This window comes from Rhinatrema bivittatum, chromosome 4, assembly GCF_901001135.1.
Source record: "Rhinatrema bivittatum chromosome 4, aRhiBiv1.1, whole genome shotgun sequence".
In the NCBI taxonomy this organism is placed as follows: Eukaryota; Metazoa; Chordata; class Amphibia; order Gymnophiona; family Rhinatrematidae; genus Rhinatrema; species Rhinatrema bivittatum.
In genome coordinates this window covers 461,562,131-461,706,309 of record NC_042618.1, presented here as the reverse complement: position 1 = coordinate 461,706,309, position 144,179 = coordinate 461,562,131, and the positions used below count along the sequence as shown (strand labels likewise).

Here is a 144,179-nt window from a genome sequence, read left to right as displayed (position 1 = left end):
TACTGGGTCAGATCGAGGGTCCATCAAGCCCAGCCATCCTGTTTCCAACAATGGCCAATCCAGGATAAAGTATGTGTCACGTATCCAAACATTAAATAAATCCCATGCTGCTAATGCTGGTAATAAGCTGATTTAGGGAATAGCCACTGCTTATCTAATAGCAGTTATGGACTTCTCCTCAGGAAATTGACCAAACCTTTTTTAAACCCAGCTACGCTAACTTTCTTAACCACTTCCTCTGGCAACAAATTCCAGAGCTTAATCGTGCATCAAATTAAAAAGACTTTTTCTCCAATTTGTTTTAAATGTGCTACTTGCCCTTAGTCCTTGTATTATTTAAAAGAGAAAATAACCAGTTCACATTTACCCATTCTAGTCCTTTCGTAATTTTGTAGCCCTCCATCATATCCTTTCTTCTTCAAGATGAACAGCTCTGACCTCTTTAGCCTTTCCTCATAGGGGAGCCTTTCCCCCACCCTTAATCATTTTGGTTGCCCTTCTCTGTACCTTCTCCAGTACATCTATATCTTTTTTGAGATGCGGCGACCAGTACTGTACACAGTATTCAAGGTGCGGTCTCACCATGGAGCGATACAGAGGCATTATGACATTCTCCGTTTTCTTCATCACTCCCTCCCTAATAACTCCTAACTTTCTGTTTGTTTTTTTTGGCCGTCACAGCAAACTCAACCAATGATTTCAATGTATTGTCTACTATGACACCTAGATCTTTTTCCTGTGTGGCAACTGCTAATAGGAAACCGAACATTGGGGCAAATCTTTAAAGGTACGTGCGGGCGCAGATTTGTTCGCCCGATTTTATAACCTGCGTGCGCTGCCGTGCGCAGGGGGGTGCACAATTGTGCAACCTGCGTGCGCCGAGCCGAGCAGCCTGCCTCTGTTCCCTCTGCCTCCCCCCACCTTCCTCTCCCTTCCCCTATCTAACCCACCCCCCAGCCCTACGTAAATCCCCCTTGCGCCGGCTCTCCATCCCCTACACGGCGGCTGTGCAGGAGGCCTCGGTCCCGCCCCCCGGCTGGCACCCCGCCCACAGCCCCGCCCACAGAACTCCCCCTTTTGCAAGCCCTGGGACTTACACGCATCCCGGGGCTTGTGCGGGCAGGGGCAGCTTGGGGCAGGTTTTTGGGGGTTACGCGCATATCTTACGCACGTACCCCTTTGAAAATCTGCCCCATTGTGTAACTACAGCATGGGTTATTTTTTTCCTATATGCATCACCTCACACTTGTCCACATTAAATTTCATCTGCTATTTGGATGCCCAATCTTCTAATGTTGCAAAGTCCTCCTGCACTGTATTAGTATCTGCCTGTGATTTAACTAATCTAAATAATTTTGTCATCTACAAATTTGATCACCTGATTTGTTGCCCCCCTTTCCAGATCATTTATAAATACAAAGATCCCTACACAGAAACTACATGCTAACACGAGTGATAAATGAGGCCTTGATGTCCGGATAAAACCACATGCTTTCCTGCCAGCTAATGTCACTTTCATACAGAAAAATGGGAAGATCCTTCGATACGCAGTTCATATAGAGCCATATCATTCATGCATAAAATATGGAAAAATGATTTAAAACATTTGCCAGATGTAGACCCTATATATTGCCCAAAGAATTCAAGAAAGTTCAAACTTGCAAGAATCGCTGGTGGACAAACTGTGCATTAAATAGCATTGTAAGCCGTTGATGCCCTACTGTTCATGAAAAAAAATCCCTTGGAAAAAAAACCATCCATTCTAATTTTCCCTTTAGGTGACAGAAAGATTATATTTTATAGTTAGGGATTACTGCCATTCCTCCAGTTAATCATTTAAATTATTCCCCTCTGCTGTCTCAGCTGAATAGGGATCTCTCCCAGTGGTCCTTTATAGTTCTTCCTTAAATACCAGAGTCACTCCCAGCCTTTTATATCCCTTTACCAAGTTGGATTCCAGATAATTTCTTTGCTGCCTTATATAGAAATTTGTCCTACTATGTTTGGCATGCTAAGTATTCAAGGGCTATTCTTCTTGCCCAAGCCTGTGGGTGGTCTCTTCGTAGCTAGTTTTAAAAAGTATTACTGGGCCACACAGCTGTGAGCAGCAATTTCATGCCACTTCCCTAAGGTGGACCAACATTCAATAGAAATGGAAAATGTCTGTGCTATTCCATCTGACCTCGGAGAGTTCTTGTTTTCCCTGAGAGACCATTTAAACACTCAAATACATCCTCATCCAATCATTAATGTTATTTTTAACCACCGAGACATGATTTGTGGACAACTCAGGCTGTCTAAGGTCTTTTCCCCTCTGTTGCCATATGCTTTCATTCTGCCTTCCTAGTGGTGAGAGCCTGAGGTGGGTGAGTTGGCTGGCAGGCAGCTTCTGCACATAGGAATGGTTACACAATGCTTTACCAGTAGAAATAGCTTGTGATAAAATCGCCCGCCTTAGTGCATGTCTCTCTCGTGTATGCTAAACTTTGCCTGGAATGAGACTGGAGCTGGGCAGGGGTTTGGTTTGTCAAAAGGTCTGCATACATGTTAGCGACTGTAATTGGGCACAGATAGTTTTGCTGGAATAATTTTCAGAGAGAACACATTCATGTAAGTTTGCTTTGAAAAGTGGTGTAATGCAAGCCTATCACTGTTCTATGTGCGCTATTACAAAATTATGTCCAAAGTTATAGATCTCATTGAAGAAAATCTTTTGCTTTCAGTTTATTTAAAAATCATTTATTTATCGCCTAACAGAAAATATCTTCCTAAGCGATTTACAACAAAATAAAAATACAATACACATAAAAATCTAAATATACACATTAAAATAAACAAACTTTTGCAGCTGGATAACATTTTCTCTCCACTTATAAAGCTGATTAGGATACCACTTAAACTAGAAATGTTGCTTTAAACATGATTAAACAGACCAGGTTTGACTTCAATATTTTATTTGCTGTAAATGTCTAAGTTTATATCAAAGAAAATGGGAAACTGATTTATAGATATCAATTTCAGTTTGTGTTTGGGATACAGAATAGAAATATTGAATGTATTTTTCGGACCAAAATAAAATGTGGTCTCAGTCATACTTCACAGTTGCCAGGTTACACTATGACCTGATACATCTGACAGTTGCTGGAGAGGATACAACCAGAAGGGCAGATTTAAGCACATCTGGTGGACCAATGTGAAATGAAGGCGGCTTTGGAATGGTGTGCTTAAACAAACATTTAACATTATGGGGCAAAAGCTGCCACTGGATTGTTTTATTGGGATGTTGCTCTAAACCAGTTATTTTAATTTGGAAAAAGAAATCTGGTGCCTTATTTCACTTCTCCTCTCCTACCTGAGTGATATGCCCGATTTGTCTTCATTTAATGAGATTTGAGTCCTTCTTGATTTACTCTGAACAGAATCCTGCAGTTCATACACAGGCCCATGCCTCATGCATAGAAACCCGCAGCTAACCTGGGGCTGAGCAGGGTCTCACTGGGCTTCCCTCCCATGAAGGTACACTCACAATGGTGGGCCTCCCTCACCAACCCCCCTTTTTCCTCTGGTGCGCCGAGGTGTTGGTGGTGTGCCGGTGACATCATTGGGAGCATTGGCCACTACTGATGACGTTGGCGGTGGGGGATGCTGGGCGCAGGCTGATGACATCACTGGAACTTTAAATTCAGGGTCCGGTGTGATGTCTTGTCTCTTGCCCACTCCTTCATTTCCAGCACACATCAGCCTGCAAGCACACAACAGCCTGCAAGGTTTCAGCACCTACATTTCAGAGCACATCAGAGGACTATGGCGTCTGTCTGGCACACGAAAAGACTGAGGGCTCCTCCACAAGGCATCCATTTTTTGGGCATTGAGCTTGATTTTGAAAAGATGATATGCAGATTACCAGAGGATAAAGTGGCTAAGTTGTGAGATATGTTGACCCAAGCCACGAGCGCCAAGAAGCTTACACTCTGCACATTACAATCCATCTTGGGCAGCTTGAATCTCATCTGTAGAGTAATTCAATTGGGGAGAATTTTCCTGAGGAGACTGGTTGTGGCAACATCAAGTGAATACAGGCCTCATCACTTTATCAAGGCCAATGCATGACGACATTGCCATTTGGGTATCCTTCCTGGCTGACTTCAATGACGTATCAGTATGGCAGGAGCCTCCACTTTCCAGTTGGGACCTTGACATAAACTCCGATGCCTCTGATGGATGGGGTTTTGGAGTTTATTGCCAGGACATGTGATCTGCCGCACCTTGGCCAGACACATGGGTCAAGGCAGGATTAATCCGGAATGTTACATTCCTCCAATTGTTCCCCATACTGGTAGCATTAGTGCTTTGGAAGGGTAAGCTGCAGCATAAGCAAATCGTATTTTGATGCGACAAGCAGGTGATGGTGCTTGTACTGAATTGTCAATATGCTAGGTGCCTGCATGTAGCCGAACCGCTAAGAGCGGTGCTGCTGGTCAGTTTTCGTAGCAATACCACTAATCAAGCGGGCCATGACCCGGGGGTCAGCAAGGGGATTGCAGATGCCTTATCCTGTAATATTTGGGAATTATTTCGTAAACAAGTACCCATAGCAGAGAAGACAGGAACCCCAGTCCTGGACTACCCTTGGGCAATTGGTCTCTGACCACCAAAGGCCTCATAAAAGAATCTGTGCATCATAGTTGATATTACATTGAAATCACTGGCTCAGTGTATTGTGGCGGTCATAAAAGCAAACAGAATGTTAGGAATTATTAGGAAGGGAATGGCAAATAAAATGATTTTATAATGCCTCTATATCCACATTTATCCACATTTAATGCCTCTATATCGCTGCATGGTTAGACCCCACCTTGATACTGTGTGCACTTCTGGTTGCCACATCTCAAAAAAGATATAGCTGCACTGGAGAAAGTGCAGAGAAGGGCGACCATAATGATTTTATTTATTTATTTATTTATAATTTTTATATACCGACATTCTTACATTAAAATGCAAATCATACCGGTTTACATAAAACAGAAAAAGCAGGAAAAAATATTTCCATAGTCAAATACAGAGAACATTTATAATAAAATTGTTAACAAAGGCATAAGGTAGGAACTTGAAAAAAGGTTACTTAACAGAAAACGTAAAAGAAAAAATAGTAAATGAAGCACAAAGAGTCGACGTCGGGGGAGGGGCATGGTCACACAGCGCAGTCACCCATTTCCCCTCACCTCCTGATGATAGTTCCGTTTCTTTTTTATTATTTAAGATGGTGTTCACTTCTTGCGGGGGCCCAGGATGGAGGGTGGCCTCCCCGCTCGCTGGCGCCTGGTGGTGAGGCGCTTTACAACTGCCGCCGGAGCTCACAGTGACGTTCAGCTGTTCAGCTTGGAGAAGAGACAGCTGAGTGAGATATGATAGATATGATAGAAGTCTACAAAATCATGAAAGGACTTTAACCGGTAAATGTGAAATGGTTACTCTTTCAGATAATAGAAGGACTAGGGGGCATTCCATGAAGTTAGCAAGTAGAACATTTAAAAACAAATCATAGAAAATTCTCTCTCATTCAATGCACAATTAAGCTCTGGCATTCATTGCCAGAGAATATGGTTAAGGCAGCTAGTGCAGCTAGGTTTAAAAAAGGTTTGGATAAGCTCCTGGAGAAGTCCATAAACTGCTATTAATCAACAGAGAATAGCCTCTGCTTGTTGCCAGCTTTGGTAGCATGGAATCTATTTAGTTTTTGGGTACTTGCCAGGTTCTTATGGCCTGGTTTGGCCTCTGTTGGAAACAGGATGCTGGGCTTGATGGACCCTTGGTCTGACTCAGTATGGCATATCTTATATTCTTATTAGCCTCTGCCACATGCTCAGCGTACTGCAGCAGTTACGAGCACATGAAAGAGTTTCTATCCAAGCTCAGCTAGGTAGCCCCACACCGGAGGACTTGATTATCAAATAGTTGTCCTCAGCTAAGGATTTGGGTGCCAACAAGGGCTCAGTTATCAAGCACCGAGCTGGATCAACCTTTTTCACAAAGTCACGCAGCTGGGGGGACCCTAACCAGTTGTTCGCTGTGAATAAGATGCTGGCAGGCTCGACCAGAAAGGATGGACCGAAGAATGTCTCTTGCCTCCCAATCACACAGAACCTGCTGGTGAAATTTTGCAAGTTATTTCCAACAATATGCGCTTCGGGGGCAGATTTAAAAAAATTACGTGCACGCATACTTTTGTTCGCGCACCCGACGCAAACAAGAGTACGCCAGATTTTAATAGATACGCGCGTATCTTTTAAAATCCGGGGTCGGCGTGCGCAAGGGGGTGAACGTTTGTGCACCTTGCGCGCGCCGAGCCCTGCGGAGCGCACTGTTAGCCCCCGTTTGAATGCGCGTTTGACGTGCTAGCTTTACCCCTTATTCAGTAAGGGGCAATAGCGCGTCGAAAACGTGCGTCCAACCCCCCCCCCCAAAACTAATAGCGCCCGCAACGTGCAAATGCATGTTGATGAGCCTATTAGTTATTCCCACGCGATCCAGAAAGCAAAATGTGCAGCCAAGCCGCACATTTTACTTTAAAAAATGAACACCTGTCCACAGGCTGGCGTTAATTTCTGCCGGCGCCGGGGAAGTGTACAGAAAAGCAGAAAAAACTGCTTTTCTGTACACCCTCCGACTTAATATCATAGCGATATTAAGTCAGAGGCCCCAAAAATAAAAAAATTAAAATGGGCCTGCAGGTCGGAAGACGGACGCTCAATTTTGCCGGCCTCCGTTTTCCGAACCCATGGCTGTCAGCGGGTTTGAGAACCGACGCCGGCAAAATTGAGCGTCGGCTGTCAAACTGTCAAAAAAGAGGCGCTAGGGATGCGCTAGTGTCCCTAGCGCCTCTTTTTACCGCGGGCCCTCATTAGCATATTCTTCCCCCCTGAATCACGCGCACAGGAGTGTGGCCTGTGCGCGCGCCAGGAGAGCAGGTGCTCGCCTGCTCTCCCGTGACTTTTACTGTATCGGCCCTTATATGAGGACATGCAGTAATTTGAATCATGGGGGCACCAGTAATGGGATCTAACAAGCAGATCTCTTAAAGGAATTCATTTGCTTGCACAGGATACACAGGGAATGAGTAAAGCGCAATCAACTATACAGCCTTAAAAAGCTGCATCATTCCTTTTATTAGTGATGAAAATGGCAAAACTTGCTGCAGAGTTTAGGATTCTCCAAAATATGTATGTCATCTTAAAGTTTAACAATAGACGTTATTTTGCAAGAGTCAGCCTTGAAACAGATTTTAACTGCAGCATCAACAAGCAATCAGCTAAATGCAGCAGGAAAAGTACACACTGGGAAAAGGGGTGGTGGTGGTGGTAATTTTATAATAACCTGCATACATTTAAAAAAAAAACTGCACCAGTTTCCAAAATGGGAAAGTTGGCACAGACTCACCCTTTAACTTTTATCCCACCAAGACGTCTCTCATACATTTATACTTGCTAATCTGTGTGCAGAAATTTAGTGAGGAATTTACATGCAACACTTTTGAAAATACAAACTTATGTGCGTTAGGCGCCAACCCCTCCCCTCCGTCGCCTCTGCTCCCTGTGGTAAATTCACACAACTGCCTGTCAGTTGGGCCGATTCTGCAGGTAAAGCACCAGTTCACCCTTGCCAATGCCTTTGAAAATTACCCTCTCTCCATTTTAATTGCCCACTGTAGCGGGAAACTCTATCTGTTCTCATATCCCCTGTCAACATGTACAGGCCATAGCACATCAATAAACCAAGCAAGAAGTAACCCAGAACTCTGGAAAAGAGATTACAAAAGGAAATTGTGAAACTACTGTAGGTGGACTGATGATGTGACATAAGAACCGAGCTTCCAAAATATCCAGCACATCATATGCACACTGCCATCATGTGGAGAGAGATGGAAAAAATATTAATAGCGACTCATGAATTGAGAAACGGAGGTAGAAAATAGGACAAGTGTAGAATGGGGCAGAAAATATACTCAGTATATGTGTTTATTAGGCCAGAGGTTATTTTGACTTATCAAAAACTATGTTTTTACTTAGACATTCAAATTTTGCTAATAGATATTGCAACAATAAACCGCTTGCACCCAGCATCCATCTTTGCCTTGTTAATAAATCCAAACGTCTGAAAATCAGCATTAATTTAATTTCTGCATTGTAACATGCATTTGTTGCAGGTTTGCCTGTAAAAAGGCTGCACCCAACCCAACCTAATGATGAGCAAGGGTCGCACTTCAGAGGTTTTTAATGCCTCAAATCAATAATAAGCACTTAGACTTGAACAAAATAAAAAGTCCAGAACAGGAAAGGCTACAAAGTTATATCACAGTCACTCAGGAAGACTTAGTTCTTACCTTTGGAAGAAAAGAACGCTGTAATTAGACCATAAAGAACAAAGCCCAGTGTAAAAAAAAACAAAAACAAAAACCATTTCCTTACATTTATGTGCATTGCTGAACATCCCATAACATCAAATTGAAATAAAATCTTCAGCAAACTCCTATTTGTTAGTCAGTCAATAAGGTAGCAGTAGGTAGTGTGTTTATTTTTTAAAAGTCTGCAGAACTGAATGTTCTCCAGACTTTTAAAGAGCTGAGTGTTTGTATTTAATACTAACTGAGTGCTTGTATTGAAAAAAAAACCCACAAAAAAAACCAAAACCAACCCAAAAAGTAGCCAGAAGCTAGAAATAAGCTAGGAGCAGTGTATACCAAAGTAAAAAAGTTGAATAGTTCAGCTCAGTTACTCACCTTGCCGAAAAATAAAATAAGAAAACGTAATGAACCCAACACTGCGGGGCAGCAGGCGGGTTTCATGAGGACTAACATCCTGCTGTCCTGTGAGAACACCTGTTACAGGTAAGCAACATTTGCTTTCTCACAGGTCAAGCAGGATGGTAGTCCTCACATATGGGTGAGTACCGAGCTGAGGCTGTCCGAGAAATGTACCAAATATACCCAAGATGTGCAATAGGCACAAGGAGTGGGGTGGAATTTGGTAGCGGGCATCCTGAACCCTAACGTGCAGGCGGAAGGGTGTTGGTACATCAAGTTGTGAATAGGTTATGCAGGACAGATTGGCCGAAGATGGAATCTTGTCTTCTGCGGCCTTGTCCAAACAATAGTGGGCTGTAAAGGTATGGAGAGAACTCCAGGGGCAGCCCTGCAAATGCCAGGAAGCGGCACAGAGCATAGGTGTGCTACTGAAGTTGCCATGGCCCTCACAGAGTGTGCTTTAACACGGTCTTAAGTGGAATGCCCGCTTGCTGATAGCAAAAGGATATGCAGTCCGCCAACCAGGAGGAGAGAGTCTGCTTACCCACAGGCTGCCCCAATTTGATGGAATGGAAAGAGACAAACAATTGAGTGCTTTTCCTGTGGGCAGCTGTATGGTCTAGGTAGAACGCTAGAGCCCGTTTGCAGTCAAGGGTATGCAGAGCCTGCTCTCCTGGATTGGAATGGGGCCTGGGAAAAAAAAGGTAGGAAGTATAATGGATTGATTGAGATGAAACTCTGATACTACCTTAGGCAAGAACTTAGGATGAGTGTGGAGTACTGCCCGGTCCTGCAGAATTTTAGTGTAAGGCGGATAGGTAACTAGGGCCTGTAACTCACCAACTCTGCGAGCCGAAGTGATTGCCAAAAGGAAAATCACTTTCCATGTAAGATAGCGTAGTTCACAGGATTGGAGAGGTTTCATGACCTGACCCAAAACCAGGTTGAGATCCCAAGAAGGGGCCGGAGGACGCAGTGGAGGCTTGAGGTGAAGCAAGCCCTTCAGAAAACTTGTTACAAGGGGTCGTACTGATATGGGAACATCCCTGACACCTTTATGGAAGGTGGCCACCGCACTAACATGCATTCTGATGAAGTTTTTAGACATGACTCTGACAAGTGCCAGAGATTGTTCAAAAACTTCATGATTGGAGAGGTAAAGGGGTCAAGGGATTGAGAAGATCACCATGACTGAGACCTGTTCCATTTGTAAAGATAGGATTTTCTCGTGGAAGGCTTCCGTGAAGCAATCAGGACACAGGAAACTGATTCATAAAGGTTAAGTGGCTGAAGGATTAACCTTTCAACATCCATGCCATCAGGGACAAGGCTTGAAGATTGGGGTGGTGCAGGCACCCATTATTTTGCGTAATCAGAAGCGGGTCCTTTCCGAAGGGAATGTGCCTGCGAGTGGAGAGATCCTGAAGTATTGGAAACCACACTTGGCGTGGCCAGTGAGGTGCTATCAGGATCATGGTTCTCTTGTCCTGACGTAACTTCACGAGAGTCTTTGAGAGAAGTGGAAGTGGAGGTAATGCATATAGGAGACCGGTTGCCCATGAAAGGGAGAACGCATCTCTTGGCTGATAGTGTTGGCTGCGAGTGAGAGAGCAGAAATTCTCTACTTTGCAGTTTTGAGGTGACGGGAAGAGGTCTATTTATTTATTTAAAGACTTTTATATACCGAAGATCATGTACTAGTACATATCGCTTCGGTTTACAGATAACCAGAATTGGAAATACCATAGACATGGTGTACATAGAACAATAAACAATAAATACTAAACAATGAATAATAATAAGTAGTAAACAGTAGACAATAAACAGTGAACATGCAAAAAACTGGTTATACATTGAACGTAGGGTATATTGGAAGTATTATGCATGGACAAACATTAAATATGTATGGTACAGTTTAAGTATAGGCCTTTATTATTAGCATGGGGTTTTAAGTGAAGGCTTCCGTAAAGAGCCAGGTTTTCAATTTTTTCTTGAATGTCTGCAGGCAGGGTTCTAAGCGAAGGTCTGATGGTAGATTGTTCCAGTGAGTAGGACCGGCTATCAAAAAGGCACGTTTCTTCATTGAAGACTTGGCCGGGGGTACATAAATGGTGCCTAGATATGTTTTGCTAATGGGTCTGGAACTAAGTCATCCTGATATTTGAGGGTAACCCTATTGTTTATTTATTTATTTAGGTTTTTTATATACCGGCATTCAAGACAGCAGTCACATCATGCTGGTTCACATAAAACGGGAGTGCAAAATAAACTTTAAACTAGAACTATGGTGCAGAAAAAGCAGTTACATGTAACAAGGGTTGATAGAACTGGACGAAGAGGGAAAAGAAAGGACAGGCTAATAATGGATAACAATAATTACTGGTAGTTAACATTGAAGTAGATGATGTTTATGTATTGATGTTGAGACATTAAATTAATTGGAGTCCGGAAATGCTTGTTTGAACAGGTAAGTCTTGAGTCTTTTCTTGAAAATTGAGAGGCAGGGTTCCAGTCTAAGAGCGGGGGGGATGGAGTTCCATAGAGGTGGACCGGCTGTAGAGAAGGCCCGATCTCTTAACGTGATGTGTCTGGTGGTTTTGGAAGGAGGAACCTGTAATGATCCTTTGTATGCATCTCTTGTTGGTCTTGAGGAGTTATGTAATTGGAGAGGGATATGTAGGTCAATTGGAGCCAGTTGATGGATGATTTTGTATATGGTGAGAATGGACTTGTAGATTATTCTGAAGTGGATTGGTAACCAATGGAGGCTTTTTAGGATTGGAGTGATGTGGTCTCTTCTCCTTGTGTTTGTCAGGATTCGAGCAGTGGCATTTTGTACCATCTGAAGCGGTTTGGTGTGGGAGGATGGGAGACCTAGTAAGATGGAGTTACAATAATTCAGCTTCGAGAAAATGATTGCTTGTAGAATCGTTCTGAAGTCTTGAGCGTGGAAAAGAGGTCTTATTCTTTTCAGCACTTGGAGTTTGTAAAAGCAATCTTTGGTGGTTTTGGTGATAGTAGCTTTCAAGTTCAGGCGATTGTCAATTAAAACTCCTAGGTCTCTTACTTGTATGGTTGTTGGTGTGGCTGGATGTGCGGAGGTGATTGTGCTATTCTCAGGTGAGATGAGCAGGAGTTCAGTCTTGCAGGAATTTAGTACCAGGTTAAGGCTGGTGAGAAGGCGTTTGATGTTTTGGAGGCAGATTTCCCAATGGGCGAGTGTTTTCGCGAAGGAATCTTTGATGGGGACCAAGATCTGGATATCATCCGCGTAAAGGTAATGTTTAAGATTGTCAGAGAGAAGCTGGCATAACGGTAAAAGGTAGATGTTAAATAGTGTTGGAGACAGGGAGGACCCCTGTGGGACTCCTACTGACGAGGCATAGTGTGAAGATTCTTTGTTCTGGATCTTGACCTTGTATCCTCTATTGCTGAGAGAGGTTTTGAACCACGTTAGAGCGGTGCCTGAGATACCTATGGAAGCCAACTGGTTTATGAGGAGGGAGTGATTGACTGTGTCAAAGGCTGATGAAAGGTCCAGTAGGATCGGTAGGAAGGCTTGTCCTTTGTCGAGACCCAAGGTGAGGTAGTCTGTCAGGGAAATGAGGAGGGATTCAGTGCTAAATACTTTGCAGAATCCGTATTGTGATGGGAATAAGAGGTTGTTGTCTTCAATGTAGTTTGAGAGTCGTGTGTTCACCAGTTTCTCCATAATCTTGGCTATGAAGGGGAGGTTGGCGATCGGTCGGTAGTTGTTGGGGTCTTTAGGATCTAAATTTGGTTTCTTGAGGAGTGGTTTGAGAGAGGCCAGTTTGAGGTCGTCTGAGTAGGATCCTTGGGATAAAGAGCAATTTATGATGTCTGCCAGGGTTTTGGAGATGGAGTCAGGAATTGTCAAGAGAAGTTTAGTGGGGATGTGGTCAGAGGGGTGAGAGGACGGTTTCATTCTCCTTAGAATACCTTGAATCTTCATGGTGGAAGTGAGTTCGAGTTCTTCTAAGCGAGTATTGTTGATGGAGGTCTGATGTAGGGTCAGATGAGAAGTGGCGTTAGAAGGAAGCTGAGTTAGAAGGCTGCTGATTTTGTTGCTGAAAAATAGCGCTAGTTCTTCAGCTTTAGATTTAGCTTGGTTATGTGCAATCTCCGAAGGGTTTATTTGTGTGAGGTTAGAAACATAGCTAAAGAGGGCTTTAGCGTCAAAGACTAGGTCGTGGATCTTGGACGCATAAAAGTCTCTTTTAGATTTATTTTATTTTATTTATTTATTTGTGTTTTTCTATACCGGCATTCACGGCAGTTCGTATCATGTCGGTTTACATAAAACAAGGGGTGAGCAATACATTATAACGTACATAGCTAAAACGTAAGAGTATACATTACAAAAGTATAACAAGTGCGTAGAAGAAAAAGTTACAATAAAACAGGGATTATTCTAACTGGGATTAGAGTTAGAGGAGAGATAAAAAGTTTAACAAGAAGTAACAAGAAGTAACAAGTAACAAGATCTTTTTTTTTTTTTAATTTTAATTTTTATTGCATTTCTTAGTGTATTACAAACAGTAATTCTGATACAGAGGTAAGGAAAAAAGAAACTGAGAAAAATTCACTTATAATACAAAAATATCCTCAAACTGTATCAGTAACTAGGATAATATAAGAATAATATTAGTGAACTTTGACAAGTTTGTAAACAATTGGAGCAAAATTAAAGAAAAATATTACACTCTTGTACCTCCTTGTACTCCCTCATATTTTTCATTTATCCCACTTTTTCATACAACCCTTAGGAGTGAGTATCAAGAAATGCACGTAATTGGTCTGGGAAATTAAAGATATATGAATTTCCTTGATATTTTATATAGCACTTGCATGGATATCGTAAGGAGAATTGTGCTCCCTTCTCTTGTACTTCCTTCCGAAGTGCTATAAAATTTTTTCTCCTTATCTGTGTTGTGCGAATAACGTCAGGGAATATTCTTACTGGAGCACCATAGAAGTTTTGTTTTTGTTGTCCGAAATGAAGTTTTAACACCTCATCTCTCTCTGCTTGAGATTGAAACTGCACCAAAAGGGTTGCTCTATTTTCAATATTTGATTCGTATGATTTTTCCAGAAATTCTGTCAGGTTAAAACTTTCCCTAGATTTAACATTGTCATTTTCCTTACTCTGTTGTTGTAGTAAGTAATAGGATTTAGTCAGTTTAGGAATTGAGTTTTCAGAATACTTTAAAATGTTTTTTAAATAACTATTAAACAAGTCTACTGGTGTCACCAGATGGACTATAGGAAAGTTTAGTATTCTTAAATTCAGTTTCCTATTCTGATTCTCTATCATTTCTAATTTCCCTTCATGTTCTTGAACTGACTTTATTAGGTTGACCTGAATTTTCTTTATTTCTCCCAGTTTCTCATCTAAAACAGTAGTATTTTTTTCTAAACATTCTATGTTACTTTGCATACAAACATTCTTATTCAGAACTTCCTGCACATTCAGAGTCAAATTATTTATCGATTTTTGCATTTTCATAATCATCAGACCCAACTCTTCTAGAGTAAGTTTCTTAGGAGTTATCTCCATTATTTCTGACATTTCTTTCTTTGATACTGTTTCTCCAAGTTGTTGCAAACACTCAGTTCCTCGTCCTGGATCCAAGCTTCCCTTGCCCTCCCAGGACTTTTGATTTTCATTGTCCTTAGAGCCCTTTGTTGGAAATCCAACTTCTCTAGGAGATTCAGGTATAGCTTCCGCTGATATTATAGCTTTTTCAGGTTCCTTGGCTGGAGGAACCGGTCTCTGCGGGGCACCGGGGGTTAGAGATATTTCACTGGCCAAAGTTATATTCTCCTGCTCCTGGCTCATATTACTAGCGGCCCCACCCGGTGTTCTCTCTGAGGGAGTTTGGAAACAGTCAGGAATGGTAGACTGGTATAATTTCACAGGGGTAGAGGTCATGGATAATTCTCTTATTTTTGCCTTCCTTTTAGAATGAGGCATGGCAAAACTCCCAGAGTAATTCAGTTATAATTAATAACCTCTTCACCAAGAAATAATAAACAAGTCTGTTCCCAAATCAAACAAGGAGGAAAAACGGTTTTACTTAACTTGCCGCCGTGCACTAAGACCGCATCTTCTCATTCAGAAATTTCATCCATTGCCGCCCAATGCCGTCCGATCCGGACGAAGCCGGACAAAGCCGTGCGCGCCCCTTCACCGTGCGCGGCTTAACCGTCGCGCCGGGGTAGACAGGTTTTAATAGTCTACCCGGCTCCTCCTTCTCGGACGTCACCGACACAGCTGATCCGGAAACCGGCAAGGTATGGCGTTTCGGGCCCCTCAGACAAGCTGGACCCAAAGAAAGATGCGGCAACGTCCGCCGGGGTAGACAGGTTTTAATAGTCTACCCGGCTCCTCCTTCTCGGACGTCACCGACACAGCTGATCCGGAAACCGGCAAGGTATGGCGTTTCGGGCCCCTCAGGCAAGCTGGACCCAAAGAAAGATGCGGCAACGTCCGCTGGGGTAGACAGGTTTTAATAGTCTACCCGGCTCCTCCTTCTCGGACGTCACCGACACAGCTGATCCGGAAACCGGCAAGGTATGGCGTTTCGGGCCCCTCAGGCAAGCTGGACCCAAAGAAAGATGCGGCAACGTCCGCTGGGGTAGACAGGTTTTAATAGTCTACCCGGCTCCTCCTTCTCGGACGTCACCGACACAGCTGATCCGGAAACCGGCAAGGTATGGCGTTTCGGGCCCCTCAGGCAAGCTGGACCCAAAGAAAGATGCGGCAACGTCCGCTGGGGTAGACAGGTTTTAATAGTCTACCCGGCTCCTCCTTCTCGGACGTCACCGACACAGCTGATCCGGAAACCGGCAAGGTATGGCGTTTCGGGCCCCTCAGGCAAGCTGGACCCAAAGAAAGATGCGGCCCTCTTTTAGATCTTAAAGTGGTGGATTTATATTGATGAAGAGTTAATTTGTAGATGGACAGAGTATTGGCGCATGGGTTTTTACGCCATTTGTCCTCATTTTGTCTTAGCATTAGTTTTAACTTTCTTAATTCTAGGGTGAACCACGGCTGTCTTTTGGAGGAGTTGGGGTGGGATTTTTTTGTTACTAGTGGACATAGCTTACTGGCTATGGATTCTGTAATGTTGTTCCAAGAATGGAGAGCTGAGTTCGGATCAGTGAAGTCTAAATGGTGGAGATGAGATAACATGTGATTGCTAAGATCTTCTGAGGAGCATGTTTTCCTGTATGTGAAGGAGGGAGAAGGTATGTGTGATGTGCTGGTATCTTTTATTGAGAATGAGGTTGTAACGAGAGAGTGATCTGACCAAGGGACCTTCGTACAATTAGGATGAGATGCAGGCTTGATTCCAGTGTTGACGAAAATAAGATCCAACGTGTGGCCGGCTTTGTGTGTGGGTTTGTTAACTAATTGAGTGAAACCCATAGCTGAGAAGGCTGTGAGTAATGCTTCACAGTTGGGTGAGAGTATGGGGTTGTCAACGTGCAAGTTAAAATCTCCAAGAATTATAGCTGGAGCGTCCAAATTAATAAGAGAGGTGGTTAATTCTACCAAAGGAGAGGCGTCTGTTTCCAAGAAGCCTGGAGGTGCGTAGACAAGTAGGATTTGGAGTTTGTCTGATGAGAAGAAGCCAATTTCGAGTTTCGAATCTGAGTTGGATGGGTGAAGTGTGAATCTGAGGTCCTTTTTGGTTGCTAAGAGAATTCCTCCTCCCTTTTTTTTCTGACGGAGAAGCGAGAAGAAGTCGTATGTCACTGTAGGTAGTTGGTTAATTATTGCGGTGTCTGAAGGTTTGAGCCATGTTTCGGTGATTGTGCATATATCAGGCTTAACATCGATGAGATAGTCGCTAAGTATTAGTGATTTCTTAGTTAGGGATTGTGCATTAAATAAAGTTAATGAAAAAAGGGTGAGGCCTAAAAGTTGAGCGATGGGAGTGATCAGGATTGGAGATAGGGTTTTTAGGTTGTGGTGTTGAACTTGTCGGATTGATTTTCCTTTGGGCGGTAGGCAGTGTGGAAGAATTGGGATTGGGAAAGCAGGAGGCATTCTGGGAGCTGAGGCTGGCGAAGGGAGAGTGCCAGAAGGTGAATATAGAAAGTTTGTTGCCCGAAGGGGACGGATTAGTGGGAAGATCGAGTCCACTATTGAGGGGTTGAGAGACCACTCGTGCAGTTGAAAGGTGCAACTCAGGTTGTCCGCCAACACATTGTCCACTCCCGGCAAGTAGGTGGCCCTGAGGTACATCGAGTGGGAGAGGGCCTCCTCCCATATCTGCGCAGCTTCCTGTCACAGGAGGTAGGAGCCTGTGCCTTCCTGTTGTTGATATACCACATAGCCACCTGGTTGTCCGTCTGAATCAGGATGACTTGGTTAGAGAGGCGATCCTGAAATACTCTGAGATCATATCTGATTGCTCGAAGCTCCAGGAAATTTATTTGGTGTTTGGCTTCCTCTGGAGACCAAGTTCTTTGTGCCTGCAGATTGGCCACATGGGCTCCCCCACCGAGATTTGAAGCGGTGGTGGTGAGAGTTGAGGGTCTGGAGCCTGGAAGGGCAAGCCTTGGAGGAGATTGATCTGATTTTTCCACCAGGAGAGAAACTGACGAGTGAGTCGGTGACATGGACAATGGTCAACAGGGGCTGAATGCATTGAGTCCATTGTGATGTTAGAGTCCACTGCATGACTCTCATGGCTAGGCGGGCCATTGGGGTAACCTGAACTGAGGACGCCATGTGTCCTAGTAGGATGAGGAAGTGGCGTGCAGTCATGTAGCGCTAAGACTGCAGCTGGTATGCGAGAGAGACAAGAGTGAGAGCTCATTGTTGAGGTAGAAAAGCTTTTGCCTGCAAGGTGTCCAAGACTGCCCCCTATGAATGATAAGGTTTGAGATGGGACCAAGTAGGATTTGTCAGAGTATTTAAGGTAAGGATGTAGGGACGACAGAGCAGTTTGCTGAGTGGGAGCCCTGATCAACCAATGGTCTAGCTAGGGGCAGATGTGAACACCTTGCGTCCTGAGGAAGGCTGCAAATACTATGAGACATTTTGTGAAGACTCGTGGTGCAGACGTGAGGCCGAATGGAAGCACTCGGTACTGATAGTGCTTGGGGCCTACCAGAAATCTCAGGTTTTGCGATGAGATGGAGTTCTCACCATCATACATAAAACACTCCACAACCAGAACTTGCCCTGGATGAAAGACCATATATACTTCCACACATCTAATAGACCCACTAGGTCATCATATAAAAGGTACCCTCCACACCTCCTCTCCACCAAAAACCGGGTCATAGCCATCGCTGGCTCTTATGCCTGGAACTCAGACTTGAGCAATGCACACAGAAATTAAAAAAACCAAAACAAAACACAAAAAACCTCAAAACATGGCTATTCAAGGAAGCCTACCCTTAAACTTTCGCATCTCTTCCCACGCATCCCATTCCCCCATGACCATCACCAGCTAATACCTCCTTCCCATCCTTTCTCCCACCCACCTACCTCAGCTAAGTTGCACAAAACTATCGAACGCCCTTCTCACTCAGGCAGTCACCGCAGATATTCGTTACGCAAGGCACTGTCGCATTATTTGTAAATAGTTTGCTTATGTTACTTTGTTATATTCTGTTTTAATTTTATAACCTCTTATTTATGACTATTTGCTTTGCTTTTACGCATATTATTTCCTCAACTCCCAGTTTTTCCTGCTCCTTGTTTCTTGTAACCGCTTTCACCAATTAGCCTCTCCCCTTGTTTGATGTAAACCGGCATGATGTCCCTGACGAATGTTGGTAAAGAAAAGCCTTAAATAAAAAAATATGAGTGTATGCGTCCTGGAGGTCTAGAGAGCAGAGCCAGTCTCCTCTTTGTAGAAGAGGAAGAAGAGAACCCAAGGTTACCATTTTGAACTTTTCTCAATGGAGGTACTTGTTGAGGGCACGTAGATCCAGAATTGGACAAAACGCCTCCTGCTGTTTTGGGGATTAGGAAGTACTAAGAATAGAACCCTAGGCCGTGCTGAGAGTAGGGTACTGGTTCTATTGCCTTGGACTGGAGAAGGAGGGAGACCTCCTGTTCCAGAAGATGGAGTGATCGGATGTTCTCCACAGCAGTAGAGAGTCCGGTGGGATGGAGAGAAAGTTGAGATGATAACCTTGAGCGATTATCACCAGGACCCACTGTTCTGAGGTGATTGTACCATTTCAACAACAGGTGGCACTCAATCAACCTCCCACTGGTAGGTAAGGCAGTGGAAGCTGGCTGCTGCTCTCTATGCAGGAGTCAATAACCGGAAGCAGGGCCCGGATGAGGAGCTGCTTGCATTTTCGTATCTGACGAGACTGGGTTTTTTTAAATGGTCTCGTAGAGCGAGTTCTAGCCGGTGGTGGGTAGGATTTCTTCGGATGGAAGGAGGACTTTTTAGTGTCTTTCCGGAAAGGCTGTTTTGAGGAGTACACAGAAGGCATCAGAGAGCTGTCGCAGGGTCTCATGCTAGTCCTTGAGTTCCCCCACCTTTCGTTGAAATTTGTTCAGCGAACAGATTGTCTCCTACACAGGGCAGGTCGGATAATCTGTCTTGCACTTCAGGGCGAAGGTCCAAAGACTTGAGCCAGGTCCATCTTCTTGCCGAGATAGCAGCTGCAGGTATCCTGGTAGCAGTGTCAAAGATATCGTAAGATGATCTTATCTCATGCTTGCCTGCCTCAAAACCCTTGTTTACTAGGGTTTGGAGCTGATCTTGAAATTGCTGAGGCAGGGAGTCCGTCAAGTCTTGTATCTGCTTAAATAAGACCCTGTTGTATTGGATCATATAGAGCTGATAAGAGGCAATTTGGGAGATGATCATTGAACCCTAGAAGACACGGCGACCAATGGCATCTAGAAATTTTTGCTCCTTGCTTGGGGGAAAAGAAGTGTGGGGTTTTGATCTCTTTGCCCTCTTTTGGGCAGATTCTAAAACCACAGATTGGTGATCCAACTGAGGTTTTTGAAAACCTGGGGCTGACTGTACCAAATAAGTGGTGTCAGCCTTCCTGTTGACTGGAGCAACAGAGCCAGTGTGTTCCCAGTTCTTTTTGAGGCGATCCAGCAGAACTTGGTGAATAGGGATGGAGGTATTTCCTTGGGAGCACCCAAGAATTGATACAGCTCCATCATTTGATGCCTGTCATCTTGTTCGGTCTGTAATTGGGAGGGAACCAATTCAGACATCTCCTTCACAAAATTTATGAAGGAAAGGTCCTCTGGAGGAGAACACTTTCTGCTTTCACAGTAGGAGAAGGTGGTGAAGGCAGGTCATCAGTGTCCGGTGAAGAATCATCAGTCCAGGTATCGTAGGGATCAGCACCTGTCCCTCTAGGAGCTGGAGGGGGATGGTGGAATCCCTGAAGGTCCTGGTTTAGGCTCCGAAGGAATAATTGGAGGCACAGATGAAGGCATCGAAGGAACCGGTGCAGGCATCGAGGGCATCGATGGATGGGTCGGTGGCTCCGGTGGACACATCGGCATAGATAGAACTCCCAATGGAGGGATGCAGAACAGTGTTTCTCCTCTCGATGACAAAGTAAGCAGAGAGGGCACCCGAGCCATCAGTGACCCAGGATCCATTGGTGGAAAAGCGGCAATAAGCGCTTCCATCTTCGAGAGCAGCGGTGCAAACGCTGCCGGAATTGGATCGGTGGTCAGTTCCACGATCGGCACCGGTGTCTGAGTCTATGCATCGCCTTGTCGATAGCCTCCTGAACCAGCCGGTCAACTTCTTCTCTGAGACCTGGAGCAAGCAGCCCCGGCTCTGGAACAGAAGGAGGCAGAGGCATAGCCGGAGAGACCACCGTTAAAGGCGGAGTTGCGGCTCCCAATCCCTTTTCGGGTGAGGGTTGCCTCGGTGACCCAGTCGCCGAAAAGGTCTGTGCCTTTTCTGGACAGGGTTTCTTTGACGGCAGCTTGGATGATGGAGAGGTCGATGATTTCGCTCCCACGATGGTCCGAGACTTCCGATGTCGATGTTTCTCTCTACGATCCCCTTGGTCCTGAGGGGGGAGTAGAGGTGGTTTAAGGACGAGAAGTTGTCTATGCCGGACGGTCACCGGTCAGTGGTCGATACTAGCGCCGGTTCTGACGTCGTCGATGCAATAGACGGCGTCGGGGTTTGAGCATGGAAGAGAAGTTCCATCTTCTCCATTCTGGCCTTGTGACCTTTTGGTGTCATTAGGGCACATTTGGTGCAGGTCAGGACATCGTGCTCACATCCAAGACACATTACACAGACCTTATGAAACACAGAAACATAGAAATGACGGCAGAAGTAGACCAAATGGCCCATCCAGTCTGCCCAGCAAGCTTCACACATTTTTTCTCTCATACTTATCTGTTTCTTTTAGCTCTTGGTTCTATTTCCCTTCCTCCCCCACCATTAATGTAGAGAGCAGTGATGGAGCTGCATCCAAGTGAAATATCTAGCTTGATTAGTTAGGGGTAGTAGGGGTAGTAATCGCCGCAATAAGCAAGCTACACCCATGCTTATTTGTTTTAACCCAGACTATGTTATACAGCCCTTATTGGTTGTTTTTCTTCTCCCCTGCCGTTGAAGCAGAGAGCTATGCTGGATGTGTGTGAAGTATCAGTCTTCTCCCCTGCCGTTGAAGCAGAGAGCTATGCTGGATATGCATCGAAAGTGAAGTATCAGGCACATTTGGTTTGGGGTAGTAACCGCCGTAACAAGCCAGCTACTCCCCGCTTTGAGTGTGAATCCTTTTTTCTTCTCCCCTGCCGTTGAAGCTATGCTGGATATGCGTGAAGTATCAGTTTTTCTTTTCCCCTGCCGTTGAAGCAGAGAGCTATGCTGGATATGCGTGAAGTATCAGTTTTTCTTCTCCCCTGCCGTTGGAGCAGAGAGCTATGCTGGATGTGCATCGAAAGTGAAGTATCAGGCACATTTGGTTTGGGGTAGTAACCGCCGTAACAAGCCAGCTACTCCCGGCTTTGTGAGTGCAAATCCTTTTTTCCACATTTCCTCTTGCTGTTGAAGCTTAGAGTGATGTTGGAGTCACAGTAACCATGTGTATGTTTATTGAATAAGGGAATTGTGTCCAGGCAGTAGCCATCATTCTGGCGAGTCACCCACTCTTCATTGGCGGCCTCTTGACTTTATGGATCCACAGTGTTTATCCCATGCCCCTTTGAAGTCCTTCACAGTTCTGGTCTTCACCACTTCCTCCGGAAGGGCATTCCAGGCATCCACCACCCTCTCCGTGAAGAAATACTTCCTGACATTGGTTCTGAATCTTCCTCCCTGGAGCTTCAAATCGTGACCCCTGGTTCTGCTGATTTTTTTCTTATGGTAAAGGTTTGTCGTTGCCTTTGGATCATTAAAACCTTTCAAGTATCTGAAAGTCTGTATCATATCTCCTCTGCTCCTCCTTTCCTCCAGGGTGTACATATTTAGATTCTTCAATCTCTCCTCGTACGTCATCCGATGAAGATCCTCCACCTTCCTGGTCGCCCTTCTCTGTACCGCTTCCATCTTGTCTTTGTCTTTTTGTAGATACGGTCTCCAGAACTGAACACAGTACTCCAGGTGAGGCCTCACCAAGGACTTGTACAAGGGAATAATCACTTCCCTTTTCTTACTCGATATTCCTCTCTCTATGCAGCCCAGCATTCTTCTGGCTTTTGCTATCGCCTTGTCGCATTGTTTCGCAGACTTCATATCATTAGACACTATCACCCCAAGGTCCCTCTCCTGCTCCGTGCACATCAGCCTTTCCCCCCCCCATCGAGTACAGTTCATTCGGATTTCCACTCCCCATATGCATGACTTTGCACTTCTTGGCATTGAATCTCAGCTGCCATATATTCGACCACTCTTCCAGTTTCCTTAGATCCCGTCTCATTCTCTCCACTCCTTCCGGCGTGTCCACTCTGTTGCAGATCTTAGTGTCATCCGCAAAAAGACAAACCTTACCTTCTATCCCGTCCGCAATGTCGCTCACAAAGATATTGAACAGGACCGGTCCCAACACTGATCCTTGCGGTATGCCACTTAAAACCACTCTCTCTTCAGAGAAGGTTCCATTTACCATCACACGTTGTCTTCTGTCCGTCAACCAATTTGCAATCCAGGTCACCACCTCGGCACTCACTCCTAAGCTTCTCGTTTTATTCACCAGTCTCCTGTGCGGAACCGTATCAAAAGCTTTGCTGAAATCCAAGTATATGATATCGAGTGCTCTTCCTTGATCCAATTCCTTGGTTACCCAGTCAAAAAAGTCAATCAGATTTGTTTGACAGGATCTTCCCCTGGTGAATCCATGTTGCCTCTGGTCCATCAATTCTCTGGACTGTAGATAGTTCACTATTCTCTCTTTCAGCAGTGACTCCATTACTTTTCCCACCACCGAAGTAAGGCTAACCGGTCTGTAGTTGCCAGCCTCCTCCCTGTTCCCACTCTTGTGAAGCGGGACCACCACCGCTCTTCTCCAATCACTCGGCACCACTCCCGTTTCAAGGGATCTATTGAACAGGTCACACAGCGGACCCGCCAGAACATCTCTGAGCTCCCTCAATATCCTTGGATGAATCCCATCAGGCCCCATGGCTTTGTCCACTTTCAGGTTCTTTAGCTCTTCCCACACATTTTCTACTGTAAAAGGATTTTCATCTATTCCATTTCCTTCCAGTTTCTTGTTGTGTAGAGATGGTCCTTCTCCAGGGTCTTCTTTAGTGAACACAGAGCTGAAGTATTCGTTTAATATTTCTGCCATTTCTTCGTCTCTCTCCACACATTGATCATTATCACCTTTCAATTTCACTTTCCCTGTACGTACCAGGATCAGTCCAGACTGCTGGGTTATGCCTCCCGTCCAGCAGAGAGAAACTGAAAAGGCACCACTGATATACCCTGGTGCGCCCCCTGCGATCCTCCAGTATATCTCTGACTCTAGCAGATGAGAGAGCATAACCTTGCGGTCCTGATCTCCTGTAAATTGAATTGTGAAGGGATTTCCCTATCAGGTTTGACTTAATATAGGAGGAGAAATCCTGTGACTAGATCAATTAGTGATTTGTACCTAATTTGGTAATAATAAGTGGAGCCATAGCAGGCCAGGCAGGGCACTGCCCTACAGTCTTTTCCCGGGGTTTTTTTCAGTCTTACCCAGTGAGAGGAGGGGAGGATTAATCGGTGGGCCGGTCACTCTCCCTATCCGCCTCCTGAGAAGTTTCATTCCTCGGAGAAGAAAGTTTAGTCGGGTGTGCTACACCCCCTGCAGGCTCCACCAGCCACTTGTCTGTGAGGTACTTTAGCTGCCGGTGGCAGCGCTATTAAAAAAAAAAAAAAAAAAAAAAAAAAAAAAAAAAAATTAAAAACGAGGTAATTGTGTCCACTGCCTGCGTTCCTCACTGTGGTCTCCGGAAGGGGTGGCTTGTCACCCAGCCCTTACTCGCGCCGTTTTTCACGCCGTTTTTTGGTGTTAAAAAAAAAAACAAAAACCATGCCCCGAGGCACTGTTTGTACGGCATGTGGGGAGCCGGGCCGTCGGCTCTCCCGCGAGGGCCTTTGCTCCCGGTGCCTTCCCGGGGGTGAGGGTTCCTCGCGGGGGTCAGCCGCGGCCGGGAGCTCCCCTTCCCCGCGGCGTGGGGCACGGCCAGCGGCCAAATCTCGGCAGTCCGCGCTGCCGATACCGGGGGCGGCGGCCATTTTAGAAAATTCGGCGGCCATTTTAAATGACTCGGATCGCGATGCGGTTTCGTCGGAAGAAGGGGATGACTCCCCCCCCCGTCCCCACCGGATCTTAGCCCCCGCGGGTTACCAGGGCCTGTTAATTTGCCACCTGTGGGAGCAAAAGGAGGTTCTTTGAAGAGGCCTCATCCCTTTTCCTCACAATTTGTACTTTTGCTCCACAAGGCTTATATGGAGGCCGAAGCGGAATGGGAGCAGGGTACTCCTGCCCCAGATAAACGGGGGAGACTTTCTACTGGTCTCTTTGGCTTGGGGGATGCAGCCCCAGCTCCTCCTCAACCTCCGCAGCAGGCTGCTCCAGCTCCTTCGGCTCCCCCTCCAAAACCTCCTCAGCATGTAGCTCCGGCCCCCCTTTCACAGGATCCGTCCACGCCGGATCCTGATATGGATGTAGGGGGTACGGACCCGGTTGAGGGGGATGATCCTCAGATACTCCGCTTATTTCATAAGGAAGAACTGGATCCCTTGATTGCCCATGTTCTTCGGGAACTAAAGATTCCAGTACCCCAGGTTGACTCCAATTCCCAGCCAGGGGATTTTGAATTAGAAGGGCTCCGCACGCCTGCGCATGCCTTTCCTTTTCATAATAAACTGTTTCAGCTTGTATCCCGGGAATGGGATAATCCGGAGGCAACTCTTAGGGTCAGCCGCACTATGGATAAGCTTTACCCTCTCCCTGCGGATTCCTTGGAGCTCCTTAGGGTGCCAAGGGTGGATTCGGCGGTCACTGCCATGGCTAAACATACCACCATTCCCGTAACAGGGGGTATGGCCCTTAAGGATCTTCAGGATCAGAAGCTGGAGACGTTGCTTAAGCGCATCTTTGAGGTTTCGGCTTTGGGAGTACGGGCGGCCGTTTGCAGCTGCATGGTACAAAGGGCTACCCTTCGTTGGGTACAACAGATGTTGACATCTCAAGATCTGCCTCCGGATGAAGCAGAGCAAGCAAACCGTATAGAATCCGCGGTGGCTTACGCCGCGGATGCCTTTTATGACCTCCTCCGCACTTCGGCCCAGTCTATGTCTTCGGCTGTGTCGGCACGGAGGTTACTCTGGCTGCGTCATTGGGCGGCGGACTCTTCCTCCAAGGCCCAACTCTGTTCCTTTCCCTTTCGGGGCAAGTTGTTATTTGGCACCGAGTTAGAAGACCTTATCCGATCTTTGGGGGAGAATAAAGTGTTTAAGTTGCCAGAGGACAAGCCTAGATTTTTTCGCCCTTCGGGTACCTTCCGCGGACGGTTTCGCGGGCAACGCCGTTTTTGCTCGGGAAGGGGGTCCTCTTTTGCTACCCGACAGCCGTCTCCGCGTTCCCAGTCATGGACTCCTTCCTTTCGTGGTAGAAGGCCGGCACGCGCAGGGGCGTCTCATACCTTCGCCACCTCTAAGGCGGCTCAATGAAGGGACGCCGGTCCATTCCTCCGTCCCGGAGGTAGGAGGACGACTCTCTTACTTTCGGGAGGAATGGGCCACAATTACCTCAGACCAATGGGTCCTCGACATTATATCTTACGGCTACGCCCTAGATTTTGCAAGGCCCCTGCGCGATTTGTTCCTTATCTCTCCCAGCGGTTCTCAGGTAAAGCAACAGCGAATTGCTCAGACCCTGGAGCGATTGCAGGCGCTGGGTGCAATAGTGCCTGTGCCGCCCGCCGAGCAACGCACGGGCCGTTATTCCATCTATTTCATCATTCCCAAGAAGGAGGGCACATTTCGGCCGATTCTGGATCTCAAGCGAGTCAACAGGGCGTTGTGCATACTGCGGTTTCGGATGGAGACCCTGCGCTCGGTCATAGCGGCGGTACACAAAGGCGAGTATTTGGCTTCCTTAGATCTCACGGAGGCTTACTTGCACACAGGGATACAAGAGTTCCATCAAAGATTTCTGCGCTTTATGGTCCTGGGATCTCACTTCCAGTTTTGTGCTCTTCCGTTCGGTCTGGCGACAGCTCCGAGGGTGTTCACCAAGGTAATGGTGGTGGTGGCGGCGAGTCTTCGGAGAGACGGAGTGTTGGTACACCCGTATTTGGACGATTGGCTCATCCGAGCAAAATCGCGACGTCTCTGCGAAGATGCGATTCAGGCAGTCCTTCACCGGCTCCACTCCTTGGGGTGGGTGGTCAATTACACCAAGAGCCATCTGATCCCCTCCCAGAATTTGGAATTTCTGGGCGCCTCGTTCGATACGAAAGTGGGAAAGGTTTCTCTCCCACAGGCAAGGATGGAGCGTCTGATGGCGCACGTTCGCCGTCTCCTCGCCCTTCCCCTGCCTGTGGTATGGGATTACTTACAGGTTCTTGGATATATGGCATCCACAGTGGATTTGGTTCCGTGGTCATTTGCGCATATGCGGCCGCTACAGAGGGCGCTTCTGTCTCGTTGGGACCCCAAATCGGAAGAGTTTCAGATACCTTTGCCACTCTTACCCCCAGCGAGGACCAGTCTACAATGGTGGTTGGATCCGGTCCACTTGCTCCAAGGCACCGATTTGGATCCGCCTCAATGGATCATTGTCACGACAGATGCCAGTCTGACGGGCTGGGGAGCAGTCTGTCAGTCTCAGTCCGCTCAGGGACGTTGGACGCCTCCTCAGACCAAGTGGTCGATCAATCGTTTGGAAACAAGGGCGGTTCGCCTAGCATTACAGCACTTTCTGCCTTTGATTCGGGACAGAGCAGTTCGGGTTCTGTCCGACAACGCAACCACGGTAGCGTATATAAATCGGCAAGGCGGTACACGGAGTCTACCGGTAGCAACCGAAGCCAGCCAGTTGATGGTGTGGGCAGAGCAGCACCTGTCTCGGATTGCGGCGTCCCACATCGCAGGAGTCGACAACGTTCAAGCAGACTATCTCAGCCGGCAACGACTAGACCCGGGAGAGTGGGAACTATCTCCCGAGGCACTCAGACTCATCTGTCGCTGGTGGGGAACTCCCCGGTTGGACCTCATGGCAACTCGTTTGAATGCCAAGGCAGCTCGCTTCTTCAGTCGCAGAAGGGAACACGGGTCGGAGGGCGTAGACGCGCTAGCTCTTCCCTGGCCTGCGCACGTTCTTTTTATGTGTTTCCACCGTGGCCGTTGGTGGGGAAAATATTGCGTCGCATAGAATCCCACACGGGACCCGTCATTCTCGTAGCTCCGGAGTGGCCGAGGAGGCCGTGGTTCGCCGACCTCATCAATCTAGCGGTGGACGGCCCCTTGCGGCTCGGTCATCTGCCTCGACTCCTTCGGCAGGGTCCAGTATTTTTCGACCAGGCCGATCGCTTTTGTCTAGCGGCTTGGCTTATGAGAGGCGGCAATTGAGAAGGAAAGGATATTCCGAGTCGGTCATTACTACTCTTCTGCAGGCTCGTAAGCCCTCTACCTCTGTTGCTTATGTCAGGGTATGGAAGGTTTTTGACTCCTGGTGTCAGGGTCTGGAAGTGCCGTCGCGGAAGGCTACGGTGTCTCATATTCTGACTTTTTTGCAAGAGGGTCTAAAGAAGGGTTTATCCTATAATTCTCTGCGTGTGCAGGTAGCGGCCTTAGGCTGTTACCGCGGTAAACTTGACGGAGTTTCCATTGCCATGCATCCGGACGTTGCACGATTTTTAAAGGGAGTTAAACATTTGCGACCCCCGGTGCGACCTATCTGTCCTTCTTGGAGTTTAAATTTGGTTCTCCGGGGTCTTTGTACTTCTCCGTTTGAGCCTCTACGAAGGGCTACTCTCAAGGATCTCACTCTCAAAACTGTTTTTCTCGTCGCTATTTGTTCAGCTCGCCGAATCTAGGAATTTCAGGCGTTGTCTTGTAGGGAACCTTTTCTCCGTATTTCTAATTCGGGGGTTTCTCTACGTACCGTTCCTTCGTTTTTGCCTAAGGTAGTTTCCGCCTTTCACGTCAACCAGACGGTGGACCTACCGGCATTTGCGGTGGACGGGGCTGAGGCGTCGCGGCAACCGGAACTTCACAAGTTGGATGTTCGAAGGACGCTCTTGCGGTACCTGGACGTTACCAACCCCTTTCGGTTGTCTGATCATCTGTTTGTCTTGTGGGGTGGTCCAAAGAAGGGCAATAAAGCTTCAAAAACTACGACCGCACGCTGGTTGAAAGAGGCGATTGTGTCTACTTACATTTCCCAAGGTCGCGCCGTTCCGGAGGGTCTTAAGGCTCATTCTCTGCGCTCCCAGGCGGCATCATGGGCAGAGAGTGGGTTTATTTCCTCGCAGGAAATTTGCCGAGCGGCTACTTGGAAGACATTGCACACCTTTGCGAGACATTACCGTTTGGACGTGCGCGCTCCGACGGTGGACTCATTCGGCAGTGGTGTGCTTCGTGCGGGACTGTCAGGGTCCCACCGCGTTTAGGGCAGCTTGGGTACTTCCCAGCAGTCTGGACTGATCCTGGTACGTACAGGGAAAGGAAAATTAGGACTTACCTGATAATTTTCATTCCTGTAGTACCAAGGATCAGTCCAGACGCCCGCCCATTTCAGTGAAGAGTGTAGAGTCCCGCAACTGTTGTTTTTTCGTGTTTTTCGGGTTCCGTTTTTACGGGCACTTGCTTGTTTTCATGGTTTCCTCGTTTTTTCCACATGTTCATATACGTTTCATCTTTATATTGAGCTAGTCACAGAATTTGCCATTGTTTTCTAATTTCATACTGCTTTGTTATGGATTATACTGGAGGATCGCAGGGGGCGCACCAGGGTATATCAGTGGTGCCTTTTCAGTTTCTCTCTGACTCCATCTGCTGGACGGGAGGCATAACCCAGCAGTCTGGACTGATCCTTGGTACTACAGGAATGAAAATTATCAGGTAAGTCCTAATTTTCCTATACCACTTTGGACCTTTCTCTTTTCGCTGATGTATCTGAAAAATGTTTTGTCACCATTTTTTATCTCCTTGGCAATCCTCTCTTCCGCTTGACTTTTTGCCAACTTGATTAATTTCTTTGTCTCCCTCAGTTGAATCAAATATTCTTCTTTGTGTTCCTCCCTTTGGGATCTTTTATATTTCTTGAATGCTGTTCTTTTAGCTTTAATTTTGTCAGCCACCTCCTTTGAGAACCAGATAGGTTTCAATTTTCTTTTGCTTTTCTTTATGTTTCTAACATATAGAGCAGTTGCCTTGGTGATTGCTCCTTTTAGATTGGTCCACTGTTGCTCCACATCTCTCTCGTTCTCCCAGCCTTTTAGTTCTTCCTCCAGGTACTTACCCATTTCCTCAAAGTCCGTGTTTTTGAACTGTAAAACTCGGGTCTTTGTGGTTCTTTTCCCTATTCTTTTAGTGATATTAAACCATACCGTTTGATGATCACTGCTGCTGAGGTGGGCGCCCACCTGGACATCAGAGACATTATCTCCATTAGTGAGCACTAAGTCGAGTATAGTTCCTTCTCTCGTGGGTTCCAATACCATTTGTTTGAACAAAGATACTTGCATGGCATCCACTATCGCTCTACTATTTTTAGTTTCTGCAGATGGGATTTTCCAGTCTACATCTGGCATATTAAAGTCACCCACGATCACCACTTCTCCCTTCTTACCTATCTTATGGATGTCTTCAACCAGATCTCTGTCCAGCTCTTCCTTTTGGTTTGGAGGCCTGTAAACCACTCCAATATAAATGGACGCTCCGTCATCTTTTTTTAGGTCGACCCATAGTGCTTCTTCCTTGCCCCAACTTCCTTGCAGCTCAGATGCTTGGATGTTGTTTCTGACATAAAGAGCCACACCTCCCCCTTTTCTATCCTCTCTGTCCTTCCTTAACAAGTTGTAGCCTGGTATTGCCATATCCCAATCATGAGATTCTGTGAACTATGTCTCTGTGACAGCAACAATGTCCAGTTCTGCCTCAGCCATTAGGGCCTGCAGATCTGGGATTTTGTTTCCCAAACTATGAGCATTTGTGGTCATAGCCTTCCAGGTACTCTCTTTAAGGTTATTGCTTTTCCTGAACTCCTTATAAGATATTAGTTGAGATTTGTTATTCACTTCACTCTTTCCTTTTGCAGTTGTGCCACTGTTGACAGAGTTATCCATCTCAATTAGATTTTTCTTTTGGTTATGGATCTTGAAATTCTGCATGCATTGTGTTTGTTTTCTCTTTTCTGGTAACACTTCAATGTTTTTCTCAAGAACTTCTTCAGTTTTTAATATAGAGAAGGCTTTTTGTTCTTTTTGTATTTGGTACATTGTGTGTCTCCTCATCACAGGTCTAATTCTACCAGAGCCCACTGTATTCCTGGATTTTAAATAATTTCTTAATGACCTGTTTGAGTGGGAGGGTGTACCTGTTGGCTGTCCATCTGTCAAGAATGGGTGACTGTGGGTCCTACCTGAGCCTAATGAATCTCTTTTTCTTGACTTCTGGTTTCTCTGTGATGTTGGGGAATTATTTTCTGAGTAATGCAATGTGGGTGTAATTCTTGTAATTGAAGCTAATTGAGCTTTAACCTCATTCAGCTCCTTTTTCAAGGAAGATAGTTGTGCACAAATTGGGCAAGCTCTAAGTTTCCAGATGCTTTCCCTCAGAATAAAGGCTCCACAGCAGTTACATTGGATAATCCTCATTTTGGTAAGTTCCACAGCAGTTACATTGGATAATCCTCATTTTGGTAAGTTTTGACATTTGATGAATAGCAATTTTGGAAATACTAATTTACCTTGTTGCCATTTATGAATCTAGGCAGGTTATATAAGAAACACAAACCTAGGGGTAGGGTGGGAGGGTGTTAAACAGGTAAAGCAGACTAACAGCCCTCCCAAATATCTATTTCAGTTGTGCCTTTTTTTTTTTTTTTAAAAAGACAGTGCACAAGTTTTGGCAGATATAATGCCCTACTTCTAAGCACAGATAACAACAGATAACAACCAAAATGGACTTAACTTTAGCAGGAAAGGTTCTGGTTCGTTTGAGATCCCAGCTCCAAAGTGAATTCAGTTCCCAATGCACATGAGGCTCTGGCAACTTAATCCAATTACTGCCCCGCCTTACAAACCCAGGCTGAGGAGGAAGGGGCTGCTTTTGAACTAACTGAGGGTCTTATGGACATGGTGTGATTGTAGTCCGGGCACTGACAGAACCCCAACGCCATGGCCATGAAAAATTTGAGCCGCGGTATGGTTGACGGCCTGTAGGCCGCGAGGGCCAAACTCAACGGGAATCGACCAAAAATGGGTAGAAAACTTACCAGAATACCACAGCTTGAAAAAATTGAAGGGGGGACCCCTGTGGGGTAAGAAAAGTTGTAGTAATTCCGTGAGGAAAATTCCTTAACCGTGTGGCTACTGCTGCGCGGAAAAAAGAAGACTGAAGAGGGACACCTGCTGGCTGCAGGTTTAGTGCCATGCTGGGCATGCCCAGTAGGTGCCAGTCAAAGTTCTAGAAACTGACAAAAGTGTTCCGTGATTGGGCTCCATCCTGTGATGTCACCCATATGTGAGGACTACCATCCTACTTGTCCTGTGAGAAATAAAGAATTGTGTCTTTGAAAATTTACTGTAAGAGCATACTGGTTTGCAACAAACATACTGTCTGGAATAATCTGTGTAAGTGTCATTTGTAATCCACACAAATCTGCTTTTTTAGGGGATCAAATACAAGCCACTGTATATGAATAAGAGAGCTTTGCAGAAAAGGAGGGGGGTGATGGTGGGGCAATACTAAACCTATCTGAACTATAGCAACAACATAACAGATTATAAAAAAGGTCAGCAACGATGTGTTACACACAAATAGTAAAACTAAAGGAAACAAAAACAATCCAATTCAATGGTTTTCCAAGTTGAGTTTTTTTATTGCTACTTTAATTCATTTTTTCCTAAAGACAAAAAAACCCAAACTTGTAATTATATGCAGATAGCTACAAATAGCCGCATAGAAAAGTCATATATATCTAAAACAGTATACAAAAAAAAGTTATAAAGCAGCAATAAAAATACCTATATAAAAACTAGCAGTGCAATGATACAACAATAAGCAGCTTTACATAAAAATACAGCTTTTTAAATAGAGGAATAGCACCATCTTCTTAAAGAGGACATTGAGAAAAATGTAAACTTAGGTAGATTCAAGTATGTAAATTCTGTGTCCTCAACACTTGTACCAGAACATAAAGTTTCAGAAATCCAGAACATCTTATGCACTTTCCTCAGTGCAAAACCCAAAATTCCATTTTCCTTCCAGGAGAATTTTTTTTTTATACATATAGAGATTAGAGTGCCATTGTGTTCCCCCAACTACATCTGTCTTCCATCCAGAGAAAAAAACCCCGATAAACAAGATACTATCAACAGATCATACTTATTTGGCTGGATTCTCTCATGTTATCACAAGGAGCAGAATGAGGATACAAAGGTTACAGGTGGCTTCTGACAATTAAGTGGCAAATCTGCTCTCCCAAAGTATAAAGAATAATATAAACTTAAGAGTTAGAACGGTCACAGTATTACAATCTTTAAAAATTGTAGTGTTTAGTAGAACACAAGAGATGTGGTTTTACAGTGTTTCCCCATCTTCTCGTTATCCAACAATTACTGTTCACATTATATAAACAGACAGATGTAATTAGCTCAAAGTGCTTTCCCTCAGCCATGAGACCAGACCAAGTCTATCTTAACACATTCTGACCTGTGTTACTGCAAGAACTATTACATGCCAAAGAACCCTGCAGAAGGGACACGTATAGCATTTCACTACTTTTGGTCAGAGCTAAAACATGAGATTGATGTCTGCAGATCAAACAGTTCCCACTGGATGAACAATTGGGTACAGCCATCCAGACATTTGAACAAAAACCTCAGAATGAAACCCAGTCTTGTGGATTTAATTTTTGCAAAAAAAAACCAAACACAACCCAAGACTATAAATAGCTTTTAAACCCATATAGATATAGCAACTACCTATAATGGATTTCTAATAAAACCTTCAAAAGTCCCAAATTTACCCAGAAAGTTGTTTACGAGCTTTAATGCCCAAGTTTGTGAGGGTTGAATGTCTGAAGAGAGGAAAGTGTCTGGGTGGTAACAGGAGTTGAAGCCTTGGCAATCAGGCATCTGATCATGAGTTTTAGGCCTGCTAATTCAGCCATTTTTCTGTGCAAACATGTTCTCTCAACATTAACCTGGCAATCTTCAGAGAATATGCAAGTGTGCTCAACTTCTTTCAATACAAATTTCAGAAACCTTTCAAGGTTCTCCACATACCAAAAGCTGCCATCTAGCTGTTCAACAGACTGCAAAATCCTCTTAATGTTGACATACTGAGATTCTGCAGCATGGCTTGCTCAGACTGTAAAATTATCACTGCAGGTTTGAAATGTTTGTATTATTTTATATCCACGAAGGTTACATCCTGAATTCATTTATATTTCCACAGCTACTCCCCCCATACTACATTTCCTTTCAAAAACAAAGAACAAAATAAAAGCCAAGAAAGCTATTGTTTCCCGTGTGATTTCATGTTAGGGACACCATCCAAAAGGCATGTTCTATTGTATTCCTATAGCTCTTCTCATAAGAAATTAGGGAAAGAAAATAAAAACAAGACCCCTACACAAATACTTAGCAGCATACACAAACTCGGAAGTTCCTCTGTCCTGCTTTCAAGCACATGCACCTGTATTTATATGTACTCTCAGATCAGATGAGCTGCATCAAATACTGACTCAGGACCTGATTTACCACTGTATCTATGGAGAAAACTTTGTAAATCAGGCCCTGTTCTACTGGGTCTGACTAATCTTGGAGCACCCCCCTAGCTAGCCTGCTTTTCAGGATATCCGCAATGAATATGCACACAATAGGAGGGAGTGCATAAAACTCATGTATATTCATTAGGGATATCTGGAAAACTAGACTGGTTTGCAGTCAATACCTCTATTGCCAGGCATTAAAACAAATGTTATCCATGCTATTTTTTTTGGTTTACCCAAGATATAAAACCCGAAAGGTTTTATACACTGTCACTTATGCTAAATTTTTTATCATGCTTGTGATACTACTGGGAAAGATGTCTCGTTATCAAGCTTCCAACCATACCTGTCCAAATGCCAAGCAGCTTCCTGTAAACAATGTCAGAAATGAAAGGGAAGCTCTGTTCATACATTGGTCCCATGCATTTTAACATATCTGAAGGGAGATTTTAACTTGCCCAAAACAGGCTGTTTAATGATAAAAATTTGAACTTGCAGCAGAGCACCTCCCCACATGACAACCGATTCCTGGCGGCAGGGAGAAAGACATAGGAAGTAGCTCACAATGAACGTAAATGGAGCTTCCAACCGGCAGTAAAGTTAGGAAGAACACCCATTTGAGGGGGAGGTAAACTTAGTATCTAGCAGCTCTGAGATATGTTCACAACCAGGCTCTTTCTTGGGTAGTACCTACTACAGGATTTCATGTACTCAAACATGAACTTAAAAGCTTTTTTCGTTTACATTTCCAAATTGCTGGACTGCATGTTACGTAACCTAGAATTAATGCATAAACAAATATTGGTACATTAACAAAAGTTACAGAAATTTAAAAAAAGTTTCGTCCTTCTGCATACTTATGTTTTATAAGTCACAGGCTCTTGAAAATGTGTGCAAGATACACTATAGCACGGCTGACCAACATTCAAGTAATTGTCCTGAGAACAGTTATAGTCTAGCAGAACTTGTGTGCAAGAGTTTGTATATGTAAACACACACACAAACTCTTGTACCCAAATTCTAGTAGACTAACAAGATGTTTTTCTTTGTGAGGCAGTCCTTTCTTCATAGTGTAACAGTGCTACATTAAACATCAAGCCATCATCCACCTGGCAAGCCCAAGGTGGGAGAGAACAATCTGAAAGAAGGTCTCTAAAAGCACAGAGCTTGGGTAGAAATGAACACACTACATTTACTGGAGTCAGGACCCAATTCAGCTGCAGCATGGAAAGTTGTGTTGGCACTTGCACCATCACTGTGCCAGATTTACTCAGCTCGGAAAAGTACAGAAGGCTTGACCTAGTTAAGTGCTAAACTAGTTACTTTATTCAAGCCACCAGTCACCTTGTAGCCTGCTTAGAAACTGTAAGGAGTACTAGGTCATTTTTAAAACAGTAAACTACAAAATTAAAAGTCTCCAACAGTTGCATTACCTAACAGGTATTAAGCATATGACTAATTTACCATTATTTTAAATGATCCTGACAATGCTTGGGTGGAGGTGGAGGGGGAAGTTATCAGAAGCAGTGTATGGAAAAGTGACAATAGTTTAAATCATCACTTAACAATGATCATTTGAAAATGAAAATAAGGATGAAATGGGAATTTCGGTTCACACTGCTTTCAGTCCATGGCACCGCTGGGAATTTCCAGTCTTCTCTGGGCAGAGCTGGTGTTTCTGTTGTGAATCCCTTCACTTTTCCTCCAAGTGACAGGACCACAGAGACTGCCAGGAGTTTTAAAAAAGGTTTCACGAGGTGCTGGGCAAGGGTTCTTCGGCGTTTGAGGGGTAGGTGACTATTTGAAAAAGAAAAAAAATAAGAGGCAATAAGTAAATATTTATGCAAAGAGCCCCCTGCAGCTGTGGAAAGCAACATATTCTGACATGCCGCCACATTTCCTACATACTACTCGAGCTAGCCAATAGCAGCCCAGCCTATGAAACCAAGCAGCATGCCAAGAAAAAGGATCCCAGTGATAATTATTAATGCTCAATAGACTAAAGGATAAGACTTTATATACTGTTTAATCAGCTGACATTTAAACAACCCTAATCCCTCTAGCTGGATAGTGTCACCTTTGACCGAGGTATTCTGTGGCTACTGCACCAGGAAGCATCTCTTTTCTGCCATCACCAAGAACCAATCTGCTGATGTCATGAGTGAGTGCCAGGTTAAGACTTCCTTAATGATTTTCAGACTGTTACCAGTGTATGGGCATTGCTAGTTCCTCAAACTCTTACCCAAAGACAGGACAGCAAATAAAAATTAAATATTATTGTGTTTATTTTTAAATGGTACATTTGTGTAGTTAGCACACTCTTTCAGTTCCTACTTGCTGCTAGTGCTTACATTTTAGAAAGTTCCTTCCACTTTGATTTATAATGGTAAAAGCGTTAAATTCATTGGGATATTACTGTGATTGTGAACTAATATGTACAGAATGCCACCACTCACAGGCTCAGAGAAGGTGATACACACCTGGTGTGGCCATAGGAAGAGAAACACCCATTACTCTAAAAAGCTTAAGAAAAAAAGCTATGGTGTGGAGGTGGGAGAAAAAAAATCAAGAATACAGGCAGGTTGACGAGTTGGCCATTTTGGCTAGCACTGCTCTAAAATGTTTACATTAAGAAAAGTGATTTTTGAAAATGTTGAACACACAAATTAGCACTTGCATGCACAAAACAGCATGCAAACACATTTACACAATTTTAAACATGTATAAATCGGGGTCCATGAGTAAATTTGCATGTATAAAAAAGGGGTGGGCCAGGGAAGGGAGGTGAACATTTGTGTGCATATGTTGCTATTTTGCAACCTGCCAAAGTGATGCGCACAAGTATTTTACTTGCATATATTCACTGCTGCTCAGTATCAGGTGTACATGACTAAACATCTTGAAAATGAAAAAGCAACTGGTCAGGGCAACCGGGTGATATGGGGGAAGGACTTCAGGCTGATGAGCCAGGAGGATCTTCATGAACTGCAGATGGACTGGGCGAACTGGTAGACTAATTGGTAAAACTGGTTATTTTATTGCCTCGCACATTATGAAAACCCATCTTGTGTATGCAAAGGCTGACTTAGGGTGGGGGGAGAGGAGGGGCTGTAAAAAGCATCTAATTAACAAGAGTGAAATCTACTCGCATATCCTTTTAAAATTTGAAGTACAAATACATGAATATATCATTTGCACACTCTTATCTGACTAAATAGCAACTTTGTTGCTACTTAGACAAATTTGCACATCAGATAAGTAGCAGCATTTAACCGGATAAAGTGGAATAGAGCCAGATAAGTAGTAGCAAGTGCTATTTAGCTGAATGTGTCTGAAAAGCACTACTTGTCCATCCAAGTAGCGCTTTTCCAACTTATCCAATTAAGGGCTGCTACTTAGCTGAATATATCAGCATTTGTGCGCGCATATATAACATAATAATGACGGCAGAAAAAGATGAAAGGGTCCATCCAATCTGCCCAGCAACCACTGCTCTGTGCAGGCTACCCCCATGCCTTATGTTAAGGGTACTAAAATTTATAAATCAGTCATTGTAGCTTGAACATGCTTTGCTTTTGGATTTGGCCATACAAGCAGTCCTGTACTTTTTTCCCTGATGTCTGCATATCAGTATTTCGGCTCGTGTCGGGGGCCCAATGTTGACTGTCTGTATCCAATTCCCCTTTTTCCTTCCTGCCGAAGTGAAGAGTGATGTTGCAGTTGCATCAAAAGCATCAAGGCTAATCAGTTAATGGTAGTAATCCCCATGCCTTCTGATTAAGAGTAGTAACTACTGCTCCATGCAGGTTAAAGCAAGTTTGCTTACCATAAACAGTGCTTTCCGTAGATAGCAAGATGAGCTAGCCATGCAGTCTGGGTAACATCATCTGATGGTGACCATGCAGACCTCTCTCCAAGAATACAGAGCTTTGCTCTTCTGTTTACGCATGGTGGTTCCCACATGATTGTGCGTGCTGCTACTCAGTTTGTAATTAAAGCATAAAAGGCAAGTGTCGTCTCATGAAAGGAAAAAAGGGGCTGTCCAGTTCGCATAGCTAATTCATCCTGCTTATCTATGGAAAACAGCATTTATGGTAAACAATTTTGCTTTTTTCTGTGGATAAACAGACTGAATTAGCCATGCTGTCTGGAAAGTCCCAAGCTGAGGGTTGTCCTTTATTACATGGTATAGAAGGGACTTCCTTTTTTTTTTTTAAAAACACACACGACTCCCCCCCCCCTCCCTCAGTGGATAGTCCTGCCTTGCTGACTACATTATTTAAGACTGCTTGATTTACTACACTGTCAGAGGTTGAAAGCTGGTTGAGGCAATAATGAGCGGTAAAGGTATGTATTGAGGATCAAGTGGCCGCTCTGCAAACGTCTTTGATTGGAACATTGTGCAGATGTGCAATTGAAGAGGCGGTAGCATACTGAGTGTGCCTTAACTGAGCTGGCCAACAGAAGCAGCGCAGAGTTATAGCCGTGCTGAATACAGTAGGTGATCCAGCTGGACAACGTTCTCTTGCTCATTGCTGCTCCTAATGTATTTGGATTATAAGAGACGAACAGCTGTGAGGAGTGTCCGTGGTCCTGTGCCCTTTGTTTATAGTAAGCCAATGCTCGCTTACAGTCCAAAGCATGTAGATGCTGTTTCCTTTCATTTTTATGTGGTTTTGCGAAGAATATTGGAAGCGTGATGGCTTGATTGAGGTGAAAGGCAGATACTACCTTAGGTGGAAATTTCAGGTGAGTTTGAAGAATTAGCTTGTTATGGAAAAATTGCAAATACGGTGAGAAATGAACCAAGGCTTGCAGATCACTTACCCACCTTGTCGAGGTGACCGTAATCAGAAATAAGACCTTCCATGTTAGGTACTTTAACAGGACTCCAGAGGCTTAAAGGGATCCTTCCTAAGAGCCAAGACCACGTTAATGTCCCATGGAAATGGCAGCTTTCAAAGTGGAGGATGCAGTTGAAGTCCTTTCATGAAACGAGAGATGAGAGGGTGAGCCGAGATGGAAGATCCAGAATCTTATGGTGGGCTGCAATGGTGCTTAAATGAACTCTGACTGATGAAGTTGCTAGGCCTGATTGTAAAAGGTGATGCAAGTAGGTGAATAACTCCTTCAGTAAAGACGGGTTAAGTGAATGAAAAGTACACCACCTCATGTAGCATTTCCACTTATCCAATTAAGGGCTGTCGATGGCTTCCTTACTGAGATAACGATGTTTGGAACAGGCAGAGGAAGGCCCAACCCCTCTAGAATCTCAGGTTCAAGTCCATACCGTTAGAGGTGAAGTGATGAATGGAAAGGGTGAAGAAACCATTCCCCTTCTTGAGTTAAGAGGTCTGGACTGTGTCCTAGAGGTCTCGGAGGTTGAGTTGAGTACTGTATGAGATAGGTATGCCAAGGTTGTCTTGGCCATGCTGGAGCTATGAGTATCATCTGAGCCCTGTCTTGAATGCACTTCGAGGGATAAGAGGAAAAGCTTACAATAGGCCTTCCGTCCATGACAGAAGGAAAGCATCCTGCGCTTGTCTGGACCGGTTAGAATAGAATTTGTTCCGTGGTAGTCCCCAGTTAAAGAAGAGATTGTCAGCCACTGCCTGATCATGGGACCATTTGTGTGATTGAAAAAAACCCCAAAAAATCCCAAAACTCTGCGTAGCCAGTCCACCACATTTGCTAGCCCTGGAAAGTAAGCTGCCTGGAGAGAGATCAAGTGGGGGATGGCCCATTCCCATATTAGAACGGCTTTCCTGCAAATTATCCATGAACTGGGCCCTCCTTGCTTGTTTATGTAGAACATAGCAACCTGATAGTCTGTGTGAATCATTTCAGATCTGTTCTGCAATAAATGGTAGAATGTGATTAGAGCGTTGCTGATGGCTCAGTTCCAATAGGCTGATCTGGTGAGTTCGAGATGACCACTGACCCTGCATTTTGAAATGGAGGAGATGGGCTCCCCACCTTGAGTTGAAGCATCTGTGGGGAGGATCAGCTATTGCAGAAGCTTTTGGAGGGGAGCTCATTCAGCCCAAACTCCCAGTTTTAGCCATCATGCTGTGTCTACCTTCATGGATCTTGTGATTGACAGCCTGGTGGGTCAGGGGCTGAAAAATTTGCAACCATTGGCTCTTCAAGCCCCACTGTAACCAACGCATATGGAAGAGAGTATGAGAAACTACATGAATGGCCACTGCCATATGATGTAGTATCATCGGTATTTAATGTACTGTTATCGTAATCATGCGAAGCAACTAGAAACCCAGATGATAATCTTCTGAGCCCTGTCCTCTGGCAAGAAAGCCTTCAAACAAATGGAATCTATCTTGGCTCCTATACACTGTAATATCTGAAATGGTTTGAGTATAGACATCTCGTAATTGATTAGAAAGCCTAAAGATTCCAGGCATCAATAGTCCTTTGCAGGACTTTCTGCAGTCCTGACGGGTTGGGAGAGATGACTTGTATTCCTTCTTGATGTAGGTGAGCCACAGCAAGACATTTTGCAAAGACTCTGGGAGCAGACAACAGGCCAAAAGGAAGCACCCTGTATTGAAAGTGTTTGGAGTCCATCTGGAAGCAGAGGTACTGCCAACAGGACCAGTGGATTAGGATGTGAGTAAACGCATTCTTCAGATCCAGAGAACACATCCAATCATTGGGTTGAATAAAAGGCAAAATGGACATGAGCGAAGTCATCTCGAATTTCTCCTTCTGAAGGTTCTTCATTAGGGATCAGAGGTCAAGGATGGGACGAATTCCCCCTGAAAGCTTTGGAATGAGAAGTATTGGTAATAGTAGCCGGTGCTGATATGTTCGTCCAGTACCACTTGAATGGCTTTTTGTTCCAACAACTTCTGTATCTCTAGTCTCAAGAGGACTGTTTGAGAGGGAACACCCGGGGGAGCGGTGTGATGGGGGGAGAATGGTATAAGTTTTGAAATCCAGATGATACCCTGCTGAACAATATCGAGTACCCACTTGTCCGATGTTATCTGCTCCCACGCCGAATAATAATGTAGAAGTCTGCCCCCAACCAGATGGTGGGGCCATGGATGTTCCTTGCTCAAAAAGATTATTGCAATTTGGAGGTAGACGCCTATGCCTGCTTCTGCTGCCTGTGGTCTTGCTGATTAGAACTGGACTCATGGCTGTTGATATGTCTACCTTTGGTAAGGTGGAAATTGCTTATAAGACTTCTGCTGATAGTAAGTCTTTCGGTATTGGGGGTAGAATAGTTTAGATACTCTCTGGGTCTCCGAAGATGTTGACAAGAACTGTACTGCGATATTCAGCTCTTTAATTTGGGAGACTGTTTCCCCTGAGCTTGTCTCCGCACAAGTTGTCGCCTAAGCACAGTAAGTCTGCTAGCTTTTCATGCATGTCCTCTCGGATACTGACTCGCAGCCATGCCATGTGATGAGCCGCAATGGATGCTGCCAAGGTATGGTTTGAAGCAGGTGTCTCAGATTTTCCTTTAGGTCATGGAGAGGCTGCAGCGATACTTGCTGTCCTGTTTCCAACAGGATGAAGGGTTTCAGTTGCTGGAGACACTCAAACAAATATTGCACCATATAGATGTGGTGATGTATCCTTAGGTCAACATGCGCTTGGGAAGACTTTCTTCCCAAAGTCATCCAAGAGCTTGTGATCTAAACCTGGAGGAGCATTAGAATGAAGCCTCGAATTCTTTCCTCTTTCCATTGCAGACTCCATCACCTTGGATACATGAGGCAAACGAATACCACCATAAGCTGGAGACTTCTGAAGTCTAAACTTTCGGTTCAATTTCCTTGACAGTGGAGGATTAGAAAATAGGGACTCCCAAGATATCGTCAGCACTGAGTCCAGGACCGCATGCAATGCAGCACTGTGGGATCCACTGGTATGACCAGGCTCTTCAGAAATCTAATCACTTCTGCCCGGGGGTCTGGTATCTTCTGGACTTCTATCGTCAATATTGTACCCAGTTTCTCCACAAATCTGGAATACATGAGATCCTCTGGAAGAGATGAGTGTTCTGGAGGGTCAGAAGGGATGCCCATAGAGGTGGGTAGAGAATGAGCCTGGGAAAGGTCTCCCTGATGGTTTGAAGGTAGAAAAGCAGGACGACCAAGCTCTTCTGCCAGATCCGGCTGAGAAGATATATGTCTCATAGGGCTGTGGAAAAGGTTCTGGCCAATAGGAACTCCCTCAATCTTCCTGGTGTCCATCTCCAGCCCTGTACTCTGGTAAACAAGGTGGTGGAACCCGAGAATGCATGGAGGAAAACAGGTTCCTGATGAAATAAATCTGTTGCAAGGCCTGGCTGGATCGAGATCCTGGAGATAGATAATGGAGGGACTATATCCAGTTCCGCTCTAGTCGGAAGAGAATTCACCTGCGAGTGCCTGCAGCTATTGAATGGGCGGCAAGCCACTAACGTAATATCTGAATTTGGTTTTTGAGGAGTGAATGTTACTGCTTTCAGTGCAGGGCATTTGTCCCTTGGAGAACGGTCCTCTTGTAGAATGGACAATTCCTGCCTCCAATGAGACTGTGTCAAGAGATCTGAGTAAACTCATTGGCCACTCTAAGATGAAGCAGAACTTACAGAATAATGCCTCGATGGCAATGACCAGGGTCGACTAGAAAGGGTGTCCAGGATGGGGTCCAACTCCCTAAAAAGGTTAGGTGGAGTTGTGGGCCCATCTTCCTCTCTTCTTTGCTTCAGGATGTGTTGGCCCAATTCTGAGTCCGATTCATGGGGGTGTCTTAAGCACAGCTGCAAGTTGTTTTTGCTTTGGGAACCAAGGCATGCAAAGGATCCTTATCCCATGCCATGTGCCTCTGGGCCTTAGAAACAGCGTTCGGGGCCCTTGGAGCATCGTGATGAAGCATATTTGCATCATGGCTCTATGTTGTGTTGGTACGGCCATGTGACGGAGACACACAGCCGCCTCTTTGCGTCCCTGCAATGTGTCACTGCTCTCTAGTCATGTGTTGAAGAATTGTGGCCCCCCTTTACATGTTTTGTGTCGTGTGACTGATGCATTCCTGGCATCAGCATATCAAGGTGAGTCGTAGTTAATGATGCTCCCTGAACCAGCACAGAATGAGTTGTACACTGCGGCTCAATCAACCTGGAGGGCACTTGATTGGGAGTTTTTGGTGCTGTCATGGCCCGGGTCCCCGAGGCCTCACTCACCCTAGAAAGGGGGTAGCCTTATGGATGGTCTGGATGTTTTGCCTTGTGCTTTGATGCACCTGTTAACAGTTCCATGGATGCTGCTGTTCTGAGTGGATCCTAGTGGTGTTTTTCCAGAGTTGGAGAAGAACGAGTAGAATGTCGCAGAGATAGAGTGTAACTCCCCAAAGCTGAAGAATCTCCATCCTTCTCCCACAAAGCTGTGATCTTTATGGGCCCTCTGGCACTGCGCTCTAGGAGACATGTGCCTGCAGTCGTAGCATGACAGTCATAATATGCCTGCACTGGCAGTACTTAAATCTGGGCTTCTTAAGACATTGTAGCACTGAAAAATGCTGTTTGGGTGTTTGTGCGAAAAAATGTTAAAAGTAAGATTCTCCAAGGAGACAAAGATGGAGAGGAGAATCTACATATCTGTGCGAAGCGTGGAAAAAATAGAACCGATGAGTACCAGAGCACACAATCACAGAGGAACTGCCATTGATATGCAGCAGAACAAAGCTTTGTATTCTTGGAGAAAGAGCTCCACATGGTGCACTGGATAACAACATCCAGAAAGCAAGGTTAATTCAGCTGGCTTATCAACTGAAGCACCCATGCACCCTTTTCTTTACTTCCAACCTCTAACCCCCTAGGGATCCTCAGTGTTTATCCCATTTTATAACCTGTGCAAATAGTGTCTGCGCAGGTTATCAAACACAGTAGCAACTTTGTGGGCACCCATATACACGCATAAATGGGTGCACGTGAGCAGTTTTGAAAGTTATCCTCTTAGGGCACAATTTTGAGACAGAAAATGGGCCTACAAACCCCATGGGCAAAGTGGAAATCCATTTGAAAACTGGACCAGTTGCTGAGTGGGGCTGCTTTTAATTCTGCCTACTTTGAAACAGATGCAAATATGATGAATGTGTCTTCAGCTATCAAAATGAAAGTCCCATGCATGTCATTACTCCCCCATATTCCTCCTGCCACTACCTGCACTCTGAACAGTGGGTATTCTTTTATCTGAAGTGGTGGAGAATGGGGCTTTTTATACGAGTAAATAGCTTTGAAAACTAAGGCGTCCTCATCTTAAAGGAAACTATGTAAAACTAGGGCACTGGTAACCCCTGAAGGCAGTCAGTACACTTGCTCTGAGGCTTGGTGCTCTCATGTCTAGGATAGAAAAGCGTCAGAAGTAATTTTTCATACCAAGAATAAAGGCTTCCCTCTAGGATAGGCAACAAAGGAAAATTGGTTCTCACCTGCTAAGTTTCATTCCTGTAGTACCAAGGATCATTCCAGACTGCTGGGTTATGCCTCCCTTCCAGCAGATGGAGTCAGAGAAAAGCTGAAAAGCACCCCCTAGATAACCTGGTGTGCCACCTGCGATCCTTCACGGAAGGACCAAGGCATCCACCCCTTCCGACCCGTGCCCCCTTCTGCGACTGAAGAAACGAGCCGCTTTCCTGTTCAGCCGAGTCGCCATTAAGTCCAGCCGGGGGGGGGGGGACACTCCCCATCGGCGCGTCACAAGCCGCATCGCCTCCTCACACAGTTCCCATTCGTCGGGATCTAATTGATGGCGACTGAGAAAGTCTGCCTGAACGTTGTCCACTCCGGCTATATGAGATGCTGCTAAGCGGGCCAGATTGCGTTCCGTCCAGGCCATCAACTTGTCTGCCACTGGCTGACTCTTTGTACCCTCTTGACGGTTTATGTAAGCCACGGTGGTCGAAATGTCGGATAGGATTCGTACAGCCCGGTGACGGACAAGCGGAAGAAAACAGCGCAGCGCTAGGTGAACTGCCCTGGTTTCCAATCGATTTATGGACTTCTTGGCCTCCTGAGCTGACCACTGACCTTGTGCTGATCGCGACTGACAGACTGCCCCCCAACTGGAGAGGCTGGCATCCGTCATCACGATTACCCACTGAGGACTTTCCAGGTCCATGCCCTGAAGCAAGTGATCTGGGGACAACCACCAATCTAGGCTGGCCCTGGCCGGTTCTAGCAGTGGCAAAGGCAAGTGGAACTCCTCCGACTTGGGGTCCCAACGGGAAAGCAAAGCCCTCTGCAAAGGTCTCATATGAGCAAAGGCCCAAGGAACCAACTCCAGAGTAGATGCCATAGAACCAAGAACTTGTGAATAGTCCCACACCTTGGGTAAAGGAAGGGCCAACAGACGCCGAACCTGGGACATTAGCTTGGCCATCCTCACCTGAGGCAGGGAAACCTTGCCCATAGATGTGTCAAAATGTGCTCCCAGAAATTCCAGCACCTGAGACGGGATGGCTCTTGGCGTAATTGACTACCCAGCCTAGCGAATGCAGACAGTGCAAAACCGACTGAACCGCCATCCTCCGATTTTGCTCGATGAGCCAGTCATCCAGATAGGGATGAACTAATATTCCTTCTCGCCGAAGGCACACTGCCACTACCACCATCACCTTGGTGAAGACTCGTGGAACCGTCGCCAGCCCGAATGGTAGGGTGCGAAACTGGTAATGTTCTCCCAAGACCATGAACCGCAGGAACCTCTGATGGTGTTTGCGGATTCCTATGTGAAGGTAAGCTTCCGTAAGATCCAAAGAAACCAAAAACTCGCCTTTGTGGATTGCCGCAATAATGGATCTCAACGTCTCCATCTGAAACAGAGGGTCTTGCAACGCTTTGTTGACCTTTTTTTTAAAATCCAATATGGGTCGGAATGAGCCCTCCTTCTTGGGGACTACGAAGTAAATGGAGTATCGACCGGTCCGACGCTCGGCCGGTGGCACCGAGACAATCGCTCCCAGGGTCTTTAACCGAGACAGAGTGTGAAGAATCACCTGTTTTGCCCGAGACCCGCAATGAGACACTAGAAACAGATCCCGAAGCGGGCAAGCAAAATCCAAAGCGTAACCGCGATTTATAATATCGAGAACCCACTGGCCCGATGTGACCTTGACCTATTCCTCACGAAACAGGGAGAGTCGCCCCCCGATCTCTGGAACGGAGGAATGGGCCGGCACACCTTCATTGGGGAGCTTTGTTGGAGGTGAAACCGTGAGAGGTTCTGTCATGCTGAGGCTGCCTACCACAAAGGAATGTGCCCAGGCCTGAGACCTTGCCGATGTTTGCCGAGGAGCCCCTACCTGTATGGAAACTGCGCTGACCCTGAAAACAACCTCGGAACGCGCCGAAGAGGCGAGACTGCCTGGGCTTGTCTTCAGGGAGCTTGTAAACCTTGTTGTCCCCTCAGGTTTTAATAAGTTGTTCCAGCTCGTCTCCAAACAACAGCTTTCCCTTGAAAGGAAAAGATCCCAGCTGAGACTTAGAACATCAGCCGACCAGTTACGGAGCCACAGAAGCCTTCTTGCTGAAACCGCCAAAGACATGGTACGTGCAGAGGTACGGAGAAGATCGAACAACGCATCAGCCGTATAGGCAACCGCTGATTCCATGCAGTCCGCCTGTTCAGCCTCCCCTGGAGGAAGCGCCTGAGTTGTGAGCAATTGCTGAGCCCAGAGGAGAGTAGCTCTCTTCATAAGGCTGCTACAGTCAGCGACCCTTACTGCAAGCACTGATACTTCAAATATCCGCTTGAGGAGAACTTCCAGCTTTCTATCCTGGAGATCCTTGAGAGCTACCCCTTCCGCACCGGAATCATTGTGCACTTAGCTATGGCTACGACAGCCGAGTCCACCTTAGGAATTTTGAGAAGATCCAAGGACTCACCTGGCAGCAGGTAAAGCTTTACCATAGCTCTGCTAACCCGTAAAGACGCTTCAGGTGCAACCCATTCTCGAACATAATCTGGAAAGGTTTCGGATGAAAAGGAAGTTTGAGGGGGAGCTCTTAGGTCCGATAAAACCGTATCCCCAGAGGAAGAATCCGCCACTGGCTGCGGAAGCAGAATAACCAGTTCCTGTAGCATAAGTGGAATTAAAGGATCTAGTTCCTCCTTGCAGAACAACCGGAGCACCTGCGGATCATCTCCCTCCACCGGAGCGGCACTATCTACATCATCGCTCATATCCACTGAGGAGGGGGACCTTTAGCACGGGATCCGGAGGCGTGGAGGGCATTGGGAGCCCCTCGTCAGGAACTGGACGGGGAAGCCGCGTTCCAGCACTCCCCTGGCCCTCAGCGGCTTAAAAACCTTAGCCGGAGGAGGAGATTGCGTTTCCCAGTCAGCCTCAGCTTCTAAATATGCTTTGTGGAGCAGTAATACAAACTGCAAAGAAAATGGGTGTTGTCGCTTTAAAAGCCCCCCCCCCCCCCCCCCCCCCCCGGAGGCAAAGCCACGGGAGGAGCTAAGTCAGGTTGCAAAATGCGGGGCCAATGAGGGCTCGGCGAAGGTGGGGAAAGCAGTCCTGAGCATCGGGACCCGAATCAGGCAAGATGGCCGTCGTTCTTGCGCCGAGCAGGGATAGGGCAGGCCTCTGCCTCAGAGCTGCCCGACTGCCTCCCAAGCTGTGCGATTGTGGCAGAGAAGGTTTTTGCCCCGAAATCGGCCGCTGCAAAGGCCCCTCAACACCAGGGAATACAGCGGAAGTAGAGGCCTTCGTGGGAGAGCCGGCTCCCCACAAGTCTCACAACTCGACCCAAGCGGCATCGAAAAAACGCGTGAAAGAAGTAAAGTCAGCTGGGTGGAGAAATACACCCCTTCCGGAGGCCCGGGAGTTATCGGCAGGCTAGGGCTGACTAAAAGGTTAGATTGTAATTTAAAAAAAAAAAAAAAAAGTATATTTTAAAACTCAACCACCAAGCAGGGGAATTACCGTCCCTGTGATCACTTTACAGGCAGTAGCACCCACCAGAGGAATGTAGTCTCTGGACCTGTATAGGAGGGGGGAGAGGGACCGGCCCACTGGTAAATCCCCCCCCAACTCACCAGGTTAAGGAACAATTCTCTGGGTACGAAGACCGTAGGGCACTACCCAACCTTGCCTGCCCTTAGGAAGTGCTCAGCACACTTTCCCCCGTTTCTGTTTGCTCCTGTTTTAAAATCTTTTTTTCTTTTTTTTACTTACTGTATGTTGATCTAGTCAAAGGCTTAAGGTTTATTCAAAATGCAAAACCTTTCTAGAACTTAATCACGAATTGCCAAGGATCAGGACCGCAGGTTATGCCATCCTCTCATCTGCTGGAGTCAGAGAAATACTGAAGGATCGCAGGTGACACACCAGGTTATCTAAGGGGTGCTTTTCAGCTTTTCTCTGAACCCCATCTGCTGGAAGGGAGGCATAATCCAGCAGTCTGGACGGATCCTGGTACATACAGGGAAGTGCCTCTGTGCAGTAGTTCAATGAGTGTTCACTTCTCCTAATGGACTTCCAGTACTTTCATAGTCGTCATACCCCAGTATTCTGTGGGAATGAATTTAGTCTTACTTGAAAAAACTAGAATTTACCTGCTGTAACTTCAAGACTGTGATGGGCTGCCCTTGGGAGCATATTGGAGAATCTGGTTTAACAGAGCCACAAGACCTTCCCAGCGCAGAGTTTGAGCGTACTGGAGACCAGGACTGCTGTGGATATGCTGGGGACACCTCCAGGGCCTGTGGAGTCACCATTGCTGCAGCGCCTATGAGGAGGTGTGTTGCTGGTCCTAGGTTGGGCAGGCTGTAGTTCAGGGATCCGGTGTTTGGAACAGAGCCCGCAGGAACAGAGACTGCTGGGGAGCAAAGAACAGGAACCTGCGCCAGCGACGTGGACGGCATCACCACGCAAGGAACGTTGAGCGAAGCCAACTGATTGGAAGAGACACCAACGGCACCAGGGGCCTGATTTGCTGACAGCAGAACATTAAAACTATTCAAGCCTAAGAAAGAGAGATAGTTAAAAAAATATATATTTATCAATCATCTTTAACTAAGGTTCCTGCAATATTTTTGTTAATTAAATTCTTTCCTTTCAGTTTATAAAATGTAACTGTTTAGGAAACTCCCTCACCCCACCTTGTCTGTGCCACTTCCAGCACACCCTCCTCAAAGTCTCCTTTTAAATTACAAAAAAACAAAAAAAAACAAAACACAAAAACAGGACAGCACTAAAATGAGGCAAAAAGGATATGCTCCTGTGGAATTCACTCCTCACACCAGCAGTGTTTTACATGTTGCTGGTGGAAGCGAGATGTGAAATTAAATCCACAGTATGATGTGTTTATTTCCTGTAGAAGCCCTTTCGAAGGTGGCATGAGTCTTGAAAACAAAAGTTTTTAAACTGAATCCTAGAAATTTTTATTTTTTTGTGCTTCTATTATCCCTTTCAAATGAAAGCCCAGTTGGAAGAGAAACATGCTAATAGTTGTGTACTTCAGGTGGTATTTGGTGCCTCAGACAGGAGTAGAATGAATCCTCAAACCTATAATAGGTGTTAGTGTATGTGTAAGAATGCGAGTTGCATGTTCTATATTTGGTGGGAATGTTCTGCGATTGCCTTATTGGAGAAGGGATCAGGCTCTCATTTGTGAGAATTAAAGTTATTCTCCCATGGCAGGGGTGAGCAAACGTTGAGCCATGACCCACTTCCATTTGGCAATTAGATATACACATACAATCATGAAAGGTATTCACTAGGCACTGCCAGGCAATGGCTCAAAGCCCCCATTTTGTTTCTCTTCAAGTTGCTAAAAGAGCTAAGTTCACACATATACACATGTATACAGAGAGGCAGATACCCAATACTCAGACATAGAGAAACAGATAGCAAATGTTGCTTACCTGTAACAGGTGTTCTCACAGGACATCACAGGATGGAGCCCAATCACAGAACACTTATGTCAAAGTTTCCAGAACTTTGACTGGCCCCTACTGGGCATGCCCAGCATGGCACTAACCCTGCAGCCAGAAGGGTCCCCCTTCAGTCTTGTTAAAAAGCTACAGGTAGTGCCGAAAATAAAATAAGAAAAACGTTACGAACCCAACACCGCAGGTAAGCAACATTTGCTTTCTCACAGGACAAGCAGGATGGTAGTCCTCACATATGGGTGAGTATCGAGCTGAGGATGTCCGAGCATGCACCAAATGTACGCAGGCGTGCAAGGCACTAGGCCTGGGATGAAATTAGGCCGAGGGCATCCTGAACCCCACCGGGCAGGCGGAAGGGTGTTGGTACATCACGTTGTAAATAGGTTGCGCAAGACAGACTGGCCAAAGATGGAATCTGTCTTCCGGCTTTGTCTAAGCAATAATGGGCTGTAAAAGTATGGAGAGAACTCCAGATGGCAGCCCTGTAAATGTCAGGAAGCGGCACCGATCATAGGTGTGCTACTGAAATCGCTATGGCCCTCACAGAGAATGCTTTAACATGGTCTTGAAGTGGAATGCCCTCTTGTTGATAGCAAAAGGATATGGAGTCTGCCAACCAGGAGGAGAGAGTCTGCTTACCCACAGGCTGCTCCAATTTGATGGAATGGAAAGAGATAAACAATTGAGTGCTTTTCCTGTGGGCAGCTGTACGGTCTAGGTAGAACGCTAGAGCCCGTTTGCAGTCAAGGGTATGCAAAGCCTGCTCTCCTGGATTGGAATGGGGCCTGGGAAAAAAGGTAGGAAGTATAATGGATTAATTGAGATGAAACTCCGAAGCTACCTTAGGCAAGAATTTAGGGTGAGTGCAGAGTACTGCGCAGTCCTGAAGAAGTTTAGTATAAGGCGGATAGGTAACTAGAGCCTGCAATTCACTAACTCTGAGAGCGGAAGTGATTGCCAAAAGGAAAATCACTTTCCATGTGAGATATCGAAGGTCACAGGATTGAAGAGACTCTAATGGTGGTTTCATGAGCCGACCCAAAACTAGGTTAAGGTCCCAAGAAGGGGCCGGAGGACGCAAAGGAGGCTTGAGGTGAAGCAAGCCCTTCAAGAAGTGTGTTACAATGGGTTGCACTGCTATGGGAACATCCCCGACACCTTTATGGAAGGCGGCTACCGTACTGACATGCTCCTGATGGAGGAAGTTTTTAGACCTGACTTTGACAAGTGCCAGAGATAGTCCAGAAACTTCGTGATTGGACAGGTAAAGGTGACAAGGGACTGAGAAGAGCACCATGATGTAAATCTGGTCCATTTGTAAGAATAAGATTTTCTCGTGGAAGGCTTCCGTGAAGCAATCAGGACACGGGAAACTGGCTGAATGATTAACTTTTCAACATCCATGCCGTCAGGGACAAGGCTTGAAGGTTGGGGTGGCGTAGGCACCCGTCGTTTTCAGTGATTAGAAGCGGGTCCTTTCCCAAGGGAATGTGCCTGCGAATGGAGAGATCCTGAAGTATTGGAAACCACACTTGGCGTGGCCAGTGTGGTGCTATCAGGATCATGGTTCCCTTGTCCCGACGTAACTTCACGAGAGTCTTCGAGAGATGTGGAAGTGGAGGGAATGCATATAGGAGACCGGTTGCCCATGATAGGGAGAACGAGTCTCTTGGCTGATACTGTTGGCTGCGAATGAGAGAGCAGAAGTTGTCTAATTTGCGATTTTGAGGTGACACAAAGAGGTCTATTTGAGGATAACCCCATTGTTGGAAAATAGAGTTCGCTACTGAGGGGTTGAGAGACCACTCGTGCGGTTGAAAGGTGCAACTCAGTTTGTCTGACAACACGTTGTCCACTCCCAGCAAGTAAGTGGCCCTGAGGTACATCGAGTGGGAGAGGGCCTCCGCCCATATTGGTGCAGCTTCCTGACACAGAAGGTAGGAGCCCGTCCCTCCCTGTTTGTTGATGTACCACATGGCCACCTGGTTGTCCATCTGGATCAGGATGACTTGATTGGAGGCACGATCCTGAAATATCCTGAGAGCATATCTGATTGCTCGAAGCTCCAGGAAACTTATTTGGTGTTTGGCTTCCTCTGGAGACCAAGATCCTTGTGTCTGCAGATCGGCCACGTGGGCTCCCCAGCCGAGGTTGGAAGCATCGGTGGTGAGAGTTATTTGAGGGTCTGGAGCCTGGAAGGGTAAGCCTTGGAGGAGTTTGACCTGATTTCTCCAGCAGGCGAGAGACTGAATGAGTGAGTCGGTTACGTGGGCAATGGTAGACAGGGGCTGAATGGATTGAGTCCTTAGATTCCACTGCATGACTCATGGCCAAGCGGGCCATTGGGGTGACCTGAACTGAGGATGCCATATGTCCCAGGAGAATGAGAAATTGGTGTGCAGTCGTGGAATGCTGAGACTGCAGCTGGTGTGCAAGAGACACGCGAGTGAGAGCTCACTGTCAAGGCAGAAAAGCCTTTGCCTGCAAGATGTCCAAGTCTGCCCCAATGAACGATAAGGTTTGAGATGGGACTAAGTAGGATTTGTTGTAGTTGACTAGAAATCCTAGTGAAATTAGAGTGTGTAAGGTAAGATGTAGGGATGACAGAGCAGCTTGCTGAGTGGGAGCCCTGATTAACCAATCATCTAGATGGGGTAGACGTGAACACCATGAGTCCTGAGGAAGGCTGCAACTACGACTAGGCATTTTGTGAAGACTCGTGGTGCAGACGCAAGGCCAAATGGAAGCACTCGGTACTGATAGTGCTTGGGGCCTACTAAAAATCTCAGGTATTTGCGATGGGATGGAATTATCGAGATATGAGTGTATGCGTCCTGGAGGTCTAGAGAGCAGAGCCAGTCTCCTCTTTGTAGAAGAGGAAAAAGAGAGCCCAAGGTTACCATTTTGAACTTCTCTCGGAGGTACTTGATAAGGGCACGTAGGTCCAGTATTGGACGAACACCCCCCCCCGATTATTTGGGGATTAGAAAGTACCGAGAATAGGGCACTGGTTCCATTGCCTTGGACTGGAGGAGGAGGAGGGAGACCTCCTGTTCCAGAAGGATGGAGTGATCGTATGTTCTCCACGTCGGTAGAGGTGGGGAGTCCGATGGAATGGAGAGAAAGTTCAGATGATAACCCTGAGCAATTATCGCCAGGACCCACTGGTCTGAGGTGATAGAGGGCCACATGTTGTTGAAATGGCACAATCGACCTCCCACTGGTATGTGGGGCAATGGGAACTGGCTGCTTCTCTCTCTATGCAGGAGTCAAAAACCGGAAGCAGGACCTGGTTGAGGAGCTGCTTGCGGCTTTTGTTTTAGTTGTCTGACGAGACTGGGCTTTTTGAAACAGTCTCGGAGAACTGGTTCTAGTTGGTGGTGGGTAGGATTTCTTCGGGCGGAAGAATGACTTCTTGGAGTCCTTCCGGAAGGGCTGTTTTGAAGAGTACTCAGGAGGCATCAGAGAGAGCTGTCTTAGGGTCTCATGCTGGTCCTTGAGTTCCGCCACTGTTTGTTGAATCTGCTCGCCAAACAGATTATCTCCTACACCAGGGTTTGGAGTTGATCTTGAAATTGCTGAGGCAGGGAGTCTATCAAGTCCTGTATCTGCTTAAATAAGACCCTATTATATTGGGTCATATAGAGCTGATAAGTGGCAATTCTGGAGAAGAGCATTGATCCCTGGAAGACACGGCGACCAATGGCATCTAGAAATTTCTGTTCCTTGCCTGAGGGAAAGGAAGTGTGAGGCTTTGATCTCCTTGCTCTTTTCTGGGCAGATTCTACAACCACAGATTGGTGATCCAATTGAGGTTTGTGAAATCCTGGAGCTGACTGAACAAGATAGGCAGTGTCAGATTTCCTGTGGACTGGAGCAACAGAGCCAGGATGTTCCCAGTTCTTTTTGAGGAGATCCAGAAGAACCAGGTGGATAGGGATGGAGGTTATTTCCTTGGGAGCATCCAGGAATTGTAGCAACTCCATCATTTGATGCCTATCGTCCTGTTCCATCTGTAATTAGAAGGGAACCAATTCAGACATCTCCTTCACAAAATTTATAAAGGTTAAAGGAAAGGTCCTCTGGAGGAGAACACTTTCTACTTTCAGTAGGTGAAGGCAAGTCATCGGTGTCTGGTGAAGAATCATCAGTCCAGGTATCACCTGCTCCTCTCTAGGGGCTAGAGGAGGATAGGGCGGTGGGATCCCCGACGGTCCTGGTCTAGGCTCTGAAGGACTCTAAGGAATAACTGGAGGCACCGATGAAGGCGTCTGAGGCGCAGGCATAGAGGGCATCGATGGATGGCTCGGTGGGGCCGGACGTATCTACACAGATGGCTGAGGCATCGGCAGAACTCCCGATGGAGGGATGCGGAATGGTGTTTCTCCTCCCGATGATAAAGCAAGCGGGTAGGGCACAGGAGCCATCGGTGGAAAAGCGGCTATGAGTGCTTCCATTCTCGAGAGCAGCAGTGCCAACGCTGCTGGAATCGGGTCGGTGGTCAGTTCCGCAATTGGTATCTGTGTCTGAGGAACCTGGAATCGATGCACCGCCTTTTCGATGGCCTCCTGAACCATCCGGTCCAGTTCTTCTCGGAGACCTGGAGCAAGCAGCCCCGGCTGCGTAACAGAAGAAGGAGGCAGAGGCATAGCCGGAGGGACCACCGTTAAAGGCGGAGTCGCAGCTCCCGATACCCGTCTGGGTGAGGGTTGCCTCGGTGACCCGGTCGCCGAAAAGGTCGGTGCCTTTTCTGGACAGGGTTTCTTCGACTGCGGCGAGGATGATGATTTCGCTCCCTCGATGGTCTGAGACTTCCGATGTCGGTGGTGATGTTTCTCTCTATGATCCCCACGATCCTGAGGGGGAGTAGAGGGTGTTAAAGGCAGAGAAGTTGTCGATGCCAGACGGTCACCGGCTGGAGGTCGATGCTGGCGCGAAGATGACGGTGCCGGTTCTGAAGACGTCTATGCAATGGACGGCGTCGGGGTTTGAGCATGGAAGAGAAGTTCTTCTTCTCCATTCTAGCCTTGCGACCTTTTGGTGTCATTAGGGCACATTTGGTGCAGGTTAGGACATCGTGCTCACATCCGAGACACATTACACAGACTTTGTGAGGGTCTGTAATGACATGGTGAGATTACAGTCTGGGCACCAGCGGAACCCCAACGCCATGGCCATGAAAAAATTGAGCCGCGGTACGGTCGACGGCCAGTAGGCCGTGAGGGCCAAACTCGAAGGTAATAGACGGAAAACGGATTAAAAAAAAAAAAAACAAAACAACTTACTGGAGTACCGTGGCTTGAAAAAGTTGAAGGAGGGACCCCTGTGGGGTATGAAACATTTTAGTAATTCCGTGAGGAAAATTCCTGTCAGGAATCTCTACAGAGCTCCTTAACCGTGTGGCTACTGCTGCGTGGAAAAAAGACTGAAGGGGGACCCCTGCTGGCTGCAGGGTTAGTGCCATGCTCAGAAGGAGCCAGTCAAAGTTCTGGAAACTTTGACAGAAGTGTTCCGTGATTGGGCTCCATCCTGTGATGTCACCCATATGCGAGGACTACCATCCTGCTTGTCCTGTGAGAAATCTTATATCCAGACCAAAACAGAGCCCCCTCAGACAAAGATAGTTACTCCATACCAAGACAGACACCAAACACACAGACAGGTACAGAGACATACCACACCTAGACAGAAAGATAGATACTGCACCCTTACACAGAACGCAGACACAGAGAGGTACAGAGAACACATCCAAACACACCACGCCCAGACACAGGGACACAGACCACACACATTTTGCCTTTATTTTCCTCCCCTATTTACCCCCTTCTTTTCCTACAGCAGGCAACAGCTGTGATCTTTCTTCCTGGATAGGGACCTGGCAGCATCAGGAACCCTAAGTCTGAGGCCAGAGCATGGAAAGCCTTCCTTGTCCATGGAATGCTGCAGAGGTTGCGCCAATGTCCAGCTCTGCCACAGAGTAAGCGGCTCCTTTCCCTGGCCAACCATTGCATGCTTACAATGAGGTCACTGTGCTCTGGCAGTTCCCTCCTTCCTGAGCATGCAGTGCTTTCACAGCACAGAAACAGCATAGCCATTTTTTTTTTTTTTTTTTATTACCTTGATTGAGCTACCCCTTCAGGATTGTTCAAGCCCCCGATGGGAGGACCCGCCCCCCAAGTTCGCTCACTCCTGTCCCATGGGACCCAAAGATTTTTTTTTGTCTTTCTATATCAGATAAAAACTGATTAAGTAAGGCAACATCTAATAGAAGCTAAATGTGAAACTGCATTTTATCAGAGGAATGAAAATGCAACAAGTAGTTCCTCTCTGCAGACAATTTTTGGAACGTGCTCCATATAAAGCATTTAAATGCATTATATAAAAGGCACAACCTTTCAATCTGTGTGAATGTCATTTCAAGACTGGAGTAAGTTTCAGACAGAGCTAATTTATGAAGTGCCATAGACTCTTTGTGTCTTTCATTTTGCATTTTTGCTGGGGAAGAGTATGGTAGAGTGAGGGAGAAGGTGATAGTTAAAAAATACTGGAAAATTGTACAATACCTACTTGAAATAAGAAGTTAATAGTTTCATTGTTTTGGCTCGTATAAAATTGGTCGTTACTGAATTAGAATTGAATAAAAAGAGTAACATGTTTTAAAAAAAGGCAAGGGGGAAAAATAAACTATAGTACTCATAATTAAATCAGTTCTAAAACAGTACTTATATATCCAGTGATTAACTAGGGACTTACCTGCAGCAGATGGCACATACAAGTACTGCGGCATCAAGGCTTGTGTCACATTTTCTGGAACACGATGTTCTTTGTACTCTAAGGATTCACAAAAATCCCCATTTCTAGATACATTTTGCTGCTCCTCAGTTCCCACAGACTCTACTGCATCTTTCTCCATGGCTGACATAAGACTATGACTACCAGACTCAAGGAAATGAGGTTTCTGAGGCAGCAAGGTGGTGCACCTGCTGTTCTGGAGAGACTTCCCATCTGTTACTTCAAAGGATTTCTAAAAAGGAAGAGAACTCAGTTTAAGACCATGGATCCAGTGATCCATGTGAAAACCTTGAAAAAGCAAGTTTGCTTACTGTAAACGGTGTTTTCCGCAGATAGGATGAGATAGCCATGCTGTCTAGGATGTCTTCCAGGACAGCCAAGGTGGAGCTTCACTTGGCTGACAGAGTTTTGCTCTGTGCAAGGCTGCGCATACTTTCCTGCATAGTGCCATCTTCCTCTCAGTCTTTCCAAAGCAGATTTGCAAAACACAAGGTGGAGACTGTCCGGGGAAGGGGGTGGTCAGCATGGCTAATTCATCCTGCTATCTATGGAAAACACCGTTTACGGTAAGCAAAACTTGCTTTTTTCTCGCAGATAAGCGGGCTGAATTAGCCATGCTGTTTGGGAGTCCCCAGCTGAGAAGGAAAGCGCACAGTCAGAAGATTCTCTTTTTTTTTTTTATGACAACACTGGACGGCAGCTGAAGGCTGAGTCTAGAGGGCTGCACTCACCTCATCCATGACAGCGGACAGGCTGTTCACTTCCTGACAGAATTTAGTATAGCTCTGCCCACCACTGCATCTGCTGCCGCCTGACGGTCTACGCAGTAGTGCGCCGTGAACGTGTGCAGTGAGGACCACGTGGCCGCTTTGCAAATGTCATGGATCAGGACCTCCCGGATATGGGCAACCGAAGCTGCCACCATCCGAACTGGATGTGCTTTGTGTGATCCCGCAAGAATCTGACTGCTTGGCATAACAGAACTGAATACACCAATAAATCCAAGTGGAGAGGGTTCTTTTGGTAACTAGCTGACCCGGGGCATTAGGTTGAAGGAGACAAACAGCTGCGAGGGTCTGGTTGCAGAGTGCGTTCTCTGCTTATAATACGCCGAGGCTCACTAGCAGTCTAATGTATGCAGCTACCTCTCCCTCTCATTCCGACGAGGCTTCAGGCAGAAGGTAGGCAGATGATTGTCCGGTTGATGTGGAAGGCAGAGACTACTTTTGGTAAAAAATAAGGATGGGTCTGCAGGGTTACCTTGTGATGAAACTCTAGGTATTGAGAATAGTGGACCAGCGCCTGTAGCTCGCTGACTTGCCATGCAGAGGCGAGGGCAACCAGAACAGTACTTTCCAGGAGAGGTACGTTGGATGGCCTGAGTTCAAGGGTTCAAACGGTGGTAGCATTAGCTGCTCCAGAACGACGTTGAAGTCCCACAGGACCGGCGGCCTGTGGCAGGACGGTCAAAGGTGAAGGATGCCCCACATGAAGCGAGAGATCAGGGGATGGTTGGAGATAGGAAGACCCCGGTGAAGATGGTGTTAAGCTGCAATCGTGCTGATGAACTCACAGACGCGGTCACCAGACCAGACTGAAAGAGGGAGTGAAGGTATTTCAGCAGGCACTCTGGGGAGCGCATGAGAAAGGGTCGATGCGTTTGGTGACACACCAAGCAGCATCTCGGAATCATTTCCCTTGATAGCTGTGCCTAGTAGAGGACTTTTGAGACAAGATGAGAACGTCCTGGACTTCAGTGGGCAGGTGCAGGTGAGTTAACACTGCCCTTTCAATCTCCATGTCGTGAGGTGGAGGGAGGAGTGCGGCGGGTGGAGCAGTGAGCCCTCGTCCTATGATATCAGGGTTGCACTGTGGCCTAGTGGGATGGGAGGTTCCGTGGATAGATCTACAAGATAGGCATCACGGTTGTCTGGGGCAAGCCAGTGCCACGAGGATGAGATCCACAGACTCTAGCATATATTTCTTCACAGTTCTGGAGATTAGAAGTAATCGGGGATATGCATACAGAAGCCCCCCAGTCCACGGTATGAGGAAGGCATCCGGCACCAGACAATGCCGGATTGGGTTCATGGAGCAGAGCGCCTGTACTTTCCTGTTGCTCTCCTTTGCGAAGATATACACTTGGCAGGCCCCAGTTCTGGAAGAGGCAGTCCACCACGTCCTGTCGCAACTCCCACTTGTGCAGTTGGAAGATCCTGTTTAACTTGTCCACCATGGTGTTTTCCATCCCGGGCAAGTAGGTGGCCTGCAGGATGATGAAACGTTGTTCTGCCCGCTCCAGGATGTGCATTGCTTTTCTGCACAACGTCCAGGAACCAGACCCTCTTTCTTTGTTGACGCAGAACATTGCAACCTGATTGTCCGTGTGGACCATGATGACCTTTTCCCCGAAGGAGGCTCTTAAACGTGCATAGAGCATTGCAGATTGCTCTGAGCTCCAAGAGGTTTATCTGCTGGATCTTCTCCCAGGGGGGACCAGAGGCCTTGCATGAGTATGTGATCCCCACCCTGTGTTCGAGGCATCCGTGATGAGAATCAGCGGATGAGTTAGGGGGAGAAATAACATCCCTGCTGAGAGGGTCATAGGCCAGAGCCACCAGAGCAGGTCAGATTTCATGCTGAGGGTAAGCCGAATCCAGCAAGACAGCGGTTGAGTGAACTGAGTCCATTGAGATTTCAGGCCCCACTGCAGCCTCTGGATATGCAAGCATGTGTGAGGCACCCCATAGATGGCTGCCATGTGCCCGAGCAAGGTCCAGAGCTGATGGGCCAACGTGTGAACTGAATCTCATCTGCAGGGCTAGGATACAGAGCACATGGGACCTGTCTACTGGGAGGAACGTCCGACCTTGAACAGTGCCAATACGGGCACCAAAGAACTGTAGGTTCTATGTGGGTTGAAGGCTGGGATTTCTCGTAATTGATCACAGAACCCAGGCCTTCCAGGCATTGGATCGTGGTGAGCAGGTTGATCCATAGGGCGCTGGGCTGGGGTGCCACCAGCAACCAGTCATCAAGATATGGAAATAGCTGAACTCCTTGTTTCCTGAGGTGGACCACTGCTACTGCTAGGTACTTGGCGAACACTCTCGGGACAGACAAGAAGTCAAAGGGCAGAACTTTGGACTAGTAGTGACAATTCTGGACCTGAAAGCACAGGTAGCGCCAGGAGGAGGGGTGTATGGGGATATGTGAGTATGCATCCTTGAGGTCTAGCGAGCACATCCAATCGTTGGGTTGGAGAATCGGTAGGATGGATTTGAGAGAGGTCATCTTGAACTTCTCCTTGACCAGGAACCTATTGAGGGCTCAGAGATCCAAGATGGAGCACAATCCTCCCGACTTCTTGGGTATAAGGAAGTATTGGGAGTAGAACCATTGACCCTGCTGCGAATTGGGAATCCGCTGGATAGAACGCTGGCGGAGTAGTGAAGATACCTCCTCCCGCAAGCAGCTGTAGTCCCTTGTGGTAGAGTGATGTGGGCTCACCACATGATGTGAAGAGTGTGGTGAGCCCACATGATGTGAAGAGTGGGCGCTGGCTTGAAATGGAGCACGTATCCGTCCTTAACTATGGAAAGAACCCAACGGTTGGAGGTGATCACGTCACAGGAGCTGTAGAAACGGGAAATCCTCCCTCCCATGTGGCACAGTGGAAGTGACCCTCGTGCCTCTAAAAGCCCTGGTGGGATTTTGGGTTGTTAGTGGTCAGTGGCAGTCATTGCTATCTGACTCCGCTGACGACTCCGGGTTTGTGGCTGCACGAATTGAGGAGGCCTCACCGAAGGGTAAGCTGATGGTCGGTAAGAGGAATAAGGCCGGAAAGGGAGTCACTGGAAAAAAGCCTTCCTATATGCCAGGTAATAGTTCTTCGACCCAGATTGGTCGAACGGTGATGCCAGGGACATGACAGCGATGTTCTGCTCTTTCAGCTGCACCACTGTCTCCCTCAACTTGCCCCCAAAGAGATTATCAGGGTGATAAGGGAGGTCTGCTAGCTTCCTGAGAACATGAATGGCACTGGCCCTGAGCCACGCTATCCTCTGGGCAGCAAGGTCTCCCACCGCGGTGTGGGTCGAAATCTCAAAGGCCTTTTATATCGTCCACAGAAGATGACTGAGACCTTCCTCCAGGTTGTGAAACTGCTGTGGCATCGCATCTGATTGTGAAGTGGTGGAAACGAATGGCTTAATGGACTGCAGGCACTCAGAGGTACTATGCGATATAGAATTGGTGTTGCTGAATTTTGGCATTCAGCAACCCCGCTTGAAATACCCGGCATCCGAAATCAAGGTATTTTGAGTCCCTTCATTTTTCTGAAGGGGTTAATAAACATGTGGATAAAGGTGAACCGGTAGATGTAGTATATTTGGATTTTCAGAAGGCATTTGACAAAAGTCCCTCATGAGAGGCTTCTATGAAAACTAAAGAGTCATGGGATAGGTGGCAATGTCCTTTCGTGGATTACAAACTGGCTAAAAGGCAGGAAACAGAAAGTAGGATTAAATGGTCAATTTTCTCAGTGTGAAAAGTGTAAACAGTGGAAGTGCCTCAGGGATCTGTACTTGGACCGGTGCTTTTCAAAATATATATATCTACTAGATAAATGAAGCTTGACCGACGTGCCGCAAATGCGCAGTAGAGAACAACTCTATCGCACATGCGCGGGCAGCACGTCGGTCAGAGCTTGCCAGTAACCAAAATGGCGCGGCGAGGAGCACGAGCAGTAACGGTGGCGGCGCACGCGAAGGAGGGAGGGAGGGACCTCCCCCGGAGATCTTCCGTCTGTGCCATCCGAAGGGGTTGTGAATGAGGGGAGGGAGGAGGAAGTGACTGAGGGGAGGGGAGGAGGGAGGAGGAAGTGACAGAGGGGAGGGGAGGAAGGAGAGGGAGAGAGACTAGAGAGTGAGGGAGAATGAGGGGAGGGAGGGAGGGGAGAATGAGGGATAAGGAAATGGACTGAAAAAAAAATGTTAATGCAGCCCGTTGTTACGGGCTTAACGGCTAGTATATATATATAAATGATCTGGAAAGGATTACGACGAGTGAGGTTATCAAATCTGCGGATGATACAAAATTATTCAGAGTAGTTAAATCACGAGCGGACTGTGATACATTACAGGAGGATTTTGCAAGACTGGAAGATTGGGCATTCAAATGGCAGATGAAATATAATGTGGACAAGTGCAAGGTGTTGCATATAGGGAAAAATAACCCTTGCTGTAGTTACATGATGTTAGGTTCCATATTAGGAGCTACCACCCAGGAAAAAGATCTAGGCATCATAGTGGATAATACTTTGAAATCGTCAGCTCAGTGTGCTGCAGCAGTCAAAAAAGCAAAACAGAATGTTAGGAATTAGGAAGGGAATGGTTAATAAAACGGAAAATGTCATAATCCCTCTATATCGCTCCATGGTGAGACTGCTCCTTGAATACTGTGTACAATTCTGGTCGCCGCATCTCAAAAAAGATATAGTTGCAATGGAGAAGGTACAGAAAAGGGCAACCAAAATGATAAAGGGGATGGAACAGCTCCCCTATGAGGAAAGGCTGAAGAGGTTAGGGCTGTTCAGCTTGGAGAAGAGACAGCTGAGGGGGATATGATAGAGGTCTTTAAGATCATGAGAGGTCTTGAATGAGTAGATGTGACTCTGTTATTTACACTTTCGAATAATAGAAGGACTAGGGGGCATTCCATGAAGTTAGCAAGTAGCACATTTAAGACTAATCGGAGAAAATTCTTTTTCACTCGACGCACAATAAAGTTTTGGAATTTGTTGCCAGAGGATGTGGTTAGTGCAGTTAGTGTAGCTGGGTTCAAAAAAGGTTTGGATAAGTTCTTGGAGGAGAAGTCAATTAACTGCTATTAATCAAGTTTACTTAGGGAATAGCCACTGCTATTAATTGCATCCGTAGCATGGGATCTTCTTAGTGTTTGGGTAATTGCCAGGTTCTTGTGGCCTGGTTTGGCCTCTGTTGGAAACAGGATGCTGGGCTTGATGGACCCTTGGTCTGACCCAGTATGGCAATTTCTTATGTTCTTTCTGGAGGGGTGCTGGAATGCAGGCGGGATTCCTTGGCCCTCTTCATCGCAGATTCCACTACCATAGATGAGTGGGGCAACTGTAGTGCGCTGTAGAAAGGCGATTGCCACATAAGGAACTTGAGGTCCGTCTTTCTGGAGGTGGCAAGGCTCGAGAAAGGAGACTCCCAGGTCTTAGTCATGACTGCATCCAGCACAGCATGCAATGAGCTCTGCAGGTGTCAAGTATTTTAAGAACTCCTATGACTTCCGCTCGGGTATCTGGCACTTTCTGAGTCTCAATGCTCAGCTTGGCCCCTACCCTCTTCACAAATTTTGAGTAGAAGAGGTCCTCTAGCGGGAGGTCTGCTCCAGATGTTCCTCTGGCGGGTCCGAAAGGTATCCAGTTGAACCAGGAGACAAAGGCAGTGATGGGGATGGGCCCCTGTCCGTACTGCTGGTTCCGAGTCTGGGCTTCCTTTACCTCTTGGCGAGAGAGGGGAGAAATCCTGCGCAGGCAGATGAGGCATGGCCCTATGCTGGTCCTCCACCGAGGGAGGAACTTGGAAAGTATGTCCAAGATCTGGGATACACCTGAGATACTAGAGTCCCTTGGTTAGCTCTACAGGGCAAAGCCGACCGCGTACATCTTAGTCAGGTCCCAGAGGTCGAACAGGGATGTGTTCTTCCACAGGCTAAGGCTTGTGGCGTTTTTGGAGAGGTTCCTGGAGGCACCTGGACACCGACGACAAGTCCAAAAATTCTGGACCAGAAGATCTAGATCATCCAGAACCCATGACTGAGATGTGTTCCTCATCCGAGAAGACCAGGTCCAGCTTTGGAAGGATGCCCCATCGAGACTGGTGTTAGGGCCAACACTTTAGTGGCGTCCTCCTTACAACGATTCGGAGGGTCCTACTGTATTGCACTTGCGTCAATGGGCTCACTGGCATGGTCTGTTGTGTCGAGGCATTCCTGTGCTTCGCTTGCTGCATGTTATAATTAGTGAGGTTTGGGTGGACCCTTGGACACTGTGGCAGCTGACCACGCCCATGGGGGCAGTCCCGTGAGGGGTCACAGGTCAGGCTCAGCTGAGGACACACAAACACAGAGATTTATCTTTTATTAAACAATGTGGTGTAGCCACCGAGGTGGCAGTGGTGAGTAGTTGAAGTAGCCATGCGACATGATCTTGCCGCATTGGCAGAACTTGAATTGCGGTGGCCTGGGAGGCATGCTGGGCTAAGAAAAGTAGGTCTCCAAAAAAAAAATAACGATCAGAGAGGAGTCGAGGAGCTCCTCACGCAACTTGCAACGCGGAAGAAGAAAGACTGAGAAGATGGTGCCACACGGGAAAGTACATGCAGCCTCACACAGAGCAAAGCTCTGTCAGCTAAGGGAAGCTCCATCTCGGAAGATGTCCCAGACAGCATGGCTAATTCAGCCTGCTTATCTGCGGGAAAACATAATAAACACTCCTGTTGCATGGGGATGACAACATATGGATGCATGTATTAACTGGTTCTGGTCATGCAGTATAATCCTCTTTGTTACAGACACACATACTTATGGGTGCAAGGCTCATTTAATAAGCAGCTTCTAACTAGTTTCAAACTACAAAATTAAACTTTCTTCTATTGTGCAAGGTATTTAAAGCTGATTGAAAAACATTTAAAAAGCACTGTGGAGAAAGTTTAAAATGAGGCCTCAACAAAAAGTTGCATGATGTTTGCTTCTAGGATTTTACTGTCCTCAAGAAAACATCATATCATTCTACATTCACTCAAATAGATTTCTGGCTTATATAACACTTAAAAGAAAATGATTCCTTACCTGCTAATTTTCGTTCCTGTAGTACCACGGATCAGTCCAGACAGTGGGTTATGTCCCCCTTCCAGCAGATGGAGTCAGAGCAAAATTGTAAGGAAGGCCCATTATAGGTTGGAGGGCCCTCTGCATCCCTTCAGTATTAAGAAGGATGGATCATAAACCAAGTAACATTGAACTTTTAACGAACTTTCGTCGCATAAAACAATCTGTCAAGAAACTTGCAAATATTAACTAGCTGATACATAAACACACATAGTGAAAACAAGCAGTCGAGCTGATAGCAATCCCTATCCCATAGAACCTTAGGGAGGGCGTCTGGACTGATCCGTGGTACTACAGGAACAAAAAATTAGCAGGTAAGGAATAATTCTTTTCCCTGTACGTACCCAGATCAGTCCAGACAGTGGGATGTACCAAAGCTTCCTATGTAGGGTGGGCCCCGGATAGCCCAGCTCAAATGACATGTGCACTGAAAGAACCAAACACCGGCGGCTGTACATTCAAGCGATAGCAACGGGCAAACGTGCAGCGACTTCCAGGTCGCTGCTCTGCATATCTCCTGTGGAGAGACGGCCTGGCTTTCTGCCCAGGAAGCAGCTTGAGCACGAAGCAAATGAGCTTTGATACCATCCAGAGGTACATGTCCTGCCCCGATATACGCCGAAGAGATTGCTTCCTTTAGCCAATGAGAAATGGTGGTTTTAGAGGCCTTGTTTCCTTTGTTGGGACAGCTCCAAAGCACAAAGAAGTGGTCCGATAAGCGGAATTCATTAGTAACCTCCAAATAGCGAATAAGAACGCGCTTGACATCGAGTCGTCTAAGTTCTCTGGAGTCTTTGTCCGGAAAAGATGGAAGCTCCACAGTCTGATTCACACGGAACACTGAGACTACCTTCGGCAGAAAAGCAGGTACCGTGTGCAAAGATACCCCGGAATCAGAGAAACGGAGGTATGGCTCTCTGCACGACAGCGCTTGGAGTTCAGAGATCCTTCGAGCCGAACAGATGGAAACTAGGAAAACCGCCTTGAGAGTGAGATCCTTGATGGCAGCTCTTGTCAGGGACTCGAAAGGTGAACTGGTAAGAATTCGGAGGACCAAATTCAGGCTCCACGATGGGCAGACACTGTGAAACGGTGGCTTGACGTGTTTTACTCCCCGCAAGAATCGAAAAGTGTCAGGATGAGACGAAAGAGGTGCTCCATCCAAATGACGCACTATGGAGCCCAGGGCCACCACCTGGACCCTAAGGGAATTGTAGGCCAAACCTTTGTCTAGTCCCTACTGCAAGAAGGAGAGAACGTTGGTTACAGAGGTGTGACTCGGAGGAACCTGCACGCAGTCACACCAGGTCTCAAACACTTTCCAGACTCGCACATATGTGACGGATGTAAAAGTCTTCCGTGCTTTGAGGAGAGTGGACACAATGGCATCTGGGTAGCTGCGTCTTCTCAGCCTACGCCGTTCAAAAGCCAGGCCACAAGGCAGAAGCGATCTGCCTTGTCGAAAAATACCGATCCTTGACGTAGAAGATTCGGTAGATGTCCCAGTTGAAGAGGTCCAGCCAGTGCCATGTTGATTAAGTCCGCAAACCACAGTCTGCGGGGCCACTCCCGCACCACGAGAATTACCGACCCCCGGTGAGCTTCTATTCTTCAAATTACTTTCCCCATCAGGAGCCACGGAGGAAACACGTAGAGTAGATGGTTTTGAGGCCATGGGAGACCCAGAACATCCACTCCTGCGCCGTGCTCTCTTCTGCGACTGAAGAAGCGTGGAGCTTTCGCGTTCTGTCGAGTGGCCATGAGGTCTAGATGAGGAGTTCCCCATCAACCGAAGATTAGTTGAGCTGCTGTGTCAGACAGTTCCTAATCTCTGGGATCTAAGCGTTGTCGGCTTAGGAAGTCTGCCTGAACATTGTCTACTCCCGCTATGTGGGAAGCCGCTAGACGGGAGAGGTGGAGCTCCACCCACGCCAATTTGTCAGTCTCCCGGGATACATGACGGCTTCTTGATAATCACATGCCATGGGGAACAGAAGGCAATGGAAGCGCTGGACTTGAACGAGTAGAGCTTGTGCCCGGTCCCGAAGGAAGACCTTGCTCAGACTGGTATTGAAATGTGCACCCAGGAAGTCTGTTGTCTGCGAAGGAGTAAGACTGCTCTTGGGTAGGTTGATGACCCATCCAAGGGAGTGGAGAAGATGGAGAACCCTGTTGACCGCTCTCTGACACAGATCCTTGGATTTTGCTCAGATAAGCCAGTCGTCCAGGCAGGAGTGCACTAGGATCCCTTCCTTCCATAGTGCCGCAACAATGACAACCATTACCTGGGTGAAAATATGCAGCGAAGTCGCCAGACCGAAAGGCAGAGCCTGAAACTGGAAGTGCTGGCCGAGGATCTTGAAGCGGAGATAGCGCTGATGATCCCACAAGATCGGTATGTGTAGATATGCCTCTGTCAAATCCAAGGAAGCTAGGAACTCCCCTTCGTGTATCGCCACTATCACTGAGCGTAAGGTTTCCATCCGGAAATGTGGAATCTTGAGAGCCTTGTTGACCATCTTGAGGTCAAGGATTGGACGAAAGGATCCTTCCTTCTTGGGGACCACGAAGTAGATGGAATACTGGCCTAACCCTTGTTCCTCCAAGGGTACCGGGAGAATGGCCCCTAAGTCCAAGAGGTGATCTAGCGTCTGGCGAACTACGCATTGTTTCTTCACTGGTCCGCAAGGGGAGAAGACAAACCTGTCTCTTAGAGGCCGCGCAAATTCTAAAGCGTAGCCGTGCCTTAGAATATCCAGGACCCGTTGGTCGGAGGTGATTTTGACCCACTCCTCATAATAGAGAGACAGCCGGCCCCTATCCTGGGAGTCTAGGAGTGGGCCAGCAATACTTCATTGGGAGGACTTGGAGGGAGCCCCCTGCGAGAGGTTGTCCCTGGTTGTTCTTAGTCCCTGAAAGGAATGGGACCAGGACTGTGACCTAGAGGAGAGCATCCTCTGGGGGACTGTCCGTGATTGGCAGAAACGACGTTGACTCCGGAACCGGGTGCGAGTAGCACTGAAAGTCCTGGGACCCAGAGGACGATCTTCTGGTAACTTGTGTACCTTAATCTCTCAGAGAGACTTGATGAGCCAGTCCAGTTCCTCCCCAAACAGTAATTTTCCCTTGAATGGTAGAGAACCATGCTGAGACTTAGAAGAAGTATCCACCGACCAGTTGCGGAGCCAAAGCAGGCGTCTAGCCGAGACTACGGAGACCACAGATCTGGCCAGTAACTGGAGTAGATCATAGAAAGCATCTGCTCCATACGCTATCACCGCTTTCAGGTGTTCCGCTTGCTGCAGCTCTTGGGCACTAAGTAGCTGTTGCACCCATCTGAGACCTGCAGACAGCCACTCTGCCCCCCAAGACTGACACCTCAAAGAGAAGTTGGACCACCAACATGCACCCCAAGGAAATTAAGAGGACTCCTATGTAAAGAAAAAAGTACAAAAAACTTACCCCAATGCGAAAAGGACATAGGTAATTTAAAAAGTACCAAAGTTCTGTCTGCAAGTTTCAGAGTAATTGAAACCAAGACAAGCTCTTCCACAGATCCTCCTATTTTTTTTTTTTTTTTTTTACATATGATCCATCCAAAGAAAGAAAATATTAACAAAATCTATTAAGATTACAAAGGAACCGCAGGTGCCACTTTCATCTGCTTGAGTCAGAGTAATACTGAAGGAACGCAGAGGGCGCTCCAACCTATAAGGGGCCATCCTTACAATTTTGCTCTAACTCCATCTGCTGGAAGGGGGACATAATCCACTGTCTAGACTGATCCGGGTACGTACAGGGAATAGACAATACTATACTAGAAAATAGTGTTCATAAACCTAAGCTTGCAGAAGCTACACCCGTCTTCTCAATCTACCCGTACCATGTTCCTATTCCTGTGAGCACATTTTATTTGCTTAAACTCATCAAGACACTCTTCTAGGTTTTGAATGTTTATGTACATATATTTTCACATAGTGCAGAATGAAAACTGATCTGTGGTAACAGCTAAAAATCTAAAAACTCAGTAAATGTGTCCTGCTTCAGGGGTAGGTAACTCAGATCCTTGAGTGTCACCAAGTCTGGTTTTCAGGATTCCATAAGGAATATGCATGAGATATTTGCATGCACTCCTACAGTATGCAAACATAACTCATGCATATTCATTGAGGATACCCTCAAAAATCAGACCCTTTTATGGTGTTCGAGGACCAGTATTGCCTACCCCTGTCCTATTTCAGTGCAACTTTGGCACCTCGATTCCTACCTTGGTTAGAGCTAATGGCTGAGGGCTTGTTGGTTCAGTCTTCAGTTTTTTAAGCACCAGCAGCTCATCATCTTCAATAAACGTAGGTGGTGACTGGCACTTTTGGATACTGTGGTTAGGTGTATCCCGTGTGAATATGGGCAAGGCGTCTTGGAGCTTTTCTGGCAATACCTGCTGCTCAGTGTCTCCACTGTGGTTTTCCACTGTCCGCAGACCACCTCCCATAAAGCCTTCCTGCAGGCTGCTGCACAGCATCAACAGCGGGGCAGAGCGAAGGCAGACGTATGGTTGACTGCTGATCAAGGGAGGTGCTGTGGTTCCTGCCTGGGACAGAGAAGCTGGCATGATGGATACTTGTCCATTTACACCACTCCGCAGGGACATCTGCGACACCATCTCTGACTGACCAACAGAAGGCACCAGCTGCTGCAAGGGCTTAAGACAATGATCAGATTCTAAAGGTGTTGGAAGCATAACCGAGAAAGGTGGCACAGATCCAACATTCCCTGCCGGCTGTATCGTTTGTTCTTGTGAAAATGTTCTACCCATGAGAGAGAAAGAAAAACAAAATTAATTATTTTACCCCTATTTGTACCTTTCTTACAAAACTCCAGTTCATAAATGTAGAGTACTGGCAGATGTGCAGGCTTTACAGATTGTGCTACCATGATTGGCCTGAGGACAATGTACATGGACTTTTCAGACCGTAGGTCTCTTCTGTAGCATGCCACTTTGTAAAGAGAGTTCAGAAAGGAAGCAGACTACTATTCTACAAAAACTGTTTTATATTAAAAGGTCAAATACCCACGAATAGGTTAGAGTAGGCTCTCACTTCAGCATCTTAAAAAATTTAATAGCTCTCTTTCCCAAATCACTACATTTATTAAATCGTAAAGGAACAGGTCTTCTGGTTCTGTTCAGAACCAAAAGGATAGGTTCCTTTGTGTTTAGAAAATATGAAGTCACATCTTACTGCCTTATGGGAATCTTTCTAATATTAGGGCCGGATTTTAATACCTACACGCGGATTTTAATACCTACACGCAGAGATTTAACTATAGAAGAATTTCTAATATTAGGGCCGGATTTTAATACCTACACGCGGATTTTAATCGGGGGTCGGCGCGCCCAAGGGGGCGCACACTTGTGCATCTTGCGCGCGCCAAGCCCTAGGGGAGCCCCAATGGCTTTTCCTGTTCCCTCCGCGCCGCCCCCCCCCCCCACCTAACCCGCCTCCCAGCCTTTGTGCCAGAGGCCTCGGTCCCGCCCCTTTCACAAAGCCCCGGAACATACAAATGTCCTGGGGCTTGCGCTCGTCGCCGGGCCTATGCAAAATAGGCTTGCGCGCGTAGGGCTTTTAAAATCTGCCCCTTACTGTTTATGTGCCATAGACATCTTTGCTGCTCTTGCTTCACTATAAGCCTACAGAAGCAGCAGAAAAATACCTTACAAAAAGTACTATTTCATTGTGCTAATATTTTCTGAGCAATACCTCTAATACATTCTTAGTCCTTCCTTGATACCAATTATCTGTAAAAAGCTTAATTTCTTTTTGCAAAGATAAGACTAGTGTTTCTAACCTGTGCTAACATCCTTCCTATACTCTCCTCTTAGAAAAGATGGGGAGCAGGCAGTCGAGAGAGATGATGATTTTTTTTTTTTTTTTTATTACAGACCAAACAGAGTTCTACATATAACACCAACTACTATTACACCTCAAAGAGACAGAAATCATTTGGTTATGCAGAAATTCTTCTATAGTTAAATCTCTGACTTTTGACCTGGGTAATTTTCAAATTACTCCCTCTGATCAAGTACAGATTTAGGTATGGAGTTAGATGAAAACCTGACAATGAAAAAGCACATATAAAAAAAAAACAACCCACCAATCAATGCAGGCTATGCCAAGTTACATATATTACACATTGGCTGAAACCTTTAACAGCTTTCAAAGACTTCTGTACTGTATTGTAAACTACTTCTCTCAAACCTAGATTGCTGTAATTCCCTATTATTCAGTCTTCCCGCATGTCTCTTAAAACCATTACAATTATTACAAAATAGCACTGGCTGCCAATACAATCCCAAATATATTATAAAGTATTAACATTAATATTCAAAATCATTCACTCCAGTACCAAGAGTCTGATAGGTGTGACATTACAACCATACACACCTCAGTGAACACTAAGATCTCAAAATAAAGGTCTATTGATTATTCCTACAATACAAAGTACACAAGTAAGAGACCATGTGTTTTCCATAGCGGGACCAAAGCTTTGGAATTCCCTACCTGAGAAGTTACACCTGATACCAGAGAAAAAGGAAAATTGGTTCTTATCTGCTAATTTTCATTCCTGTACCACAACAGATCCGTCCAGACTCCTGGATTTTCCTCCCTTCCAGCAGATGGACACAGAGAAAGTTTTGAAGGCACTGCCTCTTAACCTGGTGTGACACCTGCATCACTTCAGTATTTATCAGTACCCAAGCAGAAAATATATAATAAAAAAAACTTGTAACCAATCAACTCTACTATATCTCCCAGAACGAGCAGAGGCCAATGAAAATTCAAAATTAGAACTTCCTTAAAAAAAAAAAAAAAAGGGATTATTGAGAAACTTGTGCTAATCTTCAGAACAAATTTGCAAATAAGAAAATCAGATCAAGTGGACTCGCCAGAGACTCCTGAACCCCCAGTGGGCAGGCGTCCGGACTGATCTGTGGTACTACAGGAACAAAACTTAGCAGGTAAGAACCAAATTTTCCTTTCCCTGTATGTACCCAGATCAGTCCAAACTCCTGGGATGTACCAAAGCTTCCCTAAATGGGGTGGGATGGTGAGAGTCCTGCTCACAGAACATTTTTACCAAAAAGACGTCGACATCCAGAGCCTGGATGTCCATTCTGTAGTGCCTTGCAAAAGTATTCAAAGACTTCCAAGTATGCTACCCTGCAAATCTCTTGCAGCGAAAGTAACTGGCATTCAGCCCAAGATGCCGCCTACAAACGCATAGAATGCGCCCTTAAACCACGACTAAGCAACCAAGAGATATACGCGGAACCAATTTCAAACACACTATCGTGGCCTTTGATGCTTTTTGACCCTTTTTCACACCACAACGTAGTATAAAAAGGTGGTCCGTCACCCTGAAACTCTTCTGACATTCAGATGTCAATTCCTTCGCATGAGGCGCATTAAATGCTAGGTGTGTAAAGGCCAGGAGTTCCATAGACTGACTATACAGAATGCTGAAACTACCTTCGGCAGAAAAGATGGAACCATCCTCAGAGATCCTGGAATCTGAAATCTTCACAAAAAGGGTTCCCTGCATGACAGCCCTTGAAGTTCTGGCTGAACAAATCGCAACCAGAAAAATCACCTTCAAAGTCAAATATTTTATGGTGGCCCTCTTAAGAGGCTCAAACTGTGCTTCACACATAACTTGGTCCTCAGAGGTAAGACTCCAGGAAGGACACACCTAACAAATAGGGGGGCACAAGAGTGTCGCTCCTCGAAGGAAACATACCACATTCATATGTGCTGCCAGAGTTGAACCATGAGTCTTGCCCTGCAAGCAGCCAAAGGCTGACATGTGCACCCTTAGCAAACTGAAGGACAAACCTTTCGCCAAACCTCTAAAAAAAAGTCAAAATCTCTGCAACGGATACTCGGCCAGGATCAAGTCCTTGTTCCATACACCAAGATTCAAAAAAACTCTCCAGACAGTAGTGGTTTTATGAGCCCTCAAAGTAGAAATAACCTCCTCCAGATAGTCTCTCTCTCTCTCAATCGCCTCCTTTCAAAGGCCAAGCCTCTAGACAAAAGCAATCCGCTTGATCGAAAAATATTAGGGCCCTGTCGTAGAAGATTTGGCAGATGACCGTTTCAGGGGCTTGTCCACCACTAGATGGACCAGATCTGCAAACCAAGGATTACCTTTCATGGGTGGCCCTCTATCCTGAAAAGCTTGCCCACCAGAGGCCATGGAGGAAACACGTAGAGCAGAACGGCGTTAGGCTACGGAAGCACAAGGGCATAGACCCCTTCCGCTCTGTGCTCTCTTCTGTGACTAAAGTGTGGAGCCTTGGTAGTCCTCTGCGTTGCCATCAGATCCATATGAGGCATGCCCCATCTGTGAGAGAGAAGGTACATGGCATTGACAGATAGCTCCCACTCCCTGGGATCCAATTGCTGCAGACTAAGAAATGCACTTGCACATTCTCAGACCTCGTAATGTGCGACAACGCTATCAGTGCCAGATGCTGCTCCATCCAGGCCATCAGCCTCTCTGGTTCCAAAGCCACCAGCCGACTCCTGGCTCCTCCCTGACGGTTGATGCAGGCCACCGTTGTCGCACTGTCTGACAGGACCCCGACTGCCTGGTTACATAGAAGAGGGAGAGGTCTCTAGAGAGCCAACTGCACCGCCCTGGTCTCTAGGCGATTGATCGATCAAGATGTTTCTTCTGCTGACCATTGTCCCTGTACTGAGGATCATGAATCTGAGATACCTCTGATAATCTCAGCGGATCCCAATGTGTAGATATGCTTCCGTTAGGTCCAGAGAAGCCAAGAATTCCCCACTCCGCACCACAGGTATGACAGACCTGAGAGACTCCATCCTGAAATGGGGGACTTTGGGAGCCACGTTGACCTTCTTTAAATTCAGAACCACGAAGTAAATTAAATACCTTCCTGTCCCCCATTCCTCTTGGGGAATGGGAACGATGGCCCCTAACACTCTCAGACTCTGGATGGTCTGCTGAACGATGACTTTCTTAACTGGCAAAGCACAGGGGGATACCACAAATAGGTTACTTAATGGTCGAGCAAATTCTAATGCATAACCTCACGCTTAGAACCCACCAGGCAGATGAGATTTTGACTCACTCTTCGTGTTTAAAAAAAAAAAAAAAAAAAAAAAAAAAAAAAAGAGTCAACCGATCCCCGATGGCCGAGACCGAAGAGTTGGCTGGCTTCACTCATTGCGAGGATTTGGCACCACTAGGCCCTTGGCCGGAGCCATCCTGGTTTGCTCTGTGGCCACGAAAGGACTGAGGCCAAGACTGTGACCTCCTCCATCGGAGAAGAGCTCCAGGCGCAGGACAGAAACACCATTGGTCTCAAAAACAAGAGTGAATGACATAATTCTGGCTTGTCTATTTACTGTTATCCAAATAAAATGTTTAATTACAAAAAAAAAACAAGAGTGAACCGGAAATATCCTTTGGGATTGTCCTTCGGGAGCCTGTGCACTTTATGATCTCCGAGAATTTTTATCAGCTGTTCCAAGTCTTCCCCAAAAATGAGCTTACCCTTGAACGGGAGTGCACCAGTTGAGCCTTCAACAAAACATCCGCTGACCAGTTGCGCAGCGGAAAGAGCTTCCTGGTCGAGACCACAGACATCATTGTTCTAGAAGAGGTCCGAATAAGATCATATAAAGTGTCGGCCCTATAAGCCACTGTTGCTTCTAAGCGCTCTGCTCGCTCAGATTCCTGGGATGAAAGAAGTCTAACTAACCACTGCACCCAACGCAAGCTCGCCCGAAGCATAAAACTGCTACACACGCATACCTGGATGCCAAGAGCAGAAACCTCAAAAATCTTGAGGTGCACTTCAAGCTTCCTATCCTGAAAATCCTTCATAGCCAACATAGAAGCCTCCACCTTCGGCACCCTCAGGAGCTCCAAAGTTTCTTCAGGCAAGGGATAAAGCTTGTCCATAGCCCTACTAACTTTAAGACCTGTCTCAGGAGTATCCCCACTCCCTGACGATCAGTTGTTTAACCATTCCATGGAAAGGAAAAAGTTCTCACCTGGCCTCTTAAGCCCGCCGGGTCCACAATGTCCTGATCCGGCTCCTCCTGTGGGACTGTTATTCCCAACTCCTCCAACACGTGCGGAATCATAGGGCCCAGCTCTTCTCTGTGAAACAGGCGAAAAACCTTAGGATTGTCCCCTTCCATGGAAGGGATCTCCTCAGCGTCCTCCTCCAGATCCTGAGCAGCACTAGGACAAGACACCCCAGGAAGACCCTTGGAGGGTGCTCCCTGATCAGACTCATCCAAAGAAAAATCCTCTGTAGTGTCCCAAACCACTGGACCTTTCGGCCCCTCGAGGCCACCAGCGTCCGAGCACCTAGGTACCTTTTTGGGTGGCCCCTCCAAAGGCCTGCAACCAGGAAAGCATTTCCTTTTACCTTTGCTAGCCAGAAAAGCAACAAAAGGACAAATTCTGGAGAAAAATGAGCAGGAGCCCCTAAATCCCCCTCCAAGGGACAAGAATCCTCATGGAAACTGTCCCTCTAGGCCCTCCCGGGACTCACCTGGGCTCAAATCGGCCAGTGACAGTGCTGGCGGGAGATCCCCTCCCCCTGTTGCTCTCTCCTCAACTATGCAAGAGGATTTTAAAATGGCCGCCGTTCCCGCTCTCAGCAGGAATGAGCTGGCCTCTTCTCCCGGAGCAGCTGGCAGCCTGTCAGGTCCGAGCTGCTTCAGGAATGCCAGCACATCTGCCCATGATGAGCCCTCCCCTCAGAAGAGACAGCAGGAATATCAGCTGGCCTTGGGGAACTGTGCAGAGCACTCCCCACATGAATCACATTGCCTCCCTCGCGGCATGGCTTGGCACAAAAATGGACCACGCAGCAGCACCTGAATAAACAAAATCTCCAAGGTATTGGAAGCCAAGCAACCGGCTCAAGTTCCTTATCTTTGGCCGCTGCCAGAGACTAGAAAGATAACTGTGAGCACTAGCACAGAAGCAAGCACAAACCCCTTCTGTTTTTTTTAATTAGTCTAAACTTTATGAACAAGCAAACAAATGGATACTTCCCTGCAGAAGGGTGAGAGACTTCTCTAGATCCTTACTGAAAGGGGGGGGAGCTGGACCAGTAGCTGTCACCCCCAGCGTTTCCACTCAAGCAGTTTGGGGTCCCACTAGGACCTGAGAGGGAAGATGCCAATATAAAACTTTTTTTTTTTAAACTATCCTACTCTATACCCAGGTACAGAACACAGGTTTTGCACCACCTCCACCTGCTGGAGACAGAGAAATACTGAAGTGATGCAGGTGGCACACCGGGTTAAGAGGCAGTGCCTTTGAAACTTTCTCTGTCTCCATCTGCTGGAAGGGAGGTAAAACCCAGGAGTCTGGACTGAGCTGGGTAAATACAGGGAAATATATTTAAAACGTGAACCAAAAACATGGCTATTCAAAAATGCTTAATACCTAACTTAAAAAACAGCAGAATGCAGAGAACTACATTAACAAGAAGGAGAAGAGATATTAACTGATGTATTAAGATACTGTAAGAATCTCAATACAACGAACTATCATGTGAAAACTATCAGATTAAATTTCCGTACTACTTGCTTTATGTCTTAGATCTCTAGTTAATATGAATTTGAACATGTGTCTATGAACACTAGCCCTTAAACAGTAACCATTTGTCAATTTATAATATGAATGTTAAATTTGTAGACCGTTGTGAGCTTTATTTATAACGATGGTATATAAAAACATCTAAAATAAACACAAACAATTTTAACAAGGGAAGGCTGCAATGTTGATGACTTACAAAAAAAGGCATGCACTCAAGCCATAAGTTTAATGACCCAGCTTACTTGGTGGCATTTTCTTCCGTTTTCTCCCTGCAAACAGCTGCAAGATGTGCCATCTTCACAGAGTATTTCTCCATTTCCACAATAAATGCTGAAAAGAAAAATATTTCATTAGAAATATACAAATAATATTCATGGTCTTTAATAAGACAGTAGTAGAGGGCAATTCCTAACCCAGTATAGAACCTCAAAAGCAGCCCTACCCCTGGAATACCTATAACCACTTACATTAAGCTTTCTAAATATTAAATTTCAGTGGACTTTCCCTTTAATACTATCTGGTACCATAAATTCACTCTTGCATATACTGAAAGACACACTGTATGCAAAGCATGGAATTCCTGGTTGCCAACTTGCCAATGACAGAGAATTGAAAATTGTCAAGTGACAGGTTGGTTGCAAAACAGGAGGCAGCTTATTGCAGATGCCACTATCCAAACAGCCTATTGACCATGGGTGGATGAAAAGTACCTTGAACCATTACTCTAATCAGAGCCTTATGGGTTCCCCCTCTCAGCAACTGCCCCATCTGACATCTCCCTACCCCCTTAATTTGTAATATCTGTTGCTTCTCAGTATGGCTACTCATAACTAAAATAAGTTGTGGGAGGAGGTAGGAGAAACTATGCTGTAGGCCTGTTCATCCTGTAGAAGCAGCAGCATTATGCAAGAGGGAATGGGTATGGAGAGAGAGATTGCAAACATGGCGATTTTAGAACCTAGGGCCTATTGAGGGAGTAGTACATGAACAAGTGTTCAACATGGTTCCTATGAAATCCAGCCGTGACAATGGACAGAGATTGGATTTTGGGTACTTGATTAGAAAACACTTGAATAGTCCAGCATAGAGCCCGCAACATCCCTGCTTGAGTGCCACTCTTGATCAGCTAGTCGTTCAGATATGGAAAGACTTGGATTCCCAGCTGGCGCAGATAGGCACCTATCACAGCCAAACATTTCGTGAAGACCGGGGCATAGAGGCCAGGCTGAATGGGAGCATGCGGTATTGAAAATGTTGACAGCTCACCACAAAGCGGAGATATCCTACCCAGTCACAGGAGGTCTCTATGTCTGTATATGCGTCTTTGAGGTTGAGAGAGCAAAGACAGTCTCCTCTTTGTAAGAGGGGAATCAAGGTGCTCAAGGATACCATCATCTTGAACCTTTCTCTCTTGAGAAATCTATTCAAGGCTCGCAGGTTGAGGATGGGACAGATGCGTCCTGTTTTTTTTTTTTGGAATTAGAAAATAAACAGGAATAAAGCCACTGTCCCTGCTGCTCCTGAGGGACAGGTTCCACTGCCCTGGCCATTAAAAGGGCTGAGAGCTCCTCTTGGAGGAGCCCTTCTGGATGAGAGACGGGACCCCATTGTGGGCACGGGGGAGAATCTGGTGGAACAGTCATGAGATTCAGCCTGTAGCTGTGACGGTTGATGGACAAGACCCACTGATCCGAAGTCATGGACAGCCACCGATCTGCAGAGAAATGAAGCCTGCCCCAACCAGTGGGTCCTCTGTACCGGAAGAGGCAACTAGCTTATGCTTTCTCACATCCAATCAAAACCCTGCAGCAGGGCTAGCCTGAAGTGCTGGCTGAGGCCTAGGGCCACACTGTTGCAGAGATCTGCCCCAGCGCTGGTCTGCTGTGGCTGAGAGGAAGGGGCAAAAGAGTAGTACTTCTTTGGTCTATATAAGAGTCTCCGTGACCCTGGCCAGGAGGACCTCTTAGAAGACACCAATGAAGCTGAAGCACCAGCCGATAAATGCTGGAGGGTCTCATGGTGATCTTTCAGCTGGGCGACCGCCTCCTTGAACTTGTTGTCAAACTGTTATTGCCTATGCAAGGCAAGTCAGTTAGCCGTCTTGCACCTCTGGATGAAGGCAAGCAGCCAGGCAAAACGCCATGCCAAAATGCCAGCTGCTACAACTGGACCCACCATCTCAAAGATGTCTTAGGTAGCACATACCTCGTGCTTCCCACACTCTAGGTCCTGCTGGACAAGTGCCATAAAGGCCTCCTGAGGCTGCTGTGCCAGGCCATCCGCAACTTCCTGGACTTGTTTCCAGAGATGACAGGTATATTGGGTCATATACAAAAAGGTAGGAGGTGATTCGGGCCACCAACATGGAGCCTCGAAACACTCTCCTACCCATAGTATCCCAATGCTCTGCTGTCCTTACCAGGAGAAGCTGAGGCATGGGTTTTTAACCTTTTTGCCTTCTTTAGTGCAGATTCAACTACCACCGATTGGTGGGGGAGTTGGTGCTTCTCAAACTCCACTGTCTGCTGTACAAGGTACATCCAATCAGGTCTTCTGGTTCACTAGGCTACAGAGAGGGGGTGCTCCCAGAGCCGAAGCAGCAGCTCCCTGAAGATCTCATGAACAGGCACCGCTATAATCTCCTTCAGGGCATCCATGAACTGGAAGATCTCCAGCATCTTATGGCGGGCATCTTCCTCTGTCATAAGTTGAACGGGAATGGCTTCAGCCATCGCCCAGATGAACCCTGCGAAGTTCAATTCTTCTGGCAGAGAACGGCAGTGCTCCTTTGAGGGGGAAGGATATGATGGAAGATCATCGGAATTCGCCGAAGCATTAGAGGTGTCCTTCCCCCAGGGATTGTATGGGCCCTCAGGCTCATCTTGGCCACCTGGAGATGGGGGCTGAGGAGCACTGGGCATATCCCTAGGCAGAAGTAAGTATCGATGAACACAGGGGCATAGAGGGACCCGAAAGCCCGGGCCCTGGTCCCAGCAGCACCGGATGGGGACAAGGGGACCCCGTGGAGCAGAGGGCATCGACGGGCCCTCTTCCTCTGAGGAATCCCCCACGAAGACAAGCTCAGACACTTTGCACTTCGGTGCCCAGATGGCCCACCGAGAAATCATGGGGTGCCGGCAGTAACTGGGTCGGGAGGACATAGAGGAGGATATCAAGACCAAACAACTGCTCCAGGCCTGGTACCCTTAGGCGGCATCTACTCAGACGGTCTCAAGGGTGGTGACGGTACTGGTGTCGGGCAAGGCGCCGGCCGAGATGGCAGGAGTACTGCCTCCCTATCGAGCAAAGCACTTTCCACCACCAGGCTCCAACTCCGCCTCAAAAGCCTGTGATGAAAAGGCAGGCTGAGAGGGGAGGGAAGAGACTAACTCCTCCTTGGAGCCCCGAGGAGGATTGATATCTGACACTGAAACCGGTGTGAAAGGCCCCGGGCCACCTTCATTGAGGGAGAATGGTGCCTCCTCTTGCCGTGGCCACTTCGGGGGCAAGGTGACAAGCGCCATAGCCAGCTTGAGCCCAGCCCCGCGTGCAGAATGGGACAGATTACTGTGCTTCTGAGACCTCCCACGGTGCTCGGCCCAGTCCTTCCCCAGCATCAAGGACGAGGAAGACGATCCTGAAGTCCGCGACTTGGAAGAGAGAGAATGGGCGATCCCTGGAGCCTGTTTCCCCCGCAAGCCTCGGGGGAGGAGTGGTCATCAAGGGATCAAGGACGAACAGTTCCCTTTGGTCCTTAGGCGTCTATGACATTGATGCCGAAGTGGTGGGTTCGGATTGTCTCAAACCAAAAACCTTGTCCATCTTGTCTAACCTGGCCCGACGGCCTTTTGGGGTTATCTGAGCGCACAATTCGCAGCCCCGAACATCGTGCGATGCTCCCAGGCAGAGGATGCACACTTCATGGGGATCCGTCAGGGACATAGGCTTCATCTGTGCCCCTGGACTGAGGCCAACATGAGACTCACTGGGGACTGCAAAAAGGGTCAACTAGCAGATACGGGAGAAGCGCGAAAAAATATTCACCGACCGAGAAAGAAGTGGGAACCAGAGAGAGACCCAGCGCAGGAAGGAAAAAAAAAAAAAAAGCGAAAGACTCACTTAAGGTTTCCCCGAGAGGGGAAAAAAAAACAAAAAAAACTCGAGCTCCACCTCTGTGGGATGATAGCTCCACGGAAAAGAAAGGACTGAAGAGAGACCCTGCATGGATAGTGGCATGCTGGGCTCCATCAGATGATGTCACCCACACATGAGGACTAACATCCTGCTTGTTCTAGGAGAAAAAAGTGTATTTATGCTTACAGAGTATCATCATTACTAGTATATGGAACAGACTAACTTCTGCTCCCCACATCCGTTGATCTCAACATGAGTTAAGTGACTAGTATAATTTTTTTTGGTTAATGCTGTATCTGAAAGTTCATGCTCTTACATACACTTAGCTTTTTTGCTTTCCTAACAAGTCATATTCTTTCAATAAGACACCAAAACCAGTGTGATTTAGCATAAGGGTCACAAACCATAAGAACCTAGAACTCACAAGCCATATGACAGATGAAGGAGGAAACTCCTGCTGGCAGTTACCTTTCCTCTCTCTCTGGGGGCTGTTTGGCTCAGAGTTGACTTTCCGCTTGACCCCTTCAGAAGATGGAGCAATGCCAAACGAGGCATGTCGTGTGAGTCTCTGTTTCCCAGTCATGGCAATAGAAAGTTGGGTAGCCGCTTCCTGTCTGAAATCCAGCAAAGCAGCAGATGCTGGGGTGTCTGCCCTCTTCTCTTCTACAAATTGCAAATTTGGTCAGAAATACTAGAGTAGCTGCAGTCTGAGAAGCCTGCATGTTCATGATATGTTTGTGCAACTAGTCCTACTGTTCCCGCATGAGAAGTTTACTTATTTATCAAAGATACAATATTTCTCCACGAGCTATGAATGACCATCATTTATAGAACATTTGAACTATGGGTTACCAATTACTTTCCCTCAGCAAGCAAAGTATTATCTAGCTGAACTTTTAGCAAAATCTACTTGGCATTAAAAACTAATAAGACCCCCTACAGTAGGGGTGGCCAACTCTGGTCCTCAAGAGCCAAAAAACAGGTCAGGTTTTCAGGATATCCAAAATGAATATGCATGAGATAGATTTGTATACAATGAAGGCAGTGCATGCAAATCTCTCATATACATATTCATTGTAAATATCCTGAAAACCTGGCCTGTTTGAGGCTCTCAAGGACCAGCGTTGGCTACCTCTGCCCTAAGGTATTCTCAGGGCAAGGAGAAATTAGCAAGCACCATGAGAATGTAGGTGATAAAAAGGAGTATCTTGGGAACATCTGGCTGATAAGATTAAAAAGAAAATTGTTTTTTACCTGCTAATTTTTGTTCCTGTAGTACCACAGATCAATCCAGACTCCTGGGTTTTGCTTCCCCACCAGCAGATGGAGACAGAAGTTTAGACAGACTCTGCCCTATACCCGGAGATGCCACCTAGTGTCAGTATTTAACTGTATCAAAGCAGAACAAGATAAAAACTAACGGCCCCGCAAGAACCGGGGAAGAGAAACCTGTAACCGCAGTAAATCTGTTCACGAACCTTAAGACAAACAGAACCCGTAAGCGTGTATAAATATTTGGAAAATGAATCTGTAGAAAAAAAAAATTTAAGCACTGAACGAGCGGACTCTTCATCACCCGAATACTGAAAATGGGCGGGACTCTAGACTGATCCGTGGTACTACAGGAACGAAAATGAGCAGGTAAGAACCAATTTTCTTTTCCCTGTTAATACCCAGATCATTTCAGACTCCTGGGATGTACCAGAGCTCTTCTAGTTAAGGTGGGAACCTGAAAGTCCCGCTTGGATGACAGCTTCACCAAATCCCCCAATGCCTGGGGCCTGGACATCCAACCGGTAATGCCTCGCAAAGGAATGCAAAGACTTCCACGTACCCGCCCTACAAATTTCTTATGGCGAAATTTGACATTCTGCCCACGATGCTGCCTGCGAACGGGTAGAATGTGCTTGTAGCCAGATCGGGAGCGTCTGGCCTTGAAGCAGATACGTTGAACCAATAGCCTCCTTCAACCAGCGAGCAACAGTTGCCCTGAACGCCTTTGTGTTGTGGAGCGGTCACAACCGAGGGCACAAAGAGATGGTCTGACATGCAGAAACTATTAGTAACCTCCAAATAATGCAATAGAATGCGAAGCATGTCCAGCTTCCTCAGGTCCCTCGACTGGGGATCGGCTCGATCCAAATCAGGAAAGGAAGGGAGCTCTACTGATTGATTCAAATGAAAGGACAACAACTTTTGGGAGAAAGGATGGAACCGTTCGTAAAGAAACTCCCGTATCCGTAATTCTTAAAAAGGGTTCCTTGCAGGATAACGCCCGAAGCTCCAACACCCGACTAGCTGAGGAAATAAAGACTGTGTGTTCCTCGTGGCTAAGTAAGATCTTTTAGCGTCGCTCTCTTCAGCGGCTCAAAAGGTGTCCCACAGAGAGCCTTGAGAACCAGGTTCAAGCTCCACGATGGACAAGGGTTCCTGACCGGCGGACGTAAATGTTTTGCTCCTTGGAGAAAATGTGCCACATCCAGATGCGCAGCCAACCTTACTGCAGAAGCAACGGAGAGACACCACTTGTACCCGTAACAAGCTGCAGGAAAGTCCCTTTGCGAGGCCAGCCTGTAAGAACAACAAATTATGCAAAACCGAGGCACCAGCAGGAGCCATCCCCTGATCAATCTCTCATGACTCAAAAATCCCCCAAACTCTGACATAGGCCAGAGAAGTAGAGAGTTTTCTAGACCGCAAGAGGGTAGCCACAACTGCGTCAGAGTAGCCCTTGCTCTTTAGACACTACCTTTCAAAAGCCATGCCACTAGACAAAAGCGATCTGCCTCTTCTAAACAAACGGGACCCATATGAAGAAGGTTCGAGAGGTCTCGCAGCTGGAGGGGTCCTTCCACAACCAGATTGACTAGATCCGCAAACCATGGATGCCTCGGCCATTCCGGAGCTACTAAAATCACCTCCGACCGGTGAGATTCTATGTGCCTCAGCACCTTGCCAATCAGAGGCCATGGAGGAAACACACAGTAGAACGTTCTTTGGTCAGGCGAGAACCAGGGCACCACGCCTTCTGCTCCTGGCGACGACTGAAGAAACGAGGAGCCTTGGCATTGCGAAACGTTGCCATCAGGTCCATGCTTGGCCTGGACCACCTGTCGCAGATGAGCTTGAACATCTCTGGAGAGAGCTCCCACTCCCAAGGATTGAGCCGGTTGCGACTGAGAAAGTCGGCCTAACATTGTTGACCCCAGTGATGTGAGAGGCTGCAATGCTGACTAAATGCTGTTCTGCTTCACTCGCCACCAGTCGACTCTTGGTTCCTCCTTGTCGATTGATATAAGCCACTGAGGTCGTATTGTCTGACAGAATCCTGACAACTTCCCTTGCAGACTTGGTCGAAGGGCCTGCAGAGCTAATTGCACCACTCTGGTCTCCAGACGAGTGATTGACCACTGGCCCTGTACCGATTTCTCCTGACACACCGTCCAATCGGGGACCTCCAGGGATACCCCGTGGCTCAAGTTGTTCGGGTTGAGCCATCAATCTAGACTGGAACAAGCAGAGTCTAAGAGGCAGAGAAAGATGAAATTGCTCCAACACCAGGCTCCAATGGGAAAGCAACACTGACTGCAGAGGTCTTATATGAGCAAAGGCCCAGGGAATTAACTCTAGGGTGGACGCCATTGATCCAAGAACCAGCAAATAATACCAGACTCTGGGAGGATGCTTGGACAACAAATCCAGAACCTGTTCCTGCAGCTTGGCGATGCGGTCCCAGTCAGAAAAAGTCGGCATTGTCGTGTGTCGAACCATGCCTCCAGAAATTCCAAGGACTGGGAAGGAATCAGGTGACTCTTGGTGAAGTTTATCATCCATCCGAATGCTTCCAATAGCTGAAGAACCCGATGAACCGCCGAGGGGCAAAGCAACTCCAACTTCATCCGAATCAGCCAATCATCTAGATATGGGTGTACAAAGAAACCTTCCTTCCGGAGCTGCGCCGCCACCACAATCATCACTTTGGTAAAAGTTCTGGGTGCTGTGGCCAGGCCGAATGGCAGGGCACGAAACTGAAAGTGGTCTCCTAGGATGGTGAATCTCAGGAATTTCTGGTGGTCAGACCGGATGCAGATATGCAGGTATGCTTCTGTGAGATCTAGAGACGCCAAGAATTTGCCTTTGCGTACCGATGCAATGACGGATCTCAGAGTTTCCACGCGAAACCGTGGAATCTGAAGGAATCTGTTTACTCTTTAAACAGAGAATGGGCCGGAAGGTGCCCTCCTTTGGCACCACAAAGTAAATGGATTAATGGTCCTTCCGTGAGAGGAACCTTTACAATTGCCCCATGTTCGAAGAGATGCTGCAAAGTGTCCCATACCGCCCAGCGCTTCGATGTACAAGCATGGGGAGATGAGAAAATGATCTCTGAGGCGCCGAGCAAAATCTAACGCATAACCGTGCTTTACCACATTGAGGACCCACTGGTCGGACGTCAGAGTGGCCCATTCCTCATAAAACCAAGACAGTCTGCCTCCCACCACTGGAGCAGAGGAATGGACCGGCCCTCACATCATTGGGAGGGCTTAACTCCACCAGAGCACTGCTGAGCTCCTGGTCTGCCGAAGCGCTGGCCTTGAAAGGACTGAGACCAGGACTGTTGTCTTCCTGATGGCTATTGAAAAGAAGATCCAGAAGACCAGGATGAACGCAATCTCCGATTTCCCTGTAGGCGCGAGTGAGACTGAAAAGAGCCCCTCAGCCTATCCTCTGGTAGATAGTGTACGTTGTTCTCACCCAAGGATTGAATCATGTTCTCCAGGTCTTTTCCAAAAAGTAGCTTTTCCTTAAAGGGCAAAGAGCCCAATTGACCTTTGGAGGAAAAACCCGCTGACCAAATTTTTCAACCAGTGAAGCCTGCGGGCAGAAATCGCTGAAACCATTGATCTGACTGAAGTACGCAAAAAGGTCATAAAGGGCATCTGCACTATAAGCAATCGCCGCCTCCAGACGTCCCGCTTGCACTGCTTCTTCTTCCATCAGGGCAGTGCTATTTTGCAGTTGCTGGACCCAGTGAAGACCTGCCTTCAAGGAGAAACTACTACACATGGCAACTCGGACACCAAGTGCCGACACCTCAAATATCTTTTTGAGTTGCACCTCCAGCTTTCGATCCTGGAAATCTTTGAGCGCCATTGCCCCCTTCACAGGGATAGGGGTCTTTTTTGTGACTGCCGATACCACTGCATCCACCTTAGGGACGCGGAGAAGGTCCAAGGCCTCTTCTGGCTAGGGCTACAACTTGTCCATCGCCGTACTGACCTTCAAGCCCAGTTCAGGAGTATCCCATTCCCAGAACAGCAGTCTGTAACAGAAAGATGAAAAGGGAAGGACTTGGTTGGACCCCGCATGCCCACCATGACGGGATCCACAGAACCCATCCGAGAATCCTCCTGAGAGGTCTCAATACCCAATTCTTCAAGTATTGCAGGAATTAATGGGCCCAACTCATCCCTGTGGAACAGGCGGACCACTTTTGGGTCATCTCCTTCAACAATTTGAGGACCTCCGTGAGTTGGCGGTAGATCCTGGTCCTCCCTCCAGATATTTTCCCTGATGAGACGCCCCGCTAGGCTCCTGATCACCCTGCTCCGAGTCCTTGGAGGATGAATCTTCGCGGGGATAGGGGGATAAGGTTTGAAGCGGTCTCTTAGCCTTTGGATCCCCGGCCAGGACCTTTTGACCCCTTGACTCCCTGAGCCACTGGCACTCTGGGCTGAATGCACCTTGGGGCCCTCTCCTGAGTGCCTCCGAGCTGCTCTCCTGGCCTTAAAGGCCTTATGCAGCAGCAAAACAAAATCAGATGAGAAAGAATAAGAGGAGGAGTCTGATGCCCCCTCGGGGCTCTCTTCCTTCAGCCCAGGTAATTTCTTTGCCGGACAGCCCGTAGGCTGCGTGGAAAGAGGAGAGGAAATCCCTCTCCCCTCTGTGGTTCGCACTGCAGCGTGAAATGTGACCAAAATTGCCTCTGTTCCCATGCTCAGCGGGAACGGGTCTGCGGCTGAGGCCGCAAGCACCTGGACGACATTGAGCCCCGCAGCCGAAAAACACCTCCCCCTCTGGGAAGGCAGGCAGAACATAGCCCGTTGCACGAAAGGCACGTATGCCTCTCCAGAAGCATGGCAGGCTGCACCTCGAGGCAATCCAAAGCAGCTGAGGAAAAAGAAAACTTTTTTTTTTTTGGTGGCAGCAGCGGCGGCTAACAGGTGCCTAAACTCGCAGGTGCACTCTTATTTCCACTCCGGGAGGAAAATGGGTCCTGCCTGCCCTGGGATGAGTGATCCAGGCTCCCCGGTATCACCCCCAAATAGGGACCGTGCTGGAAAGCAGGGTTCTCAACCCCTATGCAGCTGAGCCTCGATACCAGGGGGGATGGTCCCCTCAGGACCTGCCGACCCCCTAGGAGGCTAAATGTAACTGTTCCTGTCTGCTTCCAACGAACGGATTTATTTATTTATTTTTTTCTTAAAAGAAAGAGAACACTAAACACTAATGGATTATAAACCAAATACCTGACTACTCTTCAAATTTCTATTTTTTTTTTGAACTAGCTACAGACTGTAGGATTTTGCACCTTCACCATCTGCTGGAGACAGAGAAATACTGGCAGACTGTAGGTGGCACCTCAGGGTATAGGGCAGAGTCAGTCAAAACTTCTCTATCTCCATCTGCTGGTTGAGAGGCAAAACCCAGGAGTCTGGACTGATCCAGGTACGTACAAGGAATGAGCCTTACAAGCTTTCTACCTATAAAACTTCAAAAGCTGACAGAAGTCCCTCCACACCCAAACCAGGGAAGGGGAGAATTAGCAAAAAATTTAAGATCATTACACAAGTTAAAAATTTAGCAATTACAAACAGCAAGGGCTATGTCTTTTTTCATTTTTCTTATTACAGTTTTGTATCTGGCTAATTGAGGAGCTACACCATTTTTTTTTTTGCATTGTTTTACCATATTTACAAAATCTTTGCCTATATCAAAAGTAGCTTACAGTGTCTTCTGCACATTATTCTTTAACAAAGTTAATTTATGCCTCATGTAGTCTAAATTTAAAAGTGTTCTGATAGTGGGTCATCCAGTATGGAATACTAGATCAGGTGTTCTGAATTCCACCAGGTATAAAATATTCCTTAATTTAAACTATTAAGTTCCATAATCCATCCCAAAATTTACTGCACTTCAGAATGACCTCTAAGTTACCTGAACATGACTCACTGTACCAACTTACCATCAAGAGCGTCAAAGTCAACTGGTCCAATCCACTTGAATGCAGGTTTGCGTCCCCTTTCCTCTACTACATGCACTTTCTTTATGAGGGCTAGGCTGGTCAGAACATTTGCTATATCATACAGACGGCGCACTTTTGCTAGGGGAAAAAAAACAAAACAAAACCAAGTACATTAGGAAAAAAGCAGAGTTGCTTACCTGTAACAGGTGTTCTCCCAGAACAGCAGGATGTTAGTCCTCACATGTGGGTGACATCATCAGATGGAGCCCTGTCACGGAACACTTGTCAAAGTTTCTAGAACTTTGACTGGCACACTGAGCATGCCCAGCATTCCACCAACCCTGCATCCAGCAGGGGTCCCCCTTCAGTCTCGTTTGTAGCAAACGTACGAGCGAAAAAATAAATAAAACGTAAGCGAACCCAACTCTGCGGGGTGGCGGGCAGGTTTCGTGAGGACTAACATCCTGCTGTCCTGGGAGAAAACCTGTTACAGGTAAGCAACTCTTTCTCCCAGGACAAGCAGGATGATAGTCCTCACATGTGGGTAAATAGCAAGCTACAGGATGCCCAAATATAATGAACCAAAACACACCCAACGATGTGCAACAGGCACAACAACTTGGGTGGTTTTGGGTAGGAGGGCAGCCTGAGTTTCACAGTGGGTCGCAGGAAGGAAGTTGTGTTATTAGACTGGAAACAAATTACGCAGGACAGACTGACCAAAGATGGAATCCTGCCTGCCAGCCTTGTCGAGACAATAATGAGCTGCAAAAAGTATGGAGAGAGCTCCATGTGGCAGCTTTGCAGATGTCAGCAAGAGGTACAGAACGGAGGTGTGCTATTGACATTGCCATAGCTCTTACTGAATGCGCTTTTATGTGATCCTGTAGCGGAAGGCCTGCTTGTCGGTAGAAGGAAGTGCAGTCCGCCAGCCAGGTGGACAGGGTCTGCTTGTCCACCGAAACTCCCAATTTGGTTATATCGAAGGAGACAAACAGTTGGGAGGACTTCTATTTGGACCGCACTGCAGCCCATAGGAAGGCAAGCGCACGCTTACAGTCCAAGGAATGCAGAGCCTGCTCTCCTTGTTGTGAGTGAGGTCTTGGAAAGAAGGTGGGAAGTATTATTGACTGATTTAAGTGGAAATCAGAAATTACCTTTGGTAGGAATTTAGGGTGAGTGCAGAGTACCACACGATCGTGAAGAAATTTGGTATACAGTGGGTATGTTACCAGCGCCTGCAGCTCACTGACTCTGCGAGCTGATGTTATAGCAACTAGAAAAATCACTTTCCAAGTGAGATGTCGAAGCTCGCAGGGGCTTGAACGGAAGTCGCATGAGCCGTGTTAGCACAACATTAAGGTCCCATGTGGAACCGGAGGGCGCAGTGGAGGCTTAAGTTGTAGCAAGCCTCTCAAAGCACCCTACAAGGGGTAGCGCCGGGATCAGGGCATCTCCTACACCTTTGTGGTAAGCGGAAATGCGCTGACATGTACTCTGATGGAGGACGTTTGTAGGCCAGATCTGGGAGGTGCCAGAGATAGTCCAGGAACTGTGGTTTAGGGCAGGAAAAGGGATCTATTTCTTTTGCCGTGCACCATAAGGAGAATCTTTTCCATTTGGAACAATAAGATTTTCTAGTAGAAGGCTTTCGTGAAGCTACGAGGACCTGGGACACATTGTCAGAAAGGTTAAGGGATCGTAGTATTAACCTTTCAACATCCAAGCTATCAGAAACAGTGAGTGAAGGTTCGGATAGCGCAACAGTCCGTTGTTCTGTGTTATCAGAGTTGGATTTGTGCTCAGAATTGGTTGCTGGACTGAGAGGTCGGGTAGGATGGGAAACCAAGGCTGACGCGGCCAGTGAGGGGCTATGAGAATCATTGTGCCCCTGTCTTGCCGTAACTTCACGAGAGTTTTGCTGATGAGTGGAAGTGGAGGATAGGCATATAGGATACCCGTTGACCACGAGTGGGCGAATGCACCTCATGGCAGTGTGTTGTGGCTGCGGTGAAGAGAGCAGAAGTTGTCCACTTTGCGGTTGTGAATTGACGCAAAGAGGTCTATGTGTGGGTGACCCCACTGGTGAAAAATTTTGTTCACTACAGTGGGATCTAGGGACCATTCGTGGGGATGAAAGGTCCGACTGAGATTGTCTGCCATCACATTGTCCACGCCTGCTAGGTAGGTCATTCTCAGTAGCATGGGAGAGAGCCCAGGCCCAGATCTGCACCGCCTCTTGGCATAGCAGGTAAGAGCCTGTGCCCCCTTGCTTGTTGAGGTACCACATTGTTCCCTGGTTGTCTGTTTGAATTAAGATTACCTTGTTGGAGAGGCAATCCTGAAAAGGGAAGAGGGCATATCGAATTGCCTGGAGCTCCAGAAAATGAATCTGATGCTTTGCTTCCTGTGCAGTCCAGGGTCCCTGGGTTTGGAGGCTGTTGACATGGGCTCCCCAACACAGGCTGGATGCATCTGTTAGAGTAATTTGAGGTTGCGGAGGCTGGAAAGGTAGTCCCATCTGAAGATTGGACTCCTGTATCCACCAAGCAAGTGAGAGACGAAGCTGGTTGGTGATGTGGACAACGTGGGACATGTGTTGATTTGACTGGGATAACTGGGACTTTAAAGTCCATTGTGTTTTTCTCATGGCTAGTCGAGCCATTGGGGTTACATGAACTGTGGACGCCATGTAACAAGGTTAATAGATGATGAGCTGTAGTTATTTGGCGAGTCTGCAGTACTCTGGCCAAGGTTGATAATGTGCATGTTTGGTCCTTTGGTAGGAACGCTCTGGCCTGGATAGTGTCTAGATCTGCTCCTATGAACGAGAGGGTACGTGATGAGAGACAGATGTGACTTGGGATAGTTTATTAGAAATCCCAGGGATTGTAGTAGGCTGATGGTGAAATGGAGGGAATGGAGTACTTCCTGTCGGGATGGACCTCTGAAGAGCCAATCTTCTAGATACGGATAGACGTGGATGTCGTTTTATCATAGGTGAGCTGCGACTACTGCGAGGCATTTCGCGAATACACGGGGTGTATGTTGGCAAAGTGGCACAAGCGGCCTCCTACTGGAGTGGTTGGGGGTTGATTTCTGCCCTCTAGTAAGGAGTCAAAACCCTGATGCTGGACCAGTCTAGGCTGTCGAGTACGGGACGGAGGTGGATAATACCTACGTGGCTTATAGGATATCCTCCTAGGATCTCGCCGAAAAGGCCTCTTGGTAGATGGGAAGTCCGAGGGGAGAGTGCACAGCTGATGCAAGGTGTTATGGTGATCTTTTAATTGCGCTGTTTCTTGAATTTTGTTGCCAAATAAATTGTCCCCTGTACATGAAAGATCTGCCAACCTTTCCTGGACTTCCTGGCATAGGTCAGAGGACATGAGCCATGCCCAGCGTCTGGAACTTATGCCCACTGCTGATACTCGAGGCAGTTTCAAAGATGTTGTATGCTGCCCTGACTTCATGCTTTCCAGCATAGAGTCCTTTACGGATTGTGGTTAGCCCTTCCTGATATTCATCTGGTAAGGTTTCAGTGAATTCTTGGACTTTCTTCCAAAGATTTCTTGAATACTGAGTCATGTATAGCTGATAAGCCGCTATACATGCATCAGCATAGAATCGTGGAAGAGTCTTTGTCTTAAGGCGTCCAAGGATTTTTGTTCTTTACCTGATGGGGCCGAAGAATGAGGTCAAGATCTTTTGGCTTTCTTTAGGGCAGACAATGACCACAGAGTGATGGGGAAGTTGGCTTTTTTGAAACTCCGGAGATGAATGGACCAGATAAGTGGCATCAGTTTTTCTGTTCACTGGTGGAACTGTGCCAGGGTGTTCCCAGGTGCACTGTAATAAATCAAAGAGGACTTCATGTACTGGAACTGCCATGACCTCCCTTAGGAGCATCCACAAATTGTAGTGCCTCAAGCATCTTATGCCTGGCATTGTCCTCCATTTGCAGTTTAAAAGAGATGGTTTGGGACATCTCCTTAATGAAGTTTGCAAATGTGGCAGCGTTCTGGGGGTGAAGGCTCTGATAGGAGTTCGCCAGAGTCCTAAGTGTCAGAAGAATCATCATCATCATCCCAGGGGTCACATGGTGCATCTCCTACACCATATGGCTCTTCAGATGGAGGTACGAGTCCAAATCCAGCCGGATCTGGTGATGGCATCGATGGAACCGGTGCTTTCAATGGACGTCGGGGAGGCAACAGACCCGATGGTCCTGGAACCGGCTCGTATCGGTAAAATTTGTTCCTCGTCTGAGGACAATGGAATAGGCATCGGTGTCGGTGGTCTTGGAGGTGCCGATTGCACGTAATGAGCAGGCACAGATGGCAATGCACTGATTAAGGCATCTAGGCGATCGAGAAGCGGAGCCAGCATGGTGGGCATCAGCTCAGGTGTCGGCATGGGAGCCGGTGCTGGCGGAGATTGGAATCCCCGAAGTGCCTGGAGTACTGCCTCTTGGACCATCTGGTCCAATTCCTCCCGGAAGGCTGGCATTGGTACCACAGCTACCGGGGGTTGGAGGCTCGGAAGGCGTTGCTGGAGGGTCCACATGTATCAGTGGAATCTCGGCTCCCAGCACCGGTGCCGGTGGGGAACGCATCGGTGTCCCGGGTCCAGAGGGGAATGGGGCCCCTTCTCCCCGGGACTTCTTGGCCGGTGGCTCTGTCGATGGATTTTCGGTGGAGGCATAGGAAGAAAGCTCATGTCGATGGCAGTGACTGTTTGTTTTTCTTGATGTTCGATCCGGTCTTTTTCCGGCACCGAAGAGGAAGATGTCGATGCCTTCGAGCATGAAGAAGATGGTGAAGGATGGTCACCGGTGTCTCGATGGCGCCAAGACTTCAATGGCAACTGAGTCATGGAAGAAGAAGGCTTCCGACTCTCTGTAGGCTTGGCTGGAGTAGACAGATGACTTTTGCTGAAAAAGGTGCTCCATTTTCTCCAAGCAGGCCCCGTGGCCTTTTGGCGTCATCTGGGCACAGCTAGTGCACCGTTGGACGTCATGAGCGGGCCCCAAGCATAAGACACATACGTCGTGAGGCTCCGTAATGGACATAGTCCTCTGACACTCGAGGCACTTACGGAACCCGGTCGCCATCTTTTTAGAAAAAATAAGGGCAGCACATGGTCAGTGGCCGTCAGGCACCGAAGAAAGCACCGCAAGGGATGAGGTAAACTTACAGGCTTCAACGGAGGTTGGTGGTCCCCCTGGATGGGGCAAAATTTTGAAAATTTTTGAAATAAGTTTCCGTGAGGAAATTCTCACAGAGCTCCAGAAATCCGCAAGGCTACTGCTGCGCGGAAAAAAAAAAAAAAAAAAAAAGAAAGAGACTGAAGGGGGACCCCTGCTGGGCATGCTCAGTGTGCCAGTCAAAGTTCTAGAAACTTTGACAAAAATGTTCTGTGATTGGGCTCCATCCTGATGTCACAAACATGTGAGGACTACCATCCTGCTTGTCCTGGGAGAAATAAAGATCCCTAAAATAGTTTCAACATAATACTTTGTCTGTAAATCTTAGCTTTCTAAGCTCTTGCAGCTTGGCTAGAGTAGGGGAGCATACAAACTTCTCCATAATTACAATAGTGGCTCTTATTTGTTAAAACCAGAGGCATGCTGGACTGTGCAACTTAGCTAGGGTGCTGGTTGAATGCAGATCACCGAAAAACAAAACAAAAAAAAAATCCTCTAAGCAAGCCAGTCAGGAAGATAGATTAGTTTAACGACCCTTTGGCCACTAATCTGGTAATGAAAAACCACTAAAAAATGGATTGGGCAGAAGAGTTCATGCAGCAGGTATTCTCTGAAGACAGCAAAAGGTAAGTCCTCAATGATAGGCGGTGTCACCTGTTCAGAAGCTTCACTGCACAGCTTCTACAACCTCTTCTGAATGTGTCCAGTGGGGACCTCTTTCAGTTCTTTAATTTAGTTAATAGAAGGAGCCAAAACCCAGAGGCAACAGGTGGGATTTATAAGGACTATCCTGCTGCCCTCTGAAAGCATCTTCTACAGATAAGTAATTTACACTTTCTGAGGACAAGCAGGATATCAAGAGTCCTCACAGATAGGGAATCCCTATCTACAGGTTGCCTTAAGTGAAAAAAGGAGAACATCATGAGTGCCAACAGATACAAAAGTGTTTGTCATTTCAAACCAGTTTTTTAAGCAGCCTGGAAATAAAAAGAATAGGTCCCAGGAGAGATGGAGTTGGATTTCTAAACCTGAAATAAACTTTTCAGGATAGACTGAACAATGTTAATCCTTCCAACCTGGCTAATTACAGACCAATATCTGTTACCAGTTATGGAGTTCATTGATAAATTTGCAATTCTTTATGTCTAAATTCTGTTAGATGCCAATTATCACATAATAAATTACTACTGAACAGTGTTTGCTAAAAACTGAATTATCCTTAGTAATCATCTGATTTTCCCACATCATTTAACTTCGATGGTCACAGCATCTCCATCATGCAGCAAGGAACCTGGGTGTAATTGATCCTGGTTTAATTAATGCTTCCACATGTCAAGACTGTTAAATTCTCCTTCTAAAAGCTGCACCTTTTAAGATGATTTCTTTAGCCTCAAAATGTTGGTGTTGTATTCCAGGCTCTGGTATTAGTTGGCCTGGATTATTGGAAAAATTACTTACCTGATAATTTTGTTTTCCTTAGTGTAGACAGATTGACTCAGAACCAATGGGTTATGCTCCCCTGCCAGCAGATGGAGACAGAGCAAAGCTGACATCACAGTACATATACCCCTTCAGTGACCTCAGCCTGCCAGTATTCTCTTCAAAAGCCACTGTGGACATACTTGTAATCAAGTTTTTTTTTACTAATATTAAAAACGGTCAACCATAACTATACTCAACCAACCATAAAACAGTGAACTCCAGTAAGAACATAGGCATCCCAATCTAGGAACTGGATGAGCACTTACCAGTAATCCCTTTGGATTCGAAGCCCCCCATGGGAGGACCCGTGGCACAATCTTTGGGCAACCGAGTCCATCTGTCTACACTAAGGAAAACTAAATTAGCAGGTAAGTAATTTCTCTATTTCCTAGCATGTAGCCAGATGGACTCAGGACCAATGGGATGTTCAAAAGCTACTCCCAATTGGGGCAGGAGGCTACCCGCAGTCCAGTTAATACCACCCATGCAAAGGCTGCAGCCTCTCGGGCCTGTACTCTAGGCGATAAAGCCCGTCTATCTGCCGCTCAGCAGAGATGGGAAACAGTCTAACCGCCACCCATGACACCGCCTGAGTCCTAGTGGAACGAGCTCTAAACTGAGAAGGCAATGGCTTTTCAGCCTCAACACAGGCGCCCTTGACCACCTCCTTAATCCAGCAAGCTATGGTAGTCCAAGAAGCTGGTTTGCCCTGCTTCCTTCCACCGTGAAGGACAAACAGGCAGCCTGTCTTTTGGATACTGTACTAGAAGTTTCTCGATATCCAAATGACGCAGGAGGCAATATTCTTCTGCGTCCTTGAGCTTATCTAGGGATGGTAATGAAACAGATTCAAATGAAAGTCCAAGACCACCTTAGGCAAGAAGAAAGGAACAGCACATAGCCATAACGCCCCTGGATTCATCCAGAGGAATAGCTCCCGGCACAATGCCTGCAGTTCGGAGATGCGAAGTGCCAAGAATATAGGCACCAGGAAGACTGTTTTCAAGGTCAATAGATGCAAGGAAAGATTGTGCAGTGGTCGAAAAGTAGGGTCTGTCAAAATCCAGCACTAAATTCATATTCCACAAGGGGACCGGCAATCGCAAAGGAGGCTGAAGGTGCTTCACTCCCTTCAGAAAAATGGGCCATGTTAGGATGGGCCGACAGGAGTTCCCATTCACCTCATCCCTGAAACAAGAGAGCAGTTACCTGCACCTTTCAGGAGTTAAAGGCCAAGCCTTTATTCAACCCATCCTGCAAAAATTCCAAAATAAGTGGGATTTCGATTACATGAGGGAAAACACCGCACCAGGCCTCAAATACTCTCCAGAGCTGCACATACGCTAGAGACATTGAGAACTTCCGAGCGTGATGCAAGGTGACAATAATCGCTGCAGAATATCCCCACATTTCACCAGGCAAGCCCTCTCATGGGCCAAACCTTAAGACAGAAGAGAGATAGATCCTTGTGAAGAACCAGCCCCTGCTGCAACAGGTCCCTGTGTGGCAGGAGGCATAGGGGGTTATCCACCAGAAGTCTCTGTATGTCTGCATACCACGGACGTCTGGGACAATCTGGAGATATAGGAAAATTAGTTCTTACCTGTTAATTTTCATTCCTGTAGTCCAGACTGTGGGGTTGAGCCTCCTTTCCAGCAGGTTGAGTCAGACTAAAACTGAAAGGATATCCTATATGAGGAGAGAGCCTATCCTGTAACCCTTCAGTATAACCAATGTCAAAGCAGAAAACAAGAAACCCAGATTAGGATTAAGCAAGTAACCATAAAGCTCAAAGGAGCAACTGTAGAACAATAGAATGAACATGGAATAGCTATACGCTCTTGCTATACACCTTCCCTTCCAGCCAGATCTGGACAAGCACATCAATTCCCAGGGACCAAGGACCTCTTCTGTGACTAAAGAATCAAGGAACCTTCGCATTATGAGATGTGGCCAGCAAGTGACGGGAGGCCACAGCGATCCACTATCAGTTAAACACTTTGGCGGACAACACCCACTCTCCTGGTTCCAGACGCTCCCTGCTTAGAAAGTCTGTTCTGATGTTGTCTTTTCCTGTGATGTGGAAGGCAGAGATATCTGTAGATGTGCTTCTACCCATTCCATAAGGGGGTCCTCTCTTGCGAAATATGCTGGCTGTTGGTTCCTCTCTGGCGATTGACATAGGCCAGTATCATGTTGTCAGACATCACGCAGACCACTTGCCCCAGAGTCTGTGTCTGAACTGTAAGCACGCCATCATGACTGCCTGGGCTTCCAGGCAACTGATGTAGCAGAGGGCCTCTTCATCCGTCCAATGTCCCTGGGCCGTCATTTCTTGACAGTGAGCTTCCCAACCCTGAAGACTCGCATCTGTTGTGAGAACCAAGCAGTTCTGGGAGGCCAAGGGCACACCCTTGCTCAGATGAGCCTCCTGCAACCACCACTGGAGGAGAGAACAAATTTCCATCAGCAAGTGGAGGCGAACTGAAGAGTCTTGAGACTGCAGGTTCCAATCTAAGAAATACCCTGCCAATCTGTGTGTCGAAACAAGCTCCCAGCTATTCCAGTTCTAAAATCCTTTCACTGGTTATCCATAAAATTTTGTATCCACTAAAAGTACTATGTTTAATTCACAAAATCATAAATTAAATGAAAGACAGATTGCATTGTGGCGCTCAGCCACTTTTATACCCCACAACACAATTTGAGATCTGCGAATAAAGGTTTGAGTGTACCCTCACTTGAGTGCCCATTTAAGTGATGCAAGAGAGAAAGCATTGTCAATAGGAGGTCCAAGACTGTGAAACTCCATGCCAATAGAACTAAGGGTGCAAAATGAACTTAATACTTTCAAAAAAGATCTAAACACATAACTTTTCATCCAAGGAGAAAGAATGTTAAAAATTATTCTGACATGAATTTTGTCTTTTCTTGATTTGATTTTATATTTTTATGGTTTTAAATGTGCTAGTTGAAAGTTATGTTTGCTGTAAACAATGATCGAAAACAGAACGATGGTATTTAAATGAAATAAAGAAAGTAACTCTTTGCAAAGTTTACCACCCTTCCCAGCGACCTCATCCTCTCTAGAACCCTCTGTACAGCCTGATGGCAGAGATCAGATGACTTTGCTCAAATGAACCAACCAGTCATCCAAATTCGGGTGTACCAGCACCTCTTCGCTTCTGTGTTGCTACCACTGCTGTCACCAGCTTGGTGAATGAGCACGGAGCCATTGCCAACCCGAAAGGAAGGGTGCAAAACTGAAAATGATGTCCCAGAATCATGAACCTCAGCAACTTCATATGCTTCAGCCCGATTAGAATATGCAGATACGCTTCCATGAAGTCTAAGAACACTAGGATCCCTCTTTTCGAATCACTGCTATGACAGAATGCAGAATTCCCATTTGAAAAGGGGCATCTTGAGAGCTGCATTCACCTTTTTCAAGTCCAATGTTGATCTTAAAGTTCCCTTCTTTTTTGGAACCACAAAGTAAATGGAATCTCTTCCCTTTCTTCGTTCCTCTACAGAAACCAGCACTATCACTCCCAGACTCTACCGTTTGGAGAGCCATTACTTTGTCATGGGAAGATGATAAACTTTTCTCGTCCAGTGAGATATTTACTACACGTAGCTGTCTCTCATCACATCTAGAACCCATTGGTCGAGTGTGATCCTGGCCTACTCCTGATAAGAAAGGGCTAAATCGCCCTCCAACAGCTAGAAGAGAAAAGTGGACTGGCCTCATTTCTATGAGAGGCCTTAGCTCCTCTAGAGCCATGGCTCGAGCTCCCTTGGGTAGGCTTTCGAACTCGAAAGGATTGGACCCTGCCTGCGACCGGCCCCTGAAAGGAACAGCTTTTTTTTTCCTGACAAAACCTCCGATTATCCCTGAAGCACGATCGAGTCGGAAAACATCCCTTTACACCCTTCAGTTTGTCATCCGGCAACTTGTTCCCTTTGGACTCACCCAGATGTTTTACCAGTTGGACCAGATCCTCCCTGAATAAAAGGTTGCCCTTAAAATGGTAGAGTCCCTAACAGACTTTGGCCAAACATTCACCAACCAATTTCACAACCAGAGTAGCCATCTGGCCGAAACCACTATCATGATGCTGGAAGATGTTCTAATTAAATCATACAATGCATCCACCACATAGCCCACAACACTTACAAGTACTCAGCCTGCTTAGTGGAGGACGCTGAGAAATACTCCTTTGCCTGCAATTGTTGGACCCAGCACAAACCTGCCCTCTGCATAAAACTGATATATTCAGCAACCCAGATGCCTAAAACAGAGACCTCAAAAATCCTTTTGAGATGAACCTCCTGCATGTCCTTTAGCGCCATAGAGCCTGCCCACTGGAATGGTTGTCTTCTTTGTCACTGCGGAGATCAATGCATCCACCTTTGGTAGTGTCAAAAGCTCGAGAGAGTTTCCTTCAGCAAAGAGTACAACTTGGCCATTGCCCAACCAACCACCAGTTTCTTAACCAACTTGTGGAAGGGAAAAGCCTTCGCTGGACCCCTCAAGCCATTCATAACAGGATTCACTCCCTCCTGGTCAGACTTGTCCTGCAGCAACTTGATGTCCAGCTCCTTAAGCACCTGTGGAATCAAGGGCCACAATTCTTTGCTACAAAATAGCCAGACCACTTTAGGGTCATCCTGTTTGACTACCAGGACTTCCACCTGATCTGACAATTCTGGAGCAAACTCAACCCCTGGGGAATCTACAGGATGCCCTTCAGAATCCTCCGAATTGTCCGCCTCTTCTGTGGGACTATGTAGGTGCCCAGTCAAACCTAGAAACCTCTGGATCCATCTGTGCATCTTTTTATCTGCCCCTTTGGGCCTCTTTTCAGGCTGCGGAATCTTTATGACCAATTGTGGGAACGCGGACACATCCCCCCTGCTACCTTCTTGGCCAGATACACCCTGTGCATAAGAAGCACAGCCAGAAGAAAAAGCCAGGGAACCCTCCGAATCCTTCAGCAAGAAGGATTCCCCCTCTTCAGAAGCTTCCTGCACTCTTGTGGCACTGTTGACATATGGGGATAAGGAGGAGGGGAATCCCCCACAGAGCCTCTCACTGCTGCCAAAAATGACAAACATTCCCAGGCTCATAAAGAACGGGTCTGTGGCTGCGCTTGACACTCCCTGTGAAATTCTCGGCATTGTCCCTGAGCCAGCCCCACCAGAACTGCCCTCTCCATCGGAGAGGCAGAGGCTGCACAACTGATCGCACTAGAGCAGTGATGGCCAACCTTTTGAGCTCAGTGTGTCAAAATTCATAAAAAAACCGAGCATAACTCGGGTGGTGTGTCACTTCTAGAAAAATCCATAATTTTGTGATATTTGTAGCTCTAATCAACAAAGTTATAATTTTAATATATATACTGTATTTATTAATAAAGCAAAAACAAATAATTCTTTACCTTACCTGCTTAGTGACTTTTTTGTTGCTGAATTTCATTGGCTAAATCTTCAATTGAAGGTTGGTATTTCGTACACTTCAAGTCCAAGCAAGCGTTACAAACTTCATCTGTCAGTCTGTTTCTTTTATTGGCTCCCATTCATGTTCACAACACTCCCTCCCCATCTCCCAGGCATGCACACATTCATTCTCACACACACAGACCCCCAGGCAGGCACCCATGCATTCACACACATACACCCCCAGGCAGAGTCCCATTCATACACATTCACACACTAAAGGTAGACCCCCCCTCTCTTTCTTTTGCCAGCAACCTCAGAACCTCTCTCATTCCTCTGCTGCCACTGTCACTGATGCCGCGTGGCTATTGCGGAGGTGCCGATTGCTGCTACTGACACTGAAGTCCATTCTGCTGCCTCCTCTGTGCAGGCCCCGTGGGCTTCCACTTTCTCCATGCTGATCTCGTACATTGTGAGATCCGTTGAGAAAGTGCTATTCTTGCACATTCCCAAAGAGTACATGTGCCAATCACTAAAAAGTACTTTTTTTTTTTTTTTGCCTTTGCTGTCTGATCTTAGTTTTCTAATTGGTTGGTCACAGGCTTTTTTTTCACCTTCCCTTTCTTATTTTTTTGCCAATTCCTTTTATATTGTCTTTTTTTCTGTTTCTTTTTTCTCCATCTTCTTCCCTCAAACACACAGTCAGGTTCTCATTCTCACATGCATTTCTCTCTCTCACACACACAGGCTCTCACTGGCACATGCTCTCTCTCATACAATCATTCATACACACAGGTTCTCACTGGCACATGCTCTCTCATACAATCATTCATATACACAGGTTCTCACTGGCACATGCTCTCTCATACAATCATTCATACACACAGGCTCTCACTGACACATGCTCTCTCATACAATCATTCATACACACAGGCTCTCACTGGCACATGCTCTCTCTCATACAATCATTCATACACACAGGCTCTCACTGGCACATGCTCTCTCTCATACAATCATTCATACACACAGGCTCTCACTGGCACATGCTCTCTCATACAATCATTCATATACACAGGCTCTCACTGGCACATGCTCTCTCTCTCTCACACACACACACAGGCTCTCACATGCTGTCTCTGCAAACATTCAGGTCCTCTCTCTCAACTCACCTCATACACGCACTCTACGGCCCTCAGCCTCTCTCTCACCTCTGGGCCTCCTCTTCACGGGTCGCCGCAGGATGGGCTCTGCAGCGGCCCTGATCTTCTCAGGCCGCGGCGGCCCTGCTACCGGGCCTCTTCGACTTGGGATTCGCAGCGACCCGCGGCGGCTCCTCCTCTTCTGCACGCGCTGATTCGCTTCCTCCTTCCTGCCCACGCGGCTCCGGCAACGTTTACTTCCGGGGCCGCACAGGCAGGAAGGAGGAGCATCAGCACGTTGTCTTGAGCCTCATCGCTGCGACGCATGAGCCTCCCTGCGCCCGGGGGCATTGGTGGAGGGTAGGGGGAAACTAAAAAACACATTTAAAGGCTCGGCGCAGCTGAAAAAGAAAAGGCTCGGCGCAGCCGATAAAAAAAAAAATAAAAATTCCTGATAGTCCTCGAAACGCTGCGCGTGTCAGCCAAAACGGCTCGGCGTGTCACCTCTGACACGCGTGTCATAGGTTAGCCATCACTGCACTAGAGCCATGCATGCAGCTTACCACAAGCCCAGAAGCTCTTAGATTGGTCCTTCACCAGCGCCATTACATGTGCGCTGCAACTCACTGCTATGGTCTGACTGCCAGGCTTCCACCAGCCACCGCCTGAAGCCGCCTTGCCTGCCAAGCTGGAAAGGGGAGAAGCCGCCACAGCCTAGATCCCCTGCAGATAGAAAAGACAAACTGAGGGCTATTTTTGTTTTAAACAATCTTTACCACCCCAGACAAAGATAAGGAACACTTCCTGAACGGTGAGAGCGCCGACTGCTGGATCCACAGGCTCAGCAGGAGAAGGGGGGGAACTGGACCACCAGCTGACCTAACCCCTAGAATCTCCAAGCACAAGCTACAACCAAGGGTTACCAACCCCCTGCTCGTCTGCATCAACCAGGAAGGCTGGCCCCACCAGAACTTAACCTCCTGAGAGGACGCCAAACTTTTTTTCTTTTTTAAATATACTCCAGACTGTAGGTTTTACACCTCAACCATCTGCTGGAGACAGAAAAATACTGAGGGACTGCAGGTGGCACACTAGGTTATATGGCAGTGTCAGTAAACATAAGAACATGCCATACTGGGTCAGACCAAGGGTCCATCAAGCCCAGCATCCTGTCTCCAACAGTGGCCAATCCAGATCATAAGATCCTTCAAGTACCCAAAATCTAAGTCTATTCCATGTAACCATTGCTAATGGCAGTGGCCATTCTCTAAGTGAACTTAATAGCAGGTAATGGACTTCTCCTCCAAGAACTTATCCAATCCTTTTTTAAACACAGCTATACTAACTGCACTAACCACATCCTCTGGCAACAAACTCCAGAGTTTAATTGTGCGTTGAGTAAAAAAGAAACTTTCTCCGATTAGTTTTAAATGTGCCCCATGCTAACTTCATGGAGTGTCCCCTAGTCTTTCTATTATCCGAAAGAGTAAATAACCGATTCACATCTACCCGTTCTAGACCTCTCATGATTTTAAACACCTCTCTCATATCCCCCCCTCAGCCATCTCTTCTCCAAGCTGAAAAGTCCTAACCTCTTTACTTTCCTCATAGGGGAGCTGTTCCATTCCCCTTATTTTGGTAGCGCTTCTCTGTACCTTCTCCATCGCAATTATATCTTTGAGATGCGGCGATCAGAATTGCACACAGTATTCAAGGTGCAGTCTTACCATGGAGTGATACAGAGGCATTATGACATTTTCCGTTTTATTCACCATTCCCTTTCTAATAATTCCCAACATTCTGTTTGCTTTTTTGACTGCTGCAGCACTCTGTCTCCATCTGCTGGCAGGGAGGCAAAACCCAGAAATCTGGTGTTGTAGTGACCAACCAGTTCTACAAAAAACAAACACCAACTGAAGGGCTCCCTGAATGATGGTTGCAATACAGAACACTGAACATGCTCAGAAAGCTTCTGAAAGTTCTAGAAACTGTGCGGTGAAACTTTCAAAACCAGGAGCTCTGTCCGATGACACCACTCACCCGTCTCACATCTTGCTTGCCCTCAGAGAAAAAGTGTGACTTCTATTACCTTGGAGTCAGGTTATTACTATTATTGGATACTAAAGCACCAACTTATGCTAGAGGAGATTCAGATTCTTTTCTTGGCTGGAGAAAAAAAAAAAACATCTCAGTACTTATTTACAACTTGCTCTATGGCATGGCAGTAGCAAAAAAAAAAAAAAAAAAAAAAAAAAAAAGTCATGTGGCATCATGCCATTCCGCTATATTATCTGGAGAACTATGCAAACATTTCCAATTTAATACATGCAGCGCAGTCCTTACTTTTAAACTTGCTGTGATCAGCAGCATCTTGGCTTTCTTCTATAAGAATTTTTGCTGCTATGTCAAGAGTGACTATCTTTGTTGTGGAGACTAGAAACAGCATGACAAACTTCTGGCTCATGATACGCAAGGACTTATCCTTCCTACTGTTTGCAGATGCTAGGAAAAAAAGTTAAAAATAAATCTAGATGTTTACAATAAAACATTAAAATATTTACAAAGCAGCATTTCCTTCTCTTGACAGGCCTCCATCTCCACTCCCCCCCCCCCTGCAATCACAACAGTAATGTGTAACTTCCTGTAAATAGAAATGAAAATAGCAACAATTACTGATAACACTGGAATAAATACCACAAGTGGGTAAGTCAATTGTTTTTAACTTTAATAAAAAGAGAGCCTAATTGACTATGCATGTTTTTATACATAAAGCAAGCAGAGTTTGCACTCTTACCAGATGAGCAATCTGCTTCTGAAAATTCCAGAAGTTGTCTTCCTTGAGTATCCAGGAAGCCATCCCTTTTTCGATCTCCAGACCTATATTCCAGGTCCAGCTCTTTGTGCTGAAAGTAGACCATCTGTTCATCATATTTCTGGCCTTCTCCTATCTGTCGCAGGTTTTTCAGGGTTTGGTTCAGGTTGTGTTTCCCATGCCAGCAATACTGATTCTTGGCCACACGGCTAACCAGATGCAGCGATTCTAGTACATTCACAATATCATATATACGCCTGCGTTCAACCCCTAGTTAAAATAAAACAAAAAAACCCAATATTTTGATATACTTCAAAGAGTGCAGGAGACAGGATATGCTACTTATCCTATTTTAAACATTAATACATACAAGATTTTACACAAGCAATTAAAGCTATAACATTATGTTATGTACTTAAAATCTCAGGACCAAAGTTAAACATCTGCTTCAGATGCAAATGAACAAAAAATGTTGAGGACAATGAAGATCAGTAGATTAACCACAATTATAAAAAAAAAAAAAAAAGTCTACAGTATCGAGCAAAATGCTATTGCAGTCCTCTGGATAACATGCTCAAAACTAAGAAATTAATTTTTTTTACTCCAATACAGCATTTCTTCCGTTCCTGGCTGCTGTGCCCCAAACTAGAATTAAGTAGCTGTTTCTATGGCAACCTAGTCCTTCAGTTAAGAGTCCTGCCATGATCTCTAAGTGAGAAATTTGTGTAAAGTTTACAAAAATTACTTCAAGTAATAAAATGCACAGAGCAGAACACATGAATTTAAAAAAGAAAATACACAGCAAATGATTTCCATTTTCATACTCGTTGCTTGTAAAATTTAGAGTAAACTGGTTTTATAAGTAGTTTAAAATGGCAAGCAAGAGCTAATGTTAAGAATATCTATTCCTAGGTCACAAATGGGTAATAATGCACCCACAGCTATTCCATACCAAAAAAAGGAGCCTCCTGTCAGACTTCAATGCTTGCTATAGGCAGTTGTTACATGCATACATACCAAGACTTGTGACCACTTCATCCAAAGAAATGGTAGTTTTTTCTGTTGAAATTGGGTAATTTTGATAGCGAGCAAGAAACTTCTGACACAGCAGCCCCAAGCTTTTCTGTTTTCTGCTTGGTCGCTTCTCAAATTCATCCACCATTCCATCGTCAACTACATCAAACTGCTGCAGTTTTAAATAGAAGGAAAGAGACCTGTTATTTTGCAGTCCCCAGCAACAGTTTTAGAACCATTACAGGCAGTGGAGCCCAGACTCATCTTAATGGCAAGATGATCACTTCACACATATTGTACAGAAGCTACAGCATAAACCTCTTAAATTTTAGGGAAAATGTCATGAATTGCTACAGAAAACTTTTAATACAATGCTGGTAATGTGGTACAGGTTTTTTGTTTTTTTTATTATTTATATTCCACCTTTCAGGCACTTCAAAGCAGATCACATTCAGTACTATAAGGCTGTATGAAGCAAATAAGATATATCAATAGAGGAGGCAAATTGGTCACCACAGAACATATAGGAACAGCAGGGCACCCCTGATTTAGAGTACCTTACGAAAGGCAGAATTATAAGATGAGTAAGGAGTTTGCAAGTTGCAGTGGATCAGCCACCATACTAAAAAAAAGTGTGTTCTACCTGTAGTGCATCTTCCAGCTTGTTGTTATTTTCAATGGGTCTGAAGAGGTCTTTTTTCTTCTCCCGGTCACGGATGTCAGGACTAGCAGCACTAATGAGCATCTTTAAGTTAGCAGTGGGAGTCCATGGGTCAGACTGTGGCCTGTCAGCTACTTTAACAGGCGTAATGGGATTCTTTTCTGGGGTGTAGCCTCTCTGTTTTGATAAATCCATTGGTTCATTTTTCATTGGTGTCTTTGGGGTTATTCTTGATCGATCCACAAATATATTTTCCTATTTAAAAAATGGATATTTAAATGTTATCTTTATAAACCGGAAGAAAGGTGGTGAACATTTAAACCCGATAAAATGAAAGAACACCAAACTTATCAACTTAATATTAACTTCTTCCAACACTAAATTTATTCTACTATTTAACATTTCTACAGCGCTACACAACGTATGCAGTGCTGTACAAACACACAAAAAAAACAACCCCTTCTCAATAAAGCTTACAATCTAATAAGACAAACATACAGGACATAAAGGATTCCTATCTCTATTTCTGCCCCAGCTCTACTTCACAGAAGTACTTATCAGCTGACAGCCATAGTAAAGGTCACTAAAGTCCAATTTGTTGAATACAGAAAACCAAGCAGATTATAATTACAAAACTAAAAATGGGACACCCTGACTATACTGTAAGTTAAGATATATGGACTCTGTGTCCAATAGCCAAGGTCTAAAACACCTTTCCAAACTCTTTCCCCCTCCATTACACTCAATTTAATTTATATTTCCTCTCATATTAGAGTACTCAGAGAAAGGTACAAATTTACTGAATAGTGCTTGTTTTGGCAGCACATATATTAATTTACTGAAAAAATTACCGGTACATCTGTGATAGATATGAAAACATAATACAGTACATGGACAGTGCATAGATACATTCTTTTCACTTTTCCAATCTAGAGTTTTATGTAAACCGACATGATGTGCCTACTAATGTCGGTATAGAAAAACTGTTAAATAAATACATACATACATGACAGACCAAAACAAATGGTAAAGTGAAGCAGTCAGATCAAGGTACAGAATTACAAGATTAATATAATACATGTACACAGCATAAATGCATAGTGTTCCAAAAGCCAAAAAAATAAAATGGATAGGGGAGGCAGAAGTAAAAGATGACTAGAGATTACCCTGGGGGTGTTGCTGGCTAAGGATAAGCTTAGCGAAAGAGCCAAGTCTTTACCGTATAGTAGAATATTAATGTTAATAGGTAGTCCAGCCTCCACTGAAAGAGAACTCCAGAGCCTTTATTATATATACACCAACCCCAGCAGCAAGCTTTTAACCAGTTAAAAATTAAGCACAACCAATAGTTTGAACATTGAAACTATTTGCTTGGTGCGCTAAACACATTCCATTAATGGCCAGTATGCAACGGGCCCTTTCAGTGTGCATCCTTTTTAAATCATTGGTTCTTCATTTTATCCTAAGTGGACCAAAAATAAAATTTTTGTTAACAAAAATATGGAAGTCGATATTCAAAAGCCATTTAGACGGATAACATAATAGTTATCCGTCTAAATGGCTTACCCAACTATATTTAACCCTTATCCAGCTAAATTCTAGTCTGGTAATTAAGTTGCCCGGTTAGAATTTAGCTGGATAAGAAGGGTATTCCGGGAGTGGGTGGGAGGAGTTTCATGGCCATGCTGCTTAATATACCCTGCTAGTTAGCTGTATATGTTTATCCGGCTACTAGCTGAGCCGCATAGCAGTTAAAAATGGACCTCATGGTATATAATATTGACTTGGCAATAAATATTTCTCTTAAGTACAGATTAGTCCAATGGCACATTTACAAACATATCCCTGGAGCCATATGATGGGCATTCTAGCAACCCTCTTCGACATTGTGAACTTCAAAAAAGAATTAGATTAAAAATGGTCATCCAGACCCTCCATTGCTCAAAGATTATCATTCTTAATGTTTAAGAGAAAACACAAAATATGCTATAATCTTAAAAGGAAAAAAAAAAAAAAAACCCAACCCCAAACATCTTCTATGATTAACAGGAAGATAATCTATACTCTCACTGCTTGGGTACAGAAATGACAACAGTAGTCTTTTTCATGATGAAAAGCATGGTCATAGAGCCATGATCTGCCCATGAGACATTCCTTTACGCTTTCCTAAATATCACTTAAAAAGCAAGACACACTTGTGAGTAAATCCAAATACACTTCATGTGTAATTTACCAACACTGTACAATGGAAAACCCACAGTACAGTTAAACTGACTTGACTTGTATTTAAATATTATTTACCAACCTGGTTAGTGTACTGCTAGTTTTGATGATATTTTTTATAGGACTTAAACATAAGAGCACAGATGACAACAAAGTCCCATCAAGTCGATCCATTTGCCCTTCCCTTCTTGAACCTTGCCCATTTTGAGCTCGATTTTACCATGGCCATTTGTGTCTACAGAGGTGGAGGGTGAAACGTAGTAAATGCACTCACCTTTTGTGCATTTCTCCCTTCATCTGTTTCCGTACCTATTTTGGGTTTTCTTGTACCGATCAGATCCTTTAGTGTTAAGCAACTGGTGACCTCCATCTGCAGAGCTCAAAACAAGTAAAAAAAAACCAAACCAAAAAAAAAAAAAAAACAAAGAAAAAAGTTTTCCTTTGGAAGCTATACAGAATGATAAACATCTTGAAAACATGACAAAGGGGTAAACATAACAAGAATGCTTTACTATTGTTGCACAATTTAAAAAAATAAAACAAAATCTTACAACTTACAGGCTGGCCTTTTTTTTTTTTTTTTTTTGTAAAACGGGAAAGCCTAAAAAGTGTTAAGTGTAAGGGGAGTTTTCCTGGATCAGATTGTCATACAACTTAGAGAGCCAGATGAGGATCCCACAGTAACGTTGATAGGTGGAAGCTCAGGGCGGCGGGGACCCGCCGGGGTCAGTTAGTTTTGGCGCAAACGTACCCGCAGGAATTCCGGCTTTGCGGCGGGATTTTCAGCGCCTACACCCCCGAGAGCCCCAACCTGCGGGCTCGGTGGGGGAAGTTTTATTTTAAAGTGTGTTTAAAACAAATTATAAATAAAAAATAACAGGTTATTTCTACAATTAAAAGAAGAATAAGGGACGGGGGCAAGCAGTGCAGCCTCCCCCCCCCCCGAGGCCGGAATTAAAGGGGCGGGAAGGTGCTGAGGGGGAGCGAAGAAACAATTCCCCCATCCCTTCCCTTGCCCGGATATTACCGGGACTCACCTTCCCCTCTCTACGGGCTCACGGAGTGCGGGAAAGGCAGAGGTCGTGGCTTCAGCATCCACCTTACACCGAAAGCTAAAACAAAATAATTCAACCAAATAATAACATCAATACTAACTAAGCCGCCAGGAGCACGGAACTTTTCCCGGATAAAATAAGGAGGAAAGCAAAGCCCAGCTCGCCCTGCCTCATCCCCCCCCCTACCCTGCCCCCGAACCCCTGACTGGAAGCGAGCGAGCGCCGCCGGGCTTCCAACGGACCCGCTAAACCTTCCAGTCTGGCGCCTCCACGCCTCCCCCCGGCCTGCCAGCCAATCGGACGCGGTCAGGGACGAGCCCTCCCCCACGGCCGGCGCGTCTGGCCAATCGGCGGCCGTCCCCAGCTTCCCCGCGGTCGGCGCGAGGGGCCAATCGGCGGCCGCCCCCAGCCCCTCCTCCCCGGCTCCCAGATTTGGCGCTAGAGTCGGCGCGCTCCCAGCCGCCCGAGCTTGCCCGCGTTGCCCGGCCGCTTGTACCTGCGGCACCTGGGGAGCGCGAGGCCCAGGGGGGGGAGGGGCCGGGGACTCGTCCGTCACCGCCGCCCGCCTCTCCTTTCCCGCTCTCCCCCTTTTTCTTTGTCCGTGGGAACAGATGGAGACCCGTGCACATGCTAACCTGCGGGAGCGGGCTGTCAGCCGCAGGCTTTCCTTCCATGTGCTGCGTAACTGCACGAGTCCCCGGGTCTTTCCTGCTTTCATTGTTAAAGTGACGTTTTCCTTGATTTTGAAATCCGAAACTTTGCCAGCTTCCTTAGGGTACACCTGCATGATTCCACTACCTCATTGTATCCGGTCTAGGTGTAGTAATATGCAGTAAGCACAAAGAGGACCATATTCAAATACAATCCGGATAGAATGATTAACCTGATAAACTTATCTGACTAACGTTGGAGGTATATTCAATGGTGCAGCCCCACTATTGAACAGAGCCGGCTCTCTTAAAGTTAGCGAACTAACTTTATCCAGCTTACTTTAGGATCATTCTTTGGCCCTCGCAGACTTAGCAGGCTCAGTCCTGAATAGCGGAGTTAGCCAGATCACTTAGCCGGCTAACTCAGCTCCTCCCAATTATGCCCCCAGCACACCCCTAACTTATCTGACTAAATTATAGCTCCCTAACTTATTTATTTATTTAAAATCTTTTCTATACCGTCGCTAAGTTATATACCATCGCAACGGTTTACATGTAGGCACATTTAATGTAGGTAAAAGTGTACTATAGTACATTCTAACAGGTGCCGTCAAAGGTTCGGTTGCAATATATCATTAGACAAAATAATTTTTAGAGAAGTGGGTCATGACCCAGTGGACTGAAGGTACTTTTACGGGTAAATTTATCATACATAGTGTTATCAATATGCTAGTTGTGATGTGGGGTTCATAGACTACTCTACTGTATCATCCTAAGTACTGTGTGTCGGTGCTTATCTGCTTATTCCTGAATAATTTCTATTCTCCTGTCGCCTTGTTAAATGCTTGTTTAAAATGCCATGTTTTTAAACTTTTCTTAAATGCCTTGAGATCACTTTGTAATCTGATCTCTGGAGGCATTGTGTTCCAAATTGTGGGTCCTGCTAATGATAAGGCCCTTTCCCTCACTTATTAGCCTGCTAGAATTTAGCCATATATGTGCCTCAATATTCATTTAGCTGGCTATCTTCTGAATTAGCTGGCTAAATGCCTTTGAATATGGACCTCTAGATTTTCTTACTGTAAACATGGAGTTATGTACAGGTCTATATTCAAACATAGTCCAGATAGCAAAGTTAGCCGGATACACTTATCCGACTAACTTTCGAGGCATATTCAATAGTGCAGCCAGCTATCTTAAAGCTAACTTTATCTGACTAACTTTATCCAGCTAACTTTAAGACGGTTCTTTGGTCTGACCAGACTTAGCTGGCTAAGCCATTCAGCTAACTGAATATTGGAGTTAGCCAGTTAACTTACAGGTCGATACAGTAAAGTTCAGTTAAAGATTCCCCGTCTGTAACATGCTGGGAGCGCACAATACAGACGAGTAAGGCCATCCAACGATACAGTCTCCAGTTTCACGCGTCCTTAGTGCTTTGTAAAATAGACACATAACCCTTTCCGCACCCAGCATGTAAATGAACGAATTAGCTGTATAATGAAGGAATTAGCTATTCCCCTCCGATACTGTAACGGGCGCTGATATTATCTCCTTAGGAACGCGCTGTTTCGCCGCGGCCTTAACGTGTTAGTTTACCGCCTCCCCCTAGTAGGAGTTAGGACTGTGAGTCTAGTAACAAATCCATCGACACCGCTTAAGATACTCAAACACAATAAAACAATAAGCCTGGCACCCTCCTTGATGTAGTACGTCCCGGATGGCCCCCCCTCCCCAGCGCGCCCGCCACTACCCCTTTCATCAGCTGCATCCACCCATTATGCCCCTCACGGGCATGTCCCGCTTCACAGAGCGCTCCCACTCAAATCCGTTCATGGGTATATACCCTTTCGCCCCCCTCACAGCGCCATGCTACCACTGCGACCCGGCAGTCCCGTGAGGCCTACAAAAAAAAAAATCCCCGGCTCCCGCGCCCCCGCACTGGCCCGCCGACTCTACCCCCCCTCCTCCCGATCGGGCGGGTAGGCGGCGGCGAAAAGCAAAAACAACCAAAATCAATTTTTTTTTTTTTCAAAAAGCGACATCACACAATGCATAAAATAATTTCTCCAGCCTTAAAGCGACAATTTTGGTTTTTTGCAAAAGCGACTTACTTTTGGGATCTGTCAAGATCCCAAAAGTAAGTCGCAAAAGTAACTTACTTTTCTGAAGCCATCAGGAACACGATCTTAGCTCCTCCGGACGAAGACGAAGATGGCCGCCTGCACGGGGAAAGCGTGCAATTGGCAGCTGAAGACGTGATGTCACGACGTTTGGCGTCACGAGATGTGACGTCACGTCTTCAGCGGCCAATTGCACGCTTTCCCCCGTGCAGGCGGCCATCTTCGTCTTGAGCTACAATCGTGATGGCTTCAGAAAAGTAAGTTACTTTTGCGACTTACTTGACAGATCCCAAAAGTAAGTCGCTTTAAGGCTGGAGAAATTATTTTATGCATTGTGTGATGTCGTGTTTTGAAAAAAAAAAAAAATTGCTTTGGTTTTCGCCGCCGCCTACCCACCCGATCGGGAGGAGGGGGGTAGAGTCGGCGGGCCAGTGCGGGGGCGCGGGAGCCGGGGATTTTTTTTTTTTGTAGGCCTCACGGGACTGCCGGGTCGCAGTGGATGCAGCTGATGAAAGGGGTAGTGGCGGGCGCGCTGGGGAGGGGGGGGGGCATCCGGGACGTACTACATCAAGGAGGGTGCCAGGCTTACCGAACCGCTGCTATTGCCTCTGCTCGCAGGTCTATTTCGCCGGCTTGCTGCACGCTTTCGCTTTGCTCGCACGCTTTCGCTTTGCTCGGCTCTGCTCTGCTTTTTCTCCTCTCCCGTCTGTCTTCGCCGCTGTGCCTCACCTCCTCCCGGAGCAAGGCTGCTTTCGCGCCCTGCTCCGGGAGGAGAGACACAGCGACGAAGCAAAAAGACTTTTCGTGTTTTTTACACTTCCTGGTGCCTGTCATTCCAAATGCCATTTGAAATGACCTTTGAAATGACAGGCACCAGCGCACCCAGATTACTGTATAGGCGCTGTATTAAGCACCTATACAGTAAAATGGGTTGCGCGGGCATAACCCTTCCCTAACGCTTTAAAGCCGCGGCATGCATTTGCATGCAATTAGAAGAGAGTATCGGGGAGTTAGTGAAGAGAACTGTGCGTGCGGGGAGGAAGGGTGCGCCTGACACTGCCGCACTGTTTCTACCGCGGCCTTACTGTATCGACCCGTTAGCCAGCTAACTCAGCTCCTCCCAGTTACACCCCTGGACTGGCCCTAACTAATCCGGCTAAATTCTAGCCTGCTAATAAGTTAGGGCTGATAAGGGCTGACCTTGTAGTGTTTACTGACATCAATCTCTAACCTGTCTGTAGGACATTCAGATGCTTTCACATTTTTTTTTTTTTACTGGTAAACAGCTTCCAGAGTTAAGAACATGCCATACTGGGTCAGACCAAGGGTCCATCAAGCCCAGCATCCTGTTTCCAACAGTGGCCAAACCAGGCCACAAGAACCTGGCAAGTACCCAAACGCTAATAAGATCCCTTGCTACTGATGCAGTAATTGCAGTGGCTAGTCCCTAAATCAGTTTGATAATAGCAGTTAATGGACTTTTCCTCCAAGAACTTATCCAAGTTCTGTATGGGAAGGTAGAAACTTCTAGCCAGGGGTCCTGTGTCATTTCATATAATGTTAAATGCTTTGTACCACTATGCAGGTGTGGCAGGAAATCTAGGTTTCCAGCAGTAAGGATAGAAAAAAAACTGCTTTTCTGTACTGCCTCCTACTTAATATCATTGCAATATTAAGTAGGAGGAAAAACAAAATTAAATAAAGTTAAAAAAAGAAAAAAAACCCCACTGGCAGTCAGGTGCAGGAAACTGGTAAACAGCTTCCAAAGTTTCAGGCGTCATAGTGGATAACACATTGAAATCGTCGGTTCAGTGTGCTGCGGCAGTCAAAAAAGCAAACAGAATGTTGGGAATTATTACAAAGGGAATGGTGAATAAAACAGAAAATGTCATAATGCCTCTGTATCGCTCCATGGTGAGACCGCACCTTGAATACTGTGTACAGTTCTGGTCACCACATCTCAAAAAAGATATAATTGCGATGGAGAAGGTACAGAGAAGGGCAACAGTAACATGGAATAGACATAGTTTTTGGGTACTTGCCAGGTTCTTATGGCCTGGATTGGTCACTGTTGGAAACAGGATACTGGGCTTGATGGACCCTTGGTCTGACCCAGTATTTAATTTTGTTTTTTCTCCTACTTAATATTGCAATGATATTAAGTAGGAGGGGGGCAGGGACAGGGGAAGTGGGTAAAGGGTCCAGGTGAGGAGGAAAGTAATAAGGAAGAGGTGTGAGAGTCAATGCTAGTAGGGAGTGATTCTTGAAGGCTTGAGAGAACAGCCAGGTTTTCAGTTTCTTTCTAAAGGAGAGATGGCATAGTTCCTGGCGTAGATCCGGGGGTAGAGAATTCCAATGATATGGTCCAGCGATGGACAGTGCTCGTTTTTGAATGGAGTTGTATATGGAGGATTTGTTAAGAGGAGCCTGGAGAGATCCTTTGTATGCGGATCTGATCGGTCTTGTGGAAGAGTGGAGTTCGAGTGGGATGATGAATTGGAGTGAGGATTGATGATAGATGGTTTTGTGAATGATGGTCAATGCCTTGAACAGTATTCTATAGTGGGTGGGTAGCCAGTGTAAGTTTTTTAGTATCGGTGTGATGTGGTCCATACGACGAGAGTTTGTCAGGATCCTGGCTGCGGCGTTTTGCAGCATCTGTAATGGTTTAGTTGTGGAGGCGGGGAGGCCGAGTAGTAGCGCATTGCAGTAGTCAGTCTTTGAAAACAGTATGGCTTGAAGGACTGATCAGTAATCATGAAAGTGTAGGAGAGGTCTCAGCTGTTTAAGAACATGTAGCTTATAGAAGCATTCCTTTGTGGTGGTGTTAATGAACTTTTTGAAGTTCATTCTGGTGTCCAGATGGCACCAAGGTCTCTCACATGGCTTACTAATGGTATGATTGGGTTGCTGACGAGGGGGTTATTATCGTTGGGGGAGATGACGAGGAGTTCTGTTTTGGACATATTAAGAACCAGATTTAGACTAGAGAGTAGGAGGTTGATGGAATGAAGGCAGCTGTTCCAGAAGTTTAGGGTGCTGTTGATGGGATCCGTGATGGGTATTAGGATCTTCACGTCGTCAGCGTATATAAAGTGGGTAAGGTTAAGGCTTTCAAGTAACTGGCAAAGTGGTAGCAGATAGATATTAAACAGGGTAGGGGATAGTGATGAACCCTGGGGTACTCCTTGATTGGAAGGGATGGGGAGGGATTATTTATCGTTAATTCTAACTTTGAAGTGCCTGTTGTTGAGGAAGGATTTGAACCAGCTGAGTGCAGAATCTGTGATGTCGATTTCTGCCAGACGGTTGATGAGGATTGAATGGTTTACTGTGTCAAACACTGCTGAAATGTCGAGAAGAGCCAGTAGGTAGGATTGGCCTTTGTCAAGACCCATCAGGATGTTGTCTGTTAATGAGAGTAAGAGAGATTCCGTGTTTAAGCGTTTCCGGAAACCGAATTGAGACGGGTAGAGAATATTATGGGAGTCAAGGTAATCTGTTAGTTGGTTGTTGACCAGTTTTTCCATTAGTTTGGCAATAAATGGTAACTTAGCAATGGGGCAGAAGTTTACGGGGTTGGCTGGATCCAGGTTGGGTTTTTTAAGTAAGGGTTTTACGGAAGCAGTTTTTAAAGAGTCCGGGACAGATCCTTGAGTGAGGGAGCAATTTATGATGTCGGCCAGTGGTTTGGCTATGGTGTTAAGGATGGTAAGTAGGAGTTTGGTAGGTATTTGGTCTGTTGGATGTGATGAAGGCTTCATTTTCTTGATTATAGATTCGATTTCCAGGGAGGATGTGAGTTCAAATGATTCTAGTGTCGGTTTATGAATATCTGAGGAAGGGTTTTGGCCAGGTGGGGGCTGGGTGTTTGAAGTAGTCAGAGGTGCGAGTAAATTTTTGATTTACTCGCACCTCTGACTACTTAGCTCTGGTTGAGCTAAGTGTAAAGGATTCCTTTACACTTACACTTAGCTCAAGTGTAAAGGATTCCTTTACACTTGAGCTAAGTGTAAAGGAATTCCTTTACACTTACACTTAGCTCAAGTGTAAAGGATTCCTTTACACTTGAGCTAAGTGTAAAGGAATTCCTTTACACTTAGCTCTGGTTGAGCTAAGGGTAAAGGAATCCCCCCTCCGAGAAGGTGCAAATGAAAGCTCAAGGCACCTTAGCCCAAAAGAGGTCAGTGCCTTTATTCTGGAAACCCTAAGAAACAGGAGGAAAGAGGCCAAAAGAAAGGAACATGTGATTGATCTGTCTTCCATTGAGGTGTGCAATACCCTCTTGAATCTAGTTATACTCCTTTGTCATGGTAGTGCGTTTCTTGGGCATTTTGACCTTTGAATGGCGACTATCAAGAAATAGTGGCTGTTTTTATTAAATTGCAACTGTGATAAGGAGATATTCATCAGATATTATTTTTAAAGAGCTGAATTGTCCCAAAACAAAATAACTGGGAGTAGAGGAGTCAACTAATATCCTGCACTCTATCCAGAGCCATGCCCACAGACCCTGATTCACACAAATACAAGCACGCCTTTTGTTTAGCTATGGTAGCCCTTGAGCCCAAATCTATTTAGTCCTGTTTGAGGCTGGTGTAAGTACAGGCCAGAGTGCTGCTTCAGCCAGAAAGCTCCTAGTCTGTCATATGGGAACAAGTTTGACACTTTCCTTATGCCTCGGCAGTTTTCTCCTGCTCCTTCTGGCTTCCAGGTCACTCAGAATCGGCTGAGAGTCAGTGCCATGAGTCTTCATTCAGAACTGCCCAGGGATTTTCCCCTTATTTTATATTCTCTCCCAACTTACTCTAGTCCAGTCATTGTGGAGATAGTTCTCCACCGGGTGCCAGGCAGCAGGGCTCTTTGCAAACGTGGATCCTAAATCATAGTAACACGGTGGCAGAAAAAAGGCCATTTGGCCTCTCTAGTCTGCCCATCCACACCAACTGCTCACCTCTCCAATCCCTCCCTCTCCAGAGATCCCCTGTGCTTGTCCCATGCTTTCTTGAATTCAGACACTGTCTTTGGTTCCAGCACCTGCACTGAGAGGCTGTTCCATGCACCCACCACCCTTTCTGTAAACAAAGTTCTCCTTACATTACTTCTTAGTCTACCCCGTTACCCTCATCCCATGACTCCTCATTCCAGAGCCTCCTTTCTATGGAAATAAACCCACCTCCTGTGCATTAATACTTCGGAGGCATTTAAATGTCTCTATTATATTTCTGTTGTCCTGTCTTTCCTGTAGAGTGTACAGGTTTAGGTCTTTTAAGTTTGCCCTCACTGACCATTTTAGTAGTCGCCCTCTGGACTGATTCCATCCTGTTTATATCTTTTTGAAGGTGCGGTCTCCAGAACTGTACACAAAACTCTAAATGAGGTCTCACCCTTGATCTATAGAGGGGCAATATCACCTCCTTTTTTTGCTGACCATTCCTCTCCTCGGAACTCAAGCATCTTTCTGACAACTATGGCCATCACCTTATCCACCTGTTTGGTCACTTTAAAATCCCCAGATGTGATCATCCCCACATCCTGCTCTTGTTTTGTGCACGGAAGAGTTTTACTCTTACAGTATACTGTATCGCTCCCTTGGGTTTTTGCAACCACTAACTGTCGCCGTGGTGCAATGAGTGACTCTCTGCCCACTACTTTGCAGCATCCCCAGCTCCAACTGACCCAGAGAGTGGAAGAATTTCAAAACTAACAAAACTTGTTTACACTTGGGGTAAAAGAAGGAAAACCAAACTAAAACCAATCATTCTCTTTGTAATCATTAATGACAACTTTATAAAATAATCTTCCCCTATTTTTAAACACTGTAAGTTTCCCATGGAAAAGACATTTGAAGAAGCCAGTGTCTGTTTTCCTGCTGGGGATGGCAGCACATGCCTTTTGAAAACCACTTTGGTTTAGCTTTATGCCTGCATTATTATAAAAAAACATTCACACAATTTATTTTCTCCTAAACCCTATTGACTTTTCATTCGCAGCTTAAACCTTCCCTCTCTCAAACACTCATTCTCTTATACCTCACCTGCTGAAACTTTCATGTCACATATATTCGGCATGGATTAAGACATTCTGTAGGACTTTAGGGAGAGCAGAAGAGACAGACACTATGGTGATATAGCAGTGCCACATTGGCAAGCATGAATCACTCAATTATAAGACTACTATACTATCAGTTCTCTATCACTGAAGCTAATATGCACATAGAATCACTCACACCCTTCCTTCACACAACACATCAACTTAAAGTTCATTACTCATATCTTTTATACCATACCCAAAACATTTGCACACATGACATACAAACATATAAAATGTATGTACAGGAGGATCATGTGATGTAGTGAGAGTGAGAGGGTGTGCCTCTCATTAGCTCTGGGGTCCCACTCCCTGTATCGAACCACATCCAACCTCTGGTTTGCAGTTTACCATTTAAAAATAGACTCGGTGGATAATTTCATTTCATTTTCATTTATTAAAATTTATGAATCACTTAACACAAAAGGTCTAAGCAATTTACAATAAAACATATATAAAGCAATTTAAATACTACATATAAAAGTAAAAAACAATACATAATGCTTTACAAAACAACATCACATCACTAAAATTAATGGAGAAAGGACTACTTTATGTGAGAGATTTTTGACAGAAAAATCTCAGCTCAGATGGCAACAAAAGCAGTCCGAAAAGAGAAGGCTAAAACGAAGGTAACCAGTAATCCTCAGTCGCCAGCGGCAGAGGGTGGAGAAACGGTGGATATAGTGACATGCATGCATAGTGCAATGGACACTAAATTAGAAAAAAAACATGCTCATTTTCATGAGTTGCACACACTGTTTACCAATAACTCCCATGGATGTTGAAACTCATTTAACCGGGTGTAGCATATGGCAGTCCACGGCGTGCTCTCGTGGACCACATCACTTACCCTTCTGGCTGGGCTTTCCTCGTCGGCTTCCCTGGGGCTCCTCATGGTGGGCTGCCATGATCCAATGCAGTGAGACGCTGCCGACGCTCCACGTGGCAGGACGCTGCTGATTCAGTCGCCCGTGCTCCTCCTTGCAAGCCCAACGTCGCCCTATTTAAAGAGTTTGCAGCGGGAAAAGCCTAAAGTTGTCTCCTGATGACCTCACTTATTCAGGCCTATAAAAAGCCCTTGCTGACACTCTTCCAACACCTCAGCAATAGGTCCACCTACTCTGGTAGTAGTGCATGTTATTCCAGCATTCTTGTCTTCAATTCTTCAATTCCTTCGTCCTTGTCTTCATTTCTTCAGTTCCAGTGTCCTTGTCTTCAGTTCTTCATCTTCTCCATCACTGCCCGCTTGATATTCTCCACCTTTCCTGCCCTGCCTATCCGTTCCACCTTTTCCTTTGGACAGATATCTGGTTTGACCTCTGTCTGATCCTGGATACGCTTGACCACTGCCTGCCTCTGACCACTGCCCACCACCAGATACGTCGGACCTCCGTCTGCCTACCCAGCTACTCTACGATGACCTCATATGCCATCAGCAGAGGCCCCTCACCTAAGACATGCCAGCCCTGGCATCCAAAGGCTCAACCTGAGGGGAACTAGTATGGACGAAGCTCTGGCTGGGCCTCTGCTTCATCCGGGTTCATCTGCCGATGGTGAGAACCTGCAGGGCTCCTCCCTGCAGGTTGCGTCAATCTTTCCTTGACCCAAGGGTCCACGAACAAAATAAGATGCTAAGGCCCAGGGCCCATCCCTTGTGGATGATTCATTCTCTGCATCGGCCCCCCCATGTTTGGGTGTCCTTACTGCCATGTGGGGTCCAGCGAGTTGGGTAGCAATGGCTGTGCATGCGGAATAGCTTCTATGGGCTGAGTTCTCATTCTGATGGGGGGCCAGGGACCTCCTGCCTATCTCGGTGACATAAAGGGCTTACTGTGGGGTCTGATTACGCTGCTAGGGTTGTGAAGTGGAGGCTGTGCATGTGGTGTGGGCTGAGAACTAGACAGTTGCTGGAAGAAGCCAGGAGAAATGGGGCCTCTGGGCATCCCATCATCGGTAGGAATGTTTGCAAGTACAGGATTCATTGCAACAGCTGCACTGTAATCCATTGTACTTGAAGACTGGAGGATAGCTGTTATGAAAACTGCCCACAGGTTCCCCCGCGAGCAGGCTCCACTCACCTCTCCTTGCTTTCGCTGCCATGCTGCTTCCCCGACGCGGCAGGACGCCGCCGATGTCGGGCCTTCGCTGCGGCCTTCGCCGCGGACCTCGCCTGCCTTCCCGTGGTCCGGAGGCCGCTCTTCATGGTCCTCTTCGCGGCTGGTGCCACCGCCGACGTCCTCGACATCTTCGCGGCTGGAGGCCGCAAGCCCCGGTCGTGTCTGGCGGCTGGAGCCGCCCTCGGGGCTTCCTGCAGTGGCAGGAGCTGCTGCCGACATCGAGGCCTGCAATCCAGCACAGTCCGGCTGTTTCTGCGTCGACGTCTGTGCAGGCCGCTGTCCACGGTCCTGCACAGCTTCCTTCCTTCCTGCTTCCTCTAGGCGCGAGGCCGCGCCTCTCTTCTACATTTAAAGGGCCCACGACTGGATATGCCCTGGGCCCCACCTAGTGACTATTTCCTGTTGCAGCCCTATAAAAGGGCTGGTCTTGCCATTGTTCCTTGCCTTGCATCGGAGTGACTTCAGTCTGGAGGCTCCTGCCTGCCAGAGCTCCGTCAGGTCTTCTGTCTTCTTCGTGGAGCTCCTTTTCTCGTATTGTCGTCTCATCATGCCATGTCTTGATTGCCTGAGGTCCCCGTCCAGGTGTCCTGGTGTCTCATTTCCTGATGTCTCGCTTCCTGGTGTTCTAGCCCTCCTTGGTGTTCGTTCTTGCTCTGGAGCCTTCTGTTCTGCCGGCAGTGGATCTCCGGGTGACGCAGCTTCGTCATGGGAGATGCCGGCAGTGGACTGGTGTCCTGTGCTCCTGAGCTGTCTTGTCCTGCCAGCCTTTGTGGTGCTTCGGATGACATCTGGCTCCGTCGTCGAAGTTCTGCCTCGGCTGGATTCTTCCCTGCGCTTGTCCCGCTCTCCTCGTGGTCCGTGACCAGCCTCCTTGGGCTGTGTAGGGCACGTAGTGGGACAGGGTGGTCCGCGACCAGCCCATTGGGTCTGCCCGTGAAGGTGGGCTGAGTAGGGTGCCCTGAGAGACAGTGCCAATGTCTACCTGCCCAGCTTCTCGTCTCATCTGGACGTTGTCAAGTTCCTCGTCTTGTTTCTGATGCCGTCGCATCAGCCCTGGTGTCATGTCTTCACTTCAGCCCTCGTCTGTGATGCTGTCGCATCAACCTTGGTGTCATGTCTTCATGTCAAGGCCTCAGTCTGCCCTCATCCTCAGGCCGGCTACTGCTCCATGCCGATCCAAGCGGCAGGTCCGAAAGGGCTCGGAACGGTCAGAGGACCATTCCCCTACCAACATCATCATGTTGTTGGCGTTGGGAGCTTGCAGGCCCGGCAGAGGGTAAGAACTTGTCTCTGCCATCCTGGGACACGTCGCCAACCCTCGGTTCGGTCCTGGATCCGTCTGGGGTTGGGCTGAGGCCCATGGGCACACTAAAACACCCGTTACGTAAGAGACTGCAAGGCCTTTCGAGGCCGCCATCACAACAATAGCTAATGTAACCCCAATATTTAAAAAGTGCTCTGGGGCGATCCGGGAAACTCCAGACCGGTTAGCCTGACTTCAGTGCCAGGAAAAATAGTGGAAAGTGTTCTAAACATCAAAATCACAGAACACGTAGAAAGACATGGTTTAATGGAACAAAGTCTGCCACCAGAGGTGGCAGTAGTGACTAGAAGATGTAGCCCAGCTGGGCTAGTATTCCCCAGGGTACTGGAACAGCGGTTCCTCTGGTAGCAGTGCTGTAGTGGAGAGAACTGAGAAAATGAGTACAATAGAATATTCACAGAGTCCCAAATATGGAGAAGCCCCGAGATAGGGAGAGCTGGCCCTCGAGGAGCGCGTACCAGATCCCTGGGAGCAGAGAGACTCGTTGGCAAAGTACTCACACAGCTGTTCCACATAGGAGATGGCACTGGAGCTAGAACGGAGGCAGGCCCTCAAGGAGCGAGTACCTGGTTCCAGGGAGACAGCTCTGAGGAGTGGATGATAGTAGTACTCACTGATGGTGTCTGTAGCAAATTCTTCCAAGTAGAAGAGGAGATAGATGCAGGCAGCGGGTCAGGGAACATGGGCCCTTGAGGAGAGAGTACCGGTTACCTGATAGCGACCTGAAAGAAGCAAAAGAGGCCCCCGAGGAGTGGGTACCCCGTTAGCAGAAAGAGTCCAATAGAAGTTGGAGAGGCAGAGTAGCTGGGTACGAAGAGCGAATCCCATCCATAAGAATCCCCTTGCTAACTCAACGGCTAGCAATAAATTGTAGGCTTAAATATCCGGGCAGCGTGACATCATCACAGGGGACACCCCTGAGGAATACGCCAATGAGGAAATAGGAATGAGAGCCGCGCGGCGTGTGCGCCCTAAGGTACCTGTATAAATTGGCGGGAGGCAGCGCCCAAGCCAGGACGGCAGGCAGAAGCCGCCGCAGCCAGGCATCCATGAAGAGCAGGAGGAGCCGAAAAAAGGAAAGGTAGGCAGAGTGAAGCCATCGGGAAGTGACGGTCACAAGAGTACCCCCCTTCAAAGGGCAGTCTCTGCGGATACCAGGTTTTGGTTTCCAAGGATACGAGAGATGAAACTGATGGAGCATCTCTTTGTCAAGGATATTAGCCAGAGGCTCCCAAGAATTTTCTTCGGGGCCAAAACCTTCCCATGAAAGAAGGTATTCCCAAGTCTTGCCTCGTCTTCGGACATCAAGGACGGCTTCAACCTTGTATTCTAGGTCATCTTTTGCATTGATGGGAGGTGGTTCCTGAGACTTGGAAGAGAACTCACTGAGAATGAGTGGTTTCAAAAGTGAAACATGGAAAGCATTGTGGATGTTTAATCCAGGTGGTAGTTTCAGACTGTAAGTAATGTTGCCAAGACTTTGGAGGATTGGAAACGGTCCAACGTAGCGAGGAGCAAATCGAGTGGAGGGTAACTTCAGTCTAAGGTGCTTAGTGGATAGCCAGACTTTGTCACCAGGTTGAAAGACAGGCGCTTTGGAATGGTGAGCGTCATAAAACCTTTTGGCTTGTTCACTCATTTTGAGTAGCATTTCTTTCGTCTGTGTCCATAATTGATGGATATCATCAGCAGTGGATTGAGCTGCTAGGGAAGTCACTGAGAGCTTCAGTGGAAGTGGCAGTGATGGTGAACATCCATATACCACTTCAAAAGGTGTTGATCCAGTGGATGATGCTGGATGAGAACTAATGGCGAATTCAGCCCATGGTAACAGTTCGGCCCAGTTATTCTGATGGCAACTCACATAGGCCCGAATGAACTGTTTCAGGGTCCTATTCATCCGTTCTTTTGGCCATTTGATTAAGGATGATAGGCTGATGTATAATCTAGAGAGATGTCAAAAAGCTTGCACAAAGCCTTCCAGAATCTTGCTGTGAACTGTGATCCTCGATCCGAGACTATGTGCTTCAGTAGGCCGTGAAGGTGAAAGATGTGGGTTATGAAGAGCTTCGCAAGCTCCAAGGCTGAGGTAAGCCAGGCAGCGCCTTGAAATGGGCCATCTCGCTGAAGAGGTCGACTGTGACCCAAATGGTATTCATACCTCCAGAAAGGGGTAGATCGACTACGAAGTCAGTAGCGATATGCTTCCAGGGCTGTTCCGCAGCTGCAAGTGGTTGCAGCAATCCCCACGGTTGGCCAGAAGTAGGTTTGTGCTTGGCACAGATGGTACAAGATGCTACATAGGAGAGTGTATCTTCCTTAATAGTTGGCCTCCAATAATACTTCTGTAGCTTCAGCAGGGTACGGCATTGACCAGGATGGTCAGCCAGCTTGGAATCATGCGCCCAATAGAGCACTTTCTTCCTGAGGTGTTTAGGCACAATGGTTTTACCAGCGGGCACAGTATGGGTAGCCGCCAAGATGACTTTCTTCGGGTCGATAATATGCTGAGGTTCTTCTGGAACATCCTCCGAGAGAAAGGAGCGTGACAGGGCATCCAGCTATCTAGCGGCCGCTGAATATACTTATCCGGCTGTCGAGCGCTGAACGTGCTTTGGATATGCTCGTAATTTCCAGAAATTGATGTAGTCAACAGAAGTGGTTTCAATGCTGGAGGGGCTTCACTTTATTTTTGGCCGGCAGGGTGAACTTATTCCAAATGATTGTGTTTCCTAAATAGCTTTATATGCTCCAAATGATACCTTCCTTCATATCTAATAAAGATTTGGGCCAATTCGAAAAACTACTAAGAGGTTTTCTATGGAAAACAGCGAAACCACAGATAGCCCTAACTAAATTGATCAGAAAGTAGGATAAGGGGGGTATAGGGGTGGTGGATCTAAGGCTTTATAATGTAGCCTGCAACCTAAGGCATGTCGCAGAATGGTTGTTGGACACACAATTTTACACTCCCATACAAATGGAAAAGGAAATATTTCCCTTTTTTAGCTTAAGAACATAAGAAATTGCCACGCTGGGACAGACCAAGGGTCCATCAAGCCCAGCATCCTGTCTCCAACAGAGGCCAAAAACCAGGCCACAAGAACCTGGCAATTACCCAAACACTAAGAAGAACCCATGCTACTGATGCAATTAATAGCAGTGGCTATTCCCTAAGTATAATTGATTAATAGCCATTAATGGACTTCTCCTCCAAGAACTTATCCAAACCTTTGCTTGCTCACCTTGTCCACCTTTAGAGATACTTGTGTTCATTGTTCGTTAAATAGTTCGTTATCTCCACTCCAGGAAAGAGGGGGTGCCAGCATGGCCATTTGGCTAGGGCCTACAATGTTCAAGGGGCCTACATTTCCAGTCAATCCAGTAAAGTACGGCCACGTTTACCCCGCTCCTAACCCGCTTTCTACTCACTTTCCGGCCGCGTTAGCCCTTCCTGCGATCCACAATCCCCTTTAACCTACTCTTACCGCATCCTTAAATCCCCGGGTAACCCCTTCCGCACGCGGCATGTATATTACATGTAAACGATCGAATTAGCTATTCCCTACCATCCAGTAACGCGCGCCCCGACTATTGCTTTTTTACCCTGCCGTTTTGCCGCGCGTTTAACCTGCTAACTTACCGCCTACCCTTACCCCTGCATTAGAGGCAGGGGTAAGGGTAGGCGGCAAACTTTCCCCCAGCCCCCGCTCACCTGCCCTGGCCGCGTCCATGGGTGCTGGTCTCTGGGGCAGCCCCAGTCCTCTCCCCTCCTCCCGAAGCAACAAAAGCGAAAAAAAAAAAAAAGCGAAAAAAAAAGTTGCAAGAGAGAGAGGGGAGAGAGGACGGGCAATCCTACGCTCGGGATTGCCAGTCCTCTCTCCCCTCCTCCCGAAGCAAGGCGCGAAAAGCAGCCTTGCTCCGGGAGGAGGGGAGAGAGGACTGGCAGTGTAAAGCGACGAAGCGACTTACTTTTTTTGCAGCCCCCCTCCGGAGACGGACATCGGCGAGGACGACCGCGGCTCCCCTGCCTCCAGCTGCCCGCGAAGATAGATGCCTGCATGGGCGAAAGCGGCCCCAGTTCGTACAATTGGGCCGCTCAAGGCGTGATGTCACGACGTTTGGCGTCACGGTATGTGACGTCACGTCTTGAGCGGCCCAATTGCACGCACAGGGACCGCTTTCGCCTGTGTGATGCGTCCATCTTCGCGGGCAGCTGGAGGCAGGGGAGCCGCGGTCGTCTTCGCCGATGTCCGTCTCCGGAGGGGGGCTGCAAAAAAAGTAAGTCGCTTCGTCGCTTTACACTGCCAGTCCTCTCTCCCCTCCTCCCGGAGCAGGGCTGCTTTTCGCGCCTTGCTTCGAGAGGAGGGGAGAGAGGACTGGCAATCCTGAGCGTAGGAGAACCGTCCACTTCCTGGTACCTGTCATTTCAAATGTCATTTGAAATGACATTTGAAATGACAGATACCAGCGTGTCCATGAAGCGTTAGGCCTGCGCACCCAGGTTACTGTATAGCACTCTATACAGTAAAATGGGTTGCGCGGGCCTAACGCTTCACGGTCGCTTCTTAGACGCAGCTTGCATTTGCAAGCTATTTACATACAGAATCGAGTGGTAGGTGAGCTGGACTGTGCGTGCGGCAACCGCGGGTGCGCCGGGCACTAACGCAGCTCTTCCTACCACTCGTTACTGGATTGACCTGTTTGTTTGGTAAAATTTTTTAAAAAGCTAAATATATCTATTTCTAACATGTATAAATAAAAATTTCAATTGTATTTGAAGAATTTGCTAACAAAAAAGCTTGTAAAGCCTTCTTAAATAAATAAAAATTATTTGGGAAATTTAGAAAACGATTTCTCTTATCACATCAGAATCTTACATAGGGGCCTACTTTTTTTAGCTGGCACGGGTCTAGGTATTTGCATAGTGGTAGCATATAGACGTTGAAGAGGGTAGGGAATAGGGATGAGCCTTGTGGGACTTGAGGGATGAGCCTTGTGGGATGGAATGGAAAACCTTGTGGAATGGAGCCTTGTGGGATGGAATGGAAAACATCATTCGAAAAATCAACCCAGCGCACACCCGCTGGACCCCATCCCAACAAAAACACTCAAGCTAATTCCGAACTGCCTAGCAAAACCCATCGCTGACATCACCAATCTCTCCCTTGAACAAGGAGTACTCCCGGATTCCCTGAAATGTGCCGTTGTCAAACCTATTCTAAAAAAACCACAACTCGACCTGACCATCCCATCCAACTATTGATCCATATCGAACCTACCGTTCTTAGCCAAGATCATCGAGAAAACGGTAAACCACCAACGCTCAGAATTCCTGGAAACCCACAACAAACTGGCTCCCGCCCAACACGGCTTTAAAATATTTCACAGCACCGAATCACTACTACGAGGATTCGACAAAGGCACATCCTTCCTCCTAATCCTACTAGACATCTCCACCGCATTTGATACCGTCAGTCAAGATTCTAATTCACAATCTAAAAGAAATAGGCATCACCGGCACCATTCTCCAATGGTTCCAATCATTCCTCACCAACAGAACTTTTAAAGTAGCCCAAGGAAATACAACATCAGAAAGAATCCCCCTCCCACAGGGAGTCCCACAAGGTTCATCCCTATCCCCTACTCTCTTCAACGTCTATATGCTACCACTATGCAATAACTAGACAAAACAGGGCTCACCTACTTTCTTTGCGCCGATGACGTCCAGATCCTGCTCCCCATCAAAGACAACGTCAGCAATACCCTAAACCGATGGGAAACATACCGGACAGACATAACCTCCATCCTCTCTGAAATGGCACTAAAGTTCAACCAGAGCAAGACGGAAATTCTTCACCTCTCCAGAAAAACCTCAATACCCATCACTGACCACACAACTCTATCCAATTATAACATGCTCTCGACGGTTAGAGACCTCGGAGTCACCCTGGACCAGGAACTGAACTTCAAACAGCTTATCAAGACACTGATAAAAGAAAGATTCTACAAACTCCAGATCCTGAAGAAACTCCAGCCTCTACTTCATCCCCCAGACTACCGGACGGTACTGCAATCCCTCCTATTCACCAAAATAGACTATTGCAACGCCCTCCTGACTGGCCTTCCCGCATCCACCCTCAAGCCCCTCCAGCTCCTACAAAATGCTGCTGCACGGTCACTAACGAATAAGAGAAAAACAGATCACATCACACCTGCTCTCAAACAACTCCACTGGCTGCCTGTCCCGTTCAGATCCTAAAACAAAACACTCATGCTCATACACAAATCTATCCACAATGACAAAGCCAGCTGGTTACAAGGACCTCTGACCCCCTGCAACCCCACTAGAAATCTCCGCTCAACCAACACAGGCCTTCTCCCCATTCCCCCCGCCAAAGAAGTACATAGAGTGTCCACCAGAGAATGCACTGCATCCGTAGCAGGCCCTCACCTCTGGAACAACCTTCCAACCGCTCTCAGAACTGACCTATCTACACCCACCTTCCGAAAGAACCTCAAGACCTGGCTCTTCCGGAAAGCATTCACACAAGTCAATTAACCGCGCCAGCCCCTACTCCCATCTTTCAACATCCCCCCCCCCCGCCTCCCAGCCCCCCCCTGTTTCCCAACCCTGCCACTGTACATAGTTAATTTATCTTTTAATATATTCTGTAAAAAGTTATGCAATTAAGCACGTTATATTGTATTACTATCTTGTATTACTATCTTGTTGTAAAACAGTTATATGTACGCAACCAGTTACTCAATTAAGCGGTTATATTGTATTATGTCATAAAAGGCTCGCCTTAGACATCTTGTTATATGTAAACCGATGTGATATGTCAAATCGAATGTCGGTATAGAAAAATAAATAAATAAATAAACAAATAAATAAATAATTCCTGCTCTCTCCGGCCCTGGTTATCTCAGTTGTTACCCATTGTGGGTAACGGACATTTTATGCCTGGATCCCAATATTAGGTTATTGCAGAATGGGCCACTCAGGACCTGAAGGTGATCTCTCAATTTTTGAATGAGGAGGGAACCTTTCAAACTTTTCATGAAGTGATAGATAAGATTGGTTTGGATAAAAAAACATTTTTATGCATACCTGCAAATTAGGCACTATAGTCAGTCCCTTAAAGTGTGGAATTGGGCATATGAAAATAGAGAATTTCTATCAGATTGGTTTGATGCTGCAGATCCAAGCAGACATAGCATTTCCTTTCTCTATCAATTTTTGATGCATAGAAAACCAAGTATGGAATGTAGACAGATTATATAGAAGTGGAGCACTGAACTTGAATTAGAAGTGACTGAAGATCAATATATGAATTGTTTTAAATGAATAAAACCCATTACTTGTAATGTAGAACTGAGAGAAATGCAAAATTAATTTCTTACTATATTCCTCAAAAAAAAATGGCCTGTGTAATGAAATTAACGACATCAGAAATAGACATAAATTGTAAGATAACAGCTGGAAGCTTAGGACATCAGTTTTGGAAATCAGTAGTAAATTATATTCAGCGAATTACTAATGTATTGTTGCCGATCAGTCGAAACTAAGTGCTTCTTTTCTATAACATGGGTGGAATTGCTCTTGGACAGAAATTTGTAAGACTTTGGATACATAAAGTGTTGACATTGGCAAAAAAAGTGCTATTACAATGTTGGTTAGAGGAGAATCCACCGACGCTTACCCAATGGAGGAATCAAATTCACCATATGTGTATCTGTGAGAAATACATGACAACAACAGACTTGTATGGGAAAAAAGCGAGTTTTCTTACCAATTTGGAACTTATACATAATAATCTCTTCCTCATAGAGCAAAGAGTCTAATCCTCAATGGTTACTCACATAAGGATGGCCATGGAGTGATGTATACACAACTCATGAGTACTGTACCTCCTGGGAGGGGGGGGGAAGGGAGGGAGGGGAATAGGAGGGGTTAGGAGATATTGTTAGGATGGATATACAGACCGATGGGAAGAGTAAATGACAGAGCCCGATGCTTTTTCTGTATCTTGTTCAATGCTGACACTTGTATATTGTTGAAAATGAATAAAAGAAATTTAAACAAAAGTATATGCAGGAAAAAAGCATCATTTAAGTAATAACTCTTGAACACTTGGTTGCAGATTCTCATCAGGTTCATGGGGTATGATTTATGTATGTGTTGTAGCTGTCTACTTTCTATATGCCTCTCCTGTTTTACAGTGTGCTTCAGGTCATGAAGGCCGTGGGAAGTCGAGTGTGAAGCAGATGAGCATCCTGTTTTCCATCCCCTTACCTTCCAGTAATAGGATGCTTTGTACAGTGTCAAAGTTAACCTATCCTAGGAGGGATAGAATGGAGACTGTTTCGGGATGTACAAAGCAGACATATGAAAAGAATTGTTCCTCCTTAATGTGCATTACTGCTGATAATACACTTATGTGAGACTACCCTAACTCCTGCATCACATTCTCATCCCTTCTATTTAGAACAGCACATTTTACCAACAAAATTGAAAGATTTTTCTTTTAGTTTTCCCTCTTTTCCAGTTGGTTTGTATGGAGTTGGGCCCTGTAAGTGCTTTTGACTTAGCTAGTAACTGAAATGTGAGCATTTTTGATCAATATGCATCCTTCATTCAGTTCAAGATGTAGTGAGCAATGCCACATCATAAATATTGTAACAAAGCTGATAATGTGTTATACAACTTGGAACAAGGAGTCTTTTAATCACCTGCTGTTACGGGACCGGGCCGTGCCCCGGTCCCTCCTACCTCGGGGCCGGCCTGGCCCGCACGGAGCGCTCCCCAGCCGCGTAGGCCTAATCCTTTGCCTGTCACGGTTCTCCCTCAAGCAAGGAGACGCCCCGACCCGACGCGCTGGGCCCCACCCCCTAGGCGCGCGCACACGCGCACGGGGGCTCGACCTTTAAAGGGGCCAGCGTGGGAAAGTCAAGGACGGCCTCCAGGTGACGTCACGCTGCAGGGTATTTAAACCTTGCAGCTCGATCAAGCCTTTGCCTTGCAATGAGGTTCCCTCTGGTTCAGAGTGTCTAGTTGCTGCGTAGGATCCTGGATCATCTCTACTGTCTTCTGGCTTGACCCGGCTTGCTTCCTGACTCGTCTTCAGCTTCCGCCCCTTGGTTATGGTATCGATGTCTGACTTCTGGCTTCCGACCCAGCTCTGTCCCATGACTTCGTCTCCAGCTTCTGTTCCTGGTTTGGTATCGACTTCTGACCTCTAGCTTCCGACCCTGCTCCATCCACGACTCCGACTTCTGCTTCGTCCCTGGCTTTGGTTTGGACCTCTGACTCCTGGCTTCTGACCCGGCTTTGCTCTTGGACTCCGATTTCGGCTTCTTCCTCACCTCAGGTATCCGGTACTTGCTAGCCCAGAGGATTCTCCTAAGTCCCAGCTGCTCGGGCTCCTCCCAGAGGAGCCTCGGGCTTCTGAGGGTGAAGACTCCTCGGCTACCTGGGCCCAGCCTTCATCCATCTCTTTGGCCGCTGCCTGGATCCTTGGTCGCATAGGGTCCCACCTAAGTCCAAGAGGTCCGGGTCCCTACAGGCTCCTCCTGGGGGGACCTCAGACTTCCAGTGGTGAAGCCCCGAGTCTCTTCCGTGCCGTCTCCCGGCTGGGACACTTGCTGTGGTCTTCCATAGCATACCATCCACTGTCCCAACCGGCCTAAGGGTCTACAACCGTAACACCTGCATATCAATATGAGTATGTATTTTAAGTTATTGTATTGTGTCATTATTGTTTAATTACAGAATGTTGTAATCTGCCCTGAACACTCTATGAGTGGAGGGGGTGGAATATAAGCCTTTGAATATAATAAATAAAAAAGGAAGATTTGTTTGCTTTCTCTGGAGATGTGCAGGGTCTCTGAACCATGTTTTATTTTACATTGTATTTGAATAATTTTATTCAGGGAGATCAACAAATATCATTCTGCCTGTAATATTTCTAAGACAAAATTTTGGTTGAGTCAACTACTAGGTGACTAGCAGAGACTGATTTAGTATTTTGGCACCCCTAGGAACTGTGCGTGCTGTCGCTCCTGTCACCCCCTCTCCCCCCCCCCCCCCCCCCTCCATGGCTGGACAACAGGGAGCAGGAGGTCTAAGGCACAAGTCCCCTCTTTTCCCGTGGCAGCTCAGGGACAGAAACTGTATCAAAAATTAAAAAATGCTGAAGCAAATTGTGAAACATTTCCATCTTTTGTATCACATTATAAAATTAAATGAGTTTTACACTATAGTTATTATAATTTTATTTTTATAGGTGAAGAGAAATGATGTCAAGTATTGGTAGAGAGAGGAGACCGCAGGGATGGGGAGAGGAAAGGAGGAGGATCAGGAATGGGTTGAGGAGAAAGGGGGAGGAGGGGGAGAATGAAAGAGGACTGGGGATGGGGGAGATGGAGAAGAGGGGGGAAAGAGGGATATTCTTGTATAGAGGAAGGAAAGGGGGGAGTAGGATGGGTTGGGGACTGAGTTCCAGTATCTGGGGGACAGAATCCAAGATCAAGGGAGGGAGCCTTTGAATTGCAGTGGGTGGGAAGGAGAGGAGAGAGGGGTCCCTACTAAACTCTGGTCTTGCTCCTCCTTGCATCTCCTCTCTAACATCCCACTCAATGTCACACACACACACATACCCTACCCTTGTTCCCCTCGCTCTCACACACAGACATACACTCCCCAGCTGATCCCCCTCATCCCACAGCCTCTCTTCCCACCTCCAATTATCTCTACTTGGCTCTTCCTAATCTCCCCCAAATGATCCCCCCTTTGCTCTGTCTGCTACAGGCTTGCTCCCTTTCCTCTCCTGTTCCCCGAATGCTGCCTGGAGGGGCGGGCCTGGATCAGGAAACAGAGTGACATTCTCTGCTGAGTGAGATTCAGCACAGCTGCAAGGTGGCAAATCTTCAGCCAGCCTGCTGTCGTGTGTGTCCCCCCCCGATTTTTGCCACCCTAGGTACAAGCCTAGTGTGCCTATTGACAAATCCAGGCCTGGTGAATAGAGGGCTATCGTGCTTAGAATGAATTGCTATTACTCATGATTAAAAATGATATTATAAATCAGATAGACGGGACATAAAAAATTCACTGAAACGCCAATTTATTTATTTATTAACAAAACATGATAAAGCCATTAGTTTTTATATAATCAAAACAATGTCATGCATGGACCACAGAACTTTTCTGCTAACCTCTGCAACTTGTCAGATGTGGCATTCCACCATTATGACGCTGATTTTCAAGAACATATTCCAGAAATTGACAGTTTGACCCCTTTTTGCATTTATCTATTTCAAGAACTAAAAAAGATGAGCAACTCCTAGCCATTAGGGCTCCCTTGGTAAAGGAACACTGGCAATACCTTCCCGGAAAACCCATACCAACCGCTTCTGAACACAAACCGCAGGTTGAAAGTATTTTGTATACCACATTTTTAATTCTTGATCTGAAACAGTAATTTATTTTGTAGCCAGTTGTTGGTGGCCAGTAATATTTGCAAATTGGCTTGGATTTTTTGGAGCTTTATGCAGCTGTGAAAAACAAAGATGGACCTCGTTCTACTGGGGAACATCAAGAGTTTTTAGCTGCCTAACAATGGGCCAGATGCATAAAAGGTTTTTCGCCCCTTGTTAGGATTTCGCCTGCTACACAGCCTTATCCAGCTTCATAACGCCTCCCCTCCAGCAGAGGCCCTCAGTGTGCCTCATCACTAGTCTTGCCACGCCTAAGCCCCAGCTCTTTGTAAACCTATCTTGCCATTTTAACCTTGTCTTATGGTGTCACTCCTGGATCTGTGACTTGACTATTGTTCTTGCCTTGTCTTGTGGCCTATGGGCCTTTTGTCTTGCCTTGCTTTGTGGCCCTTGGGCCTATTTTGTCTTGTTCCCAGTCTTGAAGCCTTTTCCTATTCTCTCTTGTATTCTGCCTTGGGGACTTCAGGCCTGTTCTGTCTGTTCCAAGCCTTGTTGTCTTCGGGCTTCTGTGATCAGTATTTCCCTTGTCTATGTCCTGCCCTAGTCTATCTTGTTGGTCTTGCCCTGTCTGTTCCAGTCTCCAGTCTTGCTTGTACCAGAGTACTGCCCTTGCTTTGCCTTACCCGTGTCTTGTCTAGATCCAGGTCTGTTATTGTTGTGTCTGTCGCTGCTCGACGCCCTCAATCAGCTCTCTTTACCTTTGTGGCGACTCCTTCCGGGTTGGATGGACGGCTGGCTGCCGCAGCGTCTCCATGCTGTCTCCCTCTAGCGTCCCCGGACCAGCTTGACGTTGCAGATCCGCCATAAGAACATAAGAAATTGCCATGCTGGGACAGACCAAGGGTCCATCAAGCCCAGCATCCTGTTTCCAACAGAGGCCAAAAACCAGGCCACAAGAACCTGGCAATTACCCAAACACTAAGAAGAACCCATGCTACTGATGCAATTAATAGCAGTGGCTATTCCCTAAGTATAATTGATTAATAGCCATTAATGGACTTCTCCTCCAAGAACTTATCCAAACCTTTTTTGAACCCAGCTACACTAACTGCACTAACTACCTTCTCTGGCAACCAATTCCAGAGCTTTATTGTGCGTTGAGTGAAAAAGAATTTTCTCCGATTAGTCTTAAATGTGTTACTTGCTAACTTCATGGAATGCCCCCTAGTCCTTCTATTATTTGAAAGTGTAAATAACCGAGTCACATCTACTCGTTCAAGACCTCTCATGATCTGAGGTACTCGAGGAGCGAGTACCTGGTTCCAGGGAACAGCTCTGAGGTGAAGATGGTAGTACTCACTGGTGTTGAAGATAGCGAATCCTTCCAGACAGAAGAGAAGGTAAGAGCAGGCAGCAAGTCAGGGAACATGGGCCCTTGAGGAGCGAGTACCAGTTTCCTGATAGCGACTTGAAAAGTAAGTGAGGCCCCGGAGGAGTGGGTACCCAGTTAGCGTTAACAGTCCAATGGAAATTGGAGAGGCAGAGTATCTGGGTACGGAGAGCGAATCCCATCCGTAAGATTCCCCCTTGCTAACTCAAAGGCTAGCAAACATCATAGGCTTTAAATATCCGGGCAGCGTGACGTCATCACAGGGGGCCGCCCCCGCCCCTGAGGTTCCCGCCAAGTAGGAAATAAGAGTGAGGGCCACGTGGCGCGCATGCCCTAAGGTACCAGCGGATCATGGCGGGAGGCAGCACCCAAGCCAGTCCGGGGACGCCGGAGAGGACGGCAGGCAGACGCCGCGGCAGCCAGACGTCCATCCATAGCGAGAGGAGGGGCAAAGAAAGAAAGGTAGGTGGAGTGAAGCCGTCGGGAAGGGACGGTTGCAACAAGGTCCTGCTTAGTATCCAGCCTGGCTCCCTTGTCCTGCCAGCCAAGGCTGCCCAGCCTTGACTGCTTTTGTCCAGGCCTCGTCTCCAGCCTGCCTTGTCCAGGCCTTGCCTGTGTGGATTCACCGCTATAAGGTACTGCCACTGCAGAGACCTTCTGGCCCCCAGAACACAAGGGCCCAACCTGCTGGGGATGGGGCTGGCTAGATGGAAGACCGGCCCTTGTCTTGCTCCAAGTCCTGCCACGCCCCAGGTGGGTTTCCCCGACTCCGGGGCCCGTAGCTCCCATTTTGTGGCTTCTTCTGTAGATCTCACTCCCCACAGCCTATCCTGACTCTATAGCACGTGTAGGGACCTTTGCTTTCACTTTTTCTCTTATTTTCCCTGGGAATTTATCAGTCTTTATTATAATGAGAAAAAATGGAAGAAAAAGCAGGGGAAAACAGCGAGTCTTTTTCTTTTGCCTTTCTTTTCCCCCGTTTTTGTTTGTTGTAATAAACACTGATAAAATCCCGGGAAGAATAAAATAAAAGCTGATAAGGAAAGTTCCTAAGCCTGTGATTGCTCACCTCTCACAGATGTTCCCTTCCTCCTGAACTAACCACTCCAGACAGGCAGCGTGCTCTTCTCTGTGCTCCTCCTCGGCAGCTGCATTTCTATTTATTAATAATTATACACGGGGTGGGGTTTTTTCCTCCTCCCTGTGGCTCGTTCCCCGATATGCAAGAGCCCTGTTTTCACCCCGACACATGCAGGGCAATGCTTGTCTTAGTTGTGGTCTCTGGAGCTTAACATAAATTCACTTTACACACCATTGCAAGGTGGTGCAGATGGTAGAGGTGGGGAAATCAGAAAGCTCAAAGCCTGTGTGAGGAGAGGTTAAGGAAAAATAAAATCTGCTGAACGGAGCAGAGGGAGGCCATATGAGTTGTTCAGAGTCAGAGTGAGACTATGCAATTAATAACTGGACTCAGCTTCCCACCTAAAAGTAGCAGATTTCACTACTCAGCTCCGCCCAGTTATGCCCCCAGAACACCCCTAACTTATCTGATTAAATTCTAAGACATCTTTAAATGCCTTTGAAAGTCAGGGCTGGAAGATAAATCAAGCCCCTTTAAGCTTGAAAGCCCAGAGACCTGCTGATTTGAATGATTTTTCATAGAAGGCGGCAGCGTACACATTCAGTGATTCTGTAACAGCTCTAGGCTGAGGGTGAAGGAGTAGCCGAGTGCGGTGCTCCTCAGCCTTTTCTCTGTTGGGACACACCTGGCAGATAAAGCTTACAGACGTGACACATTGAACACTTGACCATCAGGGGGCTAAATGTAAACACATACTCTGCATCCACAGGAACCCGCCCCCGTCCCCCACATCCCCAAATAAAGGGTGCAGAGCGGATATTTCAAAAGAACTCGTTATATAAAAAAGATATTCTGATTCTGGTGCTATCTCACTAACAGAAATACAAACTCCCTTACTACCAGGTGCACTGTAAAATACAAAACCTGAAAAATAAAACCACTCAGCACGTGTGAAGCAAACCTTCCATACCACTGCAACACTAATTCCAAGAACTCAAACAGCAATAGCCCTTCCTATGAAAAGGCAGCAGTGCAGCACCAATGCATGTCCTATTGAGAAAGAGAAAACGCAACAAAGAAGATTGTTACAAATCCCTACCTACTAGTATAATACCTCACCTCGGTCACACATACAGATCCGACCTTCACCAAATACAGAATAAAAGACCACAAATTACAAATGTGGAGACAAAAACTGGAATGGAAACTCAAAAAGCCACTCTGCATGCAGAGCTAGAAACAGAAATACATTTCCTCCTATACTAAGCAAAGTACAAAGATAGAAGAAATGCACATTCCCCAAAATGACATATTATGGCTCTTTACTCCATCACTCCCCTTCCATGCCTCCATCATCCTTCACTTTTCTCAATTACTCCCTTTCAATCATCCCCTCACACTCATATCCCTGCCCCGCATTCCTAATGCCCTAAGGTACCTTCTCTCCTCTGCTTGACTCTCCCTACCCCCTTCATCCCATCTCCCTGCCTGCCCAGCTATCCTGACCCCCTGTTTCCCAACCCTTCCTGCTCAGCAGCCCCCACACTCCCTCTCCGTTCCACCTTCATCTTCCCAGCATCCCCAGCCTCCTTTCCACCACCCTCCACAGGGTGGAGAGATCATCAGCAGTATCACTCCCGGACTCAGGAGGAGAAGATAAAAGTCCCATCAGGCCCAGACAGCAGGAGCTGGCAATGTCTCGCTCTGATCTGGGAGAAAGAGGAAACAGCTTCCCACTGGGCCAGAAAGAAGAGAAGGAAGTGAGAGGAGCCTCCCATCAGGCCCAATGTAAGAAGTCAACCAATTGCCACCCGGGCTGATAAGGAGGCTGCCATCTGCTGGCCCTGTGTCACCTCCCAGGACCTCCTGACACACCGGTGAGTCCCAGCACACCTGTTGAGAGCCACTGGCCTAGTGGTTAGAGCAGTGGGCTTTGAACTGGGAAAAGCACGGTTCAAATCCTACTGCTGTTCTTGAGATAGAGAAGCTATGCTATCTGTCTATAATCTGCTTTGAACTGCCACAAAGCAGAACATAAATAAATGTAGGGGTCTGTTTTTAGGAGGACAGTTTTCAAAGGCATAGACCTGGGTGAAGGCCAGTTTTGAAAATTCCAGCCTACAGTGAGGGGAGGTGGGATTGGAAAACGTTGCACGTAAAATGTATTTTCAAATTACCAATGACATTTTCCACAGACAGTGAAGTGTGTGTGAGCACTTTGCACCAATGGAAAGTTTCAAAGAGAAAGCAATTGAATTCCCACAGACCTTGCCCCTAGGCGGGCAGTCTGAAGATTTCTCCTTTCAGCTGCCCACAGCATGTGAACAGTTTCTGTTGGATAAATTAGAAACTAATGCAAAATGCAGACCTTAAGTGCAGGTCTGTTAATAAATACATCCAAAGCTCTGTATAGGGGTAGGCAGCTCCAGTCCCCGCCCGCCACCAGCCAGTCAGGTCTTCAGGATATCCACGCTGGAGATGCACGAGATGCATTTGCCTGCAGTGGAGGCAGTGAGCGCCGGCGTGGATGTGTTAAACACCCAGCCAGCCTGCCCCTGCTCTATATTATATATTTATTGTTTTTGTAAATTAAAGATAAATTAGGCCAGTGCAGTACAACTTTCTCAGTGGGCTGGCAAGAGCAAGACGTTTCGTGCAATGTTTCATGGATTATGCAAACTGGCCTGTAATCTGTCCCGGACTCTCCCCGGCCCAGTATTGTTTTACTGGACTAAGCAGGGGGTGTATTGAATTCTTCTGCACATCCCTTATTTCAGGTTCCCAGTGTTCGTCATGTGCATTGCTGGTGTTAGACGGACACACTGGGGACCCCCCGGGCTCAGCCAGTGCCAGGCACTCTAAACTCTGCCTCAGTGACGTCTTTCGGCTTTGCCAAGGGGGTCCTGGTGGCGTTGGGGGCCCCAGGCAGTCGGTCTGCTTACTGCACCCCCCACCCCCTCAGAACAGGCCTCTAATTGAAGAGTCTGTTAATTATTATTTACATACAGTTCTTTTAATAGACGTGCACCACCCTATCTGCACAGTCATTGCTTCAGAGATATTACAACACTTAGGGGGTCATTTTCCAAGGAGTTACCGCAGGAGATAATTCCGCAAATCGCGCTAACAGCCGTTAACACGATTTGTAAATGCAAATTTTTAATTTTGTAGTAAGGGGCGGAGCATATGTAAAGTAGGAAAGAGTTATCGTGTGCGGCGAAACAGCCACAGTGTTAGCACGGCTCCTCATGCGGCCAATAGCTACAATCCTTTCATTTGTGGTATGCTAGAGGCTGGTAAAGGTTTATCACAGTTCACGATGTTTCCAGACAGCAGACAGGTATTTGTATCCCTATGAGAGGCCCACCTAGTAACTCGAGGTGGGGATTAGGTATTAGTGTAGGGGGTTGGGGGCCACTTTCACATTCAACATGAGACGTACGAACAGAACAGTGGTCTCTTGTGAAGATTTGATGGCCTTCGGAGAGAGAAAACTCACTCCAAGATGAGATTTGGACAATGTTCTCTCCACCTAGCTTGATGTTACCCAGGTAGAGAGTCCATCAAGCTAGGTGGAGAGAACATTGTCCAAATCTCATCTTGGAGTGAGTTTCCTCACTCTGAAGGCCATCAAATCGTCACAAGAGACCACTGTTCTGTTCGTACGTCTCATGTTGAATGTGAAAGTGGCCCCCAACCCCCTACACTAATACCTAATCCCCACCTCGAGTTACTAGGTGGGCCTCTCATAGGGATACAAATAGCTGTCTAGGGAAGAGACACTATAGCAAGTCTCAGTCTCTCTCTCTCTCTCATATATATGATGCTTTGGGTGGTTTATCGTGCAGTGGGGAAACTTTGTGTGCTGCGATGTTTTCATGATTTGCGGAAAATGTATTCGCACATCGCATCACGCAAAGTTTCCCCGCTGCACGAAAAAAGCCTCATTTGCATGGGAAACGCCCCTTAATGCGATATTGGTAAATAAGGCCCTTAGCCAGTCAAGATCCAAAGACTCCTTTCGGTTCCCAAACCTCCTTGGTGCCTTTGGGTTGGAACAGATCACCCGAAGGCCTTTGCTTCTTTCCTTTATTTGACCTAACAGCTTCCTCTTGCTCCTTTGTACTTGCAGCTGAATCAAAGCCAGGGCTGGACTTGGCACCACGAGCCTTTGTTTGCAACTCTATGGGCCAGAGGCCATGGACCTGGGCTCCTTCCAGGACTCCCAGCTCCACTTGTCTGGGGGAGTTGGAAACCTGATGCAGGGATTGACGTGGGGGGCCTTCCACATGGCGGTGGCACCACCATGCCGGCCCCTTCCTCTCTTACCATGTTTCATTAAATTAACTAAAAGCCCATTTATTTTGAGACCCATTTGTACAGCGCGGATGACATTTACCGTGTCGGGAAGTATTATGCAATTTTTGTTACTATTTTTTTTTTCATATTTTGGATAAGGTGGTGCATTTGTTGTGCTAGTCCATCCTAAATTTAGATGAACGCACCTTACGCAAACGCCAAAATAGAAGAGAGTACGGAAATAGTTCATAGTTATCACAAATAAAATATGCTGAGCAGGAACATTTGTAATAAATACTAACCGTGTACTCCTGATACACCGTGCAGGAACAGAAGAAAGTGGACGCGTCATCCAGGTCTACTCAAGATTTATTATTTTATTTATTTATTTAATGTCTCTTATATACCGATGTCCGTTCGCACATCGCATCGGTTCACAGTAAAACATGAACTTTATGGACGAAGCCCTTACAAAGAACAGATAAATACAGTTAACTTTAGGGCATAGCCCTTAACAAAACCAGGGAAGAAATACACTGGAGGGGGGTATTGATTTACATACTATAACCTATATATATGTATGTATATATATATATAAATAACTATAAACATAAAATTATAACAGTTCAAAGTACCAAAATCAGAGGCATATCGTAATCCAATATTCAGGCCGAGTTCACAATTGTGGATTGGGGTTATCCATTTCAGAAGAAGTTTATTAGTTACTGTGAAATTACAAATCACCATCAGTGATATTCATCCTAACTGTTGTGCGTGTGTCCGTGTGTGTGCCCGTGTGTGTGTGTGTGTTTGCACGTCGATGGAGATGAGCCCATAGCTGCTTGTAACCTTAGTATGATTTTGACTTCTTCTGTATTATTATCCTGTTGTTTTGCTGAGATATTGTTTGTTTCAAGTTTAGGCCTTACCGCTGATTTATTTCAAGTTTAGTTTTTGCTGTCTGGCTTCTTCTTCTTCAGATTAAGAATTGTTAAACTGATGCGCCCACTAATCTCTGACTGTTGCCATTCTAATGTGCCGTATCCTGGCCTGGGTGAAATTCTTATTAAAAAACATGGGCAATAAAGCCAAATAAATAAATATCATACCATTTTCTTCTCTTTTAAAATCAATATAGTTTTTTTCTTATAAATAGAGATTTGCAATTAACATGCAGCTTTTCTCCTGTTATTGATCTGATTGATTAGAATTGGATTTGACCGAATTGTGCACAATCCTTATTGTAATTGGGTAGGTTGCCTTAACTCCTTTTTTTCTAGTAAAGAGTGTGAGGGACAATGCCAGTGCCACTCGAGGATGGCTTTCAGGACTGTCGTGTCTTCACAAGCCTGCTAACCAGAATCCACTGAAAGCACGAAATCTGAGGCCTGATGTTCAAAACACATTCAGGGCCATTTAGCCAGATAAGCGGGACTTGTGCAGCTAAGTCGCGGCCGCTGAGTATGTGCCTACGTTCAGCGGCAGCCGCTTAGCTGTATAAGTCCCTTGTATGGCTTAAAGTTACACACACAAAAGGTGGGCGTGTACTAGGTGGATCGAAGGCGGAGCAAGTTAGCTGATATTCAAAGTTAGCCGCACATGTATATGTGGAAGTTCAAACGCGCCATGGAGCAGGTCTAGACTTAGACGGGTAGACATATCCAGTTAAGTGCGTATATACACGTATATTCAGCGGCTTCGCTGTGCCACTAAATATACATCGTAACTTAGCTGGATAAGCTCTAACTGGCTAAGTTACTTACACGGCCAGCTTTGAATATCTAACCCACAACCCGGTTTTCTTGCGTATTTTGGGGGTTTTGTAACCCAGTTATTTTCTCCTGCTGCTTTGGCTTCTAGCTCAATCAGAGCCAACTTTCGTTAGTCTATGGGGCCATGAGTCTTCATTTGCAATTACCCGGGGGAGGGGCAGTAGGGGGTTTCCCAACTTACTTAGCTGAGCCTTTGTAATGACAGTTTTTAGTCAGGGACCACAGATTGCCACTCACTCTCTGGCTAACAGGATCCACCGATGACTTAGGGTTGGGACTCTAACCCCTTCCTCCACCCCCAACCAGTGATGCCTCCGTAGACATCCCCAGAACCCAGCTGGCCCGGGAAACAGAATCCTGGACCAGGAATCAAACCCGGGTCTTCCATCTGGTGGGGCATCAGTCACTGAGTCTTCAGGCCAGCCAACAAGAGCTCTGATTTTATCATAAGTTTAACAAGTTTGGCCTGTGCCACTGTGATCACTTTCAGATTAAAAGTGATGAGGAAGCAAGGCAGGGGGGGATGCTTCCCAGGTACTGACGCAGCTCCAGATGGGGACAGGAGCTGCTGAGTGGCACTGGGTGTGCCTCTTTGTGAAGAGGCATGCACCCGCGCTGCTGTCGCATTCATTCACTGACAGCATGTTCAACAGAAATCCAATCGCACGCTGCCTCAGGCCCAAGTGCATCAGGTTCCATCCACTAATCCTCGTATTATGTTAAGCCACTTAACTGATTCCCAATCTGTGCTGTTTTGTTAGCATAAAACAGGCAGAGAACTGAAATCTGCTCCGTTTTTTGTCTCTGAAATGCAAAAGAATGAGGTAATTTGAAAAAAAAAAAAAATTTTTGTTTGGGTCATCATTATTTGTGCATGAAATATGTTCCCAAGTTAATTTGACAGGCACGTATTTTATTGCTTGATTCCTTTTTCTGTCCAGCACAAAATATGAGTCCCCACACCTGCTCTGTACAAGTATCAGATCCAAGGCCGATCCAGCCTTGGTTTTACCCCGCTGCATGCAGGGAGTTGTAGTTCAGATTGTCTTAAGAGTCGCCAATGGGACAATCAGAGCTACAACTCCATGCATGCAACAGGGCAAACCCAGGACTGGATCGGCCTGTTCAGTAGACCTGGAGTAGGTTGGCAATGCTAGTGGCAGCAAACGTTTTAAACATGCAGTTATTCCGATGTGAAATGATTTATGTTTCATATTATATTAGTTTGAGTCTTGTGTGACCATGCGATGAGGTTTCTGCCTCACACAGCTGGAAACAGTACAGAGATGTGGAGGAAATAGCTGGACAGAGAAACATAGAGAGTGCTATAAAAAAAATCCCTGAGGAGAATATGGAGAGAAAAGAAGTATTATCATTTAAAGAATGAGAGAGGTGGATAGTAAGAAGAACCTGGGAATTGTAGTTCAAAATGGCATGACCTAAAATTTTTAACCTATCATTAAAATCATCCATTGAACCTGAAGACTGGAGGGTGGCTAATATAACCCCAATATTTAAAAAGGGCTCCAGGGGTGATCTGGGAAACTACAGACCGGTGAGTCTGACTTCAGTGCCGGGAAAATTGGTGGAAACTATTCTAGAGATCAAAATCACAGAGCATATAGAACGACATGGTTTAATGGAACACAGTCAAGATGGATTTACCCCAGGGTAAATCTGCTTCATTTTTTTGAAGGGGTTAATAAACATGTGGATAAAGGTGAACCGGTAGATATAGTGAATTTGGATTTTCAGAAGGCGTTTGACAAATTCCCTCATGAGAGGCTTCTAAGAAAACTAAAAAGTCATGGGATAGGAGGCGATGTCCTTTCGTGGATTACAAACTGGTTAAAAGACAGGAAACAGAGAGTAGGATTAAATGGTCAATTTTTTCAGTGCCTCAGAGATCTATTCTTGGACCGTTGCTTTTCAATATATATATATAAAATATCTGGAAAGGAATACGATGAGTGAGGTAATCAAATTTGTAGATGATACAAAATTATTCAGAGTAGTTAAATCACAAGCAGACTGTGATACATTACAGGAGGACCTTGCAAGACTGGAAGATTGGGCTTCCAAATGGCAGACGAAATTTAATGTGGACAAGTGCAAGGTGATGCACATAGGGAAAAATAACCCATGCTATAGTTACACAATGTTACATTCCACATTAGGAGTTACCACCCAGGAAAAAGACCTAGGCATCATAGTGTTAGATTCGTGGACCCTTGAGCCGGCTGAGACAGATGAAGACTCACCGTGGGGAGGCCCACTGTGGGTGTCGAAGCCGGGAGGCGGCACAGAGCAGGAGACCGAAGGAATCTTCACCACTGGAAGCCCGAGGTCCCCCCAGGAGTCGTCCGTGAGGACCCGAGCAGCTTGGACTTACGTGCGGTCTCCTGAAGGCCGGGGTCTGAAGAGGAGTTCCTGAAGGGTGAGAAGGGCCGAAGCCAGGAGGCCAGGAGCTTGTGAGGACCCAAGCCGCTTGGTCTTAGGAGGGCCTCCTGGACAAGAGCCGGAGTCAGGAACCAGTGGAGCGAAGCCGGAATCGGAAGCCGTGGACGTGCCGAGGTCAGAAGCCAGTAGTCAAAAGCCGAAGACAGAAGCCAGTAGTCCAAGCCGAGGTCAGAAGTTGGGGTCGGAAGCCAGAAGACGAAGATAGCAACTAGTAGCTCTCAAGGAGAGTGAACCTTGTTGCAAGGCAAAGCAAAGCTTGGCTGCAGGGTTTAGATACCCCTGCAGCATCTGACATCATCTGGGAGGCTGTCCTGTGTCTTCCTGTGCTGGCCCCTTTAAATCTGCAGCCCCTGCGCGCACGCGCGCCTATGGGGCGAGGCCAGCCGCGATGGATCGGCGGCGTCTCCCTCAAGGAGGGAGACGCCGCCGCGGGAGAGGCCTAGACGAGCTTGATGGCCGGGACAGAGCAACAGTAGGCCGGGCCGGCCCCGAGGTGAGT

The 144,179-nt window shown here is 46.5% G+C and overlaps 1 protein-coding gene across 4 annotated transcripts; it reads right to left on the bottom strand.

The window, feature by feature from the left end:
- Positions 1-32,326: 32,326 nt before the first annotated feature.
- On the bottom strand, positions 32,327-109,611 carry E2F7 (E2F transcription factor 7). 4 transcript variants are annotated; one of them, XM_029597139.1, is made up of 14 exons: positions 109,568-109,611; positions 108,915-108,989; positions 108,152-108,247; positions 105,637-105,909; positions 104,997-105,165; positions 103,962-104,249; positions 103,511-103,669; positions 87,902-88,039; positions 81,124-81,318; positions 76,764-76,851; positions 69,134-69,674; positions 56,911-57,181; positions 48,820-49,229; positions 32,327-36,037 (listed from the first exon to the last, which is right to left on the bottom strand). In XM_029597139.1, the coding sequence occupies exons 3-14, from the start codon at positions 108,245-108,247 to the stop codon at positions 35,864-35,866; spliced, it is 2,802 nt and encodes a 933-aa protein (XP_029452999.1). In that variant the 5' UTR covers positions 108,915-108,989; positions 109,568-109,611; the 3' UTR covers positions 32,327-35,863. The 4 variants fall into 4 exon arrangements, with proteins under 4 accessions (XP_029452999.1, XP_029453000.1, XP_029452998.1 ...); XM_029597140.1 differs by lacking the exon at positions 109,568-109,611 and having other exon boundaries at positions 108,152-108,255; positions 108,915-109,127; XM_029597138.1 differs by lacking the exon at positions 109,568-109,611 and having other exon boundaries at positions 108,915-109,127.
- Between the last annotated feature and the right edge of the window lie 34,568 nt (positions 109,612-144,179).

Excerpts from the sequence above, each read along its gene's own strand:
- E2F7 (XM_029597139.1), bottom strand. The coding sequence starts at position 108,247 with ATGGAGGTCACCAGTTGCTTAACACTAAAGGATCTGATCGGTACAAGA. Across the intron at positions 104,250-104,996 it reads TGAAGTGGTCACAAGTCTTG|GGGTTGAACGCAGGCGTATA; the intron begins GTATGTATGCAT and ends TATTTTAACTAG. Across the intron at positions 36,038-48,819 it reads CAGTCTTGAAGTTACAGCAG|TCACCTACCCCTCAAACGCC; the intron begins GTAAATTCTAGT and ends TTTTTCAAATAG.